The sequence below is a fragment of the Myotis yumanensis genome, unplaced genomic scaffold (genome assembly GCF_028538775.1).
Source record: "Myotis yumanensis isolate MYYU_CA2020_CCGP unplaced genomic scaffold, mMyoYum1.0.hap1 SCAF_16, whole genome shotgun sequence".
NCBI classification, from domain to species: Eukaryota; Metazoa; Chordata; class Mammalia; order Chiroptera; family Vespertilionidae; genus Myotis; species Myotis yumanensis.
In genome coordinates, this window is record NW_027223767.1 from 37,262,431 (window position 1) to 37,381,238 (window position 118,808).

Below are 118,808 nucleotides of genomic sequence, written 5' to 3' on the forward strand. Positions count from 1 at the left end.
AAACCCACAACCCAGGTACACACCCTTAACCAGGAATCGAACTCTTGACCCTTCAGTCTGAGGGCCGATGCTCTAACCACTGAGAAAACTGGCCAGGGAGGTCGCTCCACTATTTTAAAAGACGATGCAGTCAGCAACTTTGCACACATGCCTCTTTCAGAGACTCTTCCTCCGGGAGAGATCATAGAAACAGAATTGCTAAGACAACAGAGAAGCACCTTGGAAATACAGATCATTCACATCAGTGTTTCTCTACCATTTTTTCCCATTATCACCCCACACTAAGAAAAAAATTAAACATAAATGATTAAATTAATTACTTAAATTAGTTAGATTAAACTTCTCCCTAAAGAATACGATTTTGTTGGATAGAATTGAGCGACGTAATATCCACAATATTTTCACCTCCAACAACCATTTCTACTCCGCTGTGGGGGCATTAGACGCCCCCCTCCAGAATGTATGATTTAGACCAGCCGTGGGCAAACTACGGCCCGCGGGCCGGATCCGGCCCGTTTGAAATGAATAAAACTAAAAAAAAAAAAAAAAAAGACCGTACCCTTTTATGGAATGATGTTTACTTTGAATTTATATTAGTTCACACAAACACTCCATCCATGCTTTTGTTCCGGCCCTCCGGTCCAGTTTAAGAACCCATTGTGGCCCTCGAGTCAAAAAGTTTGCCCACCCCTGATTTAGACAAACACAAGTTGAACACTTTCATGGGCCGACCCTACTGCAAAGACACCTCCCTCTTTGGTGAGGGCTGTGAGATGCCAGATCTACCCTGTGACCCTCGCAGCATTTGACACTCGTAGCTTGCCTGGAACCCTCAGGAAATATTTCCTGAACCGACCTGACTGTGGGTAACACCATGTCCACGCACATTATCACGCTGGTTATAGAGCAGAGCGATGCTGCTCATTTGTCCTCCTTCCTCGGACATGAATGAACGTTGCGGAGGATGGCCGGAATATTGCCGGATAATTCTCGGAGAAGCAACAACTGGGCTGCAGGCGGTCCCTGGTGGGAGCGCGCTCATGCATTCCTTTCGTAGCAGCCTCACATATTTAAGGGGAATGGAATCTGGCCCCTGAGACTCCTCCTTTGAAATACGCTTTGTGACAAGCAGGAGGGCAGGAGAAAAGCCAGCCGTTGCTCTGGTGATGTGAGGAAAACCCTGGTGACGCCCAAAGATATCGGGCCCTTCTGACATTGGCAAACTGCGAAATGAAAGCCATGGCGTTTAGAAATGATTACTTCTTGCTCTGTGGCCTGAGCCAGCCCGCACAGTGATGTGGAAGGAAGGGGACTCGAAACAGTCACAGGGACAAGACAAAGGTCACCGAGCAGGGAGGCGGTGTGGCTGCCGACAGTCAGGGCGCCTCCCCCGCTTGTATTTTAGAAAAGCTGGGGCCCCATCTTTCTGCCTGCGAGCTCGGTTATCTTGGGCAAGTCACTGGGTGACTCTGGTCCCCAGCTGGGCTGGATGAGCGGGAAGCCAAAAGGTTTTGCTCAAATCACTTGGGTGGAGAGATGTGAGGTCAAAACCTTCCGAGCTGCAGCCAGGAGTTAATAAAACGCTCATGTAAGAATGGAGGGGGACTAAACCCATTCTTATCATCATTGTCCCACTTTACAGGTTAGGACACTGAGGCCCAGAGAGCACGTTGCTGAAGGCCCCAGAGCTAATAAGCAACGAGGGCTGGATTTGAACTCAGGCGGTTTAACTGCTCTGATTTTACACAGCTGCGCTCACAAGGAATCCGCCTGGAGCAGTTGTGAACCTCATTTTTTTTTTTTTAAAGACTTTATATTTTTTTAGAGAAGTTTTAGGTTTAAAACAAAACTGAGGGGATGATACAGAGATTTCCCATAGACCCCTGCCCCCACACGCACACAACCTCCACCATCGTCAACATCACTCACCGGAGTAGATTTGTTAACAATTGGTGAGCCTACGTGGACACATCAGAATCTCCCAAATCACAGTTGACCTGAGGGTTCACTCTCGGTGCTGTGCATTCCCTGGGTTCGGACAAGTGCATCGTGACAGATACCCACTATTATAAAATCACACAGAGTCTTTTCACTGCCTGAAAAGCCCTCTGGGCCCGCCTTGGGGTGAGGCCCACAGTCTGGCATTTCTAACAAGTGCCCAGGTGGTGGTTCTGTTCCTACGGGTCCTTGGACCGAGCTCTCAATAAGACAAAGACCAAGAACCTACTGCTACTGCAGGAGGCACATCTCTTGCCCTCGGTCGCTTGCGCTGTCTCCAAGGCACCCCTTGAGTTCAGAGTGTGCAGGAAGCTGGATCCCAGCTCGTGGCAGTGAAACAGGATGTTCGGCCATCAATCAAAGGGAAGCCGATTCAGCACACGTGTGACTGTGGAGTTCTCCCTCCCCTCATGTGTGGCTACAGAGGGAGCATCTGCAGCTCCTCTCAAAGAGAAATGCAAACAATGGCCTCAAGGTCACAGAGCCCGAAGGCATAGCCCATCGTTTCCAGGGAAACAGGGTTCCTGATACCCTTGGAGTGGGTTCAGTCTTCGTCTCGGGCCTCGGGCTGCCAGCCGGTCTGTCACGTTATGTAACATTTGGCCCTTTCCCTAAGAAAGAAGTGTTTCGAAATCGTTTGACGTCCCTGCTCTGGGATGACGATCAAGAGACAACTTGTCCTTTTATGTGAGCTGAGCTGGCAGCGAAGCGTGGCCTGGCCCTTTTGCTGCTCAGACGTCTCCCACACGTGTGGCCCGGAGCCTCCTGCTTTCCATCCTTTCTCCAGATTCCCTCGGAGACAGGGTTCTGCCAGGGATGCTCTCCTGGGCTGCAGTCAACGGTATAAATTGTCAGGGTGGGAATCCCAGCCCAGACGCTTGAGGCACAAGAGAAACAACTTGGATTTTTGAAATTCAGTCTAATTTCTATTTCAAGCCCCACTTCCCCAGGGTGGTAAAAACTTAATTTCAGTTCATGTGAGGTTTCTTCCTGCTCTAGGGTTGTATTATGTATCACACAAACTATGCCTGGCCAGTGTGGCTCAGAGGTTGAGCGTCAACCTGTGAACCAAGAGGCCAAGGTTTGATTCCCGGTCGGGGCACATGCCCATGTTGCAGGCTTGATCCCCAGTAGAGGGCGTACAGGAGGCAGCCGATGGGTGATTCTCTCTCATCACTGATATTTCTATCTCTCCCTCTTCCTTCCTCTCTGAAATCAATAAAAATATATTTTTAAAAATTGTAGGGGAACTAGATGTTCCATGGGCTTATTAGCTCTTTAACGTAGCCTAGTTTATTACAAGGGCATTGCATGGGCCACGTGCCACCCAATTTGTCCTCCTCACTGGTCCAAGCAAGTCACCATAGAGACTTCCTCGTTCTGATTTGTATGGTTCCTACACGGCTTTCCTCTTATTTGAGATGTTTTCCAAGAAACATTTATCTAAGCTGAGAGAACTTTCTAGGCCCCTAACATCCTAGGCTTTGAATACTTCAGAAACAGGAAAAAATATTTTCCCCCATTTGCTTCCTTCTTTACATCATTCCCTGAATCAATAATCATAAAATAGCTTTGCTGTTAAAAAAAAAAAAAAAAAATAGAAGGGCCAAAAAAGAGAGGACATAAGTTAATATTTGAAATATATTACCTTGCTACACAATCTAAGGCCCAGATTAATTCCCAGCTGTAATTCGTGGTAGATCTGTGTGTGTTTAGACTATTTTTCACCCTGTAAACCTTTTTTATATCTTTTTATCGTGTTTTTTTTTTATAGAGAGAGGAAAGGAGAGGGAGAAAGAAATAGAAATATCCATGACAGAGAAGGAGAGAATTGTCAATTGGCTGCCTCCTGCACACCCCCCTACTGGGGACTGAACCCACAACCCAGGTTGTGCCCCAACTGAGAATCAAACAGGTGACCTCTTGGTGCATGGGACCAACTGAGCCACACTGGCCAGACCACCCTGTAAACGACTTAATGATACTATCATTCTCCTAAAAGCGATTCCTCAGATTCGTTCTCTATTCAGCTTCACCCATTCTCTGCCAAAGAAGTGTGGAGTCAGGGGAGGGGGGAGATTCAGAGCTAAAGAAAGGAGGAGAGTTAACACAGCACACCTGGGAACTGTGCTGGGTCCTGGTTTTGCAAATGGGGGTCATACTGATGGCCCGCCCATGTGAGTTTGTAGTGAGGTGAGATAAACTAATGGTAAGTAATTCAATTATTGAGATAATACTGCCAGCAAGTTCATTTTACTGTGTCCCAGAGGGTGGTGGTGAAGACATCAGCTTTGGAGTGAGAAAGCCTATGGTCGATCCCCAACTCTGGCACTTCCTATACTCTTGACCTTGGGCAAGCTACTCAACCTCACCCATTTTTCCAGTGAAATAACAGGGGTATGTGGTAGGATTGTTATATGTTTGAATGAGATACTATAATGCATGCTAAGAGCTTAGTACAATGAATGCCTGGCCTTCATTGACCTTCAGTTTCCTCATTGGAAAGGGGTGGGGGAGACGTATCATCTCTCGGTATTACTTAGGCTTCTTCTGCTACAAATATCCGAACCTCACTCAAGCCAACGTCAGCAAAACACCGGGGAATTTATTTTAAGGGCTGGAGCGTGTCCTGTAACTTAAGAAGAAAAGGAACCAGGAGCAGGAAAGCCTTCAGAAGCCCAGGAACAATGATTCTTCTTTCTTTTCTACTTTTCTCTGGCCAACTTCTTCATTCTCCTCCCACCCCACCCTCCAGGCTGGCTGCAGCTCCTCACGGGGAGGTTGGGTCGGGTAGGGAGGCTATCACAGAAACTTGGCCGTGAAGCTCATTATCTGAAAATACTTGTTTGGGGACTTTCCATATTGGTGACTCAGGGATTTTAAACAAAATTGATGGCTACAAAAAGGCAGTCTCAAGTGTCCAGAAAAAGCCACGCCGTGTTCTCCATTGTATCCAAGTGCACTGTTGGCCCGGGAGGCGATTCGTCCACTTCTTCTGCACGCTGTTCTGTCCGGCCGCAGCCTTGTTTTGTTGGCTTATAAACTTTCAACAGCTGGAGGAGAGCGGAGGGTGTGGATAACAAAGCCTATTATTGTGTGCGGTTTTTTTAACTTGCACAGCAGTGGGGAAAATTTGTTCCTGACACGTACGGTGCTTTGTGAATTTATCTTCCTCTCTGTTTATGTGCATGATTACAAAGAGAATGACCAGAGGCAGGAAGGGAGGAAAAGAGGGAGAGACCAAAGCCAGAAATAGATAATGGGTTTTGATTTGAGTTTCACCTCTATTGATAAATTCTCTCCTGTGAGTTGGGGTGGGAGTCAATGGAAGGCCAAATCCCACTTTAAAAAAATTATATATATATATATATATATATATATATATATATATATATATAATTGATTTCAGAAGGAAGGGAGATGGAGAGAGAGAGATAGAAACATCAATGATAAGAGAGAATAATTGAACCGTGATCTCCTGGTTCATAAGTTGACGCTCAACCACTGCGCCACACCAGCCGGGCCAAAATCCCACTTTTAATAGCCACAAAGAGGAAGCTGTTTCAGGGTTAAAGCTTTACAGCGTCAGTCCACAGAGAGGCTGACCTTTATCAGGTCCCTGGAAGAGGCAGTCTGATTAGACCAGCTCAGGCACGCTGCCCATTCCTAGAGCCGTCATCCGTGGCCAGGGGTGACGTCACAGCGCACAGGTGGCTTCCAGAGGTCCCCGGCTCTGGCTAAGGGGCACCAGGGCCAGGTCATGGGATGCTGGACCTACACTCTCACAAGAATCCACCGCACATTCCTCGGAGGTGAAGTGAAGGTCAGATTTGTGATCAAACCCCAGCACCATGTCTGAGACGGAAACAAAACGAGCATTTGTTTTCTTTCCTGAAACGGAACCCCGTTTCCTGACAGCTCAGAATGAGTTCCCATTCGGGTCGCTCTTGGCTCTGCTGATACGTCCAGGCCAGGGATAGGGTCAGATGATAAGTGTGTCTAAGAAACCGAAGACACGTTTCCTGAAGGAAGCAATTAGCTGTCACAGATATCTTTCCATTTTCATTTTGTTGCACGAAATACTCAGTCTTGAAACACTCCTGGTGCACAGAAGCTAAAGCTCCTCCCAGGTTATTTCATTCATCCCCACGGCAGTCCTTCCGAAGCGGGCAGTAGTAATTCTCACTTTGCAAACGTGTTCGTTGCAGACCAGGGAGGTCAAATGACTTGCTCAAGGTGATGGGAGTTAGGGGTGCAGTTTAACTTAAGTCATCTGATCCCTAGTCTAACGTCATGTTCAGTAGACAAGGCAAGGTCCTTTTAGAACAGCTGACCTTGGTGTTCAATCAAGGCTTGGAAAGGCTGGTGCATCCCATAGTCACTGTCAGGCATAGCTGGGCTCTGCACCCAGGTCTCTCGCAGAGCAGCACAGCTCTAATATTACTGAGTGAACAATTACGGGGCTGTTTAATTTCTTTAATCCTAAATCCTATGTAGGAAATGCACAGAGGGTTTTGAAACAAGCCAGAGGGAAAGGGAACTGAAATCAATAAAAACATATTTTTTTAAATGGTGGCAAGTCTGGCTTTTCTCTTGCATTTTCCCCAACACAATGCGGTTGTATGCGCCGCACTGAACTTAGCCCATCTCCATAGGCGTTGCCTTTGGCTTATTCCCGAGGCCTTGTTCTTATTTGCTTCCAGGGGACAAGACAACCTCCTGGGCTCTTCGGGGAGGGAAGGAGTCATAGGTCATCAGACTCACACACCGGGTCCCAGGTCCCACCCCTAACGGTTCTGACTTGTTGGTTTGAGGTTTAGCCTTAGAATCTGCAGTTTTTAAAAACTAGGCCTGCCCTAACCGGTTTGGCTCAGTGGATAGAGCGTCAGCCTGCGGACTGAAGGGTCTCGGGTTTGATTCTGGTCAAGGGCATGTACCTTGGTTGCAGGCACATCCCCAGTAGGGGGTGTACAGGAGGCAGCTGATCGGTGTTTCTCGCTCATCGATGTTTTAACTCTCTATCCCTCTCCCTTCCTCTCTGTAAAAAATCAATAAAATATATTTAAAAACAAAAACAAAAAACTAGACCTTTGCTCATCCTGTAAGGCTAGTCCCTGATTTCTAAATAAGCTGACAATTGGGCCACCAGAGCTGTGAGAACAAAACTTCAGGGCAGCGAATGATTCTGGGGCTGCTGTTCTAGTTTCATAATGAGATGCTGCAAGTAACTCCTGAGTCCTTACTCCAAAAGCCACTTTGACATTAACTTCTATGCCTTGCTGAGAAACAAGCTGGAGGTATCGTCCTAACAAACTAACCGGCAAATAAATAAAAAAAGAAAAGAAAGAAAGGAAAAAGGAAAGAGCACCAGATTGCAAACAACTCCGTCTTGCATTCCTTCAGAATAAATGGGGGTTGCTCATTACGCGCCCCCCTCCCCCACTTCTCTCTCTTCTAAAGACATTTCCAGAAGAAAGACTTCAATGCGAACGTCAGTCAGTTGCCATGGAAGCTGACCCAGAATGAACCGTTGCTTCTTTTCACCATCTCATCTGGAAATTATTGAGAGATAGATGGCAGAGAGCAAAATTAGAGAGGATGCCAGGAGTTTGTTTACTCCGATGCGGTTCCTTAGAGATGCAAGTGCGTAAAGGAATGATGAGCATGATGGATGGCATCGGACTATCTGAACCTGCCATCTCTACCCCAAGCCTACTTGGGTCTCGGAAAAAAAAGGGGAGGGCAGGACAAACGGGTGTTCTGTTTGTCAAGAGATTTCTAGAACTTTTACTTCTTATAACTCAAGTCCAGACTGAACCAATGAGCTCATTTGCAAAGGATTCGACTTCTCAATGCCAATGTATATGCATAAAGGCACCCTGTCTCGGTACAGACAGACACCCAGATGCACACTCGTAACGGTGTGGCTGTTGACGTCCTGGCTGAGAGATGGCTGTTGTATTTATAACTGCATCCCAGGCTTAGGCAGGAAGGCGGTGGAAGGGCAACAGGTAGACAGTCAAGCCAGTGGAGTCTGTCCTTCCAAAGAGCCCTCGGAGTCCCTTCCCCATCCGTGCTCAGCTCCTGTGACAGGAGAGCTGGGGACAATGAACGCTGCAATTGGGCATATGCCTGCCTCCAACAAAACTAAGACTGTTGGTAACTGAAAGGGGAGAATGAAGACTGATACAGGCGTGCCTCATGTTACCACACTTTGCATTGTTGCTCTTTGCAAATATTGCTTTTATTTATTTATTTTTTTACAAGTTGAAGGTTTGTGGCAACCCTGCGTTGAGCAAGTCTGTTGTTGCCCAAAAAACATGACAACTCCCTGCAGGCTCTGATGATGGTTAGTATATTTTAGTAATAAAATATTTTTAAATGAAGGTATGTACATTGCTTTTTTTTTTTAAGGTGGAACGCAATTGCACACTTAATAGACCACACTAGAGAGGAAACATAACTTCCCTATGCCCTGAAAACCAAAAATTTGTGTGGCTCGCTTTATGGCGATATTCGCTTTATTGCGGTGGTCTGCAACCAAACCCGCAACATCTCCGAGGTATGCCGGTAATCAGACAGCAGTGCCTGTCTTGGTGCACCTCCAGAATATTTCCCAAAGCTACCCACCTTCCTCCATCTCCAGCCCCAGCGTCCGTGGCGTACCACAATCTGCTCTCACCAGGCTCTCCTTCTACTGGTCTCCTTGCACGGCGAATGGGTATCTCTTTGAAAGGATGTAGCTTTATGTTGCTCTGCCGCTTAAAACTTTTAATATTACCTATTTGAGTCAGAATACAACCCACGCATTTTCCTATGACCTGAAAGGCCCACACAGTTGGATGTCCCCCCGTGAATTTTGCCTTTTCTCCCTCCTGGCTTGTAACAGTCCAGGCCCATTGGCCTCCCTGTAGTAACTTAAGCAAGACTATATACAGTGGGGCCTTGACTTACCAGAGTTTAATTCGTTCGAGGACCGAGCTCGTTAAGGAGCTCGTTAACTCAAATTACTCTGTCAACTCAATGCAAAAAATCAGCCCACAGCTGGTATCTCAAAAAACTCGTTAGTCAGTCAGTCGGGACACTTGTAAGTCAAGGCCCCATTGTACTCGTTTTTCCTTCTGCTTGGCCTCCCCCCACCCCACCCTGCCCTCTTTCTCTCACAAGTTTTTGTTTACATTGTTTGGACCATCCCACCCAGAGCGCTTTGATGTGTCCAGTTAGCGGGGCTTCTGTCTCTACTTCTGGACTCAAACGCTAACCTGGGCTGTTGCTGGGAAAGTATTTTGTAAACGTGATGAAAGCTCATCATCAGTTGATTGAGAGACAGGGAGATTCTCCTAAGTAACCCAATAAATAAAGCCTGACTCATCAGCGGGAAGGGCTTCGGAACGGAGCTGAGCCATGAAAAGAAACCCTGCCTCTGGGCAGCGGCCTCAGCCCATGCCCAGCGTGCCAGCCTGCCTTCCTGGCCACTCCTAGCCAGGCCCCGCCACAGTGGAAGCCCATTCCCTGCATTGACCTTCCTAAGGTGGATCTGCTCCTGTTCTGCTCCTCCAGGTGATTCTGACTCATATCCCCCTCCCCCACCTACCTGCTGCCTTGTATCACCAACCCTATTGATTTCCCCGAAAGCACCGAGTCCTATCCAAAATTTGAAAATGGGACATACAGAGATATTAATAAAGGCTCATTAACTGCCCCATCTTTAGAATTATTCTTATTCCCCAATTTAAAAACACAGTTCCTTGTTTAACTAATTTGTAAGCTGATAGGCCAAATGGCTAGTAAACTGCATTTAAAAATTATTAGTAGCCTGGCTGGCATGGCTCAGTGGTTGAATGTCGACCTATGAACCAGGAGGTCACAGTTCGACTTCAGGTCAGGGCACATGCCCAGGCTGCAGGCTCGATCCCCAGTAGGGGACATGCAGGAGGTAGCGGATCGATGATGGTCTCTCATCATTGATGTTTCTATCTCTCTCTCCCTCTCCGAAACCAATAAAAAGATATTTTAAAAAAATTATTAGTAAATATTGATGCCTCTCTTATTGGTAAAACAAAATACTCACTATTCCATGTCGTATTGCTATTATTCCAAAAAACCAGTCTGTCTGTTGTGGGTATTGAAAATTCTGTGAATGACCAATGGCCATTATTATGCTATTATTTTAACTTTTATACTTATTAGTAATTTTAAATATTCATATGTTACGTGACAATATTATCTATATTTTTTAAAAGTTGCTGGTGCTAAGCCTGATACAAAGACAAATGTGCCTTAAAGATCAATCGCTTTAGAATGAAGTTAAGTGTGGAGAAAAGCTCTGAAGGTTGTGATACCCAGTGATTGTGGGTTAGGAGACTGCTCTCTGCTGAGCACTGGAGCTCACGTGGAGGAAAAAGCAACACAGCGCATAGCGCTCTGCAGTGGGTGCCCAAGCTGAGGTTCACACCTCAGCTGAGGTAACTGCGCACAAGGATGGGGGCAATGAAAAACTGGTGCCTACACATCTGGAAGAACAAAATTGCCCGGAGCTTTCTGTGTTTGGAGAACATATCTGCCCAACTTTCTACATGTTGCTACAGGGAAATAGTCCTACGATGTAGGAATTGAAGAAACTCTTTCCTTGCATAAACATGGGACCACGTGTGGCTGGGAAGGTCCACGTGAGGTGGGAGGACTAGAGGCGGGGAAGCTGAGCGGGCTGGTGAGACAGTGCGTGGTCTAGTGTGGAGGGAGCACAGAGGACAGGCAACCGAGGCTGGGAAGGGATGTGGGGAGCATCCATGGAGGGTCTCCAATTTCCAGGCGAAGCACCGATGCTTAGCGTAGGAGGCAGTCGGGGAACCACTGGACACTCTTTGAGCAGGGCGGTGAGACTGTCCCTGAGACTGTAGGTTCGTTGAAGTTCAGTGTTAAGTGAATGACCGATCATCCATCCTGTAGGGAGTCACCACTCCCTCTCCAGGCAGGTGGACCCAGGCCCTGAGACCCAGCAGCGGCGCACTCGTGATTTCCTCTTCTGCCAACAGAAAGTGTGTGGTCCCCCAGCCCTCACACCTGCTCCCACGGAACCAGCAGTGACAGGGACTTGCTCTTGATTCCTGGAATCTCAGAATTCTGGGAAAGCAGGAAAAGCTGCTCTGAAATACATTTGGTCCATATAAATGATGACTCTTTTTTTTTTTTTTTCCCCCTAATAAGGGTTTGTTGCGGGCAGAACACAGCTGTTTCCTAAATCCAAGACCGAGCTTTTAGATTAAATTTTCTGGGTGGCATAGGGATAATTGCTTCTGTAAACATCTGTTCTATAATTAGAAAACAAAGACTTCTTTGCCCCAATGGAGCGTGATTACTTTTGGGCACCAGTGGGAAAGCTTTAGGGTCATCATCAAAATCCAGTGAGGATTGTCTTCGGGGGAATGTTTCTGTCTCTTTCTAAAGCCGCCAGGAAACTGTAAGATCTGTGTTTATTAGCATTTTATAGGCTGCAATAGAATAAAGCGAAACTCCCGAATCTGTGTGGAATTAAATGTCATCAGTTCAAAGGACTTTCATTTTGAAAGGAAGTGAGGGCATATCAGAGTTAGGGGACTCTCCAGGAAAGTCCATAAATAGTTATAATTCCAGAGCTATCTACCCCCTTAAGTTTAAGGTCTGCATTAGGGGGAAAAGGACTATTATGGATGCCCTGGCCTGCTCTGATTTGCTCTTCACGAGCATGTACTGTGACGATAAGCTTGGTAGGATTCCATAACTCTTAATAGAACGACATTTGATTGTCATGACATTCGATTGTCAGCCCTGTCCTCCGCGTCTATGTGTCCTTCCATTGTACTTGCCACTGCTCACCTCCCCATCGTGACTTCGCGGGTATTTCTATAGTTCTTCCCACATCGCACCCAGACCCTGATCTTACAGTATTTGTTCATTTTCTTGAGCTTCCTCATCTCAACCCTACCCTGATTTCATCAGTTTCCTGCATCCATCCCCATCAAATTTCCCACTTCCACCTCTAACCAGGAATACTGGTCTTTTTCATCGCTCTGTCCTACACCCTCTTTTCTCACCTACAGCTCTTTCCCAGGTGACCCCATCCTTCCCCTTTGGTTACCATCTATTTCTTGTTAACGTAGTCCACATGTCAGTCCAGATCGGTCTCCAGAGCTCCAGATCCCTGGAGCCAACCACTGATGTCTCCTCTTCCCTGATGCGTTAGTTCCTTGGGGCTTCCTTAGTGGATTCCTGCAGGCTGGGTGGCTGAAATAGCAGCCATTGCTAGGTCACATGGGGATGTTAGGATGACTTTCATTGGTGCAGATAATCGCTTTCCATCTAGCATGGTGACTGTTAGAAATGAGCTCTCATTGGAGAAAGGAAGGTATTCAGGTTTTGTATTTGGCTAAAACATTTTGGCTATGAAAAGCTTGCGAGGTGTAGCCCAGGCTCTTCGAGCCGGCCCCTGAGGCTGGGCTGGTGACTAATCCTGCGTTCAGCCTCTAACTTGGGAACATGTGATTGCCTGGATCCAACTGAGAGTAACTGAATCCTGCGTCTCGAACGTCGCCGTGTTTGTCTTGACGTAGCCTTTCCAACGAAGGTGGTGTTCAGAGCTTCTAAAAGGCAGAGAACTGGGACTTGGTTTGAACCTACAGAAGCAGTCCCTGCACTGTTTGTGTCTGCTTGCCAATAAATGTTTGTTGAATAAATGTGTGTGCAAGAGGAAGAGTTCGGTCTGAGATTTTCTTTCCTGATAACTTGCCAGGAAGGTTAGGAGAGAATAGCTGAACTTTCCCTGCTCTAAACTGTCCCGGCAGCTACCATCACTGTCAAAAAGAACGTACATGGTGTGCACGACCCTCAGGCCGGTTCACAACGTAACTATGTAGAAATAACAGCCCCATTCATTCGTCAATTTATACATTGAACATTAGACTTCGGATGCACAAGCACAAAGACCTTTATCTGGACAATTTCATATATATATATATTTAATTTATTTAAGAGAGGAAGGGAGAGTGAGAGAGAGAAAAAAACATCAATGATGAGAGGGAGTCATTGATTGGCTGCCTCCTGCACGCCTCCTACTGGGGATCAAGCCCAAATCCCAAACCCGGAGCGTTGGCCCACGGAGCGCTCTATCCATGGAGCCAAACCAGCTAGGGCTGGGCAATTTCAATTTGTTATCCTAAAGGAAAACTTCTTTTAACCCTCAGAAAATACCTGTGGAAGGTGGAAGAAGAAAAACTCAAAGATTGGGTTCTGAGAGGGCAAGGACCCGGATGCCCGATCTAGGGAGGCAACTGGGGCAGAGCCTGGCAAGATACAGTCCCCTTAAACCCAGTGGCCATGAGGAAGGGACTCTGGTTAGGAGAAACATGTCCCATTGCAATTATCTTTGCCCATAAGGATTTGTGTCTTATTTCCTACTCTTAAATCAAGACCAGACCAGGCCCAAATGCCAGCGAGTTCATAACAGCAGTGACCTACCAATTAGTAGGACGTGGAATTAAGGACAGACCCATCCGGCCTAAGGAAACAGTAGTTAAGGTTCAAGGCCTGTCTGTCATTGTCTTCCCTTCAGCATTTCCTTTGGTTGGAGATACGAGGTCAGCATCTAGGGGGCCAAAGGGCAAGCAGCCAGGCACTCCCAAGAGGAGGTTTTGTTTGTGGGTGAACATAACCTTGAGTAACCAAATATTTATGTGTATTTTTAAAATATATTTTTATTGATTTCAGAGAGGAAGGGAGAGGGGAAGAGAGATAGAAACATCAATGATGAGAGAGAATCGTTGATCGGCTGCCTCCTGCACGCCCCCCTATTGGGGATCAAGCCCACAACCTGGGCAGGTGTCCTTGAACAGAATCAAACCCGCAACCGACAGGCCGACGCTCTATGCACTGAGCCAAACCAGCTAGGGCCCAAATATTTATGTGTATTTTAATCTCTGGACAGGAGAGTGGTAAGAATAGGAGATGGATAAATGAGAGAAGACTATGCCCTCCACTCACCCTTCCCTACTTTTGTGTTTTTAAATGTTACTAAACCATCTCACCTCGACTTCCCTTTACTCCAAGGCAAACTCCTCTACTTCTTATTCAACCTTTACGACATACTGATCTGTGACATACTTCTGCTGGGACTTCCTCTCAGGCATTTCTCCAGTCTGCCTGTTAGTGTCCGATGGTGATGTGATTGCTCCGTGAAGAATAGACAGGCAGATCCCAGCAGACAGACACAGTCAGGTGCCCTGGCCACGAGAAAACGGAAAAGAACCAAGCAGAGTGCTTCCGACGGGGCGAGGGGAGCTCAGGGCAAGCAGGGACAAGGCCCAGCTGAGCTGGTGAATGCCAGACTCGCCAAATTACATCTCTTGGACTAAGATCCTCATTAAGCGCCTGCACCTCAGAGACATCTTGGCCTCCCAAGGGGCATCATCAGGGAAGACTGGCCATGATAACAGTAATTTAAAGGAAGTTAAGAGAACGGTCTAAATTAGAACAGGTACTCACGCTTCCCCTTCTCTCGAGGAGTCTCAGCGGAATGAAGAAAACTCACAGGAGGACTCCTGGGCAACATAAACTTTGGAAGGTGGACGTGACCAGCTTGTGAGCGAGGCTCAGAAACAAGAAGCGCATCCCATGGTCTTAAGGGTTCTATTGTTTTCTTCCAAGTCATTTCACTACAGAACAATTTCCAGCAGCAGCTTGGTCTACCCGGTGACTCAGTCATGTTCTATTAGGGCTTTCCATCACATGCTGCCTCGTCCCTACCAGCATGGCCATTGCCAAAGAGCTACAGGGCTTCGAGTTAGGGAGAGTTTCAACACGACCCTCCGGAGGAATCCTGGGTGGAGGGTGGGACACTGTTTCCTGCACCTGCCCCTCGCTGTGCCCCCCGCAACCTTTCACTCACTCTATACCCAGCAGGGTGACAGTAAGATAGCTCCCTGGGACAAAGCGGGGAGGGGAGCGTCATTCTCTCACTGGACTTAACAACAACACCCAACAGGAAATGCACAGCACAGGTGTGGGAGTTTGGCTGACTCGTGGCAAAAAATAAACACGGTTTCCTGTTTGCCTCTTATTTTCAGTCCTAAGTGGTCAGGAGTTGCTGGGAGGGACTTCCTGCCAGGACTAGCACTTTATGCAGGCAAAGGAGGTGTCATTTGGGGGCCAAAACATGCCGATACCTGCGACCTTCCAAAAACTCTCACCGCTCATTCATTGGTATCACGCCTTAAAGTAAGAGTGAGTGTTTTAAGTTGGGCTAAATCATTGTGCTACTCGGAGTGTTGAAAGATTGGCACCTTGAAGCATTATAATTTTTTTCATGTATCTGATTAGGTGAAAGCAATTACAAGTTGAGAGAATATTTAGTTTTCTGTCTGTTCATCCATCCAATTCATCTATCTATCCATCCATCCATATTCATCCACCCATCTATCCATATCCATCTACCCATCCATCCATCCATCCATTCCCTAGGTGCCTTTTTACTCCCAGCTAAATTTTTAATGTATTTATTGGAGAGAGAGAGAGAGAGAGAGAGAGAGAGAGAGATCAATTTTTTATTCCACTTATTTATGCATTCATTGGTTGATTCTTGTATGTGCCCTGACCTGGCATCAAACCCACAACCTTGGTGTATCATGACGACGGTCTAACCAACTGAGCTACCCAGCCAGGGCTCCCAGCTAATTTCTTACAATCTAACATGGATCTCATATGGCCTTGTGGCTTCTAATGAGTCCATGTGTATATAGCAGCTTTTCCAGTGAGACTGCAATCTCCTGAGTGGAGAGAGAACATCAAATACTTAAAATAAAATTTCATGAGCGTGTAGAGCAAAAAGCCAAGCACGCAGTAGGTGTGCACTATATTCCTGTTACGATAGAATGCGACCCGGGAAATGATCTGCCCAGCCTGGCAGGGGAAGGTCCCCAAGCAAAGCCCTCCCCGGTTCATTCCCTGCTGCAACATGGCCGTTCTCACACCGTGATTTACAAGGTGGGCAGAACTGCCTCAATCACACAACACACACGGCGCTGCCTAAGGGAAGTCCTGCCGACGCCAGGGGAGTCTGCCGGCATTCCTTTTTGGTTCTTGGAGCTTTCAAGCATCCCACTTGCCCTGGGTCACAGGCACACTCACCTCTGAGTCACCTTGTGCTCCCTCATTAGCATCTTTAGTAACAGCTGTCACATTAGAGCAAAACCACACTCCATCTTCCAAGGCCTGGCTGCCATGCAGTTTTTCCCCCCCGCATCCACTTCTTTGCCAGACATTTAATGCGTAGCCATTAAGTGCCAGGCATTGGACTGGGCATGGGGGAATACGGTGGTGAATAATGCATATAATTACTGCTCTTCAGGGAAGCAGAGCCCTCGAGACAGACAACAGACAACCACAACTCATTGCGATGAACATTATAACAGTGGAGCCAAATAGAGGGCACTAACCCTGCCAGGGGGGTTGGGTGTTGGCTTCACAGAGAAGGGGCCTTTCCAGTTGACTCCTGGGGGTACGTAGGAGTCCCCCAGGAAGTGAGGAGAGGAAGGACGGCCACAGCAGGGGGAATACTGGATGCAGAGGTAAGAGTGTAAGAATCCGGGACAGCCGGTGGTGAAGAGGGGAAGAGGATGGATGTGAGGCTGGGGAGTTGGAGGAGGGTGCATGGGAGGAACAGGGGATGAGGCTGCTACAGGTGAAGCAGGGCCCTGTGCGACAGGCTAAGGACTCGGGCTCTTACAGGGACAACGGGGAGCCATTCAAGGTGTGGAGAGACAATCATGTTTGTGCTTCGGAAAAATCTTCCTGACCAGGAGAATGGTTCTGAGGCTATTGTAAATGTAGAGAAGAGATAGAGAGGGCTAAGGCTAATCGTGGAGGGCGGATGGAGAGGACGGACATAATTAATATGAAAGCTGCTTAGAAGGTAGGGGCAATGGGTGGGACACACACAGAGAAGGAAGGAGAGAGAGGGATGTGAAGATAGATCCCAAGATGTCCAGTTCCAGCCCAGCGGGCATAGTTTGGTGGTTGAGCGTTGACCTATGCACCAGGAGGTCATGGTTTGATTCCGGTCAGGGCACATGCCCGGGTTTCAGGCTCCATCCCCAGTGTGGGGCATACAGGAGGCAACCTATCCATGATTCTCTCATCATTGGTGTTTCTATCTCTCTCTCCCTCTCCCTTCCTCTCTGAAATCAATAAAAATATATTTGGAAACACCAGATCAGCCTGGGAAATGCTGCCAAGCTGGGTGCAGGATCCACTCGGCTTACCGAGGCCCCTGTCCTCACCTTCGTTACTCCTGGAGGAAGGACACCGGGGCCCAAGACTCCACGCGAGCCTTCCCTTTCCTGGCATTTCCAGAAAAAATATTGGGAAATACCCCAAAGCTTACTGTCCACACAGCAGCCCTCAGCGATTACGGCAATTGCTCAATTATATGGTTCTTCGTGAAGGACAGATTACAGGGTTCCTTAGCTGAAGGCTCTGTGCCCTGACCAGATAAAACTAAATTAAAAAACAACAACAACAACATGCCAACACTGGGCATTTTCGGAGCGTATGGCAACATTTAGTTCTAGTCGGCAAGAAATAGGAACAAGGCACAATAAACCGGGCGGGGGTGGGGGGGTTCTGTTTGGTTTTGCTTCTTAAGGATATGGAAGGTCTGAGACCCAGGTGTGCTTTTAGAAAGAACGAGCCTCGTTTGCAAATACCTGATGTCAAACAAATGATAAAAGTGCAGGCTGTTTGCAAGTTCCCCATGAGCCCAGTTCCAGTAGTTTGTTGCTAGGACTGTGTCTTGCAACTTGGAGTTCAGGTTTGCATAGAGATGGTGGTATACACGCCTCCAGCCCAGCCCGGAAGAATAATCCTAGTCTAGCAAACCACACGACCATCCACCCAGTGTCCCACTGTGGCAGATCTGAATTACTTTCCCACCAGCCATTGTCCTACTTTCCTTTCCTGGTGCTAGAACTTGCCTCCTTGTAAATACCCAATATTTACCTTCCCAGCTTCCTTTGGCGTTATGGCCTGGGCAAGCCTTACCATCCTGGCCAAGGAGCATTGCCAAGAAATCTGTTGAGTGGTTCTTGGAAGAGGTTCTCCATCTGTGTGTGTGTACGCACACATGTGAGGATGTGGTGTTTGGCCATGAGGAACAAATCCTGAGGTTATCATCCAACACTCTGGGGATGGTAGACCAGAAAGACGGGAAAAGTGGGGTCCTTGACTTATTGAACTGTAACCATCCCCTCCCCCTACCTTTAGACTTTTGAGAAAAGTGTACTTACCGAAGATTCCATTCTAGGTGAGTATTACAGCTCCTAATTGTTCTACCCTCCTCCAAATGTCCACACAGAGGCATGCTGGCGGAACTCTTCAACTTATCCACATGTCAGGTGTGCGAATGTTTTAGCATTCCCAAATCCCTGGGATTCAAGCGTTTTAATGCAAAGCCTTGCAGCAAAGGGCCGGAAAGGAGTTACGTAATTTTTATTTTTTCATGTTTTTAAATTTTGCCGCTTTAACTATTGGGGGGAATAAAGGTGCTCTAACATGGCTCGCTGGTTTCTCTTTCTCATGGGTGTTGTCATCCATTCCCCAGCCCAGCTCTGTGGAAGACAAAGGTAAGTCTCGGAGAGTCCTTTCATCGGTGCACGAAATGCCCATTTTGCGCATGTGCAGACTCATGGGCAGGTGTTGGGGAAATACCAGCCTTCGCATCTCCTACGAGGCAGAGAATAACGGCAATGAAATAACGCGTGGAGGTCGGGAGCACCTGTTCCAGCACAGCAGGCTCATCCTGCCTCCGCCACTGGCTGGCAAGTTACTTAACACGCCTCATCTTTTGCGTCCTCCTTGATAAAATGATGTTAATGGGGTAGAGGTCCCAAGAATCAGGACCTGGGAAGTCTTTAGCACTATACCTGGCACATAGGAAGAACTCAATACATGGGGACGATTGCTCCCAATACATGGACGATCTGCTCTTCCCAGGTGGCACTGTGAGTCGAGAGGGTGTCCCTATGTGCAGGCTTTGCTCTTCATCATGACCTTGGGGGTTGGATTTAGCAGAAAGCAGCTCATATTTGGAGACCCCTTGTCTCCTTCTGGGTCTATCCATTTATGGAGCTGTTCTTATTAATGTGGCATCATACTTGTGTCTGCAGCATGGTTTTGGCTCATGACTCGGTATCCCTAGCAGACTAGAAGCTCCTTGGGGGTAGGACTGAGATTTTCATTGCTGGGTCCTCCAAAGTTCTCAGCTCCGGGCTGTGTACATGCCTAAGGAATGTTGGTTAGTGAATGGATAGATGGGCAGCAACTGTGACATGAGGAATTGGGGCTAATTTCTAGAATGTTCAGAGAGCAGTCCTTTGAAACTTGGCTATGCATTAAAATCGTGCCTGGATAGAGGGACTCACCATCTAGTTTGTACAAATTTCAAGGACTCGAGACTTTCAGTTTTAAAACAAAAATTGAGGGGTTTCCTGGGACTCAGGACTTTTAGTGGCAAAAGATGGGAAATTCCGAGAAAAGTGTGAGAGTCAGTCCTGGGAAAACTGGGCGGGTTGGTCATCGAATCAAGAGACTTTAAAACATGCTGATGCCTGGGACCTGCCCCCAAATTTTCTGATCTGATTGGCTTGGGGGTGAAGATTAACTGCCTGGGTTCCTGTGCGCACTGGAGCTGTGAGTGGGTTACAGGCGGCCTGAACAATGGCCCCCTTCAGACTTCGGGGTGCTGATGGCATGAACAGGGTTGGGACGCATTGACTGAGTCATGTTCCATAAAGGTGGTGGAGAGAGACTATGTTAAAAAAGAAAATTCCAAGGCATCACCCAAGACCCTCCAAACTGGGGCCCTATGTTGGGACCAATCTTCCCCAGTGATTCATTTGCACACCCAGATTTTAGAATCCCAAGAATGTACAGCTATCATATATGTACAGCTAGAACATATGCACAGCTAGAACATATGCACAGCTAGAACATATGTATAGCTAGAATATATGTATAGCTAGAACATATGTGCAGCTAAAGTACATGTACAGCTAAAATATATGTACAGCTAGAACATATGTACAGCTAGAGTACATGTACAGCTAGAACATATGTACAGCTAGAACATATGCACAGCTAGAACATATGTACAGCTAGAACATATGTACAGCTAGAACATATGCACAGTTAGAACAATACTTCCAAGGAAATGCCTTTGGGAATGGTCCCACTTGAATTGACTTGGGCCCAGAAGGTAACAGATGAGATAAAGGGATGGGAACGGAACCATCTTTCATCATTACAGAATCTTCTTTCCCCAGACTTTTTCCTCCCCTTGAAATGGGTATTTCTGAGCATCACAGCTGCCTTCAGACCCCCCCTCCACCTCAGGCCACTGACCTTCAGGTGGCTAGAGTCAGCCTCTTGTGGCCAATGAGGTTATTGTTCTCGATGCCCTGCTCCCTCCTGCCCGGGGAGCTCACAGTAAACAGAAGCGGAATGAGGCTATTTCTCTGCAGAAGAGCGAGTGAGAAGCACAGATGCTTGGGAGGGCAAGCCGCTGAGTTTGGGGGGAAGTTGGTTGTGCAGCATTTGCGTGGCCGGAACGGACTCATCCATCCCACAAAAGGGGAAAGGGTTGACATTTGTCACCGGTCTCACCAAAGGACTTCGAAACCCTTCCCAGAAGAAAAGCGAGCTTACCATGGTGGCGAGGGCCCGGAAAGGGGTGAAGACCTGCCCGAGCTGATAGCATTTGTGCATGTTGATGTCCCCGTAGCGACTGCGACGCTCCTTCCAGCCGGCCAGTCTCTTCTCTGTCTTCATGTCCAGGAGGTCCCGGAAAGGGCCCTGCTGGGGGGGGACGGGCCACGGGCACCTGCGGTGAGGAGCCCAGAGAGCGCGTCCCACCAGCTCCCACAAGTCAGGGCGTACTGCTTAAAACAGGCACTTCTTCACGCCTCTCCTGCACTAGGCGGACCGCCATTTGCCTTTCTTAACGGCCTACAGCCTTGGGAGGTAGAGAAAAGGGCCGTCCGCTCCATGAGTTGCTGGATCTGCACAGCAGATTGGGGGTCAGGGCACCGAGTTCTATTCTGACTGTGCCACTCACTGTAGGACCTCGACTCACCACCCACCTCTATGGTGGTTCAGTGACTGAGGTCATTTCCATCCTCGAAATGGCGTGGTTCGTGGGACCCTGGCTGCCAAGAATGCCACCAACCGACGGCCATCCTTGCTGAAGGCCGGAGGCAGGCTCCGACGTGTGATTGTGTGCTGCAGGGTCCCCTCTTGGGATTCTAACCTCACTTCTATTAGAAACTGAGGAGCAAAGGAGCCCCGTTTGCATTCCACTTGGAGAGACACTGACACAGGGTGCCCAGCGGACCGCCCAAGCCAGAGAGCTTCCTTGCCCGGCACCGTCCCTGCTCTCTGCCGAAGGCACCACCTGCTGGGTGCCCACGGCTGCTCTGATGCTTGTTCTCAACTGGTTTCCCCGGTCCCCGGCCACCTCGCCCTCACCTGCCCTCTCTCCTCTGGCCTCGCCTCTCTGGACTAACAACCGAGTCCTGCAAACTGTCCATCAGTTTCTCCGGAAGAGCTGGGGCCTTCTTGCTCTGCGTGTGTGGCCAGAGGGTGAGTGAGGTCCAGTCTGATTCTTGGCCACAGGGCCCACCCCGGACATGCTCGGCCCCCCCTTGGGTGCAGAGGAGGCGCAGCAAACACTGCCTCTCTGTACGTATTGATTCTTTTTTTTTTTTCAATCCTCACCCAAGGATATTTTTTCCATTGATCTTTAGAAAGCGAGTGGGAGGGAGGAGGGAGGAGGGTGAGAGATAGAGAGAGAAACATCGATGTGTGAGACACATAGACTGGTTGCCTCCTGCACGTGCCCTGACCGACCCCGGGGACGAACTAACAAACAAGATACATGCCCTTAACTAGGAATCGGACCCTCAAACCTTCGGTCCTCGGGCCAATGCTCTAACCACTGAACAGACCTTCCAGGGCTACGTATCGATTCTTTTACGCCCCACAGAGGCAGGGAAATGGTTGGCAAGGTGGTGGTGGTAGATGCAGCCTGGCTTCTGATGGCCGGGTGCACCCGCCTTTCTCGCTGAGACACCTGGGGAGTGGGGGTGTGCTGAGGAGTGGGCGGCTGGACACACCGCAGGAACCTCATCCCAATTAGGGGGTTGGACCATTTCCTGCCTCCCACACAGCAGGAAACGAATGTGTTGGTTTATTTCTTCCAGCACTGCCCAGGCGGGCACTGCGATGGCAGCTCTGGAGGCAGCGGGGACAGAGGAGCTGACATCGGAGGCCCCTAGGGACATTACAGGTCAACATCCCACATCCCAAACGGAAACAGTGAGACCCAGCAGGTGAGAGGACTTCCCGCGGCCTCTGTCACCTTCTCTTGCCTCCAGTTTAAATTCACATGCGTGGCTTCAGGGGTGACTGTTCCAAGGAAGGCGGCCCCAGAGTCCACCTTGAGGACGGACAGACAGGTGCCAGTGGACCTTCACGGGCCAGACCAGCCCCATCACTCTGGATCGGCTGGAGCCGACTGAGCGCAGAGGTGTATCCCGTGAAAGATGAGAGAGTCCTCCACCCCTGGACCCTTCTGTCTGCTCCTTCCCCGACCTGTCATGGCGCCTCTGTTTAGGAAGGCCGTCATCACCATCATGACCACCAGGACATTTTCCAGAGGAGCCAAAACCTGCATGCACCTCCTTTCCTGCCAGATCAGCCCCCTTCTGTTCCTCTCCTGCCTCCCCGACTCCCCTTTCAGAATTCTGATGTTGGCTTCCAAGGAAGTGTCTGACCCCCGTCAGAGCTAGCTCCTCCTCTGGGCTTCCACACCATCTCCCTGTGTCCCCCACCTGACTTACTGCGAGGTCTCTCTACCCAGTTATGTCCCAACTACACCCCGGGGTCCTCAAAAGCAGAGCCTGCGTTTTACCACCTTGGATGGATGACATGTCACGTGCTAAGTGCTCAACAGAGGTTTGTCACGTGAGGAGCGATTGATGGCCATTTCTGGATGGTACGACAGTAGGGAGAGGATTAGATTACCACCGAGCTTTCCAAAAACGCCTCCTTCACACAAAACAAAATGAGCCTGTGAACCGGAGGGTGAGGCAGGGGGTGAAGACTCGCCTCTCACTCAGTGGAAATGTAGCAGCAATTGGGGGAGAACAGAGGTACCTGGGGTGGGGGGGGGAGAGACCATTCAGGGCCTCAGAAAACTGTCCAATTTTGAGGACTTTTCTTCTTTCGGGGAACCCTGATGAGATTCACAACGCAGTATGACCTGTGCTCAGGGCTTCATCTCTCTCTGTGCACCGGCCTCACGTGGAGGCAGGAGGTGATGGGGGTGGGATGGGGTCAACGGTTGAGAGAAACCATCGGCACCTCGTTTGCTCAGCTCACCCCTGTGTGGGGCACAGTCTCACCTCTCAGCCTGCAGGGCCGAGGGAGGAGAGGGGCCCTGGGGAGACTTACGTCGTGTATTTGGAAGTTCTTTGCCGCGGGAGGGGACAGTTGCCAGCTTCGTCCCACAGCTTTGGAGCTCGGACTCGAGATGAACAGTGGATACACAGGTCCCAGGGGGGTCGGCAGCTTCAAGTGTGTTCCTGGAGACGAGGAGAGAAACGCCACATTGCAGACTCCCACGCCCAGTGCTCGCATCTTCCCCGCCTGGACCGGGGTTGACGTCTCTGGGGTTGACCCCAAAGCGTAACAAGCAAGAGGCTTGTGCAGAAGGGAGCAGCCCCTCAACCCAGGGCCAGGAAAGCTCTTACTGGGACACAGATGGAGGCCACAGGACGTTCTGATCTGCTCTCTCTGGAAGCTGAGGACGTGGTGGGCAGGCGGGGCCTCTCTCTCCGCAGGGGAAGGATGGGCAAGTGGTCTTGCCAAGGCCACATGAGTGGAGTTGATTCTGACTCTGAGGGGTTAACTGAAGAGAAGATAACTAAGGGCGCCACATGGCCATTTAACTAGGCTAACTGAAGAAGGAAGCATGCGACCCTCTCATCCTTCTGCGTTTGTGCAGAATTATTCTTTCACTTTTGTGCAGAGGTCAGCAAACTCTCTCTGTTGAGGGCCAGATAGTAAATATTTTAGGCTTTGTGGGCCATGCGGACTCTGTTGCAACTATACAACATGGCAGCTATGCAACACGGCTGTGGCGGCACAAAAGTAGTAGCCATCGAGAACATGTAAATGAGTAGGTGCAGCTATGTTTCAATAAAGCTTTATTTATGGGCACGAAAAAGTGTCATATAGTTTTGGTTTCCTTTTCAATCATTTAAAAATGGTAAGTCCGTTCCTACTTTGCAAGCCATCCAAGAACAGGTCGCAGGACGCGTTTGGCCTGTGGGAGAGAGAGGAAGAGAGGGAGGGAGGACTGAAGGAAATAAAGGAAGAAAGGAACCCAAAAGTGAAGTCTCTGCTGTCCCTTAGTCATTCATTTCCGTGCTGGCCAGCGTCCAGGGGTGCGATGCAGTTCCGCCTCAGCTCGGTGCCGTCTAACTTCCTGTCGCTGCCAGGCAGTTGTCCCCCACACGTTTGCAGCGAAGAGCTAGGTAACGGCAAGCCTGCATCTCTGTTTCCTTTGACGTCTTCCTCTCCCAGCCACGACCTTGGGTGGTGCTCATTTCCTTCCCCCACCTTTCAGGAGCTGATGTGGAGAGCCAGGGTGGGAACCCGGGCGCTGTCTCGGGAAGCTCCCAAGGCCCGAAGTGAAGCACTGCTCTTCTCGAGGAATTTAAAGAGTGCGTGAGCCCGGCTGAGCCGTCTCCCCAGGATGTCAGAGGAGGTATAAAAAAACAACTCAGAATGACTGTATCCTCAGCTGGCGTGGCTCAGCGGCTGAGCAACAACCTACGAACAAGGAGGTCAGGTTCAATTCCCAGTCACATGCCAGGGTGGTGGGCTCCATCCCCAGTGAGAGGCATGAAAGAGGCAGCTGATCAATGATTCTCTCTCATCATTAACATTCCTATCTCTCTCTCCCTCCCCTTCCCTCTCTGAAATCCATAAAAATATATGTTAAAAAATGACTTTGTGGGGTCAGCCCAAACACTTACTCTTTGAGGTCGTCGTGAAACGCTGACATTGTAAAGGCCTCCCTTGGTGGGAGGGGTGGCGGCGGCTGGCACAGCCTCGCACGATGTCCTGGACGTGGCAGACTCTCGGTCAGTGTGTGTGACACAGAGGAGAGGGGGCGGGGGGTGCTGGGGAAGATTTTGTCTGAACAGGAGCTTTGGTTTCCTTCCAGCTGAACTGTCTCGGGTTGTGTCTCGGGGCTTTGGAGGAGCCTGTGGTGTTCTGGGGGCAGAGTCCCCCTTCAGCCCGGAGGTGAACGAATCCAGTCTTCATGTCACCACAGCGGACCGCACGTGGCTCTCTGTCTCGCACAGCTGCCCTGGCTCAGTGCGACCTTCCCCAGGAACGCAGCTTCCGTGGGCTCTGCCAGAGCCTCCCGGTCCATCGCGTCTGCTTGATGCTGCGCTGGCAACCGCTCCTCCAGGACCAGCCGGCAGGAGGAGGGGCCCACGTCCACCCAGCTCAGGAGGTGTGCCCCTTGGTACCCGAGAAGGATCTGGAGGTTATAGGGGGGTGGGGGAGGATGAGGCTGCCACTTCCTTTGCTCTTTTTCCTTGTGAAATAATGAGAGCATTTGGGCCATTTTTCAGTTCTTATCTGTGGTAGTAATTTTTCTTTGGGAGGGATGCTGGCGGGGGAAGCAGGAAGGGATGTTGGAAAGAGGCTGCGCTCTGGACGCAATTAAATCCTGAAGGGAAATACACAGGGTCAGAGAAGACTGAGGAAGTTTTGAAAATGAGCATTCGTAACCTAACAATGAGCTCCATGCTTTCCATCCTTAGGGCGCGTCTTCGGCGTTGGATGCCGAGGTCTGGGAGGCGGAGTTTGGGTTCTACAGATCATTGAAGCCCCGTACCCGGCATGAAGCTTGGCACACAGTGGGTGCTTTATACATGTAGGTGTAAGCATCGCATGAGCAAGCAGAAAGCAAGCCGGGCACCAGCAGCTTTCTGGGCAAGGTGGGCATTTTAATCTTTTCTCAACGCTATCCCAGCTAGTAGGTGAGCTGTCTGCCAGAGGGGCCCTAGCGGTTTGGCTCAGTGGATAGAGCGTCGGCCTGTGGAGTGAAGGGTCCTGGGTTCGATTCTGGTCAAGGGCATATACCCGAGTTGCAGGATTGATCCCCAGTGTGGGGCATGCAAGAGGCAGCCAATCAATGATTCTCTCTCATCTTTGATGTTTCTCTCTCTCTCCCTCTCCCTCTCTGAAATCAATAAAATATATGTATATTTAATAGCAGAGTGGCTTGAAAAGGTGTGATGTGTGGTAAATTTCAATATCTTTGCTGGGAGCCAATGAAAAAATGCTTTATTGCTGCTCATGTCTCTTTGGCATGTCATGTTCTCAGCAGTTTCTCTTTAAGGCAGCAGTTCTCAACCTGTGGGTCACAACCCCTTTGGGGGTCAAATGACTCTTTCACAGGGGTCGCCTAAGACCATCGGAAAACACATACATAATTACATATTGTTTTTGTGATTAATCACTATGCTTTAATTATGTTCAACTTGTAACAATGAAAATACATCCTGCATATCAGATATTTACATGACGATTCATCACAGTAGCAAAATTACAGTGATGAAGTAGCAACGAAAATAATTTTATGGTTGGGGGTCACCACAACATGAGGAACTGTATTAAAGGGTCGTGGCGTTAGGAAGGTTGAGAACCACTGCTTTAAGGGGAATTTAGCGTCCAGACCATTCACACTTCAGCCCCAGCAGCAGCTCTCATCCCTGGTGGACTGTTGGCGACTCCTGGGGAGAGGGGCTTAAAAACAATTCCAATGCAAGGACACGCCCCAGGCCAAAGGTATGCGAGCTGTGGCAGATGGGAGATGCCCAGACCCTGCGGGTGACTCCAATGTGTGCAGCCGCGGCTAAGAACCATCGGGCGAGAGTTCGAGTCCATCTGCGCCATCAGTGGCCAAAGCCGGCGGCTCTTGAGGGTGGAAATGATAATCCCGTGGATGACAGTATCTGATTGAAGTCAGCACTTTTTCTTTCTGACCGTGGCTTTCACAGGCGGAGAAAACTCTGAGCCTTTGTATCCCACAGTCATTTAGTTGGAGTAAAGCTTTATGGCTGTTTGCCAACTTTCGCATGGGGCGGGGGTGAGGCAATATGAGTGTTAGGGAAATGCCACGATTTCCTTCAGAGCAATGTTGGCGTTATTTTATTCCGAATCCCCAGCTCCTACGATGGGGCCTGCCATGGAGCAGATGCTCAAAAATGCTAAAATAATTATAGCAGCTGCTGCCGGCTGGTCACGTACTGTTACAGTCACTATCTCATTAGTCTTCAGAGCAACCATATGAGACAGGTCCCCTCAGTATCTCCAGGGCAGGGTGTGGTAGGCAGCATTCTAAGGTGGCCCCAAGATTCTTCCCTAATTATGCGTTTTCTGTATTATCTTCTCTGCTTGAGTGTGGGTAGGACCTGTGAATATGGATATGACTCCTGATTATGTTACATTTATGGCAAAGATGAAGGTGTAATTAAGGTCTCTAATTCTGCAGGTGTAATTAAGGTCTCTAATCAGTTGACTTTAGATTAATAAAAAGGGAACTTATCTTGGGTGGGCCTGACCTCATTAGGTGAGCCCTTTCAAAGAGGGTTGAGAAGTTATACTCATGTCTTGCTGGGCTTGCTTTTTTTTTTTTTAATCCTCACCTGATAATATGTTTTTGTTAATTTTAGAGAGAAGAAGGGAGAGAGAAAGAGAGACAGAAACATCAATGTGAGAGAGAAACATCAATCAGTTGTCCTTCTCTCCCCCACACCCCCATGTACCTTACTGGAGATTGAACCCACAACCTAGGTATGTGCCCTGATTGGGAATCAAAACCACAACCTTTCAGTGTACGGGATGATGCTCCAACCCACTGGGCCACCAAGCGGAGAAAGCCACTGTCAGTTCTACTGCTGCAAGTAAATGGATCCTGTCAATGACCCTGAGCCTCGGAGAAGACCCTGAGCAGAGGACCCAGCTAAGTTGTGCCCAGACCCCTAACCTACAGAAAGTGAGATAAAAGCAGGTGTTGTTTTAAGCTGCTAAGTTTGTGATAACTGGACACATGGGAATAGCTCACTAACACACCCGAGAGGGAGTCCTGGTACAGAGAAGCTGAAGGACTTGGCCAGGGATCCACAGTAGGGGGTGGGGGGCAGGTTTGGACCACCAATAGGCGGTCCATCGCGGGTGATATTTACACGTGATTGAACTACCGTTTGCAGGAATGTTGCACAGGGCTGCCAGCATACATTCCCAGGCTGCTTCCTTCTCTCAATGACTTCACCATTGGTGAACTCAAGCATTATTTAGCACCTACTATGTGTCAGACTGCAGTGGCCAGACTACAGCCTTTAAGATCTCTCCTAATGTGTGATTCTTCGATGCTCTGAGTCAGATGAGCTCCATCTTGCAAAAGGAAAACAAAACAAAACAAAACAAAAAAAACAAGGCACTAAGATCTGGGATGAGATGCACAGAGCCACACAGCATTCTTCTTGAGCCTTTGCTCTATCGACTCTCCTTCCTTTTTCAGTCATTTGTTCTTTTCAGAAGAAACAAACACGAAGTCATGCAGGGCTCACCCATCCAGTGGCGGTGAGCATGGGTAGGCAGGATGCTCGGTTACTCAATATTGGTCTCAGTGATGTGTTTTCCTGCCTCCGACAAATTGGAGCAAACCCTCCCTTTGATCTGCAATCTCCCAAGTCTCCCCAGATACCCTGGAGCAGAAGCGGGTGATAGGCAAGGGCTGTGGTTCACATTTTGTGCAACACGTGGCTTTCTGGTTGGGGAGTGGCAGCAGGTTCTTCAAATACAGTCACCCCGCTATTCCCTGCACAGAGATTCCAAAAATTGCTGTGGTAGCCCATTTCTTTTTGAATATTTCTGAAAATCTCTCTCTCTCTCTCTCTCTCTCTCTCTCTCTCTCTCTCTCTCTCTCTCTGACACACACATACACACACACCACTCCACTGCCAATCTTTACATCTTATGTGCATGGGTCTTTCCTGCCAGGATCTCTTGTCCAGCACAAGCTCTGTGGGTTCAGGGGTCTCCTTGGACACTGAGGGCCAACCGCCTAGGGCAGCTGGGCATTCCACAAGCAAGTGACCCACCCACTCAGGCCGCCTTTGACGTCGTAACGTGCCAGGCCTACTAGATGTAGCGAGAGCGACTTGGCAGCTGTGTAGGACCGTCTGACGCTGGTCAAAGCATCTGTTGGAAAACTTGCTTTGTAATTTCCTGAGCCTTTTGGGGACAGAAGTGGGTAAGAACCCCCCAACTGGAAGAAAATGCTAATCATTTTCAAGTGGGAGGAAAATAAGAACCAGATGAGCTCACTTGGGTGCAGACTGTGGATTCGGAGCTGCAGGCTCCCACAGCCCTGCCCTCGGGGAGCCAGCACGGACATCCCGAGGTATTTATGTGGCCCAGACTGGACTGTAAATGGGAGGGGGCGGTGCTCCGTTCACCGTCCCCCAGCATGGCTCTCTGAGGCTGGAGACCAGTTGGGGAATGGAATGGGCCCCTGAATGCGTTCCCTGCGTGAGTCTCTTTGACCTTCTTCATCAATGTCATCCACCGAGGCATTTTCAGCACCTGGAACAGTGCCTGACAGAGAGTGGGTGCTCAACAAAGTCACTGAATGACCAGACGACTCCATTTCTGTGTCCTCGCACTCTGCAGTTCTTGTCACTTAGCTGCCTTTGTGTAAATGGTTGCTTCAGGAAACTAAGGTAACTGAGCCAGGGGGGCTTTGACCTCTAAACAGAAGTGGAGAGGACTACGCATTGGGAAGTCTGGGAGAGTGGGGGGGGTCCATATAACTGTGTGGGGGTGTCTGCAAAAGCTGTCAGTCATGGGCAGAGCCTCAGAAAGTGTCTGAGCTGGGAGGCAGTTTCTCCCAAGTTGACGCTCATTCTGAACTCCATGTGCAACGAAGACTTTGCACTGGCTTCACTAAGATAAAGGGTCTCTCCCCCGGCCTCTCTCTCCTACTTTTGCTGCATCTTTTCTTACCCTGCAATTCTCCTTAATCACTGGTTTCCGTCCTGGGGAGTAAGACCAGGCTTTGCAAAAGACCCATTTTCCAGCCTCGGTCTTCCCTGGTTTACGTCGTCACCGCTCTCATTGGTCTGAATGTGACTAAAACCAAGACGACTATGAGGGGATTGAAACTGATTTTCAAAAAAAATGAGCGGCGTCGATGTAACTAGACACCCTTTCTGATTCTGTGAATGGGACTCTAAAGGTAATTAGGAGAATTGATGTATCCCCTTTGGCAACTGCAATTTGTCACTGCGTGTAACACTTGGAGTGATAGGTCTATGCTAATAACCAGAAAGAGCTGCATCTGCCGGTTAACAAATGAGGCTTAAAGATACCTTTTCACCTAAGAAACACTTTCTGGCTTTTCCTTCCTCGATCAGCAAGGCACACTTGGCAGAAACATAGATGTATTTGCCAAAGGTTTGATTTCTTTAGCTAGAGGCACAGATGGAAAGGCAAGGATGTGCTGCCTCTGCACCTTCCCCAGCTCTCTGGGCACAAACAATACAGGCTACTACTCCCTACGTCTAACTCAAGGTTGGTAAATGAGAGCTTTGGGAGCCGCCTGCAAGGGTGCGATTTGTTCCTCCTACTTGAGATACCTCATTGGCTGGTGGCTGGTCCCTGCCTTCAAGGGATGTGCCCGGGGCTCAGGTGTGTGCTTTGCTGGGCTTAGAGACTGAGCCCAACATGGAAGGGCCCGTCTCTACACAAATAAAGGCAATGAATGGGGTAAGGCTTTGTGGGCCCTTGGCCAGAAGCAAGCCATCCCCTTGGAGACGGAGCGCTCGCTGTTCCTTCCAAGAGTCAGATTCATGGAAAAGACGAGGCTGACCCTCAGGGACCCGGGCCCTAGTGTGTGGCTATTCAGCTCATTGACATGCACAGCCTTTGGCTTCATTGGGAGCGGTTCTCTTTGGCCCAAAACCAGATAATACTTAAATCTGGAAATGAGAGCTTTTGAGCCAGGAGTTGCCATAAACAGCAGTAGCTCTGCAGAGCTTCGGTTTACAACTTTAATTGTTTCCTCTCACATCCGCTCTGCCCCCGGCCCAGAAGGCTCCTACTCCAGGACCCTGTTTCATAAAACGGGAGGATACCAGCAGGTGCACCAGGACTGGGTCCCTAGCCCTGGGCTGGCCCTACCTCTGGCATCTTTTCGTGCTTCTGTTTTGCTGAGAGGAGGGCCTTCCTCAGTAGACTGGTCACCTCCTGTGTCCTCTGTTCTGTCCTCAGGGATGTGGACACCCTCGCCCTTCTCCAGCAGCTGGCCATGAGGCTGGGCCAGGCCTTCAGGCGGCTCTTCATGCTTCTTGTTCTCTTTCTTCCTCTCATGGGGAACTCTAGACATAAAACAATAAAATTAAAAAACCACACCATCAGGTGTGATGTGCTGAGTGATGCAACAGCCCCATGGGAGTGGCCCCGCAAGTGGTCAGAAGAGGAAGGAGCTGAAGTGGGACCCCCAACTTAATGAACATGTATTTAATCTGGAAGGAAAAGAAACGGATGCTTTCAGCTTATTTTTGCTTATTTGCATACTAGAGGCCGGTGCACAGATTCATGCACTGATGGGGGTCCCTTGGCCTGGCCTGCACCCTCTTGCAATCCAGGACCCCTCGGGGGATGTCAGAGAGCCGGTTTGGGCCCAATCCCTGCAGGCCAGACCAAGGGACGCCACTAGTGCACGAATCTGTGCACCAAGCCTCTGGTATGCAAATAGGATCTTTGGTTAATCTCTTCCCGCCCTCTCCCCTCCCCACTTCCCTCTGAGATTCATCAGTCTGTTCCATGTTTCCATGCCTGTGCATTGAGCGTCTGCCCCCTGGTGATCATTGCACGTCATAGCTACCAGACGGTCAGACAGTCGGATGGTCAGGTGGTCAGACAGTAGCTTAAGCATTTCTATATATAGATAGTCATAATGACAAAGGGTGGGAATGTCTCCCAAGCAGCAGGACACATGAAGAACAGGTGTTCTACATATAATGCTTCCAATGATAACACCAAAGAATTAAACACGTGTGTGCATGCATGCACACACAAACAGACATACACATATATATTAGAAAGAAGACAGTTCTTATAGGAATGAAACACTGCAGGTCAGGAAATATCTAAGAACTAGTATATCACCTTTATGGGATAGGATTAATGTACTGCAGGTCAAATTGTGTTTACTGTTCCTTTTTTCCCATTTCCCATCATAACAATTATGTGTTTACTGTACATTTGGGGCAAGTATTAAACAGTTCTCTGCTCTCAAAAATCCAAGTCACCCCACTTGGTGAGACCCAGAAGGTCCTTCCTGATCTGACCCTGCTCACTCCTCCATTCTCTCTTCCACGCCTCCCCTAGTGCTGTTTCACCAGCAGAACCACCCCAGTGCTCAGGACATGCTGTGGGCTCTCAGGCTTCCATGACTTGGCTTGTGTTTGTCCTTCCACCTGGAATGTACCACTTTCCTCTGCACCCCTCTCCTCCTGGCGAACTCCTATGAGATACTTTACGGTGCTGTCCACCATACCCCTCAACTCTCACTCTTAGATGTAGACTTGCCCTCCCACCAGCCTCTATCATCTTTAACATACAGTATCTCTATCTAGTAATGAACAACTGTGCAATAAACAGTCCATCTTCGTGCCTATATCCACTATTAGATTTTATGTTCCATGAGGTCATAGACGCGATCTTGCTCACCAGTGTATCCCTAGTATGCAGGACGGTGTCTGGTTCAATTCATATTGGATGGATGGATGGATGGATGGATGGATGGATGACAAAGTATTAGGTGAAGGTAGAGGGAAACAAAAGACAGTAGATTCCAAATATTAACCATGTGGAAGGGAAAGTTGGAACTGGGGGACATGTTTAATCAGCCCAGATCTACAGTGATGAGCAGACTCAGGAGCAGACACTCAAGGGGGTGATTCTGTACCCATGAAGGTTGCATCTGGGGTTCATTAAAAATATTCTGCTACAGTAAGGGCTCAGAGAGCAGGATATGATTTTGTTTTGGCATCATTCAGTCAGCCCATCTGCAGAAACACCAAGTTGTAACATCTAGTGAGGGTTTATTTTTCCCCCCTGAAAGCCAAAGAAACTTAATCTGAAAACCAGCATCCTAAAGGTGAGAATTAGAAAACAACAATTAAGTATTTAGAAATAACAGTGTCCCTACTTGCTCTTCTCAAAAGATCCATCTTAAGCACTCTGTGTCCTGGGTAGTTTTTTAGAAAAACAAAACTCTTCCACTGACTGGATTAGGGTTAGGGTTGCTTGTGTTTAAAGTTGTAGCTAAGAATAATCATGTACCAGACCCAGACAGATATGCAAATGAGTGTGGGCCCACGGACTCATTTGCTCAGGTAAGCTTTGTCTTGTCAAGATGAATAGGGTCTTCAAGTGACTGCTGGGGAGCTGGGGTGACCACCACCGGAGCCCATTCTAGCCCATAAAAATTATACTCAGAAGACGTCAAAGAGACAAGAATGCTTTTCAAAGGGCCCCAAGTCAAGCAACCAGTGGGGAACTGACCAGATTGCCACCTGTTTCAAATTAAATGTGTTTATTATCTTTGCATGTCGCTCCCCAGCTCAGCATAATGAGTTAGAAAATATCTTCTGTGATTTTAACGGAAAGCATGTTTTTGTAAGTTTAACTAGCTGTTTGCTTTCACAATCAGGCAGTGACATTTCCCTCACTTGGACTCTGCTGTGTGCTTTATTGGGGCTGTAGGATGGTGTCTGTGGGCTCTGCTCATTCAACACTCATTTTCTGTTCTGTGATGCCTCAGGCTCTCTGTTGGGTGCTAGAGTGGGAACAACATAGTTCGTTAGTAAATATATAAGTGAAGCAATTGTAGTTTATGAAGGGAAATAAACAAGGGAGACAGAGTGAGTATCTATCAAGGATGGGGTAGTTAGAAACGTTCTTGGCCAAAAGAATTAGGAGCTAAGAACTGAAGGATAAGAAGAAACCATTCAAATAGAATCTGGAAGATGAGTATTCCAGGCAGAGGAAACAGCAATTGTAAAGGCTTTGAGACACTCAAGGGCTTGTAATAAATAAGGAGAAAACAAGCCAGAGTGGTGAGAGGGGAGAGGAGAGAGAGAGCCATGGGAGGAGGCTGGAGAGAGACCAGAGCCAGGTCAGGCACAGCCTCACAAGAAATGTTCAGGATTTCAGATTTTTATTCTCAAGCAATGGGAAGCCAGGGGGAAATGCCACGATTGGATTTGCATTTTATGAGGATTAGGCTGGTTAATCTATGAAAAACAGACTGGAGAGTGAGGGAGGAGCAGGGAGGCGGGGGGGGGGGGGGGGGGGGGCTGGTTGCTTTCATCCAGGTGAGAGGTGATGGTCGCCTGCCCTGGGATAGCATCACTGGAGATGGAGAGAAGAGGGTGGGATGGGGGGTGGGGTGTGGTTGGAGGTAGGCTGGACAAGACTTGCTGATGTGTTGGCTAGAGGGGACAGGGAAAGGAAGACTCAAGAGACCTGCTGGTGTTCTGATCTGAAGAAGAGGGTGGAGGACGGTGCTGCTCAGAGTGATGGGGGCGTTGGGAGAGGAACAGCTGTTGTGTGGGAAGGTGGGGGATGAGAGTCCATTTTGAACTTGTTAATTAGGGACACCCGCTGCTTCCATGTAGAAACAAGTCCCTTGGCAATAAGCCTCTTGAAAAGGCTCACTTTTATTTATTTATTATTTTTAATTTAAATTCTTTATTGTTTAAAGTATTACATGAGTCTCCTTTTCCCCCCATTGACCTCTCCCCGGCCACTCCCACCCCCCAACACATGCCCTCACCCCCCTACTGTCGGTGTCCATCGGTTATGCTCATATGCATGCATACAAATCCTTTGGTTGATCTCTGACCACCATCCCCCTCCCCTGCCTTCCCTCATCAGTTGGACAGTCTGTTCGATGCTTCTATGTCTCTGGTTCTATTTTTGTTCATCCGTTTATGTTGTTCAGAAAAGACTCACTTTGAATTTATTGTTTTAAGTTTAGAAGTCATGATAGAAACAGTTGGAAGAACATGAGGTGGAGCTAGACACAAGCTGAGAATTAGAGATGATTTAAGGGCTGACAATAAATCTAGTGACTGACAGAGCCTATGGGAATATGTAAGCATGGGTTCTTTCCTTCGCAGCATCCTGTCCGACCGGACTTTATTCCTGCGTCGGAATAAAATTGCTCGATGAGATATGGGTGCAGGGAGTCTGAGAACTGCGTGTGCTGAGAGGGATGTCAGAAACTTTTGGAAAGGAGGACGAGAATTATGATGCAAAGAGAGGAGGAAGTGCATGGGCCTCACAAGACGTGCCTAGGGGATGCTACCATCTGCTGATTTAATGTTGTCCTGTGAGTGGAACCCATTTTTTAAAAAGCCACTCCAAAAGTGACATTTCTCTGTAAATCAGATATGGAAAAAAAAGAAATGAAAGGCGACACCTCTTAGCATTTCCTCAGCCGAGTCTCTGCCTCCCCATTCATTCTCAGCCGATTCTGTTGACTTTTCTACCAGCCTGCCTCTTCCGAGCACACGCCGGCCCTCTCTTTACTTTGCTTATCTCAGTGATGGCGAAACTTTTGAGCTCGGCGTGTCAGCATTGAAAAACCCTAACTTAACTCTGGTGCCGTGTCACATATAGAAATTTTTTTTATATTTGCAACTATAGTAAAACAAAGACATATTTTTGATATTTATTTTATATATTTAAATGCCATTTCACAAAGAAACATCAACCAAAAATTGAGTTCGTGTGTCACCTCTGACACGCGTGTCATAGGTTTGCCATCACTGGCTTATCTCCTCCTCTTTGGTGTCTGCAGGTGCCGGGGGTGCTTGTAGGAAGCATAATATTTGGGAGGTGCGTGAATTTGCCTGCAACGCAAACTGTATTATCTCGAGGTTGTCCCCAGTAACTGTCCGGTGGGTTTCTGGTTTGCACGCATAGAGCCTCAGGGTTGTACAGGGGGAAGTTGTCTACTTTTGATAGAAAGAGCTGAAGTGTTGCGGTCAGAGATGCCTGAGATGACTCCTTAGCTCTGCTGTTTTCTATTTTGTGGCTTCAGGCTCGGGACTTGCCGTCCCTGAACCAGGTAACTTCATCTGAGAGTGTGGATAATGGTCTACATGTAAATTGCAGGCTGTTGTGGAGACGAAGCGATACCACACAGGTGAAGGTCTTCGCTTGCTGCCTCATTCACGCTGGTATCCACCCACAGTCCATCATGTCACTCTTCCTAAACTTACAAACATTATGGTTGTCTGTGTGACAGGAAACACATTCTGGATCATAATCCGGTAAAGGCTGGGGACAAACTTCACAGCCAAGGGTAGAAGGTGCTGGAGTGCTGGGGCGCTGGGATGGGGTTTCTAGCAAAGGTTGCAAACTGGAAGCTCCTGGTGTGCTAACTTCAACTCACGCATTGTTTACAGTGAATGAAAATGTTAAATTGAACAATTAAATTAAAAACTGGAGACCTTCCCTCTGCAGTGTGGATTACAAGACTGTCAGGTGGCACAGGGACCCCACCATTCCGGGCGGCCCCCAGCAGTGGTGACTCAGATGCAGGTCCCAGTCTCAAGGTGGCATGTCGAATCCACAGCGAGGTGCAAATCAGGCTTTGTGAAGAGAGAGGGGGCTTTCTACATTTCTAGAGGTTTCCTTGAACATATAGAGAGCCAGGCTAGATCAAGCAGGATCAAAACCCTGGTGCTGAGCAGGCAGAGGAAATGACTTGGAGAGATGTCTACCAGACTGGAAGAGGAAGTCGAAAGCGTTGCCACGGGAGATGGGAGGGCACCTCGGCCAGGGTAGAGCCAGCGTTGAGCATCTCAGCTTGGTCACTGAGAAGTGACCGCCACCCCACCATGCTTAAGCAAAACTGGGGCGGGGGGTTAATGAGGCGTCAGAAACCCTCCCAGGAAGCCCAGAAAGCTGGGGGAGAGTCAGCGCATCTTGGCTCATTCTCTGCTTCCACTGTGTGGCCCAAGGTTTGGAGGTGGCGGAACAGCCAGAGTCGAGGGTTTCTCATGGCCCAGAGTCCCCTGTCTGCTCTGGTTAGAGGCCCCCAAGGTGTTGAAGGCAGCAGTGTCCGGCATAGACCTGTGGCCAGGGCAACGAAGCCAAGGGCCTCAAAGCACGGGGACCGGATGATGTGAGGGGTCACAGGAACTTGAGGATTTGCCAGGAGATGCCAGCAGGATGCTCAAGGAGGACCGTGAGATTAGCCACATCTAAGTAAACAACAGCCCGGGACCTTTAAGCACAAGACCAGCTTGTAGCGAAGGACCCCTGCCACGAGGGTATTTCAACTTCCTCCACACCCAGATACCATGTTGGGAAGGACGAGGGGACCAGTGACCCCTTGAGAGAGGGTAGAAACAGCCTTTGAGTTGACTGGGTCTTTACCCGAATGAGGCTGAGTTCCTCTCAAAGTGAAATGTTTCCAACAAGAGCAGAGAAAGTTACCCCGAATGGGTGATTTTTCTTTTTCTCTGACAGGAGAGGGCCAGGGGGCTCCAGAACAAGAGAACACTGAGAAGGGAGTTTCGCTTTTCTCAACATCTCTGGGTGGTCTGTGTAAAGGTTGATGCCGCTCCTTGACTTCCTCACGAGGTTGACTCTTTACACTGGACTTTTCCCTTTGAACCACAGGGTCAGATTTGGGGTGGTGGATGAATCTCGTCTAATACAATGATGACTTTTACCCATTACATTATTTCTAATATAATGACATGGAAGGAAATTCATACGGAAAGAAAAAAATCCATATGCCCTCTCCCCTACGGCAAGGACGTGCGCCTATTTTTTTTTTTATGGTTTCCTTATCCACGTTATTAAAATACTGGCTGACAGATTGGCCCACGCCTCTGACTCAGAAAGACTGCGCTACTACATTCAGAGTGTGTCCCGGGTCACAGAGAGGAAAAGAGAGATGAGCTGATTACCTGACATTGTCATATCGCTTCAGGGTTTTGCTTACTTGGGAGACCTTCCAGTGCGTGAAATGGGACATTCTTGGCTGCTGTTCCGATTCAACAGTGTTGACAGGATTTCACTTTGTGTCCTACTTCTTAGCCTTTGCCCTTATACAAAACCCCAGGACTCATGGGCCTGCCTCGCCATCCTTTCTCTGGTATCCTAGACCCCGATTCTGGGGCTCTAGACTTCTTTGGAACATTGACATTGTGATATTCTTGGAAGAATGTTGCAGATGGAATCCCTAGGTCTTTCTAACTGAAGTCCTAAAGAAGGGATTTTAGCTTTGCTCAGCTCTGCATATTCTGCCCCCCTGCCCCCTGGGTTCTAATGCCCGTGGCATTATAAGAAAGTGTTTTACCTGGACTGGGAAGTGAGCAGTGAAGGAAAACACATTCCCCTGCTCAGATGCATATTGCTCTTGATTAGGAAGTAAATGTTGTTCTCAACAGGTGCTTGATCCATTTACCTGGAACTCTAAAGAGACAGGGTCATACCCACCCACATCCATGAGTAGCGAGATGCCCTAGTGCAACAAGACCGCCTGCCAGGGCTAACTTAGATGTGATACAGTGGGGCCTTGACTTACGAGTGTCCCGACTAACGAGTCTCTCTCGGCCGATTTTTTGCTTTGAGTTGCGAGCTAAAATTCGGGTTACGAGCCAGCTTCAGATACCCCACCGCTAGTTGGCGCAGCGAACGTCACAGTGAACGCCACAACATCAGCCCAGCATCACCTGTCTCACTTGTTCACTTTAAGATTTAACATATGAGTAATTTGAGTTACGAGCTCCGTCACGGAACGAATTAAACTCGTAAGTCAAGGCCCCACTGTATTATGGATTGCAAAACCTACCGTGGGAAATGAAAGCAGCTGGTATTGTGAGGGGCCATTCTGTCGTCTCCCCACATATCCCCAGGGCGCTTCCCTCAGTAGCCCACAGTGTGCAGGTGTTTTCAGAAAAGCCTTGGATGGTTCGGGCCTTGGGGCCACATGAGAAGCACTCCACACAGATGGTAATGCGCCTGTGGGCTTTTCAACGGTGAAGAAAGAGAGGGCACTTCTGAGATGAGCCCTGGGGAAGAAAATGGAGAGGATACTGAATAAAATCCAGACACAAAATTTATGGACAAACAGGTAAAATAAGACTTTATAGTTTTTTTTTCCCCACTGAAAACTCAGGTTTTTTTTGTTTTGTTCTTGAAGTCTGCAATATTAGTTTGCCTGGCATTACCAGATGTGAAATTACACTGACTGAATAATATGGGGAAATCAGATCATGATAAACCAGGTTGGCATCATTTCTAATTTCTATCATGACTTATGAATGATTTAGAACCACTTTTAGTTTCCAAATATACAAAAGTATTTTGGGCTATTTTGGGAGGAGGGTATTGAGTTCTCATTTTATTGTATTGAGGGCCAAAGAATATAGTCCATATGTTTTGTCACTTCTTTGATATTTACTGAGATATCCTTTATGGCCTAGTATGTGTTCAAGTTTTGAAATGTTTCTTGAAAAGAATGCAGATTATTTAAGAGTTGAGATAAAATTCTAAATATGTGGATTTTATAAAGCGTCTTAATCATGTTGCTCAAATATTGCTCATTATTAATTATTTGGTCACTTGATCAACCAGTTTGTAACAGATACATGTTAAAATAACACTTTACGAAATTTAATTTTTCATAATTCTATTGACTTTCACTTTATATGAAATTAGTGCTTTTGGAGGTCAGTCAAATATTGACAATTTTATATGGCTCAACCTAATATTTTAAGGCTATATTGCTGATATTTGTCTTTAGTTGCTTATGCTTTTCTGATATAGTATGTGATAACCTTCCTTGCTCCTAAACAATAATTTTTTCTTTTAAAGTCTATTCTATTTGACACTTACATGATTAGAACATCTTTATTTTGATCAGTATTTTTCTAGTATAAACTATGTATCTTTATTCTGACTAAGATCTACTTGTACCAATGTCTGGCATATTACTTTTTCCAATTATTATACCTTTTCTTTGCCCTCCCACCCTTATTCCTGACTTTTTCAGTGAACTATATCTTATTTCATCTACTTACTCCCTCCATCTACACTTTTGGGAGTTATATATTCTATTTCTATAATCGTCCTACCAAGAGTCTCAACTCTGATGACTTTATTTTTCTCCCAGGTAAACTCACCTGAGCTCCAGGTGTGTTCTAGAATGTGTGTGAGAGACACAGAGAGACTTACACTAAAATAGTGCATTTTTTCTTCTACTTAAAAATATCTATTTGCATAAGATGATCAATATGTCCATTAAACATTATTACTCCCTATTCACTAAACAAGTTTCCAAATGATTACTACTTGAAAACAACTATGAGCTCACATATGTGTGGAAAAGAATTGTAACAGATTTCTTGAAAAAGTAGTAATTCATAGACTTCATTAATGCTCAGATGATGTCATTCATTCAACAATATATTGAGTGCCAACCTGCCCTGGACCCTGTGCCATCCATTCCAAAGTAGGGAACTTTGCTCATGGAATGGAGCAAGTAGAAAGAGCTGTTTTTCTTGAATTTCTTTTTTTAAAGTCACTTGATGATTTTACTGATTTAAGAGAGTAGTTTAAGTGCAAACATGAGGACAGAAACGAGGAGATGACGTTTCCAGTCACCCAAGACAAAATGTTCCTTCACTGTTAAAGTCTAAGAAACTTGAACTAGAAATGAATCATCTATGATGACCTTAATAAACTCTATTGATAAACATGGAAGGAAAATGCAAAGCCATGAGTGTGTTTATTTGACTTAGAAAAGGCCTACTGGGAGGCGGGGGGCAGATTTTGTGGTGTGTTCTTTTATTTAGTCATCAGAGACAAATGATTCTTTTTGTGAAAGCATATAAATCTCTAAGCGGCTTTCAAGAGGAAACAAAATTCAAATGAAATCATGGAGATTTGGCTCAGATTTTCCAAAGAGGTAAAGAATGTCATTGATAAAACTACTGGGACATCCTCAGTGCAATGGGGCGACTGAGCCCCAAAGCAGTAAAAAAAATGGGGGAAGAATGAAAGCGTACACGGACTGCGGTCAATATCTTAATGCTGAAAAGGTTTGGGAAGATTTTCTTCAGATTGAGCTCATCTCGAAGGGAGGAAAGGAAGTGATTTTAATGAGCATGTGCGGTGGTATTGTCATGGTATGGGTGATACACACACACACATGCACACACTCTTACACATGCATATATGTTGATTCTATGCATATGTATATATTTATAATTAATATTTAACATAATATAATAATTAAAAATATAATCATTGCAATAAACCTGTGATGTGAGTATTACTTGTCCATTTTAATGACAAGGAGTAGAAGACTCAGAGAGTTGTCTGTCTAAGATCGTACGTGAGAAGAGTGGCTGACACCTATCAAATTCCAGAGACCGCTACTTTTCTGCTCTATATTAATGTCCAGAGAATACGTCAATTGAAAACGTTAAAAATCAACTTGTTTTTCGATATCCTCCTCCGCTTACTAGGAATGTGACGTGGCTAAATTCCTTAAGCTCTCTGGGCTTCATTGGAGCCTTTTGTAAAATGGGGATCACAGCAATCTGACCGCTTGTCTAAAAAGTCCCCTGAAAAATTCAATGGAATAACGAAGTCAATGTACCGATTAAACTGTACCAAGGAACATCCAAATGTCATTGTAAAAGCACTGGACAAAAATAAGAACCCGCCGTCTTGTTTTTATGATTGTGCAAGGAAACCAAAGGAAATTACCTAAATTTAGCCAGTGACTTAAGCAAGATCAAAAAGAACAACACAAATATTTTTTATTGCAACTTAAGGAAAATACAAATTAAAAACCTCTTTGTTTACAGCAGTGGGATGTTGATACTTGTTTAAGCTGAATGCTGGGTACAAGGGATTCTCACTACTTTTGTGTTTGAAAATTTCCATCGTAACAAAAGTATAAAAAATACTTCCTTGTTTGGCTCTGAGAAATTGGTTGGGATGGTAGTTAAGAACAAGAATCCAGTAGCCAGATGCCTGTGTTCGAATCTTACCTCTGTCTCTGATTAGCTGTGTGACCCTGAGTAAGTGACTGTACCTAAACCTCTCTATGCTGAATGGCCTCATCTATAAAATGAGGGTAATCATAGAACCTACATGAAAGGCTTGTTAGAATGAACTATGTTGATACTTGATAATCACTTAGTAAATTGTGTGTAAGTATTTCAGAAATAATATAAAAATCTTTTGGGTTCTGAATAGATACGATTATTTACATGGAATACGAGGCTCAGAAAGGTCAAGCAACTTACTCAGTGTCACAGAGTTAGTAGGTGCCTGTGCCTGGGTTTGATTCTGGGTCTGTCTGATCCCAACAGCTTGGCTCTATGTGCTGTGCTGCCTCCCGTGGGGACCATGTGTAGATAGGTCCTAGCTTGGTGAATGGTAGATACTATATGTACCCTAGGGTTTAAGGGTCGCTTGGAGACCAGAAGGGTTACGGGGGTGGGTCTATTTGTAGGAGGCCCAAGAAACAAGTTCTTCATAGAGGCCAGCAGGAGACACTCTCTGGGGACCCCAGACCTCTCTGGAAGGGCTCTGAAGGGAGTCAGAGCTCCAGAGTGAAATAAACTTAAAATAAAGAAGTAGGCAGCTCATGTAGCCTGCCTCAGGCATACATAAGGGGGAGGATGTTATAGGTTTACTGTCATCTCCTCTGGGGTAATGTTCTTATTCTTTATGAATCAGGTGGATCTGAGGAGTTTTGCACGGAAGAAGTGTTGATTTCACGTGATGTCAGGAGGAAACATGATCACGGGGGTGGCTTAACCCTCACCCTATTCCTTAAGGAAGAATTAAGAAAAGCTTAGCTACTTCGACGCATGTATAGATTACGCAAGAATCTTCCAGTCCTTCTCAGTTTGACTGAAGTACATTTCTGAGGTTCAAAACTAAATAGTTAAATGCCACACTATGATGTTTTGATGTAAGCAGTGGGATTTTGCTGGTGCCTAGAGTTGGATTTTAATGATCCTCTGGAATCTGGTGGCCAGTCCCCTGTGATCTCTGAGAGCAGTACTGTAATTAACATCAGTATACCTCCTTCATAAAGGAGATTCGTGGGCATTTTCCCATGTGACCTCTCCAACAATTCTGTCTGGGGAGCTACAGTTACCTCCATTCTAGAAGTGGGAGAAACGGAAGTCCAGAGATTATAAAACCGTGTACCACTGCGTACTGGTTAGTGGTAGGTCCAGGACATGAGCCCAGGTATTTACCTAAACACTGGAGATACTTTCATGCTGTTCCATTACTTCTGACCAAAAAGTAACCAATGTCTGCTGGAAAGATTGATCGTCTTAGTCCTTTTGGGCTGCTATCACACAATACCCTACACTGGATGGCTTATAAACACGATTTCTCACAGTTCTTAGAGGCTGGGAAATCCTAGAGCAGGGTGCTGGCAGATTTGGTGTCTGGGGAAGACCTGTTTCTCAGATCAGACACTGCCATCTTTTTGCTGTGTCCTCAACTGGCAGTCGGGGCAAGGGAGCTCTCAGCGGCCTCTTTCATGAGGGCACTAATCCCCTTCATGAGGGCTCCACCCTCACAGCCTAACCATCTCCCAAAGGCCCCACCGCCAAATACCATCACATTGGGTGTTAGGACTCAACACCATTCAGTCTACCGTATGGATGTTTATAAAAACAGATATAGCACATGATAGAAAATATGGGTCTACAAGTAAATGCCCAAGAGATAATTAACTCATTAATTTTTTTTTTAAAAACAGCAACTCTAGATCCTTAGGGATAATATTCAGGTCATCGTTTGCTACCAGCCTGTTAATTTTTTTCCCCAGGCAGGCAGGCAGCTTCGCAAAGTTGTTCAATGGAATGGTTTGATAGGTCAAGAACAGATTTTCCAGTTTTGCGGGGGCCACTCCGAAACTACCAAGGTGTATCACCTGACAAGTCTCAGGGTAGTCAAAAACATGAGGAGAAGCCTGCGGATTTACCCAGTCCATTCAGGTGATATTGCAGGAAGGAGGTAATAGGAATCTTTCCTATGAAATGATAGCTCCTGAAATTTATGTCAAAATAGTGAATATAAATGGTTATGGGAAGGACAGCCTATTAGCACAAAGGTTCCTTTTTCACCTAATCGCCAATTAATGTCACTTGGAGGGAAGCCAGCACAGTCTCTCCTAAGCTTCCTTTGTCATTGCACATCTCTCTCTGAGAGGGACACACAGTGACTTTCTGAAGCAGCGACAGTCTCCACGTTCCACAGGATGATTTCTCCATCCACACTGGTGGGAGCGAGGAGGTCAAAAAGTGAACAGTCATCCCCAGCTAAGATATATCCCATGGAGAGCTGTCTTTTCTCCCAAGGAGAGTGGGTAACCACAAAGGTATTCTGGAAAGAACCGTAGAGGAAGAGACCAATTCCTGTTCCCAGAGAGCACAGGGCCCCTTGCCTAGTGGACTGCGTGGGTATCGACAGCCCCACACTCCAAACCGGGCTCCCGGGAGTCCCGAGCAGGGCCCTGCTGAGCCCCCGCCAGTGGAGAACGTGCACTTGGAGGCCCCCTCCAGACTGCTTTCTGGGGTTTTCTTCTCTGGGTTCTAATGACTGGGTCCACCAGAGACACAACAAGCAGTCTGTTCTCTCACCAGTGATCTTGTGGTTCATTTCTCCCACCTTACCCATTCATTCTTCCCCCTCAACATACCCTTGGAATTACTGTCTTCTTCTCTTTGTGTTTATGCTGATTACATATTGGTCGGTCTTGTCTCCCATACACCCTCTTTGAAGGGTGGGGATGGGCCTGTGCACTACCCATTATCTGGAGTGTCTACTCACAGGGCCTCATGCCCCCAGGGGGTGCAGTAAATGCCTGTTTACCAACAGCCCCGATGTCTCCTCATGCCCTCTCTGCGCCTCTGCGCGCTCGTCTGACCAAACCTTCCGTCAAGTCTGGTCGGGGCAGTCCAGGTCATGGCCATGCATAGATAATACATTCCTCCCACAACTGAAGCACAGAGCTAGGCTCTTTCAACAAGACGTGCCCTAGCTGGTTTGGCTCAGTGGATAGAGTGTCGGCCTGCGGACTGAAGGGTCCCGGGTTCGATTCCGGTCAAGGGCACATGCCCAGGTTGCAGGCTCGATCCCCAGTGGGGGGACATGCAGAAGGCAGCTGATCAGTGATTCTCTCTCATCATTGATGACGTTGCTATCTCTCTCTACCTCTCCCTTCCTCTCTGAAATCAATTTTAAAAATTAAAAAAAAATAAGTAAGACGTCGTCTGCGCCTCTGGAGCCTCTCCAGCCCGAGGCATGAACACGGCCGTTGCCAGCCTCGCAGCTAGCACACTCTGGTGAGTCCCATTAGCTGTGAAATGTGTCATCAGCAATTTGTTACTAATAATAAAGTCCTGAATGGGATGACTTCTTCTTTAAAAATAAATTTGAGTGAACTCAGGGTTATTTTTATAATAACCCTTCATAATTTATGTAGCATGACTTATGAGTGTGAAACTTTGTCGCTTCCACCCTTCTTTGCCGTCTGAAGCACATCGCCCCCATCCCCCCTCACGGCTGTGTATACGTGAGGTGGTTCTTCCTTCCGGCTGGCTGCCTGCCTTTGCACTTGACCTGCAACTCTTTCCCGAGTCTCCAGCCTGCCCTCCTCCCCCATCAGAGTTTGCAGTTGTCAGGCATCCCCAATGCATGAGCCAGTTCCTTCAAATCAATCAGTCTCTCTCTCTCTCTCTCTCTCTCTCTCTCTCTCTCTCTCTCTCTCTCTGTGTGTGTGTGTGTGTGTGTGCGCGCGCGCGCATCCTATTGGTTCTGTTTCTCTGCAGAACCCTGTCTGATATCTCGCTGCAGTCTTTTTTGTTGTTGTTGTTAATCCTCACCCAAGGATATTTTTTTCCATTGATTTTTAGAGAGAGTGGGAGGGAGGGAGTGAGGGAGGAAGGGGGGGGGAGAGAGAGAGAGAGAGAGAGAGAGAGAGAGAGAGACATTGATTGATTGCCTCCCACACACACTCCGACAGGGGCTGGGGATCAAACCTGCAACCCTTCAGTGCTCGGGCCGGTGCTCTAACCACTGATCACACCCAGGGCTCACTCCACTCTTAAGAGCACTATCCTAGGTCACAGAGCTGCTCAGAGGCCGAGACAGTTCTTCAATCCAAGTCCGCCTGACTTCAAACCCCATATTCTGCTCCTCAAATCACACATCTTGGGGCTCAGGTGGGGGAGGTCTTTTGAAAAACTGAACCTTGAATCACGGACTTACTGTTGCTGTGAAGATTCTAATGGAACCTAGTAGGGGACTGAATGGAGAGTCAAGTAGCTGGGCTCCCTGCATGCTGGGCTGCGCTGTGCACCACCCAGCCTGCCTGCGGCCTGCGGGGCGGAGAAAACGCAGCCTCGGGCTCCTGCCAGCTCGGGTTGGCTGGAAGCAGGGTGACCGGGCCTTCTGAGCCGTCCCGTCTCGGTGGGAGGAGTGGCGATGTTTCTTTCCACCCCAGGTGCCTGGACGCTCAGCTGGGGAGTCCATTATCCCAGCCACAGCCGTCCAAGGAGATGCTCTGCTTTTCCATTCCTCCTCAGTCTTTCCTGGCAGCCGCTCCCCCTTTCTTCCCGCCCCTGTCCGTCCGAATGTGGGACTGAGAAAGCACAGGGAGGGAGGGAGGGAGGGAGGGAATCCGGGGTCCGTGAAACAGCGGACAAGGACGGACAACACAGCTCTCCCTGCTACCCTTCCCCATTTAGGACCAAGAAGCAGGAGGCGTGAGAGAAGGAAGTCATTTCCTCACGACTCCTTTCTGGGTGCCGGCAGCCTGTGTTGCAGGGCAGCAAGAGCAGAGCAGGTGTTTGCAATGGCCTGGGCCGGAGAGGGAGCCCCGTGTCACCGGCTGGGGCTCCCATTTCAACGGGGGCCAGCTGCTGAGCAGCCCCCCACTGAGGAATGTGGGGTGCCAGCTGGAGGGTGGGAAGCATCCAAACCCTCCCCCCGAACTAACTGGCTTTGTGCTCTTTTAGACACATTGCGGGGGTGCGGGGGTGCGGGGAGGAAGGGAAAAACCATTGTTTTTAATGGTTTTAGTTCAAAGGAATCTATGATGTAACTATAAATAAATGAGAACGGTCTTTTAAATAGTCAGAATACCAAACGTTACATATGTGTGGGAATGAGTACTAAGCATATGAAGCCCAGCCAATGTGGTCATCTTGACCACACACCTATTTTAAACCTCCGCTGTGTCTCTTCTGTAGCCGGTTCCTTGTCTTCAGAAGCCACGTGTAAAAGCCCAGACATACATCACAGAGGAAGCAAATGAAGATTAATCGTATCTAGCATGTCATGACTGTAAGTGGGCTAGATATCCTCATTTTAAAAATAATTACCAAGTGAAAGCCCAATGATAAACTGAGTCTAGAGACATAGTTAAAACAAAGTGACTAGCCCTGGCCAGTGTGGTTCAGGGGATTGGAGCGTCGTCCCACACACCACAAGGTTACAGGTTCAATTCCTGGTCAGGGCACATACCTAGGCTGTGGTTTCGATACCCAGTCAGGGCCTGTATGTTGGAGCACGTAGGGGAGGCAGCTGATCAATGTGTCTCTGTCACATTGATATCTCTCTCTCTCTCTCTCTCTCTCTCTCTCTCTCTCCATATCCTCGGGTGAGGATTTAAAAAAAAAAAAAGAAAGAAAGAAATAGCCCAGCTGGTGTGGCTAAGTGGTTGGACATCAACCTATGAACCAGGATATCACAGTTGGATTCCTGGTCAAGGCACATACCCAGGTTGCCAGCTTGATCCCCAGTGTGGGGTGTGCAGGAGGCAACTGATCAATGATTCTCTCTCAACACTGATGTTTCTATCTCTCTCTCCCTCTCCCTTCCTCTCTGAAATCAATAAAAGTATATTTAAAACAATAAAATTCTGCCCTGACTGTTTTGGCTCAGTGGATAGAGCGTCGCCCTGCAGACTCAAGGGTCCCAGGTTCAATTCCAGTCAAGGGCATGTACCTTAGTTGCAGGCACATCCCCAGTAGGGGGTGTGCAGGAGGCAGCTGATCGGTGTTTCTCTCTCATCGATGATTCTAACTTTCTATCCCTCTCCCTTCCTCTCTGTAAAAATCAATAAAATATATTAAAAAAATAAAAATAAAACAATAAAATTCTGTTCTTATAAGGCACCACAATTTTAAAAAAAAGAAAGAAATACAACAAAGTAACTCATGGCAGGTGAACATAAGGAATGGGAAAATGTAATTAATTAAAAAGAAGTATGACCTCTCATCTTAGTGTCAAAGTTAAAGCCAAGGCCAAGAGCATCAAATGAAATAGTTGTCCAGAGAACCACCTTTAAGGGCTCACAAATATGTCCCATAGACCTTGGGGCCTGGAAGATCATTTTTCTTTTTGTTCTCATTTTTGTATCCAGTACTTTAATGAGGCGGGGTGGGGGGGGGCGAGAACTATTGCAAGACTTAAAAATTAGGTGGTTTCAAATTTTTAAAACTCCATATTTCCAGGTTCTCTTGTAAAATCAGAAAAGGGCCTGAAGTTTTCTGTAGCATCGATCATCTAAGCGGTTCCTGTTGGCCAAATCCAGCCCTTCCCCCGGAGGAATCCACACCCACGAAATCTATGCCAAGACACATAACAATCAAACCCCAGAAAAGTGAAGACAGAGGGGAAATCTTGAAAGTGACACCTTAACTGCAATTTCTCACTGGAGGCCGCAGAGGCCAAAGGAAAAGGCGTCGTCATTTTCACGAGCGAAAGAAACCCAGGCACGGCCCGACATCCAGTGGAAATTCCATTCGGGAATGAAAGGAAAAGCATTCCAGAGGAAGGAGACGTGAGAGAACTTGTCACCAGCCCACCTTCCCTAAAGACATTGATTTTAAAAAATCCAAAAATAGGTAAAAATACACAAAACCGGGTTCTTTGGAAAGATTGAGAAAATGGACAAATCTCTATCAAGACTGACAGAGAAAAAAAAAGAGTGATTTAAATTTAAACCAGCAATTAGCAATACCAGAAATTAAACCGGTTATCATTGCAGACGGCAGACATCAAAGGGATAAGAGAATATCACAAACAACTTTACACGCATACACTGGACAACTTACGTGAAATGGACCTCAAGAGGCTCAAACCACCACGAAATCTAAAATAGATCATTTGAATAGCCCTGTGACTATTAAGGAAATTTAACTTGTACTTTTAAAACTCTATAGAGGGAAATCCTTGATTCTAGATGATTTTGCTGGCGATGAGCACCAAATGTCTAAAGAAGCATGAAAACCAATTCTATGCAACTGCTTCCTGAAAAATATAAGAGGAAACACTTTCAGATCTAAAAAAAAAAAGGCTGAGATGATTCATCAGCTTTCATTTTATGAAGCCACGAAACTAAAACTTGATTAAGACATCACAAGAGAGGAAAATTATAGGCCCGTTTCGCTTGCAAACAGATGTAAAAAGTTTAAAGAACATATTAGCAGATCCAGGCCGGTGATGCAGAAGAATAACACGTCTTGTGCATTTGCATCCAGGGCTGCGGATCTGTGGTAACATTTGGTCATCGCAGCGCAGAATTCACCGTGGTAACGGAATAAAGAGTAAAAACATATGGTCCTCTGAACTGGCGTAGCATGAACATTTGGTAAAACTCAATGCCTACTTCATGAGAACCCCTTACAAACTGGGAAACAGGAGAAACTAATCTGAGACAAGTTACCTATAAAGAACTTACAGGAAGATCCTATTTAACGGTGAATGAAAGTCCCTCCCCCCCAGATCAGGAACGAGACAAATCTCCTTACAATGACCACTTCTACCCAATACTCTATTCAAGGTCAGTGCGATAAAGCACTTAAAAAACACCTAAAGAGGCCATAGCTGGTTTGGCTCAGTGGATAGAGCATCCAATGGAAAGGTCCAGGGTTCAATTCCAGTCAAGGGCATGTACCTGGGTTGCAGGCTCGATCCTCAGTACAGGGAGTGCAGGAGACAGCTGATCAATGATTCTCTCCCATCACTGATGTTTCTATCTCTCTCTCTCTCTCCCTTCCCCTCTAAAATCAATAAAAATATTTTTTTTAAATAAAAAAAAAAAAGATTAGAGGCCCAGCTAGAAGTGTACTGAGAGGTGGAGAGGGGGAAGTTGAGGATGGATACCCTACCCAGTCCCGAGGCTGCCCTCTGCCCTTTCAGCATGAAAGTAATTCATGACCAGAGACTAAATGTGAGTTTTCAACACTCAAGAAGCAATTGCATCAGAAGACATAATTGTGTGCCTAAGACAGTGATGGCGAACCTATGACATTTTTTTGGTTGATTTTTTTTTGTTGTTAAATGGCATTTAAATGTATAAAATAAATATCAAAAATATAAATCTTTGTTTTACTATGGTTGCAAATATCAAAAAATTTCTGTATGTGACACGGCACCAGAGTTAAGTTAGGGTTTTTCAAAATGCTGACATGCCGAGCTCAAAAGGTTCGCCATCACTGGCCTAAGAGCTTCTTTTTTCCTCCTTTTCCAGAATAGACTCTTGGAGACGTTGGTTGCACCTGGATTTCTGTTTCTCCGTTCCTACCGCACTCACTCCTGCCCTGGATAATGCTTTCTCCGTAGGAATCACAACGGAAGAACGGGCCCTGGGGCTTCCAGGGTCTGCTGTGTGAGGTCTCAGAAAATAAAGCCCCTTATGCGTTTTGCAGAACAGGAAGGTCTATGGCACATCACCTGCATCCAGGCATTTCTGGACCCAGCAAGGACGGTATTTCCTTCTCCTTCACCTCACGCTTCCTTAGTCCACTGCTTAGGCCAGCAGCGGCCACTGTAACAGGAGAGCAGGCTAGAGGCCAAACCTACCCCTTGCCAAATCGTTTGCATGTCACATCCGGGTGGCCCTAAAGCCCTAGGACGGTGCAGTCCCAGTGTCTAACCTGGTCCAAGACTCACACAGTGGGGTCTTGGTGTAGGGTGGCTCTGTAGGAGCCTGAGCAGACCGACACAGTACAGGGGACCAGAGGAGGAGGACAGACTGCCAGACACGTAGAAGTGGGGGGTTCCCCGGCTCCTGCTCCGGAGGGAGACCCAGGGAGATATGACGCCTTCAGCATCCTGGTCTCCAGGCATGTGTGGGAGGGAATGTCCTAACCTTCATCACCTAAGGAAGGAGAAAGGCCGTCATTCCCACGGGGTTCTGGGCTGTGATCGTGTTGAAGCATCCCACCCCTGTCGGCCAGTGTTATTATGCAGGTCACCACGCTTCTACGACCCTGTGCTAATGGCTCCCGCACCCACGTTCCTTTCGCTGAAGATCCTAACTCACTTCTACGAGGCTATGGAATCACAACACCCTGAACATTAAATATACAGCAGTGGGTGGACCGAGTCATTGCAATGACAGTCCTTTTAATTTGACGGCCAAGATGTACAGGCGGGATGGGGATAATGGTTTCGGAAACAGTCAGATGCGATGTTATCTATGCAGGAAGGAAGACAGTGGCCCATCTCCGGCAGTGGTAGGAGGCGTGAGTCAAGAATGGGTTTTTAATTTCTTATCTTGGTCCATATAACTTAATGCATATTTATCGAGTACTGGGTATATTATGACTAGGTTGGGGAGAATATTAACATAAACAAAACAAGAGCCCCCCTCAAGAAACACTCAATGTAGCTAGGAAGACAAGCATGTAAACAAATAGTTAAAATGTCCTGTGAGAGGGTGTATGAGAGAAGCGCAGGCGGGAACTGTGAATTCTGCCTGAGATCAGGGGAGTCTTGATTGTTTCTCTGAACGTGGAGATGTTTGAACTGAGTCTTGTAAGATGAGTGGAGGGAAGAGGACGTGCAAAGGAATGGTTAGAAAGACCAAGATGTGTGGCCCTGGCCAGGCGGCTTAATTGGTTAAGCATTGTCCTGTACACCAAAAGGTTTCGGGTTCGATCCCTGGTTGGAGTGCGTATGGGAGGCAAATGATCAATGTTTCTCTCTGTGTCTCTCTCTAAAAATCAATAAAAACAAAACCTCAGGTGAAGATTTAAAAAAAAGAAAGATCAACATGTGTTTAGGGAACTCCAGTAATTAGCTAAGGCCAGGCAAGAAGAATGTTTGAGAGAGTGAGAAAGAGGAGAGATGTTGCATGTGGTTCAGGGTGGCAGGAGTGAGACAGGGGGACAGATATGGAAGCTGGAAGGGTATGCATGGGTGAGTGGTATATGATGAGAATATTAATGAAGCCGGGAAATACAAAAGGAGAAGCAGGACTAGTGTAGGCCGAGGTACAAGATAGGGAATCCATAGGTTGGACCCTGGAGGAAGGTAAAATCCCTTCTCCATAGAGACGGTGGCCTTCTTATCTAGGCTAAGGGCTGCTTCTCAGACTCCTTTGTCCCACCTGCATTAGTTCTAGTCTGTTCCATTCAGAAATGACATCTTCCTATTTCTGGCTTTACCTGCCTCTATGACAGATACTCCCTGAGTTCTGATTGTTTTAATATTTAACACTGCAAGGGAAGAAACACTTCTCTCAGCAGGTGGACAGTCAATCAACCCTATTAGAAGTCCCTGTGTTGAGAAGCTCATGGCCTCCCTGCTCCATCCACCACCTAATGGCATAGATCGAAAGCGTCACTTTTCCAGAATAGTATGAAAACACACACAACGAGGCTTTAGAATCATCCATCCATCCATCCATCCATCCGTCCATCTCAACAAATAGTTATTGGGTATCTACAAGAACTCTTTCTGCAGGGATTAAGAAGTACAAATTGGCGGTTACAAAATAGTCATGGGGATGTGAGTACAGCATGGGAAATACAGTCAATAATACTGTAATAACTACGTATGGTGCCAGGTGGGCACTAGACTTCCCAGGTGGGTCGCTTCATGAGTTATATAAATGCCTAACCATGATGCTATACACCAGAAACTAATGTAATACTGAATGCCAACTGTAACTGAAAAAATTTTGAATTAAAAAAATATATAAATTAAAAACACACAAAACAAAGTGAGGCCGTCAACAAGGAGAGAGCTATGAGTACACCTGGCATCAAGGATATTTCATGACTATAATTAATAATTGCAGTAATGAAAGTGAAATATGACCTTCATCAAACCTGCTCCATGTACATTAATTCTTCTCTACAACCCAGGGAGGTGAAGGTTAGGGCTGTTGAGTAACTTCTCCGTGTTACCCTCCCCGTGGGTGGCCCGTCCAGACTTGGAGCCCAGGCCTGTGAGTTTAAATGCTGCATTTGTAAATGTTTTTAACGACCAAGTTTGTTAACTACAGAGTCTCTTTCAACAGTACATTTCTGTTTTCTGAGAGAAGGCAGATGCCTTCCTGGGACTCTTGCTTGTCTTCCATCATCAACTTAGTTTCCCATGCAAAAACACACGCAAGGAGACTTAACTCTGAACCTAGCAAGCGGTGGGCAGCAAATGAACATGAATGGAGAGGGCTTGACATGAGTGGGGGGCATATGTGAACGTAATATGATGAGCTGACTCTGTTTTTGTGGAATCAGCAGGACTCTGAGGGTCTTGACTGCCAGGAGGTAAGTGTCTATACCTCGAATAAGAAAGCAAGGCCACACCATGAGTGGCCTAAGTCAACTGAGGAGGAATCGAAGGTTATGAGCTTTTCTTTTTCTTAAAATCAGCATAATTCTTCATCAAAAAAATTTTATTTTAAATACAGTTGACACTCAAGATTATTTTTGTATGAGTGTTGGGGGTAAAGTACAGTGGTTAGACGCTCATACGCTTCATGACGGTCCTCTGCAGCTCTGAGCTGTTCTATTCTGCTTCTGTTTAGACCTCCTGTCCCTCCTCTGTTCCAGCAGAGAAGGTCCCAGCCTGAGAGGTGAGACCAGGACCCACCGTGAAGCCACTCAGACCACATATTTGCTTTCAGAGTTGGTTGACGACGTCAGCCCAGGCTTCAGGGACAGTTGGTTGCGAAAGAAGAAGGCTCACCCAGCCAGCACCTGAAGGCATTGAGATCCCACTCATCCAGCCAGTCCCGGACACCCTTCTATTATAAATGCAATCTAGGACATGTTGAAATTATGTTTTCTTTTTTCCTCTTCAGGGTTTTTAAAACGTGACTTTACCCAGATACAGATTTTAAAGGAATGGAGAGGAGCCCAAAATTTACCATGTTGCTTAACCCCACCAAGCTTCTGTGTTTTCTCGGTTTTCGTTGGGGATAATAATTGCACCCTCTTAAAAAGTTTTTGAGAGGATTTGATGAGAAAATCTACATAGGCACTTAGGCTAGGGCTAGAACACAGCAAAAACTTGACCAATGATGAACTATTATGGAGGTCTCTTTTTAAAAATCTTCATCATCAATTAGTTGTGATTCTTTGACCTGTATCCTTCACCCTCTTTAAAACATCCTATTGGCTTGATTTCATTTTCAGACCTTTTTCTCTCTCTTTAAGGGAGTCTGAGTGTAAAACATGGTTAGAAACAGCTAGGATTTCTTCTGTACAAGTACCACGTTCTAATAGACTGACCGAGCTGCCCTGGTGTTAGGAGGGTGAGTCAGGATGGCGAGCAACGAGCCGGAGAGTCTTGGCATGAGGTCTGTCCCCAGGTGACTGCCCCTGTGATTCTCTAGGAGATTCAAAGGCACCACACCCTAAAGGAGGGAGGTGGGGTGTTTTCTCTGCTAAGGAAGAGCAGCCAGAAGAAAACACCCTACGCTGTCTCGCTGTGGGAAGAGCACCAGGCAAGCTCTACAGATAGCAGGGCCAATGAAAGCAAAGCCCATGTGCTGCATCCTTGGCAATCGCGGGAGAACCTGCCCTGGAGCTTCATGGCTGGCAGACGAGCCCACAAATGTCTGTGCAAGGTCCTTGGAGATCCATGACGTGGGGACTCCACAGCTTCCCAGGAAAGCTCAGGGATTTGCAATACTTGAAGCATGTGACCCCGGGGAGAGCAGATAACAGTAACACAAGGCCGTGTGGGTGCACACCATGGGCTAGAGGAGTGGCACGCTCCCACTGGCCTTTTAGAGGAATTTCAGGTAGATGTCAAGCTCCTCCTTGTATCACTCCTTTTGTAGTTTTTCTCTTTGGGCCAAGTTTTCCAACGTCTGTGATTCCTGTGAATGTTTGAAGGCCGGCGGAGAATGGAATGATCTGGTTCTCTGGAATGTGCTGGATTGGGAAAGGGCTCCACATGGAGACTGGAAATGTAGAGAGATGAAGAAGAAGATGAATAGCAAATGCTACTTTTTATTGAGAGCTTACGATCTGTGAGGTGGTGCACCACGCGCTTTGAATGCAGGATCTCATTTAATCCTCACGACAAGTTAGAGACAGGGGCTGTGGTTATTTCTATTTTGTGGACGTGGAGACCAGAACGTGAAGAGGTTACATCACTTGCTCATGGGCACACGGCTGGTTCACAGAACTGGGTCCTCAACAAGACCCTCGGATGCTGGAGGCTGTACCCGGAACCACCAGGCTAAAAAAGTTGTGACTTTTAACGTGACGTAGAGAAATATTGGAGGAAGCACATTTCTTCAAGAGCAGCACCTACGCCTTTGATGAATGTCCTTGACTCTGCCGCATCTTCCGTTAGGACAGGGCTGGCATCTCATTGAATTTAGTGCCCCTGCATCTGGGAGTCTGTCCAGCTGATAACCAATCAATGTCAGGTGACCTGACTGATGAGTTGTGTGTGACAGATTCTGAAAGCTAGACTTACCAATTCAGAGGTGTTGCCACCTGACCTCTCTACAAGAGCCACAAAGTGAAAACAAGTCTTACTGATGGTCCCAAAGCCCATGAAGAAGCCAGAGAGAGGCCTCGCCAGTTTGGTTCAGAAGATAGAGCATCAGCCCTTGGACTGAAGAGTCCCAGGTTCAGTTCTGGTCAAGGGCATGTACCTCGGTTGCAGGCTTGATCCCCAGCCCTGGTCTAGGTGCGTGTGGGGAGAGAAGGGGCAACTAGTCAATGTGTCTCTCTCACATCGATGTTTCTCTCTCTCTCTCTGTCTCTCCACCTCCTTTCCACTCTCTCTAAAAAATCAATGGAAAAATGTCCTTGGGTGAGGATTAACAAAAAAAGAAGCCAGAGAGAATCACCCAACATGGCACCATCGCCATTGCCCAGCAATTTTATTCCTTACTAGAGGCCCAGTGCATGGATTTGTGCACTGGTGGGATCCCTTGGCCTGGCCTGTGGGGATCAGGTGGAAACTGGCTCTCCAACATCCCCGAGGGGTCCCGATTGCAAGAGGGTGGTTCTCAGGTGATGCACCCCAGAATCAGGCTCCCTCCTCTCTGGTTCCGGGTGTGCCACCCGAGAACCACAGCTGCCAAGTCAATGCAGCTTGGCAGATTCTACGTGGAGCATCTTCCCCCTGGTGGTCAGTGCACATCATAGCTACTGGTCAGTCAGCCGGCCGGCCAGTTGCTTAGGCTTTTATCTATATCAGCGGTTCCCAACCTGTGGGTCGTCAACCTGTGGGTCTCGACCCCTTTGGGGGTCGAACGACCCTTTCACAGGGGTCACCTAGGACCATCGGAAAACACATATATAATTACATATTGTTTTTGTGATTAATCACTATGCTTCAATTATGTTCTATTTGTAACAATGAAAATACATCCTGCATATCAGATATTTACATGACAATTCATCACAGTAGCAATATTACAGTTATGAAGCAGCAACGAAAATAATCTTATGGTTGGGGGTCACCACAACATGAGGAACTGTATTAAAGGGTCGCGACATTAGGAAGGTTGATCTATATAGATAAGTCAATATTTTTTTCTGAGACAACTCAGGGAACTTCTAGAGTTTTAAATCTAACACACGCAGTAACATTCAACCACTTATTGCCATCACATAGGGTCATTGCTACAAGGTCATTGGCCCCCAAAAGACTTCAAACTAAGTATGTACCTCTTCCTAACTCCTATGATTATGAAACACTACCAGGGGTGGTATAGAAACTTCAGCTCTGGTGCAAAGCTGCCCACTGTTTGAGGGCAATGAGAGGATTAAAGGGAGTATTCCTGGGAGAGAGAGAAGGATTTTTTTCATTATCCATAATAAAATTAGTGCCTCTGGGTTATGGCTTTGGTTTAGAGAGGGATGAAGAACTGAGCAGTTTTTAAGAATATCCCAGTAATCAAGTTGCCTTTCAATTTGTCTTTCAAGAGACTGAAGGTGAAAAAAAAAAAAGAGAGACTGAAGGTGGCTGAAGGTCACCTCCAAGGGACTGGGAATGGGAGGTTCCCCTGATGCCAGAGATGGAACAGTTGGCGAGGTCCCAGGGTGGCCCTGGGCAGAGATGCCTGTGTGCTTTGGGAGGGATGGGATGGGCCCCCCAGAGGCAGCGAGGGTACTATTTACTCTACTCTCTGTGCCACCATCTCAGGCTTGGGAAACTGCCAGGAGACTTGGCTTTTGACAACCATTAGAATGCCCTGGAGACCACAAAAACCCAACCAACTCTAACACTAACTCTGCAAACTCCCAAATGGCTCAGCACAGCAGGAGGTGGGGGTTACTGCCTACACACCCAACCCTATGGCGCGAAGAGAGGAGAATTTTATTCAGCACTGCCAAATGGTATTCCGGGGATATTGTTCCAGTGACGTTCATGGGGACCCCCTCTGGGAAAAGGTCATGTATATTCAAGTAAGTTTGAAAAATATGAGGTTTGTTTTCTACTGGATTCCTCAGGGCTTCTCATCTGCTATCCCGAATTGTGTATCTCCAAGAAGAAGACTGTGTGTATATTTTAAAAGTCAGGTTCTAGCCTGGCTGGCGTGGCTCAGTGGCTGAGCATTGACCTATGAACCAGGAGGTCACAGTTCAATTCCTGGTCAGGGCACATGCCTGGGTTGCGGGCTCGAGCCCCAGTGGGGTCATGCAGGAGGTAGCTGACCAATAATTCTCTCATTGATGTTTCTTTCTCTCTCTCCCTCTTGCCCCCTCTCCCCCCGCCCTTCCTCTCTGAAATCAATAAAAATATATTTTTTTTAAAAGTCAGGTTCTAATGTAAAAGATAGGTGATGCTTCCACTTACTTTTGGGTTAGACCAGGAGCACAACATCAGCGACACACTGCTTAAAACTGCAGGAACACAGACATGGATTTGTGTACGTATGCGAATGTGCATCTTTTAAAAAAGAGCCAAACAAATGCCTTACGTACCAAGAAAGGATGAGTGATGGTGGGGGCAGTGGGCTGGGGAGGGAGAGATTTAGGAAAGTCAGCACCCCCGATGGCAGGTCTCGGCCCATGATTCTGATTCTGAACCCCTGGGTGACCTTCCCAGGGTCACTCCACATAGCTGGTTCCGCTTCCCATAGCCAACGTAGAAATTTAAAAAGTAAAGGCATCTCGAATTTTCTTACAAAATATTACAAGGCTTCAACAAGCCCACGCCGCCAAATGTTATGAGCTTGTGGTCAAGGACACGGCCTAATGACAGGGTAGGGTCTTGACCACCAGCAGGATTAACGGAGGGGTTTGCCGAGCAGGCACAGAGTCTGTCCGGCCAGCACTGTGGGTAGCTGACATCCTGGGGTCAGGGTGAGTCATGCCCTGTGTGCATAAACACCCAGGCATGCTGTGCCCTTGGGCCATAGTGGCTCACATCCCTGGAGACTTGAAAAGAAAGAAAACCTAGAACAATGAGCTGGTGACCTCTTTTCTGCTGCAGACAGAAAACAAGACAAATTGGCTCGTCAACCTTCAACCACAATGCAATCTTCCTTTTCTATTAACCCCGAGGTGTCCTATTCATGTGGGGGATGGGAGGGGGGTGGGTAATGAGATTGCCCAAGTGGCTATTGGCTCAGATCGGGCTAACGCCTACCAAAGAGACAGGACTTCCAAGAAAGGACACATGGAAAAAGTGATCTTTGTGACGGCAAGCTTGTGAACTTTGGGCATGTGGGCGGTATCCTTTGTCCAAATGTTATGCTTCCCCTTTGGCATTGCTGAGTCACTGGGTTGTCTTGAAATCTGAGTTTAAAAGCCTGTGAGGTGAGGCCTGCAGCAAGGAAGCCTCGTTTGAGTAGTGCAGGGGCGCCACCTGGAGTTTTGTGTGAGTACTGCAGCCCGCACTTGGCTGATTCGCAGTTCTGAGGTGGCCTGAACCGGGCTGGTTCCCTTTTGCAACAACAAAACCTCCCAGCCAGCCCAGCATTTGCTATGGCAGCCCAGCAAATCAAAAAACAGGTATTTCAGTAGTTCCTACGGTAGAGTATCAATTAGGGTTCTCCAGAGAAACAGAACCAACGGGGTATATATGCACACCATTAAGAGATTTATTTTAAGGTATTGCCTCATGTGGTTGTAGGGTCTGACAAGTTCAAAATCTATAGGCTGCACATTCTGGCAGAAGTTGGTGTTACCATCTTGAGGCCAAATTTCTCCACCTCCAGGAAACCTCAGCGTTTGTCCGTAAGGCCTTGAACTGATTGGATGAGGCACACCATCCAATCACCTGACTGTGCCCCATCAAATTCCTATGTTGAGGTCCAAACCCCGTACATCACAACATTGACTGTATCTATACTAATAAAAGGGTAATATGCTAATTAGACCGGACGTCTTCCAGACATCCATCCGGACATCCTTCTGGACAAAGCCACAGTGGAGGGGGCCGAGGCAGAGGCGGTTAGGGATGATCAGGCTGGCAGGGGAGGGCAGTTAGGGGCGATCAGGAAGGCAGGGGTGCATTTAGGGGCAATCAGGCAGGCAGGGGAGGTGAGCAGTTAGGAGCCAGCGATCCCAGATTGGAGAGGGTGCACTGGGCCTCTAGTTTGGAGATAAGACCTTTAAAAAGGTGATTAAGTTAAAATGAGGTCGTTAAGGTGGGTCTTCATTTAATATGACTGGTGTCCTTATAAAAACAGGGGCACACAGAGAGAACAGACGATGTGAAGAGACCTGCAGGTCAAGGAAACAGGCCTCAGGATAAACTCACCCACCTGTACCTTGATCTTGGGTTTCTAGCTTTCAGAATTGTGAGCAAATAAATTTATGTGAAGCTGTTACAGGGTTCCAGGGCAGGAGGAATAGGGAAACTGAGACAGGAAACTTAAAACAAGGCCAAACAGTATGGGCAACTTGCAGCCAGCTTGTAACTAGCAAGCCATTTTCTTCCCCAGCCAAGGACAGGAGAACAAGAGGCTAAAAACCTCCCTAAGGAGAGGATGCAGAAAGGGAGGGGGAAGGAGGAAAGGGAAAAAGGGCAGTTTTACTCCCTAAGCAGAGAAGCCAGCGGTCTCAAGGCTTGGCAAGCTAACGTTGCCAGGTGCTCCTCATGAATTCTGGGAAGGTCCCAACAAAGTAAAAGGGGCCGTGAGAATGAACCTGCACCAAAACATTCAGCAGAGGAATCTTGAGACCTATCGGCAGGAGGGTATATAACGCCTTAGGCCTCCCCCCAACCTGCTCTTCAGATCAGCGGAGAGCCGTCTGTGCTTCATAAGCCGGATGTGTAGGTTTGCTTGCTTTGCTTTTCCAATAAAGGTGCATGCTTTCATTGCTTTAATAAATTGGCTTTTCACACCGCAGGCGAGGTCTCTTGTATAAATTCATTTATATGAGAAGACAAGGATCGAGGTTGGGAACAGCCCTCTCCCACTGACTGGGGTGGGTGGGGGGCCTGTCGGGGAACATCTCTCTGATGTTGGCAGAGGTGCCTACAACAGCCTCCCAGCCAGTGGCACTTCGCTATAGCAGCCCAGCAAACCAATGAACCGGGTATTTCAGTATCTCTTCCACCTTAACTGTCCGTCGTTTACTTTCACATGTGTAGAACTGTTGCATAGTTGATGAGAATTTCAATGATTTGAGGTTTAAAATTCTCTTAGGTTGCCATGAGGATGCCATTCAATGTCATTTAATAGGTTTGAGTTCGCAGGTGTAGCAGACAAAGGCTCATTCTCATGCAAGCCGCCGCCTTCCCGGCTTTTTGCACTCCCAGTAGTAACAAATATATTGAAATTATTATAATACACCCCCACACGCAGGTGTAATGGAAATGAAAGTTTCCTGAAACAATGCTTTCTTGTGCAGAGGGCTGGCCGGGGCGGCAATGGGAAAGTGTGTGCTTCTGGTTACCAGGCCTGTAATTTGAGCAGACGCCACCGTGTAATCAGTACTTGGTTCAGGTCTGTATGGCTCCCGGGGCTTCCCTTTTGTGTCAGTTACTAAGACACGTCCGTCTTAGACCGTTCAGGTTGCTATAACAGAACACCACCGATGGGTGGCTTATGAACAGCAGGAATTTATTTCGCACAGAGCTAGAGGCTGGGACAGCCAAGGCTGAGGCACCGGCTTCCAGTGAGGGCCCTCCTCCAAGTTCATAGATGGTCATCTTTTTTTTTAATCCAATATGTGGTATTGGGATGGTTCCCCACTCGTCTAGATGTGAGGCGAGTTCAGTGCCGCTTCCTTCGGAAGGAGCATCCTCCTGAGAGCCTGGCTCTTCCTCCTGTTGGCTGACAGAACAGTGGAGCCACCGACACATAAAACTGCCCTTTGTGAGACGGCGGTGATTCCACAGCATCCTGGGCATCTGCACCATGAAGGAGGAATCGGGGCTCTGCACCAGGCGCTTCTTCTCCTGTTTCCTCTCCTCCTCTTCTGGAGAGGGATGGAGGCGAGCCTTAGCGAGAGGCATATTGTCCTGGGGAGGTGGTCACTGCCGGACAAGCTTGTCGGTGGTCATCTCGTGGTGGGTCCTCACATAGCAGAAGGGGTGAGGGGCTCTCTGGGATCTCTCTCCTAAGGGCACGAATCCCCTTCATGAGGGCTCCACCTTCATCACCTAACCACCTCTGGAAGACCCGCCTACCAACACCAACATGTCAGGCATGAGGATTTAACAAATGAATGGAGGGTGGGGGGGTCACAAACATTCAATCTATAGCAAGTACAGAATAAGCCATCTGACTTTAATAAAATAGAAAGGATACATGTGATAAATGTCATCATTAACATTTACTTGAAATGTTTTAAAGAAAGAATAAAACTTTAAAAAGCAATGGTGCCCTAGCCGGCTTGGCTCAGTGGATAGAGCGTTGGCCTGCGGACTGAAGGGCCTCAGGTCCAATTCCGATCAAGAGCACATGCCTGGGTTGTGAGCTCGATCCCCATAGGGGGCAGCCGATCAATGATTCTCTCTCATCATTGATGTTTCTCTCTCTCCCTCTCCCTTCCTCTCTGAAATCAATAACAATATTTTTTAAAGAATTTATGGTCCACACTTCTCCCTGCTCCTCCTCCCCAAACCAGGAAACGCAATGTCCCATGACAGCGACCCAGAAATAAAAAGTAGTGACGTTTAGTACAAGAAACATACAAAGAGGTTCCTTAGGAATTTAACGTTTTTAGAGCGGCATCAGAAAAGAGGGCGTGATGGTTTCCTTTTTTGCTGTGGGTGAGTGTTAATACCTCTCAAGGCCTTTACAAGCCCCCCAGTCCACACGTTCTCGTTTTACAGAGGAGATATAGCATCTGCTCGTTTTTGGAAGAGTGATACATAGAGCAAGAATTCCACCAGGGGCAGTGCGCTCAGCGGACACAAATCTGTCTCTTGCTTCAACAGTGTTTGGACGGAACAGACCCAGGAAGGCCCCTTCTTCCAGCCTCCAGCCACTCTCCTACGTCTTATCCAGTCACCACCTTCAGAACCACCTCCGGGACCAGCCAACACACTGTTGTTTTTTTCTACCTTAACTCCTTATTGCTGAACAACCATGAGCTCCCAAATTCGTCATAATCATTCCACCCACCGAGGTGGAGGCTGCGGTCAACCGCCTGGCCAGCCTGCCTCTGGGGCCTCCCACACCTACCTCTCGGCTTCTATTTCGACCTGGACGATGGAAGTGGCTCTGGAGGGCGTGGGCCACTTCTGCGAGTTGGCGAAGAAGCGCGAGGGCGCTGAGCGTCTTAAAGTTGCAAACCCAGCGCGGTGGCCGCGTTCTCTTCCAGGACGCGCTGAAGCCTCCCAAGATGAGGGGGCAAAACTCAGGACGCCATAGAGGCCGCCCTGGCCTTGGAGAGGAACCTGACCCAGGCCCTCTTGGAGCTGCAGGCCATGGGTTCTACCCGCGCAGACCCTCAGCTCCGTGACTTCCTGCAGAACCACTTCCGGGGTGAGAGGCGAAACGCATCAAGAAGATGGGCAACACCTGACTCACCTTGCAGGCTGCCGGCCCCCAGGCTGGGCTGGGCCAGTATCTCTTCCAAAGGCTCCCCCTCAAGCACGACTAGGAGCCTGTGGAGCCCAGAGGCCTCTGAGGGGCCCCTCGGCCTCCCCCTGGTGTCTGGCTTTTACCGGAGCCTTTCCCCAAAGAAACTACTAGCCGTTCTTTTAACCATCCTGAAGCCCTCTCCCATGCATTGGACCAAATGAAACAATAAAGCTTTTTGCAGAAAAAAATAATAATAAAATTCCACGAGGTTTAGTGGAGACAGAATATTCCAATACTCACGTTGGAAGCCAGCTGCTCAGGTAACACTTGGCTGGTTCTCTACCACGTGGTTTATGGGGAAGGTGATCTTGTTGTTGCTGTTGTCATAACTACAAGCTGCACTGCCATTTCCTGGGGGTCAGGTCGTTATTATGGGCAAAGCTTCCTGAGGTGAGGCCGACGGGTCCTCGGCGACTGAAGGACCTATTGGGTCAGTCTCTCCTCTCTGTTCTCCAGCCATAGAGCTGTTTTCACAGTCTCTCGGCAACGCGCATGGTCCTCGTGTTGAGGCTGGGCTCTCCTGGTGCTGGGAGACCAACAAAAGACTCCCGTACCTGCTTGTTGATGAGCAGTTTCCCTCGACTGTTCCTGGGGGCCCTGGCTCCTGGAGGTCCAGTTAGATGGTCGCTACATGAGTATTCCTCGGCCAATGAAGTTTTGAAACGTTGATTGAAGCCACATTAATTTGTCACAAAAATGTTCCTTTACTTCAGTCAGATGTCTCAGACCCTTCGGAAGTTCATGTACCTCGTGAGTCTCCTAGAAGGGAGATATGACCCAGAGCATGTCAATCGCTTTTTTGAGTAAAAACATCTTTTTTTCTTTTTTTCTTTTTGGCCAAGCATCTGGAGGGGCCGTTGTCCTGAGGAACATTCGTGGGGGCATGCTGCGTGACTTCAACCTGTACCTTACGGCCAAGTCGTCCGGCTGTCTCTCTATTCCAGAAAAAAACCCTGCCAACTGGGGTTTTCAGATACAATTTAGTGAAGCAGTTAATGGACCCTGTCCAAGGACCCACAAATCAGGGTCGGCCTGGAATGGCTCCTTTGCCTGTGCCCTTGGTCAACCTTCGGTCACAGTACATAGATTGGGGTTTCAGATCCTGGTTCTCCCTCTTCCTCTTTCTCAACCTCTCTTTATCAGAGTCACAGAAATAGTTCTGAGCGCGTTCAGACACCAATAAACAAATAAATAAATAAATCCCCCCAAACAAAAACAAATGCCTTGCCCATCAATGACGGTGGCAGCTCAGCACTTTAGGGAAGGCCCTCATCCCAGTCCCCTTTCCAAAGGGGCTACCTACCACATTAGAGATGCACGAGCAACCGCTCCGTGGTAGAAAGATGTGCTTCCAAATAAACAAGCTCTGAACTTTGGAAACGGTCCCGTCGTTGAATCTGAATGCATTTCAAGCTGTCGGCTCCCAGGAGGCCAGGACTGAATTCTGGGGAGCAAAACTGTTTCCTGCCCAGCTTCCCGGGTGGCGGGACTGGCGCCTCACTGTAAACAAACAAGGAACCTGGATCTGCGCGTGGGTTTCCGCCTGTGGCCAGGAGATGGCGCGATCGGAAAACGTATGCCCGCATCTCGGTGGGCACACCAGGCCTTTCTGCTTTTCACACGAGGTCAAAGGTCCAGGGCAGGACTAGAAGGCCCCGTATTGTCCAAGACCGTAATTCAAAACCGGAAGATGCGTACAGTTCTAGGGTGTGTTTCTTTGGGCGGACTTGGGGGGATTGCGAAAAGGGCTTTTCATTCCGTTTTCCAGCCACGGCTTCATGGTTCCAGTTCCTTGACCTTTCTCGCTGCCCTGGAGGAAGAGAAACTTCCTGACTCGTACAATTGGACCCTCTGACGGTTCTTGTTCTCACAGGACGTCAGATTGGGAAGGAGTGTTGAGGACACTTGGTCCAGGCTCTCCCAGCGCAGGAATTGATCTCATTAGTAAAGACGCCATCTATTTTGAAAATCTCACTAAGGTCAACAGTTCGTTCATTCACTCAGCTGTCAGTTCCTTCTAGACCAGTGTTCTCAACCTTGGCTGCACATTAGAATCACCCGGGAATCTTTTTAAGCTCCTCATTCCGGAGGATGAGGCCCAGAAATCAGGATCTTAAAAAGATTCCCAGGTGATTCTAATGTGCAGCCAAGGTTGAGAACCACTGTTCTAGACGTACAGTTGCGGTGGTTGGTCTAGGTCAGTGGTCGCCAAACTGCGGCTCGCGAGCCACATGTGGTTCTTTGACCCCTTGAGTGTGGCTCTTCCACAAAATATCAACTTCTGCACATGGGCCACGAAGTTTCAATTGCACCGTACATGCGCCCCCGCACATGGTATTTTGTGGAAGAGCCACACTCAAGGGGCCAAAGAGCCGCATGTGGCTCCTGAGCCGCAGTTTACCGACCACTGGTCTAGGTGGGTTACTTCCCTGACTGCTGCCCTCACACGGCTTATGAGTCCTTTATTCATTCACAATTCACTCGTTACACGGATGCTCAGTTATTTAATGGGTTGGCTTCAAGAATGAAACAGATCCTGTGCCTCACCTTACTAAACCCTGCAACCAAACCTGACACCGGTACTGCCACCCTCTGCCGTGGCGGGTAAGGAAGCGGGACACTCAGAAAGAATAAGTCCCGAATCCCAGGACACAGCTCATAAGTGGTGGTAGTCGTGGCAGGGGCCTGACTCCGAGGCCATGCCCTGAACTGTTCCCTTCCTTCTCGGTCTTCCCAAGGGCGCGTGGACGGCCCGTGGGGATCCCGTCTTCTCACGCTGCCACCTGAGCGCTCTCCTGTGAACCCTGATAGACACGTCCGCCTCTCAGGGCACCTGCATGGGTCTTGCGCTCTTCACTCCTCTGTCTCAAAGCTGCTCCTGCCCTGGCCAGTGTGCTCAGTGGTTAGAGTGTTGGCCTGCCCACCGAAGGGGCTTGGGTTTGATTCCTGGACAAGGGCATGGTACCTGGGTTGCGGGTTTGCTCCCCGCCCCCGGTCCGGGCACATGGGGTAGGAAACCAGTCGATGTATCTCTCTCACATCAATGTCTCTCTCACTCTCTCCCTCTCTCCTCCCCCGCCCCCCCCCCCCACCTTTTCCTCTTTCTGAAAAGCAATGGAAAAAATATCCTCAGGTGAGGAATAACCAAAAATAAATAAATACACAAAAAAACAATAAAAATATTTAAAGCTGCTTCTTCCACATGATAACCCTTCGTTAGTTGAATGCCAAGAGCACGCCCGGACACTTTTATTTTCTTAGGCTAAAGAGACCCAGTTCCCACCTGCCCCCTAAAAAGCATGGCTTGCGACCTCACCGGACTCCGCTCCGCATCTGTCAATGTCCCTCTTTAAACATCGCGCCCAGGAAGGCGGGCCGGCGAGAGAACGTGGCGGTGAGCAGGGCTGGCCATGCTTTCTGTCCGGAGCAGAGCGTGTGGGTTCGGCTCGCTCTCTCCATGAAATGAACCCAAACAGTCTTAACCCAGCACGAGGCTCGGGGACCTAGGCTCCGCCCCTGGGGACTGGGCTCGGCCCTCAGGGTCTGGGTGCGCCTCTGCCGCTCTTGGCTCCGCCCTTGGGGTCGGGGCTCAACTCTTCTGGGGCAGTTGGGCTCTTTGGGGCTTGGGCCATTCGTTGGGGACCAGTTTCACCTCTTCAGGCCTCAACCCCACTCCCTGGAGCTACTCTAGGCTCTTCGGTGCTGGGCTCCGCCCTTCTGGACCGGACTCGGCTGTTCTGGGCCGGGCTCCGCCCTCCCGGACTTGGCTCCGCCCTCTGGACTGGGCTCCGCCCTCCCGGACTTGGCTCCGCCCTCCCGGACTTGGCTCCGCCCTCTGAGCCGGGCTCCGCCCTCCCGGACTTGGCTCCGCCCTCTGGGTCGGGCTCAGCTGTTCTGGACCAGGGTGAGCTCTTTGGGGCGAAGCTCGGCTTTTGGGGCCCTCGACTGGGCACTTTGGCTTTGGGCTCCACTCTCAGGCAAAATTAAGAGAAGTAGGAGGAGAGAAGCAAGAGATGAGAAAATTGAGAGAACGAGGACTGATTAAGTCCTCTGATTGGACTGAGTTGATTAGGTCGGCGAAGGAGGACAGGGCCGTCAGCCACGGCCAGCCTGTGGGCAGGCAAGGGGGTGGCCCGGGATGATGTTCTTTGGCAATCGGGCCTCCTGAGCTACCTCGAGGCTCAGGGAGAAGACCGAGGAGCCCCTCAGTCTCTGACTTCTGTCCCCAGGCAGCAGCTTCCTCTGATCCTTAGGTTCATGTCCAGACTCTGAGCCTTTCCCAGGGCGATTCCTGGGGTTGGAGGGGAGGGAGGGAGGGAGGGACACACATTCACGGAGCCCAGACTAAGTCCACGCTTTGTAGGTGTTATTTCATTTTATCATCCTTGGAAGGATTGTATAGATGAGTAATAGGCTCAGAGAGGTCAAGTAACTTATCCAAGGACACACAACCACGGAGAAGCCGGAGATAAGACCACAGTTTGTCTGACCAAGAGCCCATGTGCTGTCCACTGTCCCACACCGCCTCCCAGATCAGGGAGGGGCTCGGGCATCTGCACCCTCTCCCACCCTGGGGCTGGCTATACTCATTGGACTTCCTTTCATATAACAGTAGTTACAGGCCTGCTGTTAGAGCTTGTAATTCAGTGTATTAAGAAGGACACTCATATATTACTTTATCACACATTTTAAAGTATTTCACCCAGCTCTGGCTGGTGTGGCTCAGTTGGTTGAGCACCATCCCATGCACCAGAGGGTCACTGGTTTGATTCCCATAGGGCAGTGGTTTTCAACCTTCCTAATGCCGTGACCCTTTAATACAGTTCCTCATGTTGTGGTGACCCCCAACCATAAAATTATTTTCTTTGCTACTTCATAACTGTAATTTTGCTACTGTGATGAATCGTCATGTAAATATCTGATATGCAGGATGTATTTTCATTGTTACAAGTTGAACATAATTAAAGCATAGTGATTAATCACAAAAACAATATGTAATTTTATATGTGTTTTCCAATGGTCTTAGGCGACCCCTGTGAAAGGATCGTTCGACCCCCAAATGGGTCGCGACCCACAGGTTGAGAACCACTGCCATAGGGGTACATGCCCTGTTGTGGGCTCCATCCCCAATAGGGGGCGTGCAGGAGGCAGCTGATCGATGTTTCTCTCTCACATCAATGTTTCTCTCTCTCTCTCTCCCTTTCTCTAAAATAAATTTTTAAAAGGCAAAAAAAAACCAACCCCACTTCAATCACTATATTTCAGTTTATACTATATATACGATAGGTTTCCTTTACAATCTTACGTGTTTTATCTTAGGCATTTAAAAACATTATTCCAAAAAGGGGCTCGTAGCCTTCCCCAGACCGCCAAAGGTGCTTGCAGCACAAAAATGGTTCATGACCCCTGGGCTAGAGAAGCGCACGGAAGCATTTATGGATGACATGGCACAATGTCGGACTTTGCTTGAACAGACTTGGCAAAATGAGAACAACAGACAAAGCAGGAAGGGGAGTTAAAAACTATTGAAGCTGGGTGACGGGCCCACAGGAATTCTTTGTTCTACTTTCATGTATGTTTGCACATTTCCCAATAAAAAGTTCTAGTAGCTGTTTTCAAACATTTGCATGTGACAAGATAATAGTCCTTAAATGTTGATAAACAAGATTATAAACCACACCTGTGCTTCTGTGGCTACCCAGAGTAACCACTACTGAGTTTGCAAACATATACTTTGAGTTTTGGGTTTTTTTGCTTTGTTTGTTTTGGGTGTTGATCTTTTCATGCTGATGAGTGGATCTCTATTCTCAGTTCAATGCCTACCAGTTAGTAGGTAAATAAGTAAATAAACAGACGGTGCCTTTGCTGATCTTGACTTAGAGACCCCACAGAAGGGGCTGGGTCTCAGAGACCCCCCTCCAGTATCGCTGGATTCTTGTCTGGGGGTTCACTTGTCCAATTTTTCTTCCCTCTTTTTTAAAAAAGTATTTTTATTGATTTCAGAGAGGAAGGGAGAGGGAGAGATAGAAACATCAATGATGAGAAAGCATCATCGCGGGGCTGCCTCCTGCATGCCTCACACTGGGGATCGAGCCCACAATCCAGGCATGTGACCGGACCAGGAGTTGAACCATGACCTCCTGGTTCATAGGTCAACACTCAACCGCCGAGCCCCGCTGGCCGGGCCACTCCCCCTTTTAGCAGCAGAGTCATCCACCTCTCAGAAAGCCAGAACCCCAAACAATTGCAGTGATATCCACTCTGTTGAGCCCTGCAACTCAGTATGGGGCAGAGGTGCTGGTATGGGTGGGATCAAGTGTCCAGGCTGTGTCCACACTGACTGTGTGAGGCCAGGCAGAGCCTCGGCTCTCCCAGCAAGTGCGCGCGCACACACACACGCGCACTCACACACACACACACACACACTCACACACACACTCACACACACACACACACACACACACACTCTTACACACACACTCATACACACACACACACTCTCACTCACACACACACTCTCACTCACACACACACACTCACACACACACTCTCACACACACACACTCATACACACACACACACTCACACACACACACTCACACACACACACACACTCTCACTCACACACACACACTCATACACACACTCACACACACACTCACACTCACACTCACACACACACACACCCCATGCCCTGGCAGCTTGGGAACCTGGGCCCAACACCCCCATCAGCCTTCTCCAAGACAACCCACCGCATCCGCAGGAAGGAGAATTTGGGGTGTGGGTGGGGGGCTGTCACATAAGCTGGCAGTTACACCAATGAGATGAGTGAAATGACAGCCCCGCACGGGGCCTCCTGGAGCAGAGGAGGGGCAACAACTCAGCCTGGCTGGGAGCAGGGGGCTCGGGGAGGTGTCCTGGGGTGGGCTGAGTTGGGTTCCAGTGGGTGAGCAGGGCAGGCCATTCCAGGCAGAGGGAACAGCATGGACCAAGATCAGTGTGCAGGATGCTGGCTGAGGGGACAGGGGGAGGAGGGCAGGGGCTGGGTGGGCCCACCGCAGACCACAGAGGGGCCTGGACTCCACGCCGTAGGCCGCAAGGAGTGTTGCGCCAGGAGAAATCCACCAACTGTACGCTCAGGCCAGACGGGGCAGGGCTGAGGCTGAGAGGCCAGCAAGGAGGAGGCCCCTTGGAGAGAGGAGGAAGGCCTGGTGTCCCCAAAGGCCATCTCTTAGCCCCTCTTAGGCTCCCCGGTTCCAGGTTGGAAAGGTAGGAGTTTGTATTGCATTAAATGGACTCTGCCTCTTTAAACGCTCCTTTCTCCCTGACTGTCCTCTCTCCATGTTTTGCCCACAAACAGGATGGCCATGAGGCTGCTAAGAGAGTCCCCGTCTCCCAGCCCATGCCCCCCAAAACAGCATCCATTGGATCTGTGTGTTAGTTTTATTTTCACTGCTTTGGTCTATACAAAAAACCAATAACCAAAAACATAAAGCGATAATAATAAAACTCTCCCAGGGACCTCCCCCAGCCTCCACACCACGTGCAGGAGATGCGGGGAGGTGAAACAGGAAGGGGAAGAGAAAGCCCCTCACCGCACACCAGAGGGGTCAGCCAAGAGCACTTCTGGGGTCAGCTAGGGCAGTCGTGTGTGTGGGTGGGATGGAGGGGGGGGTGAGGAAGCTGTCCCCAGAGCTCCCCCGGGAGGGGGCCAGGGCCCAGTGAGCGTCCTGGGGAGAGGAGCAGGCAGGGGTCTGGAGTGGGGACTCACGCTCCACATCGTCCTGGACGGTCCCTGAACTTTTCAGGAGAAGCTTTGGATTCTGGGGCTTTGGGCCTTGAACCTGGGTCCTGGAGACCCCGGGGGCTCAGGACAATTGGTGGGTGGAGTGCAATGAGAAGATCGGGCCCAGAGAAGGAACCAAAGCCCAGTGGGGCCCAGGCGGCTGGAGACAGGCAGCCAGCGCAGGGAGGGGGGCCGCTGGGGAAACAGAGTCTAAAGCTTTAGTGCCAGGGCCACAGGGTGGGGGAGGGGCCTGGGCCGTTGACCCACAGCCCAGAACAGAAAAGCAGGAGCAGATCACCATCCCAAGAAAGACCCTATGGAGGCACGGGGTTCGGCAGGAAGTCACGGCCCTGGTCCCCCGGGCTCAGGCACTTTTCTGTCTCGCCCCATCGTCTGCACAGAGAGCCTCTCCGATGAGGAGCCGCACCTGGGAAGGGGCAGACACCGAGGTCAGGGCAGGACTGTGTCCCCTAGAAGCTCGCATCACCCACCCACCACCCCCAGAAGGGGCAGGACTCCCCACCCAGCAAAGATAGAGACTAAGGCAGGCCTTCCTTGGGGGAGCTCAATAGCAAAAGGCCCCACACTCGTTCCCCCCAAAAGGAGCCAGAGTTTCAACAGAAACATGAGCGGGCCCAAAAGAGGGAGGATCTAGCGGGAAAGAAAATCGTGTCTCAGCGGGAGGCGCCATACCGGGTGGAGCCAGCTAGGCCAGCATGTGGTCAGCGGTGGGGTAGGGGTGCCGGAGGCCTTCGCTGTAGGTGTCGATGGGGTAGTCCCCCTCCATGTCCATGTGCATCTCCAGGGGGTCCAGGGGCACGTCACTTGAGTACATGGGGCGGTAGGTGGCATCCATGTCTGGGAAGGAGAAGAGGACTCTGTCCAGGGTCTGCAGACCACCCTGTGGCGGGGGCAGGGGGGGGGTCTGGACAGCCCTCAGCCACCTCCTCGCCCCCTGCCTATCCCCGGGGGACCTGACTCGCCTCCCTAAACTCCCACGTCAGAGACCTGGACAGGTGTGCGTGTGGGTGCCATATAGTAGCTGCCATGGCCCTGCAGACACAGTGCCTCTCCCTCCCACACACCCCCATGTCCCTCCCCGCTCTCTAGGCTCCTGAGAACTCTGCACACACTTACCATCCGCGTAGGGTTCATTGATGGGGATCATGCTCTGGGCCTGAGGAAGGAAACAGAGAAACAGTGAGGGACGGGGAAGGGCAGAAAACGCAGGGGTTGCGAGTGGGCAGCTAGAGATGTTTCTATAAAGGGGCCAGAGGAAAAGCGAGATCACTTGAGGGAACCGGAGATGAAATGGGGTAACCCAGTACCCTGATAAACTCCTCTCCTCAGGCACCTCCACAGGGGGGGGAGGTCCCACCATTCATGCTTGGGGGCACCCACAGAACAACAGCCCTGCGGAGGGGGATGGAGGGGAGAGGACTTGAGAATGGGTGCCGGGCGCTGCCCCACCCAGGATCAGGGCAGCCCGACAGCCTATAGAGAACCTTTGTGCAAGTTAGAAAAGGCACTCCTGCCTCCACATTTTATATCAGCTTGGACCAAACTAAATCGCCATTTTGGTAGGTCAAAAACAGACAGGCCTGGCCGGTGTGGCTCAGGTTGGGCATGGTCCTGGGCACCAGGGGTTGCCAGTTTGATTTCCAGTCAGGGCACACGCAGGAGGCAGCTGATGATGTGCCGTTCTCACATCGGTGCTTCTCTCTCTCTCTCTCTCTCTCTCTCTCTCTCTCTCCCTCCGCCTTCCTCTCTCTCTAAAAATCAATTAAAAAATCCACAAATGGTTCAACCTACTCTTTCCATCTCCTGAGAAGCATCATAAAGGATCCAATCATAAAATAAAAGTCTATGAAGTAGCCAGGATGGCATGAACGTGCTGTCCCTGTGCAGCGTGCCACTTGCGCAGCCTTCCGCGGCCACCACCACCCCCCACCCCACCCCCGTACTCACGGCCTCCCAGGCAGCGGGGTCGTGCTTGAAGAGGGAGTTGGTGAGCTCCACGGACACGCGCTTGCGGTAGTCTGGGTTCTTGTCCTCGGAGATGCGGAACAAGACGGCCGCGGCGTAGGTGGCTGAGCAGAGAGGAAAGGCCAAGTCAGGCACCTCCTCCCCCTGGCGGGGGGGACAAGACCCAGCCCCCCCTCGCCCTCGCGCCCAGCACGGCCTCTCACCGGTCCCCTCGTTGCGGGAGTGGAGCAGCTCCATGAGTGGGGCCGAGGCGCCCTCAGCGTCGATGGCGTCGGCTGCCTCCTTGTCCTGGGCCAGCTCGCACAGGACGCCGGCGGCCACGCGCTGGATGTTTTCCACCGACGAGTACAGGAGCTGGGACCGGGGCGCGGGGTGCGGGTGAGGCAGGCGGCAGCACTCGGCGGCGCCCTGCCCTCCTCCGCCTCCCTTTGGGGATTAACCCCAAGCTCATACTAGAAAGTGTGGGAATTCTAAGAAAAGTATGAAGAAACGGAAAAGAAAGCCACACAATTCCCCACCCAGACAGCCAGCCTCTGTGAACACACTGGCATATTGCCACTGGGTTTTTTTGTTTGTTTGTTTGTTTGTTTTAAATATATTTTATTGATTTTTTACAGAGAGGAAGGGAGAGTGATAGAGAGTTAAAAACATCAATGAGAGAGAAACATCGATCAGCTGCCTTCTGCACACTCCCTACTGGAGATGTGCCCGCAACCAAGGTACATGCCCTTGACCAGAATCGAACCTGGGACCTTTCAGTCCGCAGGCCGATGCTCCATCCACTGAGCCAAACCGGTTATGGCTGGGTTTTTACTATAGTCATCAATCTATCCTATTTTCTTCATCTGACATGGCATAAAGCAGTTCCTGTTTTATTAAAAGACTTTCCCTAAAAATGTCTGAGTTCACATTGAAACACAAGAAAGAAAGAAAATGCTGCAAAGCAAAACAACCACCACACCACACCGGCCACCAGCCCCAGGGCGGCTGACCTTCCCAGGTCAGCACTGGGGACAAGCAGGGGTTGGGGGGACCTCTCCTGCCCACCTGCCCCAGACTCACCTGCACAAACAGGGGGATGGTGTTGAGTCGGAAGATCTCCATGCGGTTCATGGGATCCCGGGCGAGGATGTGCAGGGCTCCGGTGCAGCCCTCCACAATCTCCTCCATCCTCACACCATCCTGCACGAGAGGAGACATTGGGGCGTGGCAACAGGGGGCCCTTGGACGTGGCCTCACACCCCCCGACACTCTGTCAGACCTCTCTGGTCCGTGGAGTGGCACCAGCTACAACTCGCCTCCCCAAGCACACACTCACGTGCACACACACACACTCACAGAGGACTGAATGCCAGACCCCCGGGAGGGCGGTCACGGGCACCCCGGCTCACTCACCGTGTAGGGCTGCTGTGTGCCCGCAGCCACGTGGCGCTGGGCATCCTGATGGGCCTTGACCAGCAGCTGGACGAGGCGGGGAATGACTGCTGCCTCCTGCAGTGGGGCATGGTTGGCTGGGCACAGGGCCAGATTCCGGATCAGGCCAATGGTTGCCTGGCAAGAAAAGGGACAACAATCAGGGTCATTTCTTGGGTGTCTGGAGGATCCCAATTTCCCAGCATCATCTCCTCCTCCCCTAGACAGACCCCTGGACGGACATGGATGTGCTGGAAGGTCTCCCAAGAATGAGACCACCCCAGCGCACGTCCCTTATTCCATAGGATCTGTGGGTTCTTGTTGGTCTAACGTCTAACTCTGACAGCCCCTGCTAAAATAATACCCCAGCCCGGCCCGTGTGGCTCAGTGGTTGATTGTCAACCTATGAACCTGGAGGTCATGGTTCGATTCCCAGTCAAGGCACATGCCCAGGTTGCGGGCTTGATCCCCAGTGTGGGGTGTTGCAGGAGACAGCCAATCAATGATTCTCTCTCATTATTGATGTTTCTATTTCTCTCCCTCTCCCTTCTTCTCTGAAATCAATAAAAATATATTTTTAAAAATAAAAATAAAATGATACCCCATTCCAGAACATTCCACCAGCCCCCATGCCCTGACCCTCACCCTTATCCCTTCTCTTAACACACCTCCCCTCCCCTCAAGGCCTACCAAATCAGAACCTGCAGTGTAATGAGACAGCCCAAGGTGGTCATGTAACTAGTAAAACTTGGAGCTCTGCCTTTGGGGATGGCTGAGCAACAAGAGAGAAAGATTCTGGGTCTCCTGTGGGAGTCTAAACCATTCCATGAGGAAAGAATTTCTGTCTTACTGAGGGCCTCTCTGTTACAGCAGCTCTGCCTATACTGATACAGCACCTAGTCCTGACTGCAGAGCCCATTCCCTGGCCTAGCCCTCCGCGGCAGGGGTGGCTGTACCTTGACCAGTGGCCACTGGTTGGGCTGGTTGAGCAGCTTGACAATGGCTGGGATGCCATAGTTGAGGCGCACGGAGTTCTGGGCCATCTCGGCCTCAGGGTGGCGGCTGGTGAGGTGGCGCAGGGCGCAGACAGCAGGCTCCGTGATGTCGTCCTTGTCGCCAGCACGCAGGATGGCGTGGATGAGCGCCTCCACGCCGCTGTTCTGCGTCACCAGCGTCTTGTTCTTGCTGTTGTTGCACGTCAGGTTGGACAGCGTGCCCGTGGCACAGGTGAGGACGTTGACGTCGTCCACACTCAGCTGGTTCACCAGGATCTTCAGCACGCTCTCCAGTCCCTCCTGGGGTCGGGGGTCGGGGAGGCAGCGATGAGTGAGAGAGACCCCCAACTGCCCCCAGGCATGCCCCAGGGGAGCGTGACGGCCGGATGGCTGATCTCAATGGGCCCTGCCGGTGTGCCAGGGAACCTTCACCCCTGTTCCCGTGAGAGGGCAGTGCCCTCCTGCGGGGCACTGAGGCCGGGGAGGGTATGTGGCTTGCCCACGGACCCACAGCTAGTGGGCTGGATCTGAGCCCCGGCCTGTGTCCCAGCTCCACGCTCTCTCCTCCAGCCGCCCTGCTCCTCCTCCGCATCCTCAGACCCAGGCAGAGCCCCACCCAGGCTGCAGGAGGCCCCTAGGCCAGGAGGAAATTGAGGTCCCTGCCTCGGTGGCCCGGCTGACCCATTTTGACATGCTTCTACCTTTCTGGGCCTTCACGCTGCCCCCTCAGCGAACCCCAGGCCAAATCCGTTCTCAAGAAACACCCCTAACCCAGCAGCCCCACGTCTCCCAGGGGGTGCCCTGTGGGCCTGTGGTGGGACAGGAAGACCAGGCGACCAGGCTCTGGGGACAGACAGCCCTGGGTTCACCTGCCAGCGCTGCCATTTCTTAGCTGGGACCAAGGGCCCTACTGGACTTCCTGAGCCTCTGTTTCTTCATCTAACCAACCCCGTCCCCCACTCCACCTCAAGTGTTAAAAGGGGTGAGCAAGACAATGTCCAACAGTCCAGCACATGGCGGTGCTCATAAACAGCCTGCTGACGGGGCTCTGAGGAATGAGAGTCAGGCTGGAAGGAGGGACCAGGAGACTGTCATGAAACTACAGTTTTTCTTAAGTTGTGTTTTTAGCCACTAGGCCCTCAAGTTGTTTCTTGGCACCTGCTGCTCCTAGGTCAAACTGTTCCCCTGGTGCCCCCGGAAACCCAGCTTAAAAAAATCAGCCCCCGCTATCGATGCCCCTTCCCGAATTCCTAATGGGGACTAGAGCCTTGAGCTAAAGGGATGAGGGTCAGGGTCCTTCCAGCCTCAGCCACAGCACGGCAAGACGTAGAGGCCCCCCCGCACCCCCTCCCCGAGGTCAGACTCCGAGACAGGAGGCTGGACGTGGTAAGACAGGAGGACAGGGGGCTGATGAAGCGAACCCAGGCCCGGACATTGTCCTCACCTGCTTGGTGGCCACGTCTGAGAGGTTGCGCAGGGTCCACAGGCAGTTCTGCACGAGGCGGGGGCTGTTGCTGGTCAGGTGTTTGCCCAGAGCCTGCATCCCACCTGGGGCGGGGGGACAGGGGTGACGTCAGCCACAGGGGAGCACAGCTAACTGAGCCTGGCCGCTAGACAACGCTCCACCTTGGCCCTCCTCGCCACACGGGCCTCGTCCTCGGGCCACCGCACTCACCGGCCTCCACGATGGCAGGCTTGTTGTTGGGACACACCGACAGCACCTTGAGCACACGGCTGGTGGTCCAGAGAAGCTTCTCGTAGCTGTAGTTGCGCATGATCTGCACCAGGGCCTGGGGTCCTCCGTTGGCCAAGATGATGAGCTGGGGGGAGAGGGGGAGGAGTGTGAGACAGACAGGGACTGTGACAACGAACAAGGAAGGGAAGGGGCCTCACGGAGCTGCCATTACTGAGCTTCAGGTAAAACCTGATTGTGTGACTATTCAATAAGCCAAAATCTTGAAAAAAGGATAATCCACGATGCTGACCAGGATGAGGTGAAACTGTGCTAACAAACATCACCGCTGATGGCATGGTAAGTAATACAATCATTTTGGAAAGCGATCTGGCAGTCGGGGTAAAAGCCTAGAAATATCAAAAACGCTTGGCCCCGATGGTGAAAAATGTTCCATTCTCTGGGGAAAGCTGTGTGCCTGCAGATGTTCATTACAGCATTGTTTACAAAGGTGGGAAAACAGCCCAGCTGGTGTAGCTCAGTGGTTGAGCGTTGACCTGTGAACCAGGAGCTCATGGTTCGATTCCCGACCACGACACCTGCCCGGGTTGCAGGTTGGATCCCTTCTGTGGGGCACAAGGGAAGCAGCTAATCGGTGACTCTCTCTCACCATTGATGTTTCTATCTCTCTCTCCCTTCCTCTCTGAGGCCAATAACAATATATTAAAAAAAAAAAAAAAGGTGGGAAATCAGGAACAATTCAGATGCCCTTCCTCAGAACCAAGTCTGGGGCCTCCACTTAACGAAACGCTATTTACCATTATAGAGGGTAATTTTGAAGACAACATAACATAAAAACAGACGCAGTTAGACATTTGCTATGACTACAGCTACGTACAAATATGCCCACAGGATAGCACTGGAGGGAGCACATCGAGGTAGCAGTGGCTGTGTGAGGATAATGGATTTTTTTTCTTTTCCTTATACTCAAAATAGATATACGATGAAACACGCATAACTGCACATACATGTATATTTCACCTACAAACGGTCAGGAGGCATCGGTCTGAGGCTGCAGCCGGACAGAAGGCGATGTAAAGGGGGCTGGGTCTTGGCTGGAGCGGAGAGGGGCCCACCTTGCTCTCCTGGTTGCCGTAGGCCAGCAGCTGCAGGCAGTCGGTGGTGATGGCCAGGAACTTGGGGTTGTTCTTGTTGAGCAGGGGCACCATCTTCTGCAGCCCGTCGGCCAGGCGCACCGCCATCTTGGCGCCCTCCTGGTAGAGCAGCAGGTTGTGCAGCGTGGTGATGGCGTAGAACAGGACCGACTCCACGGGCGAGCTGGGATGGCGGGCAGGGGGTTAGGGTGAGTCGGGTCCCAGGGGCCTGGCATAAATGTAGGCCACCTCCCCCAGGAAGCCCTCTCCAGTACCCACACCCCATGGAAACAGCCCTCTGCTAAAACCTCACCGTCCCTCGAGCCCAGCCCACGTTTATGCACACAGCACCTCCCCTCTCCCCACGGGACCTTGTCACCTCCGGCTCCTGGGCCCCCAGCCCGGTGCTGAGCAGAGAGTAGTCCCCTGTTACCTGCCCCTACCATGTAGAGTAACTACCACATAGAAGGCCACATGCCTTCTGGAAGGGGCTCGGAAGGGAGTAGGATCAACATCTACCCTCCAGGAACTCACAGCCTGGTCCTGAGCTCAGGGAAGAGGCCACTCAACACTGCAAGGCCCAAAGGATGCAGGGAGCATGCTGTTCCCTCCCTTGGAATACTCTTCCCTTCATCGACAGCAGCTTCTCAGAGGTCTGAACCATCTCAGACACGCCTCTGCCCTGGTCTATATACGGTAGCCTCATGTCTAACCTGCTCATTATATGAGCAGCTAAGCGCCAAGACGGGGCGTGGATCTGCACCTGGCACATAGTAGGTGCTCAGTAAACGTGGTATGGAAGCGCAGGGAAGGGAGGGACAAGGCCAAGGGAGGGAGGCCCCGGGCCCCCCAGTGAGAAGGGGTGGGTACCTGAGCATGCGAACCAGGGCGGGGATCCCACCAGACTTAAAGATGGCCAGCAGCCCCTCGCGGTGGTGGGAGAGGTTGTGCAGGATGCTGGTGGTGCAGCGGGCCGTGTCCAGGTCGCTAGTGTTCTGCATGGTGCGCACAACAGCCGCCACCAGCTGGGGCGAGCCCATCAGCGCTCGCCTCGACGCCTCCTTCTTCGACAGCTGATTCACGATCATGGCTGCCTTAGTCACCACCACCTGGGGCGGGTGGAGGGAAGGATGGAAGTGAGCAGATCGGCCAGGTCCAGCTGCCACTGTGAAAAGGTGGTGACCAGGAGACCCATTCACAAAGCTCAGCGGGGACCCAGGTCAGACTCTTCCTACGGATGGGGCTCCGGGCCAAAGACCTCCCTCCCCTGCGGACACCCGACCTCTCCCGCCCCAGCTGGGCCCCCCACGGACCGGGTCCTCATCGTTGAGAAGCTTGGTGAGCTCAGGCAGGGCCCGGGTGGCCAGCTCAGCATCATCCTGGTAGTTGATGAGATGAACAATGGCCGACTTGAGCAGCTGGGACGGCTCGGCCAGCCGCTGCAGGTTGGTGGTCTGCCCCTCCACCTGGGTGGCCAGCAGCAGGGAGCTGTCCTCTCCTGTCATGCCAGGACACATGGCCTCCCGCACCCGCTTGGCTCTGGCCGTCGTGGACATCTGGTACTCCAAGTCACCTAGAGACCAACGGACAGGGACTGAGCTGCAGAAGCAGGCAAGGGGAACCTGGGAGCAGGGCAGGCTGTGCAAATCACCCAACTGCATTCTCTGGGCTGCCTCCCAACCCGACCTAAGGCCCAGCACACCACCTACAGTTCTGCCTCTAACCAGTGACCTTGAGGAGGTCACCATCGCCTCAGTTTCATCATCTGTAAAATGGGGCACCACCTGTTCTGTCCACCACAGGGAATTCTTATGAGAATTAAATGAGATAATAGCTGTGAATTTCTCTGAAAAGAAAGGATTCATGTGTAAGGCACACCTCACTACAGAAATGTTAGTGATGATGATTATTATTAATAGGAATAGCTAACATTTTTTGAGTATTTATTATGTACTTGGCAGTGAATTAAGCATTTTTCTTGTATTTTCTCACTTAATCGTACAACCCTACAAGATAAGTACTATTTTTACAAGATATTTTTAATATAGTTAATAAGATTTGATACTGATATATTTTTTAAATTTTTATTTATTGATTTCAGAGACAGCGAGAAAGAGAGAGAGGTCAATTTCTTATTCCGCTTATTTACGCATTCACTGGCTGATCCTTGTATGTGCCCTGACCAGATATGGAACCCACAACCTCAGTGTATCAGGTTGATGCTCTAACCAACCAGGGCCAAGATAAATACTATTATTATTTCCACTTTACAGATGAAAAAACTGAGGCACAGAGATTATGAGACCCAACCTGGGATCTGAACTAAGACAATCTGACTCCAGAGCCCCAACCTCGACTCTGCGTCCCTCCCTTAACAATCAGGTAAAGGTCGGATGAGACAGCCTGGTTCTCCTCAACCCTGAAATCTCATGATTCTAATTATACCCTCATCATCTCCATGGGAGGCAACTCTCCCATTATACAGACAGGCAAATCGAGGCTCAGAGGCCGTAGACACCCAATACCATACAGCAGACCAGAGAGAAAGTCAGAAGAGTGGGTTTCGGAGAGCAGGAGGTGGGTTCTTAGCTCAGCCTCCAGGTTCCACCTCCGGGGTGGACCTGAGAGTCCACTGTCCTGGCCAGTGTCCCGACGCCCTGGGGGGGGGGGAGGCAGGGTTTCCACCCTCCAATTAATCAGGGAGGAGACGTGGACATGGCTTTCCCACCTGAATGCTGGCGGGGCATCCCCATCCCTAAGCCCCAGAACAGGCTGGTTACTTCACCACCTGACCTTGGCCCACCTCCATGTCAGCGTGTTCCACATGCCAGCCTTGACTCCTCCCCGCCCCCCACCAGGAGCCCTCAGGCTGAGAACTGCACCTCCTCTAGCAGAACAAAAGGACTCTGATTTCCACAGTCCACGGGTCCCCGAGGGCAATAGTGACAGCCTCTTCTTTATGCCGTAACTTCATAGAAGGCGAGGACTGTGCCTCTTCCTTCAGACTGATGGGCAGGGTCTGTCTCCCCTCCATTCTTGGAGGTTCATGAAGAAGAATCTGCCTCCTTCCCAGATGGGGGTCTCCTGAAGCAGCTGAGCCTCCCCCCTCAGACTGGGTGGACCTCAAAGAGCAGGAGCTGTGCCTCCCCCCTCAGCCTGGGAGGCCCCTGAAATCTGCCTCCTTTTACCCTGACCTCCCTCCGGGGCCCAGCCTAGTTTTCCGCTGGAGGATGGATTCCCATGGGATAGTCCCCAACCTTGGCTCTGAGGCGCCCCCTGGGTGTAGGTCGTGGTCTTCTTGACCGTGTACTGGCGCCCACAGGCCTCCTCGTCCTCCATGATGCCCTTGCTGCTGACCGAGGGCACGCCGGTGTTGACGCCGGAGTGGATGCCTGAGTCGTAGGTATACGTCTGTTGCCACTCCGTCACCTTGATGGGCTGTTCAATCAGGTTCATCACCTCCATGGTGGCTGCTGGGGACACAGAGAAAGGCAGGAAGTCAGCTGGCTCTGTTGAGGCATCCCATTGGCTGGCCCAGCCCCTGGCTTCCCCAGGCCCTGCCCGTTACCCCTTACTCCTACCACAAATCCAAGGGCCCTAAGGGGCTGTGGTAAAAAAAGTGGGGGGCAGAAGAACACCAGGCCCAGGGAGGGATGCCTTCCCAACTCTCCCACAGCAGAAAGCACTCAGGGCCTCCAGCAGCTTCTGGGGTTCCCGCAGGCCCACCCCCATCCACTGGGGCTCCCTGGGAAAGGCCGCTGGATGTGAGGTAGCTGCACCAGAAACAGGTTGGTCAGACAGGGAAGCAGTCAGACAGGTTTCTCTGGGAAGCCAGCGAGGCTGTTGGGAAGTCAGAGGCGCCCAGGATCCCTCGGGATCTCACTTTCCTGCAGATGCAGCAGGATCACAAGTGGCCTGAGAGGCCCAAGGCCTAAGATTCCCCCCTCTCTCCGACACCCCAGTTCCTGGAAGCTTTTCCCAGAGTTCTGAGTCCCGCCCACAGTTTCACATGACAGCCACATACTACCGGGGCAGTTCGCCTGGCTGCTGAGCCTGTGTCCCCATCTGTAAAATGGGGTCACGCCACCTCCCTAGCAGGTGGTTGTGAGGACCGTATCTGGAAAGGACCCAGCATGGTGCCTGGCTCACAGGAGGCACAGATGTTGGTGACAGTGGCCAGGTGTCGGCACCGTCTACTCTCCCCTATAGTGTTTGCCCACCTCTGGGCCTCCTGGAACCCAGGCCAGCGATAAGCAGTGAGGCAGGCCTCGTCGGGTGGTCACCGCCACTCAAGAACCCCTCCCTCTCTCTGCAGGGACCTGGGGCACTTGGATTAGTGAAGAGTCGGCCCTACTGTGTGCCAGGGAGGTGCATTCCCACTTGCTGCCTGGCTCCCTGTCTTGGGAACGGACTGTGCGAGTCGGCGCCCGGGAGGAGAGGCAAGAGAAGCTGTGCTCCAATAAGGGCCAACCTTGGGCCAGACCTTCCACTAATGCGCCACCCTCACAAGCAGGTTTCAAAGCACATGCTGTGTCCCCTTCACAGGTGTGGAAACGGAGGCTCCACCAGGCTAGGTGGCACAGCAGAGAAATGGCAGAGCCAGGACCAGGCACAGGCACGCGTGACACCCAAGTGTGCGTGTGCGGGCTTTGCACACCCAGTGTGGCCTCAGACAGCAAGCAGAGCCCGGGCTGGTCCACCCGGGAGGCTAGGCAGCACCCAGCACCTCAAACCTGTTGTGTTGGGGGACTGGTGAGATGAGGGTGGGGTGGCTGGTGCCGCCTGGCCCCACCCAGGAACAAAGATCGCCAGGGATATGTCTTCCCAGTGAGGCCTGGCGGGTGACACCCTCAAGGAGGAAGGGATGACAAATGGTCGTCCTTCAGGTCTCACTTCCTTTTATGGTGACACCTGGCTGCTACCCTGCCCCTGAGCACACCTGGACAGGCAGAGGCAGGAGCCAGACCAGCTCCCAGCACCTCCGTCCCCTCCTCCCTCCTTCCCCTCCTCCCATCGCGTCAGCCCCAGTGACTCAGAGTTTCGTGCTGATAAACAGAAGCAGGCCCCGAGTACCAGACAGGCGGCTCGGTGCCACCAGCTGTGCCAGCTGCTTCCCAGGCACTGACCAAGTGTGGCTATATCAGAAGGACCCCCCCTCCCCCAACCCATGCCCAGCACTCATGCCTTCCCTGGAGAAAGAAAAGAGAGGAGAGTCCGGAGAAGCAAGCCTGTCACAGAACTGGGAGAGAGAGGGTGAAACTGCACCAGGAAATAAGCTGCATTAACCCTCTAAATGCCACTCGGCCAGGAGGAGGGCTGAGCCAACACCTGGACGGCGAGCCTCCATCAAATCCACTCGGGACGGGCTGGGCATCTCAAACCCTGATCAGTAAAACACCCCACTACTGGAGTTGGAAAAAGCTCCCCCCCACCCCCACCCCCAGAAGAAACAGCTGCCTACCTCTGGGGCTCACAGGCCTCACCCAGAACTGCAGAGACATTCCCTCACCTGCCAGTGTCCAAAGGGACCACCAAGGTCAAGGCTGGCCACAGGAGGAGGTTTCCTCAGCAGGCCCTCACCCCCACCCCTTTAGCCCAGGGGGACACAGAGGTCTCAGGAGGTCAGAGGATCCCTGGCAGAGAGGGTATCTGCTTTTCCTAACAAATGAAGCTCATCTCATCCTTCCCTCCAAGCAACCCTGGCGGGTATTCTATTATTCCCAAGTTCTAGGTGAGGAAATGGAGGCTCCACAGTGAGGAAAAGGGGGTGCTCCACGCAACTCCAGGTCTGCCTCACTGCAGACCAGCCTCCAGCCACCAAACAGGGGATCCAGGGAAAGAGGGACCCCTGGGGTCAAGGAGAGAGGGCCAGACACACAGCTGCAGATGGGGGGCGGGGGGCGCTGAGCCCCTCACCAAGGGGAGAAGCAGTGGGTAAGGCTAAGGGTGCTCACAGTTGGAGGCAGAGCAGCGGCCGGGAAATCAGGAGGCCCTGGTTCCCGTCCCGGCTCCCGCACGGACTTGCAGACTGTCCTTGGGCAAGTATTTTTCCCCTGCGTGCTGCATGCCCCGAACAGGGCCCAGGTGACCTCAGAGGAATGTGATATTTAAGATTCTAGGAACAAGGAACCAGAATTCCCACGACAGACAGAAGGCTGAGGGTGGGCAGAACTGGAAGCATTTCAGAGAGGACACACATCAGAACCCTCCTCGAGGGAGGACCCTAGGGCCGGAGAGCTATTCCTGCAACAGGAAGGCCAGACAGACGTCAGACCTGACTCGCGTCAACCAGCCCCACCTTTCTCCCCAGGAGAACCAGGGAAATTCTCCCACAAGAAACAAAAGTGCTGTTTCTGCAGTTCCCAGGCTGAAGGGGGCCGCACCCAGTTTGGTCTCATCCCTCCCTCTCCACCCAGGACCTGAAGCGAGACCTGCCACAATGCCCTGGACAGAGCCAGGGTGGACGTGGGCGAGACAGACGCGGGCCCTGCCCATGCGCCCTGGACACAGACGGGCAGAGCCAGACACAGGGCGGTTTTCTGAGTTGAATGGGGGGCCTTTGTTTTTAGCAGCGCGCTCTATTCTTGGCATCACAGGAGGAAGAAGGCAGCTCAGAGGCCACAGGGTGGGGTGGGGGACAGCAAGGGGCAGGAAGAGAAGACAGGGCCTGGAGAGGCTGTGTGAAGGCGCCTCCCCCCACAGGTCCAGATGGGGGGGGGGGCAGGGAGGGGGGATCTGCGAGGAAGCAAGGAGGCTTCGTGGGCATATCTGCCCTTCATTCTTGCTTCCTCCTTGGCACGGCCAACCCAGCAGGCGGGCACTGGGCACCCTAAATCCAAGACGTCCTGGCAGAGTACGGCCCAGCCCTGACATTAAATATAACTCCCACCAGAGCCCCATCCGTCCCCTGCCCCCTGCCTGCCCCCACCAGCGCTCACTGTCAGTGACGGGCACAGCTGGGCTGGGCTGCAGGATCCCAGGCGTCAGGGTGGAAGCAAGGACAGGAAGGGGCCAGAGGCTGAAACCAGGCTCAGAAACACTGTGTTCGAGGACGAGGGGAGCGGGCAGGGCAGCGCCCCCAGAGGTTCCTTGGGCCAGAAGCCAATGCCCTTTGCAGACTGGACTCAGACACTGACAGAAAAGGAGCTGTGGGCGGGCAGGAGAGCATGGGAGTCAGGCGAGGGGCTTCAACCCCACGACTCACTGGCCATGTGCCCTTGGGCAGGTCACTCCGTGTCCTTAAACATCTATTAAGTGGAGATGATCGTGCTACTCACTCACGCCCTTCTTCAGACCGTTGTGTGAACCAGGCACACCTGGGCCTGGAAGCCCGCTATGGACAGTAAAGACCCAGGCAAGCATCCTTCCATCAAGGAACAAAGAGATGTTAGAGGAGGAGGCCAGCAGCGAGGGGCCTGGCAAGGTGGCCGGCAGCCTGCTCTTTGGGACCCTCTGATGAGGGCTCGGAGGGGTGCTGCCTCCCAGGCCTAGGCCAGAGTCCCTGGGGTGGGGTGGGAGGGGGCACGGCTGGGAAAGAAGTGTCCTGCCCAGGTCCTGGGAGGGGAGGCTGCCCTGCTCCGCAGTCACATGTGGGGCCTGATGCAGGCAGGGTGGTGAGGCCGGTCAGGCATGGACATTCCCCACATAGCAGCCCCAGGGGAGAGGCGGGCTCACAGGTCACCCGCCCCCACCTTCTCCACTGTGTCTGGTTCCAGCTGAGACTTGGCCAGCCATGGGATGGAAACAGACTCCAGAAAAGGACAGGGACAGACGACGGCTTCCCTTGAGAGCCCTGTCTCCCCATCCGGCTGGGGCTTCCCAAGGAGGCCTCTCCCCTGACCCGCGGACGCCCCCCAGCAGACTAGATGCTCCCTGGCAGGAGGCTACAGGCTCCCCCATGAGACTGGCCATTGCAAGTGGGCAGAGCCTGAAGCGGGAGCCAGGTATGGCCAGGGCCCTGGGGACAGGGGAAGACAGAAGCCCATCTGCAGCTTCTGGAGCAAAACCCTCATTTCCTGTCTGGAGGACACCCAAGCAGTGGCCAGGGGACGGCCCAGGGGTCAGGCCGACCCAGCTGCCGTTTGTTTTCTTCCTTCTGGGCTCCTTCCCAAAGCAAACAAACCAGGGTGGGAAAACGGAGCGGACTTGGAGAGGGAAATGCCAGGCCCGGTGGCTCGGGCTCCCCGGAAAGGGCTGGAGCTCCATTCCCTGCTGGTGTCCCTGAGGGGGCAAAACCCCAAACTGGCAGAGGACCCCAAACCAGGACTCCTGGGAATGGAAAAGCACTTCACGCAGCCTCAGGAAACATGTCAGTGATGCACCTCAATGCACAAGTGCTCTGTTCTCCCCGACCCACGCCGGGGGCTTGGGTGGCCGATGACCACAGCTGGCGTCACCGCAGGTGTCGCTGGGCTTCATGCTGCGAGGACGGCTGCCTGGCCCTCTCCTGGGACAGCAGGGAAGATCCCACAGTCCGTTCCCTGTTCAGTATTTGTGGGGAAAATGAGGCTCTGGACAAAGGTCTGGCTAACATTTGGGACTGTATACAGAGCGTGAGATGATCAAGATCGAGGCTACAAAACAAGAGGATGCTCAGAAAAGAGAAGGGGAACGAATATTCCCAGTTGTTGCCTCCATGGAGTAGGATTTTTTTTCTTCCTAACTTCCCCATTGTTTTTTACTCATTGCCCAGCCCCTGTCCCAACTCTACCCCCAGGCCACCACTCCTGGGAGATAAGAATCCACAAGTCTCCCTCTGTCTCCACAGTGAGGAGAGAAAACAGACCCGTGAACCCACACTTGGCAGGTCACAGAGAGCTGAGCTCCTGCCCCAGTGGCTGAGGTGCCCTGGGGCTGAGCACAGGGGAGTGGTCAGCGAGCTTTCTCTCAGGCCCGGCCTAAGAGGTTGCTGGAAATTGGGGCCGTGCTGCTCCCCAGGCCTCCTCCAGATTCAGTCCTGTCCCGGGAGAGAGCCTCCGATCTCACTTGCAGGGACACACACCCGATGACCAGCCCAGCCACACTTCCCTTTCTCTTCACGGGGGCGGCTGGGCCAGCTGGGCCAGCTGGCGGCTTGTGGATACCTGCCCCGCTCACGGCCAGGTCTCTTTTCTCCCAAAAGACAGGAGGCTGAGAGTTTCCCCAGGGACCCCAACAGACCGGATTCACCCCACAGGGTGACTGCTGCCTGGCCTCCCTCCTGGGGCAAGATGGTCCTCCCAGCTCACTGGGATGGGGCCCTGCTTCATCCTCTAGAGAAGACTCAACTCTGAGCCTCCACCTCTCCCTCTTCTCGCCTGTAGCACAGAAAGTCCTTCCTCCTGCCTAGCCTCATCCCTTCACTGAGAGCCTCCATCCCCTGTCCTTCTTATGCCCTCAGGGGTGACGAAGAACTGCAAGCCCCTCACCCTCTTGATAGCTGACAGGCGGGACTGAGTTCCTTCTCTTTCCTTCGCCGCCACATCAAGTCTCCTCAGCCTCCTCTTCTCCAGCATGAATAATCCTATGGGGGTCCCCTCCCGCCCTCCAGGGATCCAGAAGCCCAGTGCCGACAGGCTCAGGTAGACGACCAGATTCCCCAGGCCCAGGTCCAGGTGGACAAGAGGACAGTGACACCAGCCCCTCCTTCAAGGACCACAGCCCCATCACCAGAAAGACCCTCCCAGGAGCAAAAAAAACACCCTACTGCAGCCCCCCAAAGGACAGCCCTCTTCACGCCCCAAAGCAGCCTGGCAGTACTGCCCGCGCCAGCCCAGCAGGACCAGCAGGACGTGGGCCCAGTCTAAATCTGACTCTCCAGGGAGCGGGCCCCCTTTATCTTGGCAGAGGCCCAGCCCCCAGCAAAGCAGGCAACTCCCACTTCCTACACAGGGACGAGCCCAGCACAGCCCATGGCTCTGCCCAGCTCAAGCCAGGAGGCAGCGGCAGCAGCTTTGACCCCTGCCCTCCTCTCCCCACCCCCACCTCCTCCACACACGGACCACAGACCCCAGCCTTGGGGAGAGCACCGCCACCCCCCCCCCCCCCCCCCGCCCCCAGAAACTAAAAACCAAGCCACAGGGGAGGTTTCAGAGGGCTGCAGGCTAGGACATGAGTCACCCCCACCTGATAAACCTGCCCCCACCTTCACCACCCACACGTACCTGCCCGGGGTCCTTCTGTGTCTCTTTTCCCCAAACCCCTGAGCAAAGGCTCCCAAACAGGAGTGGCAGGAAAACTCTTCCCAGAGCCACAGTGGGCACCACACCAGGACGGGCTCTGGGTTTGGAGCCAGAGGTCCCACATGCCAGTCTTGGCTCTGCCTGAGTCGCCCTGTGCAACCCTGGGCGAGTGACTTAACTTGCCTGAGTTTCAATTTCCTCATCTGTGGAATGGGGCCATGAGACCTGCCTCTCGGGACAGTCATAAGGATTAAGTGAGAACAGTTAATGAAAGTGCTGGGTATCTGCAGAGCCCTCCCTTGCTTAAGTTACCATTTGTCAAGTACTTGCTGGGTAGGTAGGTTTATTCCCATTCTACCAGGGAGGTCACTGAGGCTCAGAAAGGCGAAGTGGCAAAGCTAGGATTCAAACCCTGCTCAGGCCAAGTCCAAATCCCTGTGCTCGGAACAGTCCCACCACAACACCTCTCCAAATGAACAGCCCTTCTGATGATGGGTCTACTGTCCCTTCTTATTCTAAGGTGGCTCCTCTCCTGATCCCTCCCAGGCCAGGCCCAGAAGGGAAGCGGGCAGCAGCCCCAGCCCTGACTCCTTCATTCCTACAGGTGCAATCTCAGAGCCTCAGCCCCAACAGAAGCTCCAAAGGGGAATGGGGTGGAAGCGGGGAGGGGGGACGCAAGGAGGGAGGGCAGGGAGGACTCCTGTCATCCAAGCTTGGGCTTGATCTAGCAAGAAATGACTAATTGGGCTCCTACCTGCCCCCTCCCTCCACTCCCATCCAGTAAGGAGCCAGTTTTCACCAGCCACCTCCTAGCAATCCTTCCTCAGTATTATCTTTTCATCACAGCCACAAACCAGATTAGCTAAACTAATCATTTAACCAATGTAATTACAACGCCTTCCCCTCCTCCACGTTGGCATCCAGAAGAGGGAAAACAGGTTATTTTGCCCAAATTCCATGCCCCAATGGCTCCCCACAGGTACACCACCCGCTAGAGCAGAAGAGGGATGGGGAGGAAGCCTGATCCCTGGGGGTGGGGGGCACCCCATGGCGGTGTGACCCCCGCCCCCCCTTCCATCTACAAACAGGAAGGAGGTGGTAGATCCTTCCGACTGAGGACTGAGTCAGGACAAGCAGCCCTGGTCCCCCCTTCTTCCCTTCACCCCAAGACTGAGGGCGAACCCGGCCCGTACATCCCCCCTGTTCCCCAAGGAGGCCGGGCTCAAGTCCCTGCAAACAGACCACACTGCAGATTTCTAAAAACCAGGGCTGGGAGCTCGGTGGAGATCTTCACTCTGGACAGGGGAAAGGCTCTCGGAAAATTGGGGATCGGGGAGGCGCTAACGCAGCTCTCCCTGAAAATGCTTTCCCCTCCTCGAAGCCTTCCTTCTGTCCGGCTTTCCCCATCCAGTTCTCCCAGGAGAGAGGGAAGGTGGGGGAAAGGACAGCAAAGGCCTCCAGAAGGAATGCACCTTCAAAATCCAGAAGTCGGATGGAGATCAAGCCCCACTGCTCCGCGTGTTCCGGCCTCAATTACCCGCCAGCTAAGTAGCGTGGGGGACGGGGTAGAGGGGGGAAATGAGGCCAGAACATTCGCTTCCCCCACGCACGTCACTTGGCCCGGCCCTGCCCCACCCCCATTCCTGGGGAGGGGGCAGAGCTTGGGCCGGAGCCACTCGCTCAGGCCTCTAGTGAGGGGGTGTGGTGGTCCCCGGAGGCAGGAAGAGAAGGAAGAAGCTGCTTCCCCTCCGGCCCACCCCACCCCCACCTCAGGCCCCAGGGGCCCAGCAAACAGGATGGAGGTGGAGGCAGGGAGGATCGGGTCAGGGCGCCAGCACGGGCCGGGAGCAGCCTGGCCAGCTGGGGGGTAAGGCTTTGCTCCAAGAAGGACCCCGTAAACGTGGGGCAAGCCCTTGGCAAGGAGGCAGGGAAAGCTGCCGTGGAGACTTCTCCCGTAAAGTTTGTTTTGGGTGCTTTTTCCCGACAATAAGCGAGTAGAGAGGAGGGGAGTCCTCCTGCTCCCCTGGTAACACTCTGGGAGCCGCGGCTAATGGAAACTGGGCCCGCGATTCTCTCCCCATGAACGACCCCTCCGCCCAGACCCCCAGTCCGGGCCACGGGTGCCAGACACCGGCTCAGAGCTGGCCCTGCACAGGTCCCACTGCCATCCCCCCCACCTCCGCCGGTGAGCCCTGGCCCGCACCCCCCGACGGAGGGAGGCGCCGCAGGTACAGTGCCCCTGAGGCTCCGGGAGCTGGAGGACTGGGCCTCTGGACGCCGTGTGCTCACCTGCTCCGCAGGTGGGGCCCGCGTCGCTGGGAAAATGCGCGCTCGGCCCCCACCGTTGGGCAAGCTGGGCGCAGACAATAGGGCCCCACCCAGGCCTGAGGGAGTCGGGAGGGAGGGAAAGCCAGGATGACGCGCGAGGTGGGGTGTGGGTGGCCCAGAGACCAGCGGCAGCAAGTTTCCCAAACAGTGAATTCCTAGCCAGCGCGAGCCCCGGGCGGAGGAGGAGCAGGTCAAAGTCTCCCCAGCAAGAGGCAGGCGAGAGTCAGGGACGCGGCGCCGGGCGAGTTCGCGGGTCCCGGGAAGGCACCATGCCGGAGGCACCTGCCTGACCGCTTCCCGCCCTTCTTGGATCCCTGGCCCTCGGAGCCCGAGAGCGCACTGGGCCCGGGCCTCGCGTCCCCGAAGGTCGCCGCGCCCCGGACCCCGGCGCGCCCCCTGTCGCCAGTGCAGGGTGACGCTCCCTGGCTCCCGCCCTCACCTGCCCTGAGACGGAGGATTCGGCCTCTCCCTCCGCCACCCGCCGCCCTTCCCTCGCCCAGTGGTACCTGCCGCGATCGTCCGCACCTGCGCGTGGAACCTGGCCGGGCTGGGATGGGGTCGGGCCGGGCTGGGAGCCGGCGCGGGCAGCGAACTGCGCTCTGCAAGCTCGGGCGGCGGCTGCTCCGGACTCTGGCCAAGGCAGCAACTCAGTAACTGAACAAAAGGCGAAGGGACCTGACAGCCAAGCCACGCCTCTCGCCCCCTCGAAGCTCCGCCCCCTGGGGTAACGCCCACCCGCTGGTGCGGGCTCACTGGCTGCCTCGCCTGACTGTCCCATCGAGGGGCGGAGCCTCGCCCCCAGGCCTCTTCCACCACCGCCTCTGTTTATCCACTAGCCATTGGCCCCAGGGACTGCCAGTCGGCTCTGGGGACGGCCTCCAACTTGAGGTTCCATCCTAACTCCGCACCTATTGGCAAATACCAGGTTGCTTCCTCCTGATTGGGCGAGGAACTGTCAGTAAGCCTACGGAAAGAACCAATGGGAGGGGTGGGGTGTGTCTTGCCCCACCCTACCTCCGAGCAGGTAGGACTCATTACTCTCCCCTTCCCCCTACCTGTCCAACAGGTGAGTCAGGGGGCGCCATGGGAAAGCGCAGATGCCTGCCCAGGCCAGCCAACTCAGCGTCGGCTATGATGCTTCTCTGGGCTTATTCACTCTTGCCACAAAGTCATAACAACATTTTTGTATAGCATTTCATAGGCTTTTTGCTGGGTTGGGATTTGTTTCCCCAAAGATGGAGCGCCCAGGAGATTTAGAATAAAAACACCAAAGTTTGGGTTTTGCCACTTCGTAGTTGTTTCATTTTAGACAAGTTACTTCACTTGTCACCCTGTTTCTCCTCATCTGTGAAATGGGCACATTAGCTCTCTCTCGCGCACGGCTGTGTGTGGGGATGAAATGAAGTAAGGTTTGTGAACTCACTGGGACGACCGCTAAATGCTAGAATTTAAATGAATGGTCTGTGGGTTGTTTTGTTTTGTTTTTTAATTCTCATGACAATGCTGAAAAGGCATTAGGACAACAAAATGATCCTCATTTCAAAAACGAGGAAACTGAGGTTCAGGGAGGTCACACGCCTAGAAAATGGCACATCCTAAATGAGAACTGGACCCCCTTCTCACGTCAAGCCCCACTAAACCACGTGTTCTCCTGGTGGAATAATATCATAGATATAAAATGTCAAAGCAGTGGGGTGGGGCCGGAAAAAAGGCAAAAAAAAAAAAAAAAAAACCCACACAAATATTTTGGGGTAGAGACAGAAGAGCAATGATTTGGAGAAAATCATCGGTAAACCATCAGGCAGCAGCTGTAAAGGAAATGGGCACCGGCATAAAGGAAATGAGGCAGTGGGCCTCTCGCTAGAGGGAGTGTGGATTAGTTATCAGAAAGAACTTCCCCATAGGCCGATCACGAAGCCCAGGGTCTTTCCTTTGTGTGGCGGACAGACTGAATGCCTGCTCGTGGCTGTAAAACATGCCCAGGGGCCCAGAGACATCCGTTCACCAACACGTAAGTATTGAGCGTCAGCTGTACGCTAGGCAGGATGTGCTGTGCAAAGTATCCCCGCAGCACCCCTGACCCATCTCCCCACCGGAGGGAGGAATAGTGGCTTCTGACGCTTGTGCCATCCAAGTAGTTTTTTTGGGGGGTCGGTGGGGGGGCACCATGGAGACATCCACATTCCCAACCAGTTACCACCCCACATGCCAGGACCACTGCCCTTTGCTCTGTTTCCCTGACTCCTCCTCCCCCAGTTTATCGCAGTATCTTTCTCCCTCCCTTACCCCTGCCCACCCACCTGCTTGCCACACTGCCACAGGGTGTAGTGGCCAGTCCCCTGCTTGGGAGGAAAAGAGCTCACAATCCAAAAGAGCTGCTGCCACCACCAAGGATTCACGTCCTCCCTCTCCCACCTCCCACCTTCCCCTGCCCACCTGCCCACCTCTCCCCCCAACCCCCACCCTGCACACTGACAGACACACTTCCCAGGCCCAAGACTGGCTTAACTCCTTCCTTTCTCCCAGCTTCAGCATACAGGCAGGGTAGGGCTGGTTGACTGCAGAAGGGTGGAGGAGCCTGAGTGGGGTGGAAGGGCAGAAATAAGGCTTCAGAATAAAGCGTGTGTGTGTGTGTGTGTGTGTGTGTGTGTGTGTGTGTGTGTCTCCCCGAAATGCGCCCTGCCTGTCAGCCTGGAACGTGCTGTAACATGATGGCCTCAGAGCTAAGCGCTTGGGCAGGGAATGGGTGGAGGGAGGCACCACCCCAGCATCAGGAAAGACTGAGGTTAGAGCTGTATCGCTCCCCCCACGTCACGGAATGTCCTGACCATTTCTTAAGCACCTACTGTGTGTCTGCCGGGCACTGAGGTTACAGAAAAGAATCAGAAAATGATGTTTGTTATAAGCAGCTGTCTGTGGGGGGACGTGGTCTCGGGGTGAGGAGGTGCCTAAGGATAAGGGGTCAGAATGAGAGTCTCTGTGACCACAGCCTCCTCTGTGGCTTGAACTTGAAGGAAAGGCCACAAGACCATCCTACCCAGTCCCCTGTGGCCAAGCCTTTACAGGCAGGGATTTGTTTGCAGATCTCTAGTAAAGGAGATTCCTCCTTGTCTCCTTATTCTAAATCTGGGAAGTTCCTTCTGATGTTCAGCCTCAATTCAGATGTCTGCAGTTTAAACTCGTTTCTCTTGCCCAAACCGCGGTGGAAGCAGAGCGCTTGGGCCTCCGAGAACACATCGGGTTCATTCAACCCTGCAGCTTTCTGGGGCCTCAGAGTAAAGAAGGAAAGAGTACCCAGTGGCCCGTCCCAAGCTGCCCCAGAGACAGAAGTTGCTGGCAAAGAGGGGTCAGATGAGGGGCTGGTGGGAGGGAGGGGAGTTGGTGAGGGGTGGGGAGACACTTGGGGGGGGGGGGGGAGTGAACAACAGCCAGGGGCCTCCTCCACCCTCTGTGTCTGCTTCCCTGGTCCTCCACCACGGGCCTCGGGGCCATATAAGGATGTGGAGGAGATTCCTTTCTCTGTTCAAATGTGGCCTTTTTCTGTGGGGACCCCTTCCCCAGGCGGAGGCAGGCAGAGATGTGGGTCTGCACCAGTCACACACACACAGCCTCCGTGCCCACGCCTCAGGGATATACACTCCTGGGCACAGATTCAGATACACACATGCCAGCCGTGCCAGCTGTCAGCTCTCTCCCCAGCTCTCTCTCTCTCTCTCTCTCTCTCTCTCTCTCTCTTCTCTCCTGTTGGGCCTCAGGAATGGCCACCTCTATCAAGAAAGACTGGGAGAGCCGATGGGTTGCTAAACTTCGGGCTGATGAGGGTCCTTCATCACCAGCAGCTCTCTCTCACGGTATGGCAGCAGGAAGGAGAGCAGGCAACTGGACTGTCCCTGCAGGCGCTGGAATCCAAGGCTTTGCAAAAACCAAGAGGCGCCTTGAGCATGGCCTTTCTCTCAGCCAGGCAGAGCCATCCATAGGCTGGGACGGGGCTCCTGCTCTGGCTCCTGCCCTTGGGAAGGCCCGTGGTCCTCCTGGGCTTGCACCCTCCGCACAGGGCCAGGGGGACAGGCCTACACAGAGTTCATATCCCTCCCCTTTGAGACCACATCCTGGTACCACACCCTCGGGAACCCCTCACCCATCACTGACTTGCTTACAGCACCTGCAGGTCCCTCCTCCTGAGAATGGCCAGCAGTACCGTGCACCGTATGTGCACACTGAGGCAAAGGCTGACAAGGGGCAGTTATGGGGGAGAGATGGACACGTCACAGATATGCAAGCTGGGGTGTCTACACGCACGTACTGGAGGTCCTCTGCAGTGTGTGTGTGGGGGGGGGGGGGGTTCATGGTGCGAAGGAAAGGGGAGATGGCCCAGGGGCTGGGGCCAGTGGACAGTCATCCCCAGGCTGCCATGTTCTGAGAAGGATTCGGAATTCTCAGTTCCATCCTAGCCCTTCAGTTCATTGTGAAGGTGTACTTGTCAAGGTGTATCTTATTCAACAGTTTACTAGTTTGACCTGTACGTTATTTAGATCTATGTATGTGAGCCTCCATTTACACTCCTGCCCCTGCCCTCCGTTGGGGTGTTGGGTGGGGTGTACTTGCTCAGAGTGACCCCTCAGCCTGGAGAGGACATTAGCTGCTACAGAAGGGCCTCTGGACTCCCAAACTCTTCTGGCAAGAAGGACACATGCATCCCCCAGAGCAGGGGCAGGGGCAGGGGCAGGGGCAGAGGCAGGAGTAGGGGCAGGGGCAGGAGCAGGGTAGGAGCAGGGTAGGAGCAGGGGCAGGAGCAGGGTAGGAGCAGGAACAGGAGCAGGTAGGAGCAAGGTAGGATGTAGGACGGTACCAGACCCTGGGGTAGGAGTGCTCCTGCCTTTTTTGCTGCCCTTTGTCTAGGGGAGGAGCCTGGTGGCTAGAGGCTGCCCAGGCCTGGGTCTGGGCCTTTGGATGTGTGCCCAGCCACAGTAGGGGGTGGGCTCCTAATTGTAGAGGTAGCTCCAGTAACACTTCCCTGCAAGATGTGTGGGCAGGGATGGAATGTCAAAGGGAAAACAGGGAGACAAGAATACAGAGATAGGAGAGGCCAGAAATAGCACATGCCTCGGTGAGATACCAGGGGCTGGTGGTGGCGGAGGGAGCGGTAGAGGAAGGGAGGAAGGTCAAGCCCTCTCCAGAGAAGGTCTATCCTGGGTTTGCCCTCCCTTGCCCCCCCCCCCAACCCCCTCCCCAAGTGCAATTCCAGGACTTCAGGAGCCCAACAGGGTGGGCTGCACACGTCAGGATTGTATTCTGGTCCTGGGTCTCCCCAGCTCTCTGAGCAAGCCCTCCCCCTCCTGAGTGAATGGGTGGGGAGCGAGGGGGGTAGTTCTTGCCACCTGAGTCACCCCCCTTCCTGCTCCTGGCAACTCCACTCACAGGCTGACACAGCTAGGGCCCCACCCACCCTGCCAGCCTGCCTGCCCCTCCCTCCCCCACCAGCCAGGAGAGATACCTGCCCTGACAGGTGCCCTTCCCACAGAGGCCACCCCTCCCTTCCCAGCACACACACACACACACACACACACACACACACACACACCCACCCTCACCTGTTGAGAGTCCTTGGGAAGAAAAAGAAGGAAGAGGCCAATCAGAGCCTCCTTCCTTGTCTATATGGGGAAACTGAAGCTGGAGTCAGGCGATGAATGAACTTCCCTAAAAGCACACAAGCAAATTCCTGGCAGGGCTGGGACTTGAAGCTTTGTCTCCTGCCCACCGGCTCTCGGCTCCAGCTCTCCTCAGAGGTCTAAGTCAGTACCTCCCTCCACTTCCTCTCAACCCTCTCAACCCTAGGGCACCACTCCCAGAGCCGCAGCCATGGGTTATGCAAAGACCCTCCCCCCAGCTCGCTGCCCTCTGCACTTCCTCCGTGGAAACTGGAGTCAGGACGTGGAGGCCCCTGGCCCTGAACATCAATCCCATCTTCCCCAGGCCCATCCCTGGGCCCCCGGGGAATCTGAGAGTTGAGATCCTTGAATATTTCATCAGCACTTCAGCCTCCAGTTCAAGAAGCAGCCAACTTACAGTTCATGGATGATTTATGGCCCCAGCAGAGAACCTGGAAGTCATGTTAGGGGGAGGGGCGGGGAGGGGGGGGAGGGGAGTGCGGGGGCGGTGAAGGCCGGACCCAGCTGTGAGGAGGGTGCTGGAGAGAAGCCAGCTCCATCCAAAGTGTGTGTGAGGGGAGCTGGGGGGAGGCCGGGGGCACTTCCATTTTTGAGAATACCAATGTGTTTTCAAACAAACAAACAGAAAACCAGCCAGGGTTATCAAAATAATTGTGCTAAAGGTTGAACTCATATGACAAGCATTTTTGAACTTCATTCCTGTCCCTGTGTCTTTGTAACTGGGTGCATGACCTCATTTGGAGATAACAAAAAATATGAACGGGAAGTCCTCTATGGCTGTGAGGCTCTGCACACCCACCCCAGCCAGAGAGAGAGGCCAGACTCCCCACTTAGACTGGCTGAACCTGGACCCTTCCCAGCCTCCTCCTCCAGGAAGGCCATGAGGATTAGCCAAGTGGTCCAGGGAAAAGGAAGGACTCCCCACTGGCCACCTCTGACTTTGCTCTTCTTCTAAAAAGAAAGAGGGAAAAGGTGACCTGAAATGGAAGATGTCAAATTCTCTTGACTTCTTTCTGAGTGGCTGGCCTTAGTGAGTCCCTTCCCAGATTCGGAGGACCAAGTATGTGTGTGTGTGTACGTGCACGTGCATAGGGTGTGTGTGGTAAACCAGCAAGTATGTCCGCCCCCTTACCTCGGTTTCCCCACCTGAGTCATGGGCATGAGAGATGCTCCCACACCAAGGGCTGCTTGGGGGACTAAAGAGATGCTATCCAGGCACCCCGGCACCAGCTGGGTCCCAGGCAGGTGGTAATTATGAGGTGATGTGTCCACAGGTTGGCCTTGGGTTTGGCCTGAGGTTGGCTGGGGTGGGTGCTCCCAGTCCCCAGCACCCTCCCATCTAATCCCCAGGCATCTTGGAGCTGGATCCTGGGAAGGGAGCTGGGCAGGAGGGCACCGGCCTAGCTTCGAGTGAGCCCTGGTCCTGGGGGCCCAGTCTAGCCTCTCTGGGCCTGTTTCCCCATCTATGAAATTAGGGGCATCTGCCAGAGCCTTGGAGAGAAGTTGCAAGAGAAAGCCTGGATGAAGAGCCCAGAGTGGGGAAGCGGTGGGGGGCGTGGCCCTGCGGCTGCCAGGACTCCCCCAGTCAGGTTAGGCAGACACAGCCCTCTGACACAGGAGTGTCATTGTGTGTCCCCAGGGGACCCTGGGAGAGGGTCCAAGGGGAACAAGAGGGTAAGACTTCAAGAACTATTTCTCAAATCCAAGGGGGAATTTCTTCCATTGAAATTTACTGGAATGTGGGGGAAGGCCATGGCACTCCTCCCACCTCACTTGACCATCACTTAGGATCCAAGAAGAGGCTGGTCTAAGTGACTCCAGCAAGTCTGTCCCCAGGCCCCCTAACATCCGGTCCCATCTCAGGGAGCTGACAGCAGGGGCAGGACTGGCTCTGGGATCCAGCCCGAGAGAGGGCCCTTGACAGTATGATCATACACCACCACCCCCCCCCCCACCCCCCGCCTTCTGGAACTCCTTGTCTCCTGAAGTGAGCGGTGGCAATGTGGGCCTTTTGTCTCCACATCTGGCCCTCACCTTCCTCTATCTGGCCCCAGCTGACAGCCTGAAGCTGGGGTGGGGAATAGAAGGCCCTCGGAATCATTTGGCCTGGCCCCGCCAAGGCATTAGGGGTGAGTTAATTAAATGTTTGACCAAACATAGCAGGCTAATTTTTAGGTTGATAATTTTGTATGGCCCGGGAATGATGCTATAAATATGCAAATGGCCCTTGGCAGAAGAAAGGTTCCCCACCTGGAAAGGGACAAAGCTGACCCTGATTTGGGGAGAAAGGTTCAAACCCAGCTCAGCCACCACCATCCTTGGGGAGCCTTGGACAGGCTGCTTCTCATCCCACCGCCTCACCTGTGGCTGAGGGGAATTGGTATCCACATGACAAGACTGTTCTGCGTGTTATAAAGAACCTGCCGCCCTGACCGGTTTGGCTCAGTAGATAGAGCATCGGCCTGTGGACTGAAGGGTCACAGGTTCGATTCCTGTCAAGGGCATGTACCTGGGTTGCGGGCACATCTCCAGAAGGGGGTGTGCAGGAGGCAGCTGATCGGTATTTCTCTCTCATCAATGTTTCTAACTCTCTATCCCTCTCCCTTCCTCTCTGTAAAAAATCAATAAAGTATATTTAAAAAAAAAAAAGAACCTGCCAAGTGCCTGGCACATAGTAGGTATTCAATACCTTGTAATAGTGATGCTGTTCTCAGGATGGGGCCTTTCTGGGTCTAGCACACCTCTGTGGCATCTGAGTCTGGCCCCACTGTGTGAGGTCTCCAGCCCCAGTGCCCTATTGGCCGTCACTAACCTTCTACCCATTTTACTACAGATGCTGTGACTGACAAGGTGCTGGGTGTGGCGCTGGGTGTGGGGGAAGGAGACAGACATGGAGGAGGCCAGGGCGTCTGGCTGGGTGGGGCTGGGAGAACGGGCTGGAGGGCCCCAGAGGCCCACGCTGGGACTTGCTGGGAATCTGTCTCACCGGTTTGGGGAGCTGGCCCGGCACTGGGGAGAGGCCGGCATTAGGGAAAGACAGGAGGGGCTGGCGCTGCCTGGGAACGAGAGCTGAGACGGCACGCTGGCTGGGAAGGCCTGGGCTGGCAGCCTGTCTGGTGCCTAGAGAGGGGCCAGGCTTCTGCTCCCAGTGGACACCCTCCACACACACACACACACACACACACACACACACACACGCACGCACACACACACGCACACACACACACTCTGCCTCATCACCACACAGACGCCACTCTCCGATGCACACTTGGACACACACATCAACACACTTCTTAAACTGCAACCGCTCCATTCTCTCCCTCCCCTTACCCAGCTCCGTTTTTCCATCTTATTTATCTAAAGCTTTTATAACACGTAGTATTTCCTGCCTATCTCCCCGCCGGAATGCAGGCCCCACCAAGGCAGGGTGCTTGGCCTGCTGTGCCCACTAGTGAATGCCCAGCACCAGTGGGTGCTCAATAAATATGTCCTGCCCTGGCCGGTTTGGCTCAGTGGATAGAGCGTCGATCTGTGGACTCAAAGGTCCTGGGGTTTGATTCCGGTCAAGGGTACATGCCTGGGTCCCAGGCTCGATCCCCAGTAGAGGGCGTGCAGGAGGCAGCCAATCCAATCGGTGGTTCTCTGTCATCATTGGTGTTTCTATCTCTCTCTACCTCTCCTTTCCTCTCTGAAATCAATAAAAAATATATTTAAAAATAAATAAATATATCTGAGTGAGTGAGCGAGTGAATCCCTAGAATCATGTTCACAAAGGCACAGGGACGCACGTGGACACCCACGACGCTGCCCTGGATGGACGTTCTGACACACACACACACACACACACACACACACACACACACGAGCACCCGCTCACACCCCGCCTCGCACAGCCACACTACACACAACCACACGGACCTTCGCACTCCCGCACACCAGCACTTTCAGATTCACTCCCACCCTTTCGGATTCCAAGGCTCCTAATCACACTGGCAGGCTCCGGCACATCCCTGCTCCCCACCCTCTGGAGTGCCAGCCCCGGAGGGCAGCCCCTCCCAGCCACAGGGGGCAGAGCCCTGGTGGAAGCAGCTTGAAAGGGGTGGGGCTGGGCTGGGCCACCCTGGCACCTGGGAGTTCTCAGGAGACACTACAGCTACCTCCACGGCAGACTCACCTACGGGAGGAGTGAGGTCACCTTCGCCCCTTGACCCCACCTATCTGGGCTCGACTCAGACTGGCCTTCCCACCCTCATCATCAATAAAGGCCCAGGAAAGGGGTTTGGGGTGGGATATGGGGTTCTTCTGGGCACAGAGATGGGCGGGGCCCAGGCCCAGCCACCTGGCACATCTGGGGAGGAGGGGTGTGGAAGGTGAGAACTAGGTTCCCAGCCTCTGCTCCACCCCATAGTGAGAGAGAAGGCTCCTCCGCCACCCTACCCCTCAGAGGCCAGAAACGTGGGGAGTGGGCAGAACTGTCACCTGGCAGGCCCTGGCCCATGGTCCTTCCCAGAGACCACCCCCTGGGCCCCCACTTTCCTGTTGTGAAACCTGGAGGGGACACTGGTGAGTCACAGGGCTGGGTGATAGCCACCAGGCACAGCTCTCACCCCCACAGCCGGATCCTCTGCCCCCGAGAGCCAATGCAAGATGGGGCAAGGCGCCACTGCCACCACAGTCTCACACTGCAGACCGTGACCGCGCTCCTCTGGCCGCTGAGATGGGCCCAGCTCATGGAGAAGGGGCAGAGCGGGCAGGGCATGCGCACCCTGACTCCAAGGAGCCTGGGTCAATGCCTGAAAAGTGGAAACCAGAAGTAAATGTCCTTGGCCCCTTCCCCTCACTCACCACATATCCCCAGGGAAGCCATGCTGAACTAGGAAAATACTGGACAGCCCATCTTAGAAATCTGAAGCCATCTTCCCAGGACTTGGGGCGGGAACTGCGTCCTCGCGCCCCCTGGCGGTGGATTGCAATGACAGCAGCTGCTCTTCTCAGTCCACAGAGGCCAGACGGTGCCTCCTCCTCACCCACCTCCATCGCATTTACAGATGAGGGGAGACCAGATGAGGGGAGATGGGTGCAGAGGCCGGGAGAGAAGGACCTGCACCCTCACCACTCAGCCCTTGGGAGAATGGACCCCAGGTCTTGTAATTCTTTTTCGTGTTGCCCTAACTGGTTTGGCTCAGTGGATAGAGCATCAGCCTGTGGACTCAAGGGTCCCAGGTTCGATTCCGGTCAAGGGCATGTACCTTGGTTGCGGGCACATCCCCAGTAGGGAGTGTGCCGGAGGCAGCTGATCGATGTTTCTCTCTCATCGATGTTTCTAACTCTCTATCCCTCTTCTTTTCTCTCTGTAAAAAATCAATAAAATATGTTTAAAAAAAAAAAAAAGAATTCTTTTTCGTGTTGTTGTTAATCCTCACCCGAGGATATTTTTCCATTGATTTTTTCTGGGGGGGGGGGGACGGGGCATGGGGGGAGAGAAGGAGAGGGAAAGACAGAGAAAAACATCAATGTGAGAGAGACACATCGATTGGTTGCCTCCTGCACGAGCCCAACCAGGGCCTGGGCCAGGGAGGAGCCGGAGCCTGCAAGCAAGGTACCTGCCCCTGATCGGACTCGAACCCAGGACCCTTTGTTCAGCAGGTCGACGCTCTATCCACTGAGCCAAACCAGCTAGGGCCAGGCCTTGTAATTCATTCAAGAAACATTTATTGAGCACGTGGCCAGTGCCAGGCACCGCTGGACTCCTGGTCCAGTGCTCTCCGTGATGCCAGCCGCCCCTCTGCTGTCTCTGAAATTCAGGCTGAGGCCCCGACTAGGAGAAGCTGGCATCTCCTCCTCCAGGGGAGGAGCACAGGGAGGAGCAGCTGCAGCACCGCCATCCTGTGGTCGAGACCAGCGAGGAGGCAGGGGGCCCGGAGCAACGCTCTCGGGTGGGACAGGATGGGGCCTGGACAGCTATGTCCATTTTACATTTTTAATAAATAGTCTTGCTGCTGCCCAGGCTGCTGAGGGTGGTCCCACTGGGCCCAGGCTTCCCAAGTTCTTGTGAGGTGCCGGGGTGGCCCTCTTCTCATGCTAGCTCAGGCTCCGGCTCTGCAAAGAAAAGGAGAGAGCACTGGGGTGAGCCCCCGCCCCTCCCAACAGGTGTCTGGGTGCTATTCTATGGGGCGGTGGGGCAGGCAGGAGAGAGACTCCCCAGGAACAGGTCTCGGCTGACCCCTGATCCCAGGAAGGATACCACCCCCTACAGAGGTTGCCAACAGACAGGAAGCCCCCAGAGGAGGGGGTCCCAGCACCCAACACACATATTAGTCCCCCGCCCCCTCTGTAGTCCAGTGCCTGGATCCCTCTGTCCCCAACCTCCACCCCAGGCTGCATCCCCACCCCCCATCATGGCTCAAGTCACTGACCAGCCTCAGCCTCATCACCCTTGGCGTCCAGCTCCTGCCACCAGTCAGCATAGATGCCCTCCTCGTAGTCGCCCTCCCCCTCAAACTCCGCATCGGATGGGTGGTCCTCGGGCTCCAAGGGCGGTTCTGTCTCCTCCAGCTCCATCTAGAGAAGCCCCAGGGTCCAGGGTCAGGGGACAAACCAGATCACAGAAGGCACAAACCTGGACCAGTTCCAATCCTGGCCCAGGGGCCCTCCCGCCCCATCCCTGTCTCAAGATCTCACACAGGAGTGACATGAGGGTTTCTCCTACCGTCCTATCCCCAGCTGCCACCCACCTAAACCGGTGCATGGGGCTCCACCAGCAGAGATTCCGTGTTAGCAGGAGCTTCGCCCTCTCTGCAGCCACTTGTTAAGTATAAACACCCCGAGCGCACTGGTAGGCCATGAACACCGTCTGCTCATGCCATTCCAGCCAGGAACGCCTTTCCTCCCCTCTGCCTGCAGTGCCCTTGTTCATCCCCCCAACGCCAGGCATCAGCTCCAGATGCAGCCCTTGCGATGACCCTGGGTCCTCCGGTGCCCCCTGCTGACCGCTCCCGCAGGGAGAGGGGTGTTGTGCCTCCCCCTGTTGCTGGGGAAAGGGACTGTGCCTCTCATCAATGTAGCCCAGGCCCAGACCCGGTCTCTGGCCAACAGCACACAACACATAGCGGCAGTCAAAACGGCTGCCACCTGCTGAGCACTGACTACATGCATGCCAGCTCCGTACTCAGCGCTTTACACACTTGATCTCATTTCATTCTCACCACACGGGGTGAGGTGGGCATTATCCTTCCCACTCGATGGATGAAGAAATGAGAGTTTCAGGGTTCCCTAAGACTTGCCTGGAGAGGGCCCACTTGGGAAGTGGTGAACCAAGTCTGACCGGCGCCAACCTGGCTACTAAGAGTGTAGACCGGGCCCCCGTGTTCCAAGAGGGAGCACGGTGCTTGAACAAAGGAGGGAGTGGATAAAGAAGCCCCGAGCAGGGACACCTGAGTGCATTCACCCTCAAACCCTCATTCAGAATCAACGTAACATGCTGCGGTCCTTCCTTCCTGGTGTCCTGCATTCCTTCCTTCGTTCACTGGTTCATTCAAACTCAGTTTCTGGGCGCCAGCTCTGCTTTCCCCAGAGAGCAGAGTAACCTGGGGGAGCTGGGAGTAACCTGGTCCCCCGTCCTGGATCACAGCCCTCTAGGAGACTGGCTGAAGAGGGGGCTGGGGGTGAGATGGACCAGGACTGCAAATAAGTCCAGGTCCAGGGAAGCCAGGAGGGTCAGAGCCGGCATTGCAAGCCTGGAAGACAGAGCCAGGGCATGCCGCCTGGCTCCCTGGAGGAGGCGCCACCTGAGCTGGGCCCAGGAGAAGCACGACTGAGACATACAGAGAAGGGGGCAGGAGAACATGGAGTGGGGGGAGAAGGGCAGGTGTATTTAAGGGACAGGAGAATCCTGCTTCACAACAGCTGACCGCTGGGAGCGGGGGCTGAGCTTTGGCAAAGTGGCCAAGGGGTCTCCACCATCACCCAGCCCTGGGGGGCAGGGGGCCGCTTACCTCATCATCTGACTGCAGGTACATGTGCGAGAACTCCAGCAGCTCCCGCAGCTCCGCCGTCTGGTTGTGGTAGAGCATGGCCTCCTGGTGGGAGGGGAGGGAAGTGAGGTGAGCTGGACCCTGCTGCCAGATGAGGAGGAGCCAGAGTCCGAGGATTTGGGCCCCCTGACCCTTTTCCAGCTCAAGGAGCCTGGACAGGTGTCAGCTCACGTGCTGATCAAAAAAGTGCAGCTGCTTGGAGTGCTGGGTTAAGGGTTCTGAGGGTTCTGTGGGAGAGCGTGCCTCAACTGATTCGCAGTGTCTGCCACTGACAAGGAAATGGACACCAGCACCAGGTGCCCCATTTGTGCCAGGGTTGCCCCAGACTCCTAAGGAGTTGCTCAGTTGGTCCAGGTTGGGAGGTCCCTGGGGAAGAAGGCCAAAGGCCAGCAGTGAGGATGATGAGGATGGGGAAGGGAGCAGGCAGGAACCAACAGGTATTTTTATACCTCCCACCTCGCCGGCGGTGCTGGTAAGGGAGGTAGTCCCAGCCCCATTTTGCAGGTGAGGCAACAGATTGAGAAAGGGTGAGCGGTGTTCCCAGGACCACAAAGCCGACGGGGCTGAGTTTGAATCCAGGACTCCAACCACAACCCATATTTTTTCACTTTCCATCCTGCCTTCTGAGGAAGCCAGATTTTTTTTATCAAATCACATGGTCCCAAGAGTGCCTCGGAAGGCAATGCCCACCTCCCGGGGCTGGAAGTCCTCCTCCTCCAGGCCCCAGCGAGCCCGGTGGAAGCGGTAATACACCAGGTTCTGCTGCATGACACTGTCCTCAGGGTCGAAGAGCATGTAGCTGGCGGCGCTGCGGGCAGCCTGGCGTACGTCGTTCACTGCAGACAGAAGAGGGGTGAGGAGTAGCCCTGGCACTGCCCCGCCTTTAGGGATGACCCCACCTCACCCACCCACCTTTAGGGATGACCCCACCTCACCCACCCGCCTTTAGGGATGACCCCACCTCACCCACTCCTATCTCCCTATTCAGTCCAGCGCCTCTGCCTCCCCAGCTGTCTTCCAGAATACCTTTGGGCATCTCACCCCACCCAACGATAATGCAAGCTGAGATGTACTGGGCACTTGATGTGTGCCAGGCCCTCATTTAAGGCTCAACGTTATTGTCATTCCCATTTTACAGATAAGAAATTCAAGGCACAGAGAGGTCAAGTAAACTGATCAAGCTCACACAGCTGGAGAATGATGTCAGAGGGGAATTAGAGGCCAGTGGTGGCCCTCAACCTCTTAGCCAATTGGACCCATGAAGGGCCTCCTGGCTTCTGTGTATGTGTGTGTGTGTGTGTGTGTGTTTTAAATAGAGTTTTATTGATTTCAAAAAGGAAGGGAGAGCCCTAGCTATTTTGGCTCAGTGGATAGAGCACTGGCCTTCCTCTCTGTTCCCTGCCTCTCTGAAATCAATAAAAACATATTAGGGAGAGGCAGAGACAGATAGAAACATCAATGATGAGAGAGAACCATTGAATGGCTGCCTCCTGCAAGCCCCTTACTGGGGATTGAGCCGGCAACCTGGGCATGTGCCCCTGACCGGAATCAAACCTGGGACCCTTCCGTTCACAGGCCGAGGCTCTATCCACTGAGTCAAACCGGCTAGTGCTCTCCTGGCCCCTTGGTCCACAGCCCCTCCACTCCAACTCCAGCTTCTGTCTGAATCTTGGCATCCCTGCATTACAGGAACCCTAGAGATTGTCCATCGCAGCCCCCACTTGGGGCCAGGATCTCCCTCAAATGAGGAAAGCCTTAAGTCCTGGGGCTACTTCTTTTTTAAAAAGATTTAAAATTTATTTTATATTATTTTTAGCAACAGAGGAAGGAAGAGGGAGTGAGAGAGAGAAATATCTATGTGAGAGCAAAACATCCATCACACACCCCATACTGGGGATCAAGCCCGAAACCCGGGCATGTGCCCTGACCTGGAATTGAACCAGCAACCTTTTGGCACATGGGATGACGCCCAACCATCTGAGCCATGCTGGCCAGGGCTCTGGTGTTACTTTTTATTAGCTAAGTGACTAACGACCCCTTGCCCTCTATGTAAGCCTCAGTGTCCTCATCTGAAAAATGGGTCCAGCAATGTCATCTGCAGGGGGTCGGTGGGAGGATAAAGTGAGATAGACAGACGTGGCAGGGCTTTGTAAACTGTCAAGTGCGGTGCAGCTGTGGGCTAGCCAGTCCTTTACCCTGAGGCTGCTCTCTGTTCTCTTCCTCAAGCCTTTCACCTGCCCCACCCCACCCCCACCCCCATCGCCCTCCCAGTAGCCCAGGGGCCTGCATTCTGAGGAACAGCTCCCCGGACTCTGATGCTCCCAGTGCAGTGCTCTCCGTTCTCCCCTTACTCCCCCCCCCCCCCAAGCCCACAGGAGGCTCACACTTGTAGTAGGCAAACTGCAGGTAGTGATACATGGTGGCCACGAACTTCTCCACGAAGTAGCCACCCACGTTGGGGGTCAAGTTGGCCTCACAGTCCACCTTGCACTGCAGAGATTCTGCAAAAATATCTGGGTGGCGGGGTGGGCGGGGGGGAGCAGGGATGAGAAGCTAGGGGGTGATGGAGAGGACGCCCGCCCCAGCTCTGCCTGCAGAGCCTGTTGCAGCCACGTGAGAGGTGGCGGCTGGGATAAGCAATGCTGAGGCAGACGACTGTGGCCAGGGCGGACTTACCGCCCACCGCTTGGCTCTCTGGGAGAGTGGCAGGTGAGGTGTGGAAGCGGTCCTGAGGCCCCGATTGAAAAGCTCAGGACAGCCCTGAGGGACCCCTGCAGTTAGGGACTTTCTGGCCACAAACTGCTTTGGGGACATCCGTGGGGGGCTGTTTCCCATCTCGGCGGGACACCTTTGCACCTGCATTGACCTCTACATGGGAAGCCTGTGACCCCCATCCCAGACCCTCCTGGGATGTCACCGCCTCCACCGGCGCCCAGCACCTTGGGCGCTCCATTCTGCAGCCCTTCGGCACCCAGCGGCAGGGAATCCCTTACCCTGTCCGCCTCTCTCAGCTGGCTGCGCACTCCACACTCCCAGGGACAGGGTATAACACTGACCACCTCCCCAGCACGGGGGAGGGGCTCCATGAATGTGTTCAGGGGTCTGAGTTGTTCTGGGCCCAGTGGCGGCTGGGAAGGACGCCCACGGGTTTGGGAGGGGGTACCTGCTATGGCAGGGTAGAAGTCCTTGAAGTCCACCTGCTCGTGGGCGCCCTCGCAGCCAGCCAGACACCGCGCAAAGGTAGCCAGGTACTCGGCCAGGGCGCGCTCCATGTCCTCGGTGCTGCTGCGGAAGTCCCCGCTGTTGTAGAGCTTCACCGCCCGGAGGAACACGGCCTGGAGGGGAGCGAGGTGAGGGTCAGGGGGGCCCCCCACACACACTCCCCTCCTCCCCAAGTCCTATGGGGGGGTTGGGGAGGAGCTTCAGGGCCAGCCCTCCCCCTCCACCACCTCGTAGGGCTGCGCCTCCAAGTCGGTGAGGGGCTCCTCGGCCGCATCCAGCATCCCCCGGTAGTAGCTGAGATACTTGGAGGTCAGCTCGTGCTTGGGGTTCTTCTGGAGGAAGGTGTAGGCCGCCGCCAACGCCTTCTCCAGCCGGTTCGCCTGTGGGGTGGGGTCGGGGTGGGTCAGCAGGGCCCGAGCCCGCCGCCCTGAGCGCACGAGAGGCTTCGGGATCGATGTCAGCAACTGCTCCGCCGCAACCGACGGGAAACCCGACGCCGGCTGCCGGCGATGGGACCGATGGGGCCGAGCAGCGCCCGGGGGCGGGCGGGACGCGGGGGGCTGGGGGGCGGGGAGCCCACCTTGAACTGCGCGTAGTGCAGGTACTGGTAGGGCAGCCGGCTCTGGAAGTCGCGCAGCAGCTGGCGCGGCGGGTAGGGCACCTGGAAGGCGGGCAGCGTCCGCTTGCAGCGCCGCAGGCAGGCGGCGCGCTCCAGGACGTGGCCGAAGAGCCGCAGTTCGCGGGCCCACTCGTCGCCGGGACCCCCGGCGGGGCCGGGCGGGGGCCCGAGGGCCGCGGCGGCGGGCGGCGCGGGCCCGCTGCAGTCGGCGTGGCAGAAGGCCTCGCTGTCCCGCAGCAGCCGGTGCAGCCGCAGCGCCGCCTCCAGGTAGCGCGCGCTCTCGCGCCAGCCCTCGCCCTCGTACTGCTCCAGCGCGTGCCCGTAGGCGGCGGCCAGCGGCATCAGGTCCTCGGGCGGGAAGCCGCGGAAGCTGTACTTCTCGTACTGCGCCCCGGAGCGGCCCAGCAGCAGCCACAGCAGCGCCCAGGCCGCCCGCCCCATCCCCGCACCGCGCCGGCCGGCCCGCGGCTCTGAGAGCGGAGCTGGAGTCCCGGCCGGGCCCGCGGGCGGGCGGGCGGGGCAGGGGCCGGGCCGGCGCGCCCGCTGGGTCTTAGCGCCGGGCCCCGCGGCTGTCGGGAGGGTCATGGCCCAGGTCAGGTCCCCGGAGGGGCGAGGGCTGCGTCTCCCCTCTGTTCGGTGGGCGCAATGGTGTCCTGAGTCCCCTACGTAGCCCGGTCCCCTGTCCTCAGTAGCTTTCCCTCGACAGATGGGGGGACGCTTCCCTTAAGGATGGGGAGCCCAGAAAGCTCCCTCCACGCTGTCCCCCCACCTTAAGGTCGTGAAATGGAGGAAAGTGCCCCCTCCCTCTGTGCTGCCCAAGCCCCAGGACCTGGTTTTCCGTGCATCACGGCGCCCCTTTGGCACCCGCCGCACCCCCAGTCCTGAAGGGGTCGCTCCCAGGGCCCCCCCAGCCCGCAGCGGGCAGGCCACACCCGGCTTTGCCCTGCACACCCTCCACTCCACCGCCGCCGCTGGCCGGACCTCCGTCCACGCAGAACGCCCGGCAGCCCGGGTTGTGCAGAGCGAAGTAGCTCCTCGTCCTGGGACAGCAGGGATGGGGGAGCAGAGACACCCTCAGATGCTTTAGCCTCCCCAGCCTCCCGAAGAGGCTTCTGATTTGGGGGTGCCAGCGAAAGCAGCAAGGGATGCCTCGGTCCGGCTTTAGGACCCCGGAGGCTCCAGGGGGAAAGACAGTGAACTTTTTCTTTTTTGGGTTTGGAGTCAGCTCCCACTTCTCATCTTTCTGGAGCCTCCCTCCCGGCTGGGCCTCTCGGCCTCGGGCGGGGGGAGAGGGGGGCGCCTGGAGCTCTTTGTGGTGCATGCCCGGTCTCCCCCGCGCTCGGCCGGGCCCCCTCCTCCGATTCCACCCCGACCCCGCCCGCCAGCTCAGCCTCCCCAGCCCCCATTCCACGTGGACCCGCCAGGGCGGGGGTGGGGAGTGAAGACAGGAAGAGGGGGAGCCAACTCGGGAGCGGAGGTCGGTGGCGGCTCCTCTCTTGTTCGCCCTCACTGCCGGCCATGCCAGCTCCAGGCACCATGTTCCGTGGCGCGGGGCCCCGCAGCCCCACCCTCCTGCGACCCCCGCTGCTGCAGATGCTGCTGCTGCTGGTGCAGGCCGTGGGGAGGGGGCTGGGCCGCGCCAGCCCGGCCGGGGGGCCGCTGGAAGACGTGGTCATCGAGAGGTACCACATCCCCAGGGCCTGTCCCCGCGAAGTGCAGAGGGGGGATTTCGTGCGCTACCACTACAACGGCACTTTTGAGGATGGCAAGAAGTTTGACTCCAGGTAACGGGCTGGGTGGCCCCAGACTCACCACTCCTCCCCCCCAGCGGGGCCGGGCGCCCTGAGCTCCTGGGTTCCTTCCCTTGGTGCCCTTGTAAGCTGTGTCTGCCTTCTGGTACTCATTCCCTGTTCCCCGAACCCCAAACAGCGCCTTGGGTGGGGGTGGGGGTGGTCTCCCAGACACCCATCTCCCCAGGGATGTATCTTCTGCTCTCAATTTCAAACCTTTGCCTCTCCAAGGACCCCGATTGCGTTCACACAAGCTCCCCAAACTCCCCCTAAGTGCTTGATCACCAAGGTGAACTGCTCTATTCACCAGCCCTTTATTTAGGGACATGAGGAGGGGGCTGTTCTAGTCTGCAGTGTTGGGGGGAAGAGCATGGTCCCTGAGGGATGTGAGCAGCCTGGGACCCCCACATTCCCACCCATCCTGACTCCCTTCAGCGCTTCCATCTCCGGTTTCAGTGCCTTTGTGGTTAGAGAAGAGGGAGTAGAACTTTCTTTAGGAGGGGGTGGCTGTTAGCAGCCTGCATTATAATAAGATTGGGTGAATCTGGACGTGTAGGGACCACGTCCGTCCACGTGTCAGACCTGCTGTCCTGGCTCCTGGGAGGATTGTTATACCTCCCTCTCCAGGTCTACCTGCACCCCCACCTCCTCCATCTTAGTGCCACCAGGCCAGGGCTGCCGCCCATCTTGCCAGCCTTGGAGTTTGAGAGGCCGGCTTCTGCTCTGGCGAGGAGAGAGGCAGGCCTTTGGTCCGCTCTGTTTCCCGCCTCACCCAAGAATATTTTTCCCATTGATTTCTAGAGAGAATGGAAGGGAGGCGGAGGGACAGAGAGAGAGAAACATGACATGAGAGAGACACACCAATTGGTTGCCTCCCAACCAAGGTGGGGCCCCAACAGCCTGCAACCGAGGTGCATGCTCTTGAGCAGAATTGAACGCTCGGCCCCTGCCGATGCTCTATCCACTGAGCCAAACGGCTAGGGCGCTAATCCACTTCTGTCGGTGGGGGCAGGGCAGATGTCAGTGATACACACACAGCCCCCCACCACACCCCACGAAGTCACTTCTTCAACCTTTCCCCAAAACACACAACTCATCCCACGGGAAACCGGTGGCCATGGCTTTCGGGGCAGGCAGTATATTGGGTAAGAACACAAACCCCAGAGTCCAAGACCCTGGTTTCAAAGCCAGGCTGTGACCATGGACAAGAAATGGTGCCTCTTAAAGCTTTACGTTCTTTATCTGAAAAATAGAGATCACAAACGATCTGAAAAAACCGAGACCCTGCTTCCTGAGACTGATGATAGGACTCAAACAAGACGATGAATGAAAGTGGACTTGACACAGTGCCTGGGAGTCCGAGAGGGTCCAGTACTCATTAGCCTCGACTCTGGGGGGACCAGATGCCCTGACAGTGCTGAACTGGTGCTTGGGCCTCACAACAGCCTGAGTGGGAAGCAGGCCAGTCACAGAACCAGCTCAGTAGGCTAAGTGAGGGGTAGGCAGTAGCCGGGAGTACAGCCCCTGACCGCCAGGGGTGGAGTGGAAGGGTGTGGGGGGGCTTTGGGGGACGACTTCCCTGGTGAGGACTCTGGGAACCAGGCTGAGCCTGGAAAACTTTCACAACCCGTGGCCCCCTTCCGTCAATCTCCCAGCCGCCCTTAACTTCTGAAAACATAAAATGAAAAAACAGTAACTAAAATAAATAAAAGCCACGGCAGTTTGAGAGTAGGCTCTTTCAGAACTGAAAACCAACCCCTACCCCCCACCAGCTCTGCTTCCCCTTCCTTTCCTCCTTGGCGAGTCCCTGGTGCAGAGGCACAAACGGGGGTGGGGGGAGTGGCGTCGCACATACCCCATATTAGCCCTGACCTTGAGTGAGTGACTTAGCCTCAGAAGAAAAATGAAAACAATAACGCCTTCCTCCCGGGGAAAGAATTAAATAAGATCACGGCCAAGCATGTCACCAGCACATCCTAACTGCTCCATAAATGTTCCTCTTCTCTTCCCTGAAGTGCTGAGCACGCCTTTGCTGCCAGCAGAGAGCAGCAGATGGCTTGCACCCAACCCTCTCCCAGGAGTATAAGAGCCCCTAGGGCCGAAACCGGTTTGGCTCAGTGGATGGAGCCTCGGCCTGCAGACTCAAGGGTCCCAGGTTCGATTCCGGTCAGGGGCATGTACCTGGGTTGCCGGCACATCCCCAGTGGGAGATGTGCAGGAGGCAGTTGATTGATGTTTCTCTCTCATCGATGTTTCTAACTTTCTATCTCTCTCCCTTCCTCTCTGTAAAAATTCAATAAAATATATTAAAAAAAAAAAAAAAAAGAGCCCCTAGGCTCCGTGGGGACTTCCTTTTTGTAACTGCCCTGCCTCTTACACTGGGGGTCATGGCTGACCCCGGAGGGAGGTGAGGAGCATGTTGATCTACACACCTGTGTGTAGAGGGCGATTGTGCATGTGTGTGCGTGTGTGTATGCACCTAGGCAGGTATGTGACCGTGGGCAGAGGGAAGCATCTGGCTGCGTGCACCCTCACCTGTGCACACCTGAATCCACGGTATCCCCTCTGTCCCCCAGCTATGACCGCAGCACTTTGGTGGCCATCGTGGTGGGTGTGGGACGTCTCATCACCGGCATGGACCGAGGCCTCATGGGCATGTGCGTCAACGAGCGGAGACGCCTCATCGTGCCCCCCCACCTGGGCTATGGCAGCATCGGTGTGGGTGAGGAGGGCTGGGGCACAGGCGTGGGGATGAAGGAGGCCTGGAGGCAGAATCACGGGCCTCGGGGCCAAAACCTGAAGCTTAGAGAGGGAGAGGGAAAGGGCCCTGCCCTCGGACAGTATGAAGAGGGGCAGGTCTGGGACTAGAGTTTGTTTGCTGCCTCTGGGGTGGGAGGAAGGGCAGTAACGGCTGATAGGATCGGCTGGTAGGATTGTAGCTTGACTAGGAAGAAGGGAAACTAGAGGTGTGGAGGGAGGGGGCCAAGCAGGATGCTCAGACCTCCATTGCCACCCCCACCCTGGGCTGCACCAAACATGCGCTCCTGCTGCCTGCCCTCACAGCGGGGCTCATCCCCCCGGACGCCACCCTCTACTTCGATGTGGTCCTGCTGGATCTGTGGAACAAGGAAGACACCGTGCAGGTGAGCACCTTGCTGCGCCCGCCCCACTGCCCCCGCATGGTCCAGGACAGCGACTTTGTCCGCTACCACTACAACGGCACACTGCTGGACGGCACCGCCTTCGACAGCAGGTAAGGGCTGGCGGGGCCCCGGGTGCTGGGGACCATGGCTCCAGTGGGGGGAGTCCAGGGTCTATGTTCTCCCTCCTCCAGCGGCATCACCCCTACCTCATTCTCTGCAGCTACAGCAGGGGCGGCACTTACGACACCTACGTCGGCTCTGGCTGGCTGATCAAGGGCATGGACCAGGGGCTGCTGAGCATGTGTCCTGGAGAAAGAAGGAAGATCATCATCCCTCCGTTCCTGGCCTATGGCGAGAAGGGCTACGGTAAGGGCAGGCGAGGACTCGGGGATTCTCCGCCGGCGGCTGCCACATACAGTGGTTCAGGGTGTGTGCTGCACAAGGGCACCCAGCCAAGGAGGCGAGTGGGAATGAAATCAGGCCCTTGGTGATCATCTCGTTGAGAAGGGGAGCTGTATTCTGATTCACACAAAGGTCCTGTACCGGCTGGTGGGTGGCCCGGGGCCACACCCAGCTCCGGCCTCACAGGGGGAGCGGGAACAGGGCTGCTGAGGGCCAGGGAAGGGCCCCGGAGAGCAGGGGGAGCACCCTTTCGCAGGGTTCTCCCAGAGGCCTTCCTGGGTCAAGAAGGAGCCGGGCTTGCTCCCCACCTGTATGGTTGAAGCCTATCCCGTCCCCAGGGACTGTGATCCCCCCGCAGGCCTCCCTGGTCTTCCACGTCCTGCTTATCGACGTCCACAACCCGAAGGACACGGTCCAGCTGGAGACGCTGGAGCTCCCGCCGGGCTGTGTCCGGAGAGCCGCAGCCGGGGACTTCATGCGCTACCACTACAACGGCTCGCTGATGGATGGCACCCTCTTCGATTCCAGGTCAGGGGCGGGCGCGGCCTGAGGAGGGAGGGTGGGGCTGGGCCAGAGGCAAGAAGCCGGGGTCACCTCAGCAGCCCGGGGTGGCTCTGAGCTGTCAGCAAGGGCAGGGGCCCCTCTGACTCCCTTGCTGGCCTCCCCACCTTGTCCTGCAGCTACTCCCGCAACCACACGTACAACACCTACGTGGGGCAGGGCTACATCATCCCGGGGATGGACCAGGGCCTGCAGGGCGCCTGCATGGGCGAGCGCCGGAGGATCACCATCCCCCCCCACCTGGCCTACGGGGAGAACGGGACGGGTAGGCCTGCCTGTCGTAGCTCAGCTCCTCTCCGGAGCCCTCAGTGACCTTCCCCTGCTCTGCCCTCTCATCACAAAACCGGACACCCCCACGGTTCCCTCCACACGGACTCCATCCTTCCCTCCAGGGCAGTCCCCCCACTCCTCTTCCCTCCTGGGAACGTGCTCCTGAGTTTGGGGAGGGGGTGCTTGTGGAAAAACAGAGACAGCCTAGCCCTGGGAAGCAGAGACCTGGAGTTGAGACCCAGCTTTGCTGGAAGGCCAGCGTCCTCACCTGTAAGATGGGACTAATCCCCTTGATCAGCCAGGTGAGTCGCTCGGAGGTTGCGCGGTATAAAGGGCTTTCTAACCGGCAGGTCCCTCCCTCCCTGCCCCCTAGGAGACCTGACTATGTGGACAACACCCCATCCCCTTCTCGTGTGAAACCCCAGGGCAGTTTCACGGAGACCCTGGGGGGCCCCTCCTGGACGCCAAGCTGACCCGCGCCCCATTCTGGTCCCAGGAGACAAGATCCCTGGCTCAGCTGTGCTGATATTTGACGTTCACGTCATCGACTTCCATAACCCCGAGGACCCTGTGGAGATCCAGACCCTGTCCCGGCCCCCCGAGGCCTGCAACGAGACCAGCAAGTCCGGGGACTTCGTTCGCTACCACTACAACTGCTCTCTGCTGGACGGCACCAAGCTCTTCTCCTCGTGGGTCTGGGGCGGGGCCAGGGGCGGGCAGGTGGGTGGGCCCAGGTGAGGGGAGACCTCCAGATAGCACCCCCTTCTCTGTCAGTTCCAGTCTCTGGGGAGCTGAAGGGGCAGGAAGGGGAAGGGAGGGTGAAGCTAGCGGTAGGGGAGCTGAGCCCTCGAGGCCACATGGTAGGGGCCGTGGCAAGATGAGAAGGTGTACCATCCAAGCCTGGGGCCCTGCACGCAGCTGCGTGGGATGGGCACCCGTGAGGTGTGAGCTGTGGGACGAGGAAGGGCACTGACCTGAGAATCTGCTCCTCCCCAGGCATGACTACGGGGCCCCCCAGGAGGCAACTCTGGGGGCCAACAAGGTGATCGAAGGACTGGACACAGGCCTGCGGGGCATGTGTGTCGGGGAGAGGCGGCAGCTCGTGGTCCCCCCGCACCTGGCACACGGGGAGAGCGGAGGTGAGGGGCAGGTCCGGTCTGACCCACCCGTTTAACCCCTTTCCGCTGGTTCTGTGAACACCCCATGTCCCACTCTCCAACCTCCAAGAGGGGTCACAGGCCCGGAACACACGGGCAGGCTGCAAAGCCAGGCCCAGACCAGGCCTGACCGAGCTCCTTCCGTTCTCCCTCCGCCAGCCCGGGGGGTCCCTGGCAGTGCTGTGCTGCTGTTTGAGGTGGAGCTGATCTCCCGGGAGGAGGGGCTGCCCGAAGGCTACCTGTTTGTGTGGCACCAGGACCCTCCCACCAACCTGTTTGAAGACCTGGACCTCAACAAAGATGGCGAGGTCCCCCCAGAGGAGGTGGGTGAGGATGCAACCCTGACAGGACCCATCCCCACACTCGCACCTCGCATGGCGGCCTCTAGCAAGAACCGGGCACATGTCCACCCTCCCGTCTGGGCCCGAGCTGTAGGTCCCTTGTCCCTGCCCCAGCTCCTCTCCTCCGTCCTCACTGGCTGGCCCCCCAAGGCTGCTCAGGCACGAGGCTCATGCTCCCCCTCCCCGGCTCTCCTCTCCCCCAGTTCTCCACCTTCATCAAGGCTCAAGTCAGTGAGGGCAAAGGACGCCTCTTGCCAGGGCAGGACGCGGAGAAAACCATCGGGGACATGTTCCAGAACCAGGACCGCAACCAGGACGGCAAGATCACCAGCGACGAGCTCAAGCTGAAGACGGACGAGGACCAGGAGCGGGTTCACGAGGAGCTCTGAGCGCAGAGCCTGGGCCTGGGCCCCACGCCAGCGCCCACTTCTGGGGACAGTGGGCAGAGGGTTGACTTCCAGCAGTCACCCCCCCGCCCCCCCTGCTGGGAAGAGGTCTGAGCATCTCCAAAGTGGGCAGAGGAGACCGTCTGGTCTTCCCACCAGCCTGAGCGCAAAACCCACAGCACAGATCTCCTCTCGGTTTCTCTCCTCCAACCCCAGGCCAGTTCCTTGAGTTACAAAGCCAGTCTGGGGGCTGGTGGAGGCTGGGGCTGGATGGGGCCATTGCCGGCCCCGCACCCACACCTCCACGTCACCACGGAGCATGGCCGAGCGAATCATTCCTGTTTCCCCACACTCCGCTCTGTGCCTTTCCTCACCATCCCCAGGCCCGGCCCCTTCCTCGTCATGGCAGCTCCCCAGGGGCCTGGACCGGGGCCGGTAGAACCCCGTCTTCCTCCCACAGCCACAGCTGGCTCCAAAGGAAGGGGGGGCTCAGGAGAGCAGCCCTCCCACACCCAGGTCCCAGCACCTGCCCGCCCCCGCTGTTGCTGGGGTCCCCTCGGGGAGCTGCAGGTCAGGGCTGGGCTGTGTCACCTTTCATCCCTGAAGAAGGCTGAGGGGCTGAGGAGGACGTCGGGATGAAAGGGCGGGGTGAGGACACCTACTTAGATGGGTCTCAGAGCTACGGAGTGAAATAAATCCTTGGTTCGGAGCGGAGATGAATTTAGAAAGGCTCGTTGGGGACGGGTGAGGGGAGCGGCAGAGCGCTACACTCAGAGCTGAACTGGTGTCGGATCTTTCTCCTTTGTGACAAATAAAAGACCAAACCAGAGGCCTCAGGAAGTGGTCTTTCACTGGGGGAGGCTCTCAGACCCAAGGATGGAGGAGCAAGGGGAACAAAGCAGGCTGTCTCCACGCCTGTGAGCTCAAGGCTGTCCCTGGGTCTCGGTCTCCTCCCTCCAGAGCTGCCTGCCTCTCTGAGATCCAATCCTTTGGCCCTGCTCCTGGAAAGGGAGCCCCAGTCTGCCAGGGGGAGGGCAGGGAGGGGGTGACCACAGAGAGGGGCCTGCAGGGGAGGTGGGGACAGATGATCCCTGTCTCTGAACTGTCCCAAGTGAATGGAAAGACAAGGTCTCTGACCTCAAACACAACACACAAAGCTGAGAGATTAAATCGCATAGGCCGGATCCCGCCCTCACGTGGGTCATTTTCAAAACTGCTGTTCCCACCTCTCCCTGCTCCTGGCTGCAGGCCATTGCCACCTGCCCCATCCTCCCTCTTGTCACAGGAAAGTACCCGAGTTCAAATCGCCGGGGTTTGGGGGAGGAGTTGGTGTCAGCCACCAGCCAGGCCATCTGCCCTCACCTGCCCTGCAATGGAGCGGACCCAGAGCAAGACAGGACAGGGTCAGAGGGGGTGCTCGGGAGAGAAAATGATGGACTGGTCACTGAACTGCCCCACAAGCAGATTTCTGGCCCAGGATCCCAAGATGTGACCTCTCCCCACGGCCACTCCCTGTCCCAGAGCATCCTAGAGGCACCTCAGGGTCTGATCCTGACTACAGACTCAGCCTTAGACGAGAACCTCTCCTCCCCCAAACCTAACGGGGCCCATGTGTGGGCAGCAGGATGCAGACCCAGCTTTGGCCAGAAACACCCTACCCTCGCTCTAGCCCCTCACTACGGGGAATGGGCAAGTTACTGGCCCTTTCTTGGCCACCTAGACCTGCCGGGTCACTGTGAGCTTTAATGGCACACGCAAGAGGTACCACAGCAGGATTCCCCTTCAGATCGACAGGTAAACATGTTTCCAACAGCCAGGCACCCACGGGAAGGGCGAGGGACCGAATTTCTCCGAGGACAGGCTAAGAAAACACCAGGTAAGGCGGTGGGTCTACATTTTCTTCAAAAGGTACCCCGGAGAGAATTCAATTAGTTCCTTTTTAAAAAATATTTTTATTGATTTCAGAGAGGAAGGAAGAGGGAGAGATAGAAACATCGATGATGAGAGAGAATCTGACTGGCTGCCTCCTACATGGCCCCCCTACTGGGGATCGAGCCGCAAGCCAGGCCTGACCAGACTTGAACCATGACCTCCCGGTTCATAGGTTGATGCTCAACCACTGAGCCATGCTGGCCGGGCTCAGCTAGTTCTTGACCAAGTCAACAGGGAGGGGAGAAGGGAAAAAACCTTGGAAGAACACGCAACAATAC

General features: G+C 52.5%; 4 protein-coding genes across 12 annotated transcripts; 1 reads left to right on the forward strand and 3 right to left on the reverse strand.

Moving 5' to 3' along the window:
• Positions 1-18,509: 18,509 nt before the first annotated feature.
• Positions 18,510-64,984, reverse strand: LOC138994480 (uncharacterized). Of its 7 annotated transcripts, XM_070394448.1 has the most exons (7): positions 64,815-64,984; positions 63,752-64,270; positions 39,056-39,275; positions 31,351-31,547; positions 23,533-23,663; positions 20,728-20,877; positions 18,510-18,747 (listed from the first exon to the last, which is right to left on the reverse strand). In XM_070394448.1, the coding sequence occupies exons 3-7, from the start codon at positions 39,109-39,111 to the stop codon at positions 18,514-18,516; spliced, it is 768 nt and encodes a 255-aa protein (XP_070250549.1). In that variant the 5' UTR covers positions 39,112-39,275; positions 63,752-64,270; positions 64,815-64,984; the 3' UTR covers positions 18,510-18,513. The 7 variants fall into 7 exon arrangements, with proteins under 7 accessions (XP_070250549.1, XP_070250548.1, XP_070250546.1 ...); XM_070394447.1 differs by having other exon boundaries at positions 63,752-64,984; XM_070394445.1 differs by lacking the exons at positions 39,056-39,275; positions 63,752-64,270; positions 64,815-64,984 and adding an exon at positions 38,561-39,033 and having other exon boundaries at positions 20,728-20,874.
• Positions 64,985-70,940: 5,956 nt separating this feature from the next.
• Positions 70,941-91,664, reverse strand: JUP (junction plakoglobin). Of its 3 annotated transcripts, none has more exons than XM_070395242.1 (15): positions 91,531-91,664; positions 81,775-81,990; positions 79,831-80,090; positions 79,388-79,626; positions 78,500-78,701; positions 77,367-77,511; positions 77,136-77,239; positions 75,653-75,991; positions 74,679-74,834; positions 74,346-74,465; positions 73,487-73,637; positions 73,266-73,387; positions 72,435-72,474; positions 71,991-72,155; positions 70,941-71,724 (listed from the first exon to the last, which is right to left on the reverse strand). In XM_070395242.1, the coding sequence occupies exons 2-14, from the start codon at positions 81,980-81,982 to the stop codon at positions 72,004-72,006; spliced, it is 2,238 nt and encodes a 745-aa protein (XP_070251343.1). In that variant the 5' UTR covers positions 81,983-81,990; positions 91,531-91,664; the 3' UTR covers positions 70,941-71,724; positions 71,991-72,003. The 3 variants fall into 3 exon arrangements, with proteins under 3 accessions (XP_070251343.1, XP_070251342.1, XP_070251344.1); XM_070395241.1 differs by having other exon boundaries at positions 91,512-91,664; XM_070395243.1 differs by lacking the exon at positions 91,531-91,664 and adding an exon at positions 90,150-90,211.
• Positions 91,665-102,387: 10,723 nt separating this feature from the next.
• On the reverse strand, positions 102,388-109,000 carry P3H4 (prolyl 3-hydroxylase family member 4 (inactive)). The gene is made up of 8 exons (XM_070393216.1): positions 108,510-109,000; positions 108,157-108,309; positions 107,871-108,042; positions 107,092-107,220; positions 105,398-105,543; positions 104,669-104,752; positions 103,091-103,235; positions 102,388-102,773 (listed from the first exon to the last, which is right to left on the reverse strand). The coding sequence occupies exons 1-8, from the start codon at positions 108,987-108,989 to the stop codon at positions 102,751-102,753; spliced, it is 1,332 nt and encodes a 443-aa protein (XP_070249317.1). The 5' UTR covers positions 108,990-109,000; the 3' UTR covers positions 102,388-102,750.
• Positions 109,001-109,776: 776 nt separating this feature from the next.
• FKBP10 (FKBP prolyl isomerase 10) lies at positions 109,777-117,427 on the forward strand. Its single transcript, XM_070394199.1, has 10 exons — positions 109,777-110,332; positions 112,915-113,060; positions 113,402-113,591; positions 113,702-113,847; positions 114,222-114,411; positions 114,564-114,709; positions 115,211-115,403; positions 115,711-115,853; positions 116,031-116,194; positions 116,416-117,427. The coding sequence occupies exons 1-10, from the start codon at positions 110,067-110,069 to the stop codon at positions 116,599-116,601; spliced, it is 1,770 nt and encodes a 589-aa protein (XP_070250300.1). The 5' UTR covers positions 109,777-110,066; the 3' UTR covers positions 116,602-117,427.
• Positions 117,428-118,808: the final 1,381 nt, after the last annotated feature.

Excerpts from the sequence above, each read along its gene's own strand:
- JUP (XM_070395242.1), bottom strand. The coding sequence starts at position 81,982 with ATGGAGGTGATGAACCTGATTGAACAGCCCATCAAGGTGACGGAGTGG. Across the intron at positions 77,512-78,499 it reads ACGGCAACCAGGAGAGCAAG|CTCATCATCTTGGCCAACGG; the intron begins GTGGGCCCCTCT and ends CTCTCCCCCCAG. Across the intron at positions 72,475-73,265 it reads ACCCCGCTGCCTGGGAGGCC|GCCCAGAGCATGATCCCCAT; the intron begins GTGAGTACGGGG and ends TTCCTTCCTCAG.
- LOC138994480 (XM_070394444.1), bottom strand. The coding sequence starts at position 38,664 with ATGGATCAAGCACCTGTTGAGAACAACATTTACTTCCTAATCAAGAGC. Across the intron at positions 20,878-23,532 it reads AGAACTTCCAAATACACGAC|CAGGGCCCTTTCCGGGACCT; the intron begins GTAAGTCTCCCC and ends GTCCCCCCCCAG. Across the intron at positions 18,748-20,727 it reads TCCGGGCCCTCGCCACCATG|GAGATGCGAAGGCTGGTATT; the intron begins GTAAGCTCGCTT and ends TCTGCCTCGTAG.
- FKBP10 (XM_070394199.1), top strand. The coding sequence starts at position 110,067 with ATGCCAGCTCCAGGCACCATGTTCCGTGGCGCGGGGCCCCGCAGCCCC. Across the intron at positions 113,848-114,221 it reads CTATGGCGAGAAGGGCTACG|GGACTGTGATCCCCCCGCAG; the intron begins GTAAGGGCAGGC and ends TCCCGTCCCCAG. Across the intron at positions 116,195-116,415 it reads GCGAGGTCCCCCCAGAGGAG|TTCTCCACCTTCATCAAGGC; the intron begins GTGGGTGAGGAT and ends CCTCTCCCCCAG.
- P3H4 (XM_070393216.1), bottom strand. The coding sequence starts at position 108,989 with ATGGGGCGGGCGGCCTGGGCGCTGCTGTGGCTGCTGCTGGGCCGCTCC. Across the intron at positions 104,753-105,397 it reads AGGACTTCCAGCCCCGGGAG|GAGGCCATGCTCTACCACAA; the intron begins GTGGGCATTGCC and ends CCCTCCCACCAG. Across the intron at positions 102,774-103,090 it reads GGGTGATGAGGCTGAGGCTG|AGCCGGAGCCTGAGCTAGCA; the intron begins GTCAGTGACTTG and ends TTTTCTTTGCAG.